Source organism: Cryptomeria japonica, chromosome 10 (assembly GCF_030272615.1).
Source record: "Cryptomeria japonica chromosome 10, Sugi_1.0, whole genome shotgun sequence".
Lineage (NCBI taxonomy): Eukaryota > Viridiplantae > Streptophyta > Pinopsida > Cupressales > Cupressaceae > Cryptomeria > Cryptomeria japonica.
The window spans coordinates 240,873,840-241,018,018 of NC_081414.1; the positions used below are offsets into that span (position 1 = coordinate 240,873,840).

General features: G+C 34.9%; 1 protein-coding gene across 1 annotated transcript; it reads right to left on the minus strand.

The window, feature by feature from the left end:
- Positions 1-25,673: 25,673 nt before the first annotated feature.
- On the minus strand, positions 25,674-89,009 carry LOC131063860 (putative E3 ubiquitin-protein ligase LIN-1). The gene is made up of 17 exons (XM_057997815.2): positions 87,461-89,009; positions 85,545-85,623; positions 85,022-85,333; positions 84,672-84,754; positions 83,234-84,541; positions 82,677-82,821; positions 81,947-82,192; positions 81,535-81,838; positions 80,629-80,750; positions 28,881-29,000; positions 28,512-28,643; positions 28,215-28,337; positions 27,138-27,257; positions 26,819-26,962; positions 26,539-26,661; positions 26,341-26,457; positions 25,674-26,230 (listed from the first exon to the last, which is right to left on the minus strand). Exons 1-17 carry the CDS (start codon positions 88,435-88,437, stop codon positions 26,213-26,215), a joined length of 4,473 nt encoding a protein of 1,490 aa, XP_057853798.2. The 5' UTR covers positions 88,438-89,009; the 3' UTR covers positions 25,674-26,212.
- Positions 89,010-144,179: the final 55,170 nt, after the last annotated feature.

Sequence of the window (144,179 nt, forward strand, 5' to 3'; positions counted from 1 at the left end):
TTCAAATGTACACCTATATCTAAATTATAATTAGTCGAATTCCAAAACTTAATAAAATGAAAAATATTCAACATATCACTATCAAACCAACTGCATGCCTTGGGTATTGATGTTACAAACCAAAATTCAAAAGAATTAAGTTTTTATCATTTATAGAAAAAAAATTATGCATTTCAGGATACACATCACTCTTAAAAAATGTTGTTTGCTGTAAAAAATTACTTTTTGAGGGAGATGGAAAAATCAATAAAATTTTATTCAAACAAATTTGAAAAAAATATATTTAGAATCTACAAACAAGATGCTAAAAATCACTAGTTTATATCATCTTCAAATTCTTAACAGTTTAAAAGTTATAGGTGTTGGAAAGTGAAGGTTTTTTTCAAAATATTCATCTAAGTGTCAAAGTTGGTCAAAAAGTGGGAACCAGTATTGTGAGTTCACCCCTGATTTGGGACCAAGGCATGGTACGTATCGGTCTTGCAAGTACAAACTCCAAATAGGGGGCCAAAATGGAAAATTGGTGAGAATATGAGGTAAACGAGTGGTGTGAGCAGAATGAGTATTGCAATTAGGTGTTGAGGATGAAACACCAAAGTGAGGACAAAATTGTAGGCGAATACAATTTAGGATGCTACATTTAGCTCCCACTTTAGTGGGAGTATGAGACTAAGCATACTCACAATAAAGCACAAAGGTCTACATTGAAATTTTCATCAAGACATCAAAGAGACAAGACACACCAAGCCCCCAGGGACATTGGGATCTTACTACTCCAATATCAAGATAAAAGGGACATCATAAGAAAGAGGAAAGAGAGAGATAACATGACTGCTAGCCTAGTAAGGTTTGATTACTATGAATCATGAACAAGAGAAATGCCAAATTACAAAGCAAAAGGCTCGGTTTGCAAAGTAACTTGTATGAAACATGTCATGATGTGTGCATAAAGTGTAACATTGAGCGGAGTGTATGCCCCCACGTTAAAGCGATTGCATATGCCTTATCAGGAGAAATTGCTTTAAGGTAGCATGCATCCAAAAGACAAGCACATTACGACAATGAGATGCCTCCAAGAAAGGATAAGTCAACGTATAATGATCACAAAACATAAAAGCACATAAGGGATCCACTAACTTTGGGGTCAGTATGCTATTATGATAAATAATTAATGTCATGGATATTTGTATTGAATTGACCTCATCACCCATAGGTAGTGGAACCACAAGCACAATGGAAGAAGGGAACATGTGCCTTTTGAGTCAACATGGAAGAGACCAAAAGAGATCTCAATGATTTGCATCATCCATAAGTAGGAAACACAAGAGACAACATATAGAAGAACTGAGATACAAATAGAAGAATGTCACAATTGATTTGGCCTCTTTATTACCTTGCACCAACAGAGTAACAAGGGTCATCTATAGAGAACCTAACATAACAAAAAAACACATCATGGGGGAAACACATTACAAACAAGCAAATAGACTATAGGAGTTGAGGAAAAATCAACTCTACAGCTCCCAAAGATCACCTGCATGCAAACCTGTCACAGAAAGATAGAAGCAAAATAGCTATGGAGGCCAGAATTCAAAGATCCAGAAAAGAGGAGTCTATTGATTGTGTAACAAGAATGCAATTCAATAATTACAATTGTTATTAAAATACAAAGAGAGAATCCTTATAAGAGGATACTCGAAACCCTAAAGGAGAAAAACTCTAAAGAATAATAATATTCCTAAGTTTAGTTTAAGCATGGAGTATAATAGACTAATAATTAAATAAAGAATTATTAGCTAATAAAAGATTACTCTAACACCCCCCCTTAAGATGAACTTAGGGAGTAGATAAAAAATAAGTAAGGACTAAAAAAACATGTAAAAAATGCAAGAAAGCAACAATGGGTCTTGACAACTAGGCCCGATGAGGTACCTGAGTACAATAAAATCTTTGTAAAGTGGAGAAATAGGAGAAACCCTATGGGAACAAAACTCCTCTCCAAGAAGAGATGAAAGCTCAAGTGAAGGACTAAGAAGCCTCCAAACAAGAGTGTTCCAGAAGATAGGAACAAAAAAGCATGAAGAACACCACTAAAGCATGAAATAACTGCAAACATTGTCGAAGAGTAATTGCTGATTTGAAGAACCTCCTCTAAAATATAACATAACTAGGTAGAGAAGACTGTAATCTGCATGAGTGCCCTCAAATGACACTACTCGAATCAGATGGCAAACAAAGACAAACAACTGAACTCAAAGATACAAATGGCATGAAACACCAAAGCCTAAAGAGCCGATCAATCGAACCAAGGAAGCATTAGAACAACAGGAAAAATCTCCCCATAATGCTAAAAAAGTAGAGGGGCAGGTACACTGAAAAGAACGACCAACAGGAATTGCATGATGAAGAACCAAGAACATCGAAGCTGCAGAGAAAGTACATAGTGTCATGGAAGGGACACTCACTTGACACACATCATGAGGCTAATGTCGTGGAAGGAACACTCACGTGACAAAGGTAGATGGAAAACGAAAGGCAAACATCAACCCCCCATGGCACTTTAGAAGTAGTGCATGTACAATAAGGCACAAGATGTGCAAGATCCCAAGTATACAATGCATGATGACACTTTATCTCAATGCGTTTGCATAAATAAAATGCTACAATGATCAGAAGAGACAGGATACTGGAAACAGAAAGAACAACCAAAGACGAGACATCCTATTCAAAGAAAGAGATCCCAAGACCTGAAACATCCAAGATATTCACCAGAGTGCTGAAAAGTAAAAAAATAAATAAAATATACCTGGAGCAGAATTTGGAAAGAAAACTCATATGAATGGAAAGAACACAGAACACGCTTTCCAACGATATAAAGTTTTCAAAAAATGGAGTTCGGATGCTCAAGTTATGTCTCTCGAAGTGCAAAAAGGAATCTTTGTCTTTGACAGCAAAAACCGCCATCATAAAAGCTAAATAAAAAGTTCGAACCTCCAGATCTGGATAGAGCTCGGAAAGAGCTTTTCGACGATATAAGGTTTGTCGAAAAACGCCTCCGTATGACCAAGTTACGACCAAAAGAAAAAAACCCCTTTTTTAGGGCATAAAGAGGGTTAACCAATTTTTTTTTCATTTTTTTTGATGCATTTGTAGGTACAGTCGTACGGATTTTTGTGCCTCATAAAGTATGCCAATAAAAAATCATGCACCAGATGCCCCTGTCATCGAAAATAGACAAATTATATATCAAAATTCATGGAATCATCCTCCTGAATCCAACCATGAGGTCGTTTGGCACCAAAATGTACCAAAAAATCAGCTACCCCTTGAAATGGTAAAAAGAAACTACACAAACCCTCGTATACACAGATTTGAAGAACAAGGCCCAAAAACTCTCATGAAGAGAACATGGGCGTGCAGATTTGAAGCTCTGATACCATATAGTAGTTGAGTAAAAATCAACTCTACAGCTCCCAAAGATCACCTGCATGCAAACCTGTGATAGAAAGAGAGAAGCAAAATAGCTATGGAGGCCAGAATTTAAAGATCAAGAATAGAGGAGTCATATTGATTGTGCAACAAGAATGCAATTCAATAATTACAATTGTTATTAAAATACAAAGAGATAATCCTTATAAGAGGATACTCAAAACCCTAAAGGAGAAAAACCCTAAAGAATTATAAGATTCCTAAGTTTAGCTTAAGCATGGAGTATAATAGACTAATAAATAAAAAATTATTAGCTAATAAAAGATTACTCTAACATAGACAAGAAATGATTTACAACATGAATGAAACTAATCAAGCAAATCATCTGCCTCCCAATCTTGCTGAACATTATTTTGGGAAGGTGGACAAGATGTAAGAGGAGCAACTTCGAGCATAGTTGATGGAGCTACTGCAAATTCGAAACAAGGACCATCCTTTAATGATGAGTCACTTTGTTTGTCACTAGGAGCTAGGGTTAATACTTTTGAGAAATGTAAAGATAGATCGTGATAACTTCAACAAGCTCATACACATCATCAGAAACATAAGAATCGACATTGTTAGCATGAACACCATCATCATCCATTTCATCATCTAGATTAATAAAATGGGATCTCTAACACGAAAAGAGCATGAACCATCATTTCTCTTAAGCATTTTTAATCTTGGTGATTTAGGTTGAACTTCCTCCCTAGGGTTAGGCAAAGGTTGATCAAATGAGACTAAGTCAACATTTGATGTCTTTGGGGAGGAAATGGTTTGGGAAGCAAATCCACGAGCCTTAGCACAATGTCTTCGTTGGTGATCTCTCAAACAATTTATTTTAGTTTTAGCCAAGGGTTTTGAAGGTTGAGGATCAATGGACATAGGTTTCTTTTCTTCTTTTAAAGGAGACAGAGTGGAAGAAATCACATTAGATTGGGACATAGAAGATGCCAAGTGCTTTTCTTTGTAAGATGTAGGAAGCAAGACTAGGACATATATGTGAGGAATAGAAGGCGTGGGAAGGATACTAGGTCCATCATGAGGAGGAATAGGTCTAAGGTCTCTAGGCTTACTCAAGGATATGATCATCTCATTCTTCCACTTTTGATAAGATAGAAAAATGGCATCACTTCAAGGCTTGAGAGGCTCAAGTTGTTTAGGCCAAAAGTAATCAAGGGTGAAAATGACATGCCTCGCTGTGGGTTGGTACATGCTATAATTAATTGTCATGATAGTGCCATGAGGGAATTTTAGACATTTATGAATAGTAAAAGGGTTAGCTTTCATGGAAGAGAGCCAAGGATGTCTCAACTTCACACGAAATCGATTTGATGTAGGAATGATAGAAAAAGTTACATCTAAGCACTTAGTACCAACCTCAACGGGAAGGGTAATAGAACCAATAATAGGGAAAGAGAAATCATCATACACCTTGACCATAACATCATATTTATCCTATCTTACTTGATGCAATTGTAAAATGTAAAAATATTCTTCATTGATTACATTCACCATACACACTAGATCAATAAGTACTCCTCGTGATAGTTTGTCTTTGATCTTCACAATGATATATAATGGGCCATCGGGTGCAACAATAGTCTCACTACGATCAAAGGTAATGCATAGGTCCTTAGGAGGTGTAGGCTTGCCAACGAGATTCACAACATTATTAGACTCAATACCAAGGTCATCAAGAGAAAAGGCAAGAGATTCAAACTCAACGATATTAGTAGAGTGGGTAGGCAAATGATTGGTGAAGATTTGGAGATTTTGATTAGGAGGTGCTACAAATTTATTTCCTTTGTCATTTACACTAGCTATATTATCAATGAAATATTGGATCTTACTCCTTAAAGTATAACTCTTCTTAGTATCATGACCGGGTTGACAATGATATTGACAAAAGGATTTGGGATCATGATAAGATGACAAATTTTTGGAGGTATGAATTGGATTGATGGGAGAAAGTTTCAACACATTATTATTCATCAATTTTGAGATTATACTATGCAAAAACTCATAAAGAGGTGTAAATTTTTTTTCTAACATATTTAAATAAGGGGGGCCACACCTGATGTCATGGTTGCTACTTGAGTATTGATGTTGTCATTTATCTTGATGTATCCTTTGTTTGGCTTAAACTTCAAAAAAGATTGTTGATCACTCTCATTCTTATCCATCAAAGCCATTGAAGGAGATGATTCAAATTGACTCACTTGAAACTAATTATTATGAAGCACTGCACACAATTGCGTAAAGGAAGTAAACTCACAAAATGGAACCATATCCCTAATGTCTTTTTGTAAATTAGCAATAAAAATTCTTTAAACATCATGATTAGGCATAGGATAAGCAATTTGAGAATACAAATGTTTATATCTATCAATAAAATTAGTCACCTTTTCTTTAACTCTTTGCTTACAATGAATCAAAATCAGTCCAAGTAAGTTTAGGACCAATATTATTGTGAAATTGTTGAATGAAAGTATTAGCTAATTGTTGAAATGATGTAATAGAATAAGGAGACAAAAAACAATACCATTGCAAAGCTTTATCCCTAAAGGTTCGAGTAAACAATTTAGCCATAAGTCTTTGGTCATGAGCAAAATCACTACACAAAGTTTGAAATGTTTTCATATGAGTCAAGGGAACACCTTTTCCATTGTACAATTCCAACTGAGGGACTTCCATATGTTTAGGAGGGACAACACAGACAATGTCATCGAATAATGAGCTTGCTACATCAAATATGGGGACATTAAACTTGGATCGGGTAATGGAGGCCAATTGTTGTTGTAGGGATGTAACAGTTTGGGTTAAGTTGTTAATGGTTGCTTTAGTGGATGGATTAAAATTGGACATATTGGATTGTGATAGAGGAGTAACATTGTTGTATGTAAATGGAGGTTGAGAATAAGGAGGTTAAACACTATGATGTGTGGGTATGGGAGATGATTGAGATACAAATGGAAGACTCATGGAAGGAGGTATGTAAGATTTTTGATTAACAAGATTGCACCCATGACTAACATGTGTAGAATTAACATTTTGTGTGGAAGTAATCATGATAGAAGAGGTAAATGTAGGCACACTAAGAAAGGATGTAGGCATAGGAACAAAATGATTGACTTGACTAGTAGGTTGAGAGTGGCACTATAGTCCGCCGGTACGACCTATAGTTGTTCCCACCCATGTTACGTATAGAATCTGTTCCCTTTTTCATATTATTCACATCAAAATTCTAGCTATAGTTCTGGCTAAACCCCATAGGGCGAAGATAGTTGCTATAGTTCAATTATAGCTATAGTTCAGCACATCAGAATTCTAGCTATAGTTCATCACAATTCTAGTTATAGTTCATCAAAATTCTAGCTATAGTTCAATTGTAGCTGTAGTTCAACAGAATTATATAGTAGGGGCAGCAATTTTTTATTAGGGCAGCAACACAACTATAACTATAATTCAATAGTTTTCCAGCAGAATTCTAGAGTAGGGACTTTAAATAGATCTTCTTTTTCTAGCAAGGATGTCGGGTCTACTGGGTGGTAATATAGGCTCTGTTGCGGGGTCTACTCAATCTCGAGCTACTCGGTAAACTAGGTCTAGTTAACCTGCCTCAACTGAAGATGCTAGGCAAATTGAATCAACTGAATATACTCGAATTAGCTATGCATATGCATCTGGAATTGGGTTTTAGATATAGTTGGGCTGCCTCTAGTGAAACTCCTTACTCTACTAGGAGATATGGGATAGGAATGGACGCTAGGCGGGATGGTGCCTATTGAACAGGCTCAAATGCTCCGACCCCCATGCCAACTATCATCCACCCACCCTAAGGACTTTGGCACAACTTTTGATTAGCACAAATCAACACTGAAATTATATCACTTTGCACGATTCTCTTTAATCCTTTAATCAATGGGATTGCCTCACTTTTTGGGTATGGTTGGTTCATCCATTGTTGAAGATTTTCATATTCATTGTCAATCTTCTCCAATTGGTCAACGGTAACCCTAGTTAGTGATTCATCCTCATCATGAGAATTATGAAGAGAATGAGGATAAATGACATCATTTGTTGGGTTGGAGCAAACACCATCATTCTCATGAAATAAGTTATCCAAATTAGGCTCCATATCCTTAGTAACTAAACCTTGGGAAGCCTTAATTCTACAACTTCTTCTCACAAGAGTATTGTAGGTAGGACTAATGGTAACAAAACTCATGCATAAAGGAGGAAAATTTGAATGCACAAATTGAAGATTGTGATTAAACAATGCAAATTTTTACAAAAGTGTGATTTTAACCAATTAATTAAGCAATTTGATTTGTGAATTTGAAAGTTAAATGCCTCTAAATCATAGCATAACATGTCATAAAAATCAAATCTAAAAATAGATTTGAAAAATGATGCAACTCACAAGTAAATTTTAGAATTAAAAATTAGGGTTTTTGTGAATTTAACCTCTAAATTTATGTAATTCAATTGAAAATTAGATCTATGAGTGCAAATTTGAATTTTAAAATGCATAAACAATCAGATCTGAGACCACAAATAAGAAAATAAGGTGCAAGAAGTCGGGTTCAAAAAAATATATCGGTTAGAAAATTAAGGTTAGGGTTAAATTAAGATAATAAAACCACTAAGATAATTTACCAATGCATTAAGGAGGAGAGGAATCTAATAGATCTAGACTTGATATACTAAGATGCTAATCAAATTCCAAGCTCCTTTGATAGGGCTCTATCCTCCTTGAAGCGAATCAAGTTGAAGATTAGGACAAGATAGTAAGCTATTGACGCAATCTAATAGAAACAATGAGCTATAGATGTCATATAGAGCCACCGACCTGGATTTGAGTAGGATAAGATGATTCAAATCTATTCTCAAAAGTTTGGCTTGATTTGTCAGGACCAAGTAATATTAATTCGCCATGGTCCTCCAAATTTCTCACTGCGAAAGTTGAACCTATTTGTCTCTATGAATCCTATCGATCCTCCTGAACACAACTTTGTACTTGTTGTTAGGAATTGCATGCAAAAAATATCAATTATATCTAGATAAATATTAAATACAGGAATAAAAAACACATAAATAATAACAGTGAAGAGACAATATTTAATGTGGTTCACTCAATCTCGGGCAACATCCACCAAACAAAGTCCATTATTATTATCTAGTAAATCAAAACCAATTACAACCATCAATCCCCTTGCAACTCAATACCACTGCAAAATGCTACAAAATTCTCTACAGAAAACCCTAACCCTTAGCCTTTTATCAAGACTTATGTCGATTACAAAACTAGGTTTACAACATGTCAACCAATAGAAACATAACACTTGACACATTTATAAAATAATAAGTCTTTTTGGACCCCGTAAGGGGCGTTGTCCCTTGACCCCATCTTGGGGGCACTGCCCCCAAACCCTCATTGAAAAATATGGGGGGAAACCATGTCGATAGAAGTAGGGAAAATTTAACCTCCAAGTCTGATTAGGCTCCATATAACAACACTAATTCCTACACATAGTGAAAAGAGGAAAATTATTGGGAATAGGGGTTTGCCTTAGGTCAAACCCCAGTTTTGGAATTAACCATGAATTTGAATTGAAAATGTAAATAAAGTATTGTAGTAAAATACTTTCCTTTTGAGGGAAAGACTGAAAATGAATGAAACAATAATGATGTGTTGTTATATGGAGCCTAATCAGACTCAAAGGTTAAATTTTCTCCACTTCTATCGACACAATTTCTCCCCAAATTATTTAATGGGGGTTTGGGGGTAGCGCCCCTTGCGGGGTCCAGGGGTAGCACCCTTGACATGCTCCTTGTTGCGGTACAGGGTGGGGTCGAGGGGTAGCGCCCTGTGGGCCCCAAATGACTTTTATTATTTTATAAAGGTGTTGGGTGTTATTTATTTATTGGTTGACATGTTTTAACCCTAATTTTGTTCCCGACATAAGTCTTGATAAAAGGCTAAGGGTTGGGGTTTTTTCTGTAGAGAATTTTGTAGCATTTTTGCAGCGGTATTGAGTTGCAAGGGATTGCTGGTTGTAATTACTTCAATTTGTTGGATAATAATATTGGACTCTCTGTTTGGTGGATGTAACCCGAGTTTGGATGAACCATGTACATTAAAAATTGTCTCCTCACTGTTATTATTTTTGTGTTTTTCATTCCTCTGTTTAATCTTTATTTGCATATAATTGATATTTTTTGCGTGCAATTCCTAACATGATATACCTTAATCAAGTTTTGTTTGTCTTCACAAGGAATTAAGGTTTCATGTAGATTGTCTTCATAAAAGATTGAACATGAATGTCATCTCCAATGCTTGAATCTTAACTTCACTTTTGCTCCAATGCTTGATAGAAGACTGATTGCTTGCTCACTTGAATTTGCTAGAGTGTAATTGAGATCTTTAATTTTTGGATTAGGTTTAAAATGAGAGGGGTAGACCTCTATTTATACTTGCTTGTCGAAAGTCTAATTGAATTTCCAACCTAAGCCAACACAGGATCTAATTTCTCGCTCTCATTAGGTGACTGTTAAGAGGGGCCAATTTGGGGCTTGATTAAGAGGCCCATGGCGTATATGCCTTGGTCCTGATTTAGGACCAGGGCATGGTACGTCCTAGTCCTAATTTGGGACCAGGGTGTGGTATGTCCTAGACCTGCAAATAAGGACTCCAAACAGGAGGTCAAGCTAGAAAATTGGTGAGAATATGAGGTAAATGAGTGGTGTGAGTAGAATTAGTACTACAATTAGGCATTGGAGGATAGAACGCCAAAGTGAGGCCTAAGTGAGGACAAAATCCTAAGCGAGTACAATTTAGGACGCTACATGATCATTTTAACTAAATATTCTCAATGTGAGAATCCTTAACTAACTCTCGAAGACTTGTAGTCTCAGGACAAGTTTTCTCTTTCATCAATTGCAATCTTAAGAACAATTTTGGTTATTCCTATAGATATCTCTTTGAGACAAAGTAAGAGATGAGCTTCTTATATATTAAGATGAGGATTAGAAGCATGTCACACACCTATGAACTTAATTGTGAGATGATTATGCTGACTATGCCTTATAGAATGGAGACCTTTAGGAATTTGTTCATTGTATCTTATTGTTTGTATGATAGATGTACCCTAACACAATTGTTCGAGAGAGGATAGAATTCTATATCATTTGTTAAGAATTTTGATATCATGACAGATGAATATGCTTAGTGATGCTCTGTACAAATTTTTGAATATGACAATGTGTTATAAACAACTTGTGAAATGATAAGTACTAATTAGAGAATAGAAGAACCTTTAGTACAAGGGTTATTAAGTATCACTTATGATTGTGGAAGTGATTTTGAGGAAACCCCAATTGATGATTTTATTCCATCATTACATACATATATGTCTAAATTTATTGCTTTATAAGTTGTTGGGTGAGTTAGCCAATAGTTAAAACAATTAGCGAGATAAATTAATTAGAGAATGTGAAAGATGTTTGATCTAGATGAGAACATGCAAAGATAATAATAATAATGACTATACTTAACTTGAGATCAATAATTAGAGTATGTATCTTGAACCCTCAATATTGGAGAGTGATTAGTCAATGAAAAATTTTAGTGAGTAATGTCAATGTCACTAACATAGGTACCAAATAGAGGCGAGTAATAAATAAGATTTCAATTTCTTAATTACAAAAATTTGGCATCACTCCTTTTTCCATATAGTTTGTAGGCATATAGATTGTTATGGTTGGATATTAATGTATTGATAGATTGAGATTAACTGTATCATGAATATATTGGATCGCTAACATATTTCTTTTCCTCTTTAATGAAAATTCCTATATACATCAAGTTCTTATGCTATCAATGCACGGTTTGAGAAATTTCACTCACACATTCTTTCTTCCTATAGATTTCATTAGTCCCTATGTTGTCCTTCTCATGTTATTATGAGTATGAGACTCATGTTTGCAAAAGATGGGTCTAGGGTGATTTAAACATGCACACAATTTAGATGATAGTCCTTAAACATTTATAAGTACTCATAAGGCATAATAAGCATATTCAAGGAAGGCACACACACATGAAGTAATCACATTGAAATATGTAAGATCTACGAAACATCCATTCAAGACAAAAAATATTCATGTTGAAAATACATGAAGCAATCTCATAAGATACAAAGCACATCCATGAAGCATGGTCATAAACACATAGAAAGCATAAAGCAATTGTATGAATACATGCAAGGTTTGTAGTATATATGTAAGTCTTGGATCATAAACATAAGTAATGCATAAAGCAATACCCATAAATACACGTAAGGTATGAGGCATATACGTCACATAAAGGCACAAATCATACATATGACATACATATAGAGTAAACACTTTATGCATGAATACAATATATCAAGCATGAGGCATACACATGAATGCACAAGACACGAGTCGTGCACATGAATATGCACAAGGCAAGAAACATCTACATAAAACATGGAACATACACATAAGGTATGAATACATGTAAAGCATGAAGTGTACTCATGAACACACGTAACACATAAAGCATGAAGTATGCACACAAATTCACTTAAGGCATGAAGTATACACGCAAACACATGTAGAACAAAGTATACATATGACACATAAACACTATAAGGCATGAAATAATGGACACATGTAAGGTAAGAAGCAACATACATGGGTATACATAAGACATGTAGTAGAACACAAATCATACATATGAATACATGAAAAACATGAATCATATAAATAAAACATGAAATAATACATAAATACACGTAAGGTACAAGAATATATAAGAAAGACACTTAGAGAATGCACATTCAGTAAAAACTATGAAAACACACCAATCATGAAGTAAATATGCTTAAGATATGAAGATTTTGAGAAAGGCATGATACATAAAATGCATAAGGAATAGACATGTTGAAAACACATCAATAATGATGTGAATCATTTATTAGGAAGGCACATGACGTAAACATGCTGAAAATACGACAAACATGGAGCAATCACATAAGCATACATACAATACAATACATGAGAAAGTACATGCATAAAACATACAATGGAACAATGGTGAAGACACAACAAACACATGAATATCTGCAAATTTTGAGGTGTATATATATCAAACATACATTAAGAGAAATATACATAAGGCACATGAATACACTTAAGGCAAGAAGCCTGCATGTAAAACATAAAGTATACACATAGGGCAAAGAGCATACACATAAATATATGAGCATACTTAAAGACCTACCAATATATTTGAAGCATGCAAAATTACATAAAGCTTGAAAATGTATACTCATTGAATTGATGCAAGGCATGAATAAAAATGCACGTAAGACATTAAATATACACATAAATTAAGATATGTAAGGCATGAAGACAATGAAGCATAAGTACATGTAAGGTGCGGATATATGCAAGGAATGGAACATACACTTATAAGAGAAATGTTGGCTTATTTATAAACAAACCCTAATTGTATGGTGGTTATGTAGTTTTGTCCCGTAGGATGATAGGATTATGCTCAAATACTAATTGTGATGTCCCCTACTCAGAAGTTGTCACGTTATCAACAATTGTCATACATCATTGAATGTGTAGACACTTAAAATTGTCTCGTTTCTAACATCACTAATTATTCCTTTCTATTAATTAAATAATTCTTAAATTATTTAATTAATCTAATTTTATTCTTCTAAATTAATAATTACCATTTTCAACACAAACTAGTTACTCCATTTCTTTCTAATCATTCAATCATTTGATCATTTCATCTTTTAAAATTAATTAGATAATTTTATTATTTAATTAATTGCAATTATTTATCCTAATTAAATAATTTTATTATTTAATTAAGTTCAAATTCTATTTCTCGATAATGAAATAATTTCTTTAAATTATTTAACTATCTAATTTGTTTCCTCCAAATTAATTTAATTTCATTCCTCTCCACTTTCCAATTAATTCAAATTTCTCCAAATTCGATTTTTCTCTAATTTCAAAGTCATTTGCATGACATTTCACATTTACAAAAATCTAAGTGCAAATTCAATTTCTTGCCAAATTTCTTATAGCACATGCTAAAATTCTAACTACTAGTAACATCCAGTCAACTCTGAATTAGTCTTTTCTGACCAACCGGCTAACTCTCAATCATGTTTTTCTAATTGATCAATCCATTCAATCATCTGATCAATTAATTAAGTCTTCTAATCAATCATTTCTGTTCAACTTAGTCTGATTCCCAATCAGTTTTATCATGCAACCAGTTCTCATTGTAATCATCTCCAGTCAACTTTGTCTCATGAAATCTCAACCATTGATCGCATCAGTTTGCAAATCAATCTCAATCATTCAAATTTTCCTTCCAGAATCTATAAATTAGGTATCAATTCCTCTTTTTGAACAATCACGATCTTCAAATTCTTGTTTTTACATTACAAGTTAACAACGCAACTCTGAGAGCCAATAGTCGACAAGGATGAGAAGAACAATGAAAGCGACACATTCAAACAAAATAAAGGAGTTTCCATAATGATTTGATTATTGTTTTACTTGTTTCTTGAATGCACTTTCATTGGAGTTACGTAGTATTTCATTGATTAGAATAGGGATTTCATGATTCCCCTTTTGATCTATTTAGCACTTAATTTTGATGATTTCAAGCGTACAAAAAAATGCCTTACCAAATGTTATTATGTCTACTACTACTATTCCTTCGTATTATAAATCATAACCCTCTATATTATTGTCTAACCTGGTTACTACCTAACCCTAATGGAGGAAGGGGTAATTATGGTGCTAGGGCACTAAGAAACCAAACTACAAGTAGGCTCCCTCAAGGTTTCCGGATGTAGGCCCTTACCACATATTGGGACTACTCTCTTAAGGTTTTTGGAACACTGATCCTTACCCCATCCTGGAACCACTTGATTGGTGTGGAATTAGACTATCTTTCCCTTTGCACAAATCATTCCCATCCTCTATAGGCATTAATAGAAGTATATGAGATCAAAACACTAATACATGGGTTTTTCTGATATTTGATTACATAAGAAATCATATAAACTATGAGATTCTAATTGCAGACAAATGCTAATTAATAACTAGGTTCTTTTAGGAAAAAAGAAACAAGCAAACAACATTGCAAACACCAAAGAATATTTAGTGTACCAAAGTTGTGTGCTCTAATGCTCTTAATGAATGATCAATATATATTCCATTAGGATATCAATTCTATTCCCTAATCTCCTTTGGTGATGCCCCCAAAATTTTGATTTGCAGCATATGTATATCCCTTCGCTTGTGATGGAAGGGGTGTGTCTCTTCTAGAGTCATGTCTCCTCTCCATGAGAATAGTCTTCCTCACTTTTACTACTGATGTGCCTCTTCATTATTCTCAATTGTTAGGAATAATTGTGCCTTGATAAACATCACCTTCCACATGATCAAACATAGAGACCAACGTGTATGTGGATTTAAAAGAAGCAATGAGGGACTTCACAATTATCTTTTGAAAATCATGAAGTCTTATTTCATAAGATGGTTTAATGATTTATATTGTCTTCTTTATGGCAGGATCATGACATTCTTGACTTTATAATGTTATGTAACTACTTTCAAGATTGAACTTAGGGAAGAAGATATAGATGACTGAGTACTAATAGTTGCTATGGTGGTTAGTAAGGGCTTTCTTTTAAATTTTACCCATTATTCATAAAATTAAAAACAAGCAATTGTTATGCTTGTACCTAATGTTGGTGTGAATAAGGTTTTGAACCTAGTAAAGGTTTTGAATCTAGTAAAGGTCTTGTACCTAGTGTTTTCACTAATTCCTAGTTATGAACTTATTCACATGACTTAAGTTTACCTAGGTCCTAGTTGTTGTTTCTAGAAGGTTTTAGTTGTCAAGATAAGACACATCATATCTTATCTTTATGACCTTATTTAATTCTAGTTCCTAGGTCATTTAATATTTGATTGAGGTAGTTGTCTCATTGCGTAGGATTATGACACATGTAACAATCGTGTCTAATCCTACATCTCACCTTGTCTTTGTAAGGCCTCTCATGTACATTTCCATGTCCATTCTTGCATTCATAATCAAACAAGTTATTCTTGCCATTTTCTCTCTTGTGGAAGTTATTTAGGTCTTGTGAGGTTTTTGGGTGTGTTGAGGAGTCACCAATCCACTTCTACATGGTATTAGAGCTCTGGATTTGAAGACTCCTTCACAAATACGAGGAATGTAATTCGTCTTGAAGAATTTGTTGGGTGTACATTGGGGTTTTATTGACCTCATAGTTGAATCTAGGACATAAAAAAAAGTCAGGTATAGCTTTTATTTTGTCAAATCTACAAGGGTTTGACTTTGTGTGAAAGTTGGTTGATCCAAAATGTCATTGATTTTTCAGAGCACTTTGGGCCCAAATTGACATTGCCATTGCATTCATGAGGTCAATCGAACAAATTTTGACTATAAATTTGTTCATTTTTTATAAATTTATTTTTGAGGCAAATTTTTTTGCCCAAGCATACTATGTGGCTCCTCGAGCACACCGGTTGTCATAATTATTTCCATTAGAAAATAAAATATTTATTTTTACAATTAATTTTATTATATAGTTGAACAATTATTTTGATATAAGAAATATTTTCAAAACTAAAATATAAAGAAAAATATTTTGAATCGGATCCCTGTATTGTTAGGTGTACCTTTGTTTGATAAATTTCTATACTACTGTTGGCTTAATTAAATATGCATTGGTTTGCACTTTATTCATTTATTTAGGCTTTATTTATGTGGTTGACTCACTTCATATGAAAGTTGGTATGTACCATTTTCTATAGGTTATATGCATTACAATGCATAGGTTTTAATCTTTGGTTGGCCTTACATTTGACATTAGGGCCTGCGGTCTATCTAAGCGCTTGGTGCCCCAAGCCAAAGTGCTCCTCACGCCAAGTGCTTTAGCACTTAAGTCACTACTTAGGATTGCAACTACCCTGCCACCTTGCGAGTGGCACCCTATTTTTTTGCCCTATGTGTGTATAGGTCACATTGGTGACTCTTCGCTAGCCCGTAGGCCGCCTTTTTATGGACACGTAAGCCCTAAAAGGTTTGGTCTTTTTTTTTTTTTTTGGCATAACTTTCTCATATAGAGGCACATATTTTCAAACAAAATATTGCTAGAAAGCTAGCTTTGTGAATTTTTTAGTTGTACAAGTATTTAAAAAAAAAATCTATTTTATGTCTGTTTTTTTTTTTTTTTTATGTTGAAGCCTTTTTTTTTTTTAATAACCTTTGAGCTCATAAATTTTTGCTCTAGACTCTGATTTTCACAATTCAAGCAACATCAAGAAGGTATTCAAGAGCACTACAATTTTATACATACACTTTTTGCAGATTTCTTCCTAGAATTACATAATATCATTTTGAAGCTAGTTTGATACTTTTGGATATATTGTCGTAAATTTGAAGTGCCAATTTATTTTGAACAAAGGGGATATTTCCTTGGATTGTGAGGGCTAATTTGATGTTTCTTTATTGTATTCTCTATTGTATCATGGATTTTCTAAAAGTTGTACTTTTAATTCCATATAACTATCATGAGCATAAATCACAAATGGAGGTCTTGTTGTTGAAATCGAAGTTGCAAAGAATCACTTTTGTCGCCATTCTAGATTCCATAGGTGCTACAAAAACAAGAAAATGGTTTGATAGAAGATATGAAGCTCTTGGTACTCTCATTATGTTTGATCTTAGATGTCATATTGTATCTTGTAAAAGCCTTAATGAAATTTGGACTATCTTAGTGAGTCTCTTTGGTAAGATAGATAAGATGAGGAAATTTAAATTGGAGAATGAACTAATGAGTCTTAATCCTTTATATTTTGAGAATATCTCGGACTTCTTGACAAGGCTCAATTCTCTTTGATTTCAATTGATTGATTGTGGGGTCACTAAAGAGGATAAAATAATTTGTTCTCTATGTTCTTGCTAGGCCAAGTCTTGATTATTCAGTGTTTTTTTCTACATTTTTTTCTACTATGGATGCCTTAGGAAGTGCACACAAAATGCCTTCTCTTGATGGTTTTATAGCTCAACTCACAAGGGAACAAGTCAAGTTGGTACACATAGGCACATTGAAGTTTTCAAAGGTTCAAGATCTTCTTGAAAAATATCCGTAAGAAGCAAAATAAGCATCACAAGTCTAATGAGCACTCTAAGGACTCTCCTTATAACATATTCTTGAGTCTACATCCTCTTCCAAAAATGAATCATCTAAAAAGTTGAAGTTAAAATGTGCTTATTATAGAAGGCTTGGACATGATGAGCTTCGATGTTATGATGAGAAGATTGATGAACACACACACCTTCAAAAGAATGACATCCCGATGCTCTTATCATTGTATTCTTTTTCTTCTTTTTCTTCTTCTCCATTATTACAATCAACAACATCATCAAATCAAGAACCAGAGGAGCTTCACTTGGGTTTGATAAAATGAAAGATAAAGCTCTCTTGGTCTCTATGTTTCCTAAACATGGGACATGTCTTCTTGATTCAGAAGCATTTCATTATATGACATCTTCTATGGATATGTTCTCCTCTTTTAAGCCTTGTAATTCACCTATTATATTGATGGGTAACAAAACATACATTTCTTGTGCCAAGACCTCCCTTGTTGTGGTTTGTGGACAAGATGTGGAAAATGTGGATTTCTACCAATGTTGCGGGGGTGTGTAGATTTGTTGGGCTCCATCCTTCTCAAAATGATCTTCATTGATTGGTGATTGATTCTTGGAAGCATTTAGTTGCTGGTAATATTGAGCTTTTCCCCTAAACTAAAGGTTTTTTTTGTTGCGGCTTTGTTTCTTCTGTTGATTGTGATTTGGTTCTGAGCAAGTTGTGGGCTTGAGGTGCTCATTCTCTCTTGACCAAACCATGGACAACCCCTTCAACCCTCTTATTGAACTACTCAGTGTGTGTCTAGTGTGGGTTTGTCTTCCCAACCTTCCCCTTCATTTTTGGGAGAATTCTTGTTTTGAGGCCATTAACAACTCTATCGACTGCTTCTTGAAGGTTGACAATACCACTTCCTCAACAGGTCTTTCTACATTCACACACAATTTGATCGATATTGAAATCTCCATACCTCTTCCTGATGATGTGGTTCTTATAGTTGGGGATAGGCCATGGACTCAGTCATTGGATTATCAGGGCTTCCCTTTTCATTGTCATTATTGCTTCTCTATTGGCCACTTGGCCATGGATTGTTCTCTTTCACACTGTAAAGTTGTTGCCACTTGGTGGAAGGATGCTCATGGTGATCACTTGATTGTTCTAGCTTTTGATTCTTCCTCTCATGACTTTTCATAGGATGGTGATGATTCCTCACATGATAATCCTCCCGCTATTGGTGTGGCCTCCTCAGGCCTCGTGGATTCTCCCTTTGCCCCATGATATTGGTGTGTTTCCATTTGGACCTATGGACCCCTCTTCACTTGTTGCTCTTGTTCTGCTCCAACCTTTAGTGGTGGATTTGTCACTTAGTCAACATCCTACTCCTGGTGATGGCAGTTCCACTAAGGGGATTGCTCCCCCTTGTGTTGGTGTTCCAAATGATAGTGTTGCGTGGACTATTATTCGTTGATGGAGGAAAGATCATTCTTCTTCTTCCCAAACTCTTACCCAAGTTGTGGGTGAAACTTCTACCCACCCTTGATGTGGGTTACTAGCTACTTTGCTAGTGTGCTGTAAATGGATTATTTTGGCCTTTGTTGTCACTATTATTGACCATTTGTATGTAGCCTTTTTGGCTTGTCTTTGTATAGGGCGAACACCCTTTTTTTGCTACTTTTTTAATAAAAAACAACACATACATGAAGGTTTGTGGGAAAAGTTCTATTGACATGGGAGAGGAAACCTTTAATGATGTACTTTGTGTACACTCCTTGTCATCCAATCTCCTTTCTATTTATCAAATTGATCATAATGGACATGGTAAATCAATTGAGTCCACTTTGGATTATGTATATACAAGGGACATATAGACTAGGGAGATCGTTGCTACAAGGGTGGTTGATCATTCATTGCGTTTGTATACCTTTTCTCATTTTTCTCTTGATGATGATAATGTTCCTTTAACTGATGTACACACCCTTTCATCAAGGGTGAATCATGTTTGTGAGAAGAAGTTAAGTCATTTGAATCTTGGCATTCTAGAGACCAGTGTTGAGCTTCCTACTCCTCTAGCTCCTACTTCTTAAGCTTTGAGTGCTTCTTTTAAGCAAGATGATCATAGTGTTTCAAATCTTGCTTTGTGGGATGAGTATTTGATAGGTGTCTTAGACTTGTTTGTGGAGTCTCATATTGAGAATTTGGGAGGCACACTTGAGGGGATTTCATTTCTCTTTGATGATAGTTTCAACATAATTGTTGTCACATCTTCATTGTCTTTGGAGATTGGCATTCATGAGTTTCCTCCTTCACTTGATTGGTCATGTTTTTTTGGTTGTATATGTTCACGATTATGATGTGGCTTTTGAAAGCTTGGGGACTCCTCAATTTTCAAAGACACACATTTTGAGGCTTCCTCCTGCTTTCAATTAGACATGGAGTGGAATCTTCATCATCCCATGGGCTTGTTTTTTCCTAATGGAAGATGTGTTGCTTTTAGGTATTGGATAATCTTTTGTTTTCATGCATACATCATCGACATTAGATCTTCTTCATTATTGGGGGGGATATATTGTCTCTCTTTTTCTTTCCTATGGGAGATTCTTGATTGTATTTTCATGATGGATGTAGTACTTGGGGGTATGATTGAGTCCTCCATACCTCATCATTTATTATTTATATTATTTTTCTCTTTTAGAGAGCAATTTTGTCGCACTAACTTTTCTCCTTTTCTAGTTTGTGAAAGATTGCATTTGCATTGGACATGGGTACCCAACATGGTTTTGTAGATGGGAACCATAATCATCATAATAATATCACATCTTTGAATAATAATCTACTCCCTAAGTTTCATTTAAGGGGGGTGTTGGTGTGAATAAGATTTTGGATGTAGTAAAGGTCTTGTGCCTAGTGTTTCCACTAGTTCCTAGTGAGGGACTTATTCACATGACTTAATTTTAATTAGGTCCTAAGTGTTGTTTCTAGAAGGTGTTATTTGTCAAGATAAGACACATCATATCCTATCTTTATGACATTTATTTAATACAAGTACCTAGGTCATTTAATATTTGATTGAGGTAGTTGTCTCATTGCATAAGATTACGACACTTGTCAAAAGCTTATCTAATCATACCTCTCACCTTGCCTTTATAAGCAAGGCCTCTCATGTACATTTTCATGTCCATTATTGCATTCATAATCAAGCAAGCTATTCTTGTTCTCTCTTGTGGAAGTTATTTTGGTCTTGCAAGACTCCTAAGGGTGTTGAGGAGTCACCAATCTACGCCTACACATAAAAATGGGCTGAAAAATCTATTTTATCAAGGGACGTTGAATAAGCAATCTATTAGAGAATTGGTAGTACATGCCTTGAAGCACATATGTTGCCTTAACTTTTTGGTGTTTTCAAACAATTTAACAAAGATGCTGATTTTTCTACATTGTTGATGCTTAGGATCCCAACAATAGAATTAATGTTTAAATTTGCTTACAAATACATATTTGAATTTTTCATGGAAATTTGAGCAATTTTTTAGGAGCTTGAGGGATGTAAAGTTGGGGTGCACAACTATTGGGTCCTCTCCATAGAGATCACAAAGATTGTTGTTTTGAAGAGTATACTTTTTTTTTGTGTTGAAACTGTATATGGTGAAAATGGATAACAATAATAACAATATTGAAAGGCTAAATGAATTCAACCACAAAACCCTAGCCCAACAATCAACAAAGATCCACCACAACATATGAAGATTACCTAAGACAATGCAAATCACATGAAATCACAAAGATTATACCATCAAATGTCCAATAGGGTTTTGATCTCCATTCTTCCTATCTCCATTGATCTTGTTTGATATATTTGCTCTCAGATTTTATGTGCACAAGAGCTCAACAAAGAACGAAATGTGGTTGCTAGTAGGATCGTAGTGTAGTCAAGTGCATAAAAGATGATTAGAATACATAGAATGATTAGGAATGATTGATTAGGATGATTGATTAGGGATGATAATGAAGGAAGCATCTCCTTATATAGAAGACACTATATGAAATGGAGGGATAAGATTGAGAGGTGTAAAATGAGGTCGGCTATGATTAGAGGGTAGGTAAAAGAAATAATAAAATAATGAAAGGGGTAGGTAGTGTATGAATTAAGAGATGAATGACATGTGTCATAGGTAGAAAAGGCTAATGAATTAATTAAATAAATAAAGATTTATTTAATTAATAGAAGAAGTAGGATAATTAAATAAATAAGAATATTTATTTAATTTAGGAAAAGGATAATTTAAATAAATAAATGTATTTATTTAAATGAGAAATAAGGCTAGAAGAGGATAAATGAATTAATTAAATAAATAAGGATTTATTTAATTAATAGAAAAATTAGGCTTAGATAATTAAATAAATAAAAATTAGACTGGACAATTTTGGGTGTCTACAGAAACAAGACTTGTGAAAAATTGAAAACCATTACAATCATTAACAAACACATCACAAAAGATGAACACCACTACAATCACAACCAAACATAACACTTAGGATGTATACACACTAATTTATTCATTCTATATATTTTTATGGCATGAACTAATGCTGACATCAAGAGCCCCAATTAATCACACAACTCGATGTTTTATTTTACACCAAATAATTGTACATTATTCTAAATAGATAAAATAGTTTTTAATTAATGTGCCTAGGGTAAATAAAGACAATCAAGTAATAACAAATATATATTCTAGAGTTATATGATAGAATTGGAAATGCATATTTGATTGGATTTGAAAATATAATAAAATGACAATAGCGTGCCTTTGAGTTGGAGATAAAAAAGATTGTGAAATATGATTGATAACTTGAATTTGATATTGAATTAAAGATGGATATAGAATAAAATGACTCAATTATGTGAAAATTGGCACTATCAATAACTTTGGGTTGAATCTTGGTTGCAAATTTGTTCTTTGCCCTTGTAGACTTGACTTTTGTACTTGTAGATTTGACCTTTGCACTTTTGGATTCAAACTTGACCTACAAAAATGAACTTTGATTTCAACAATAAACTTGAGAAATGTAGACCTTTTTGTATCAACAAATATGAGTTCACTTTGATGTACGAACTTGCAATAAAATATTGCAGTGTTGATAAGAACCTTTGGGAGCTTGCTAAGTGAAGATTTTCTCCCAATGTAAAAGGCCTTGGATTTGATTCAATGATTTTGATAAAAGTAAATAAAATAATGTGCAAAATGCTTTGGGCATTGTCTGAATAGGAGTGCCTTGGAACTTGGATGTAATGAAAAATGTTTGACACAATAAATTAAATACTTATATATGATTATAATAATGATTATGTAGCTCATTTAAGAGTTAAGGTAGCCATGAGTTGACTACTCACAACCCAATACACACTATAGGGTTAGGGGCATAACAAATGTTAAAATAAGTACTTAGGACACTAACACAAAGTGATGTAAAACAAAGGGTAAAAGTGTAAGGCAAGTGATGAAGAATTATTTCACCTCATCAATCTTAGAATAAAGTATCTTCTTGTTGGTATGAATAAAGGTATTAACCAATTAGTTCCACTATTAGGTGCTTTTTACACCTAATCATTTAAGTTTACTTAGGGTACACAAGATACTTACAACTTAATGTCTGATATCAAAATATTAAAACACTTGTCATAATTTTATAATATCATATGTCTCACCTTGACCTATATAACCAAGGGGTTCCTTTTGTAATCTCAATTGATCATTCATTATATATTTGCATCTATTTATATGAATGGAATTTTTCTTTGTTGTATTGATATTCTCATTTCATTGTGCCTTCCACCAGCCTCTAGATCTTGGGTGGCTATTTCTATAGTCAAATATTGCATTGTGTTAAAGAAGATAAGTGTCATTCTTTAGTCCTTTTAAGAGATCTTGAAGGTAAATTTTGGTAGATATTGAAAAGTTAAGTATGCTCCTCTTGCATGAAATGCTAACCTAGGGAATTAGAAAAAAATGATAGAAATATCAAACATTGGGAGGGTCTTCTTTGTGGATTTGTATTGTTGGTTCATATTAGAGCTTGAAGATGCAAAGTTGAGCTCAGTGTTGAGTTTAGGATTACCAGGAAAGTTAGTTTTGCCTTTTTTTTTTGTCCAATTAGACATGTGAGGTTAGATTTACAAGGGCTTGAAGTTGGGAAGTGGTTGTTAGATCCAAAAGGTAGCTACAATTTTAGACCATTTTGGGTCAAATCTAACCTTCCCATTGTGTCTAAAAGGTCCAAGAACTTATAGATCTCAACTATTAGATCATCAGTTTTTGAGAAAGTTGCCATTTAAGGATTTTTTTTGCCTAGTTGGATCATACAAACTTGCTACATAATGGCATGATATTTCAAGTTTTTTGAAATTAATTTAAAATATCTAAAAAATTTATTTAAAAAATAAAAAAATTATATATCGTGCAAGCTCTGCATAGTACTTCAAAGTACAAAAGGGGTACCCTTTATAGGCACATGCCCCACCATTAGAGGCCATAGCCCCTCTTAAGGGTTCATAGACCCCTATTGCGGCCATGATATTATTAAAGGGCTTGACCCTCTCTTGTTTGAGGTGTGGGGTGTAGCCCCATGTGCCCCCCCCATTCGCCTTTTTTATATAAACTTTTCAAAAATAAAAAAAATTAAACCTACAAATCAACTAGATTTGGTGGAAAATTTAGTAGGTTTTATGGAGGTGGCTCCCTAAAAAATTTAAAAGGGTTTAAGAGCTTTCATAAATAGGTGGCCTTTTGAATTTTGTATTAATAGATAAATGTTAAACTTCAAAATGTTAAGGTTCTCAATGATCTCATGATTAGTATTAATTGATATGGAATATTGGGCAATTAGCTGGGATATCATTTGGGAGGTCTTAATAATGTAGTCCCTATAACCTCAGGTCACATGCGCTGCTCTCACACAATAGTTGAATTTAGGTATATTGATTGAACCATCTCTAGTCTTATTATTATTATTATTATCAAAATTTAAAGATGGTGGGAATGATTTTCAAGGCCACATCAAAGACACCCTTTGAAATGTAAATTCTAAAAGTAGGGGTTCCTATTTTCTTGCAAAAGATTCCAATTTATCGTATTGCATAATTTTATTCTCACAAGACCACCTCGATCCACAAAATTAGTCCTTGTAATGGCTCCATGAAACCATAAATTATGTAAAATAGAGGCTCATTTAATTGTAAATCAAAAAAGAACTTTCCCTTAAGATAATACAATTAGATGCATACACACAATATAGATTAATTTATTAAGTTACATATGACCTGGTCTTTTAGTGTACCAATATACACACATTGTAGGGATATCAATGTCACAAGGGAACATGTTTTCCCAAGTTAGCCCACGACCTGGTCTTTTAGTGTACCAATTGAAGTGTAAAATAATTAATAATTAAATAATGCTCTCAAACTTGTAGATCTCCAATGATGCATGGATGATTATAATGAATGCATTGAATGCCTTTAATACAAGGACATATCAAGATTCACACAAAATTGTAATTAAATTGAAGATTCAAGTTTAAATTCTTTCTCTTGACATGAAAAATATGCACATAGGTAAATGTAATTGGGACACGAACAAAGAGAATGTATAGCAAGGCACAAATATAAGGGTGGAATATGGGATGTGTATATAGAAATGTGTTAAGTCATACAAATAAAATAAAAAATAAATGCATAAATGTTAAGATAAAGTGAATGTATAGAAGTGTATATAAGAATAAAGTAAAGACCATATATATATATATAATGGTTACAATAATATCTATTTTCTTTTCAATTGTTATTTGAAAAACGATTTTTCATCATATTTAGAAAAATTCATAACATTAAATTGTAACCTATCTTATCAGATAATTTTTTATTTTTTATTTCACATATTTATATTAATTTTAAAATTAAAACCACATCTAATATTTTTTTTAAATTAGATGCTCTCACAAATATTAGATCAAGCCCAACTATTAAGTTCTACGGAACAACATCCAATGATCCTGTAGGATTATTTTTCAAAAACAAAATCTTCCTTTACAAGATTAAAATATCATGTTATTATTATTATTACCATTTACAAAATTAAGAAGATCAAGGTTCAAACTCTAAAAGCAGCCCCTGGATATGTGTCATTCGAACAGACCACTCTGGCGGTCGAGAATAACGATTTTAGTTATGATAGTTTTGACTCGTGGCGTATAAAATCCCTACAATTCTATCTGTAATTGCTAATCTAAGAATAAATATCTTAAAACAATTTGAAAGAAACAAAATTAATACCTTTACATAAAAGGAGTGATATATTATGAACTCTACATATCGTACATTTCCCTTGTCAGTAAGAAGTGACCTTCCCGCCACTGCAAAAGGAAAGAGAGACTCATTTTTCTGATTCAATGGGATCAGTAAAAATGGTTTCAAAGTTTTTGGATTGTGTGGCTGTTTAGATTGGAACCCATGCCTGCCATACAGAACCAAAATGAGGTTCTCAATAAAGAAAATTAAATGCACATAATGCTTGGTGAAAATATGAACAGTGAATAAGTTTTTCAGAATAAAGTTTATACTTACCTTGATCGTGCCATTGTCTGTACCACAGAAAATAACATCATTTGATGCAAGAAGACTTGTGATTCTGCTGCCCACCGACCAGCTGGTAACTTTCTGTAGTTTTTCCCTTAGCCATATCTGATATACCAGGTTAAAACCTTAGAAATATATCAATGATATAACTGTATATCTGCCTCCATAAGCTTTGTAAACACTAACCTGAATTTTAGTTGGAGATGAACTGTATTTCAAGTAAATGAAATCTTCAGTTACGGCCATTGCTCGCACATCAGATCCTGTTGATACCATTGAAAGGAGTGCTCCATCCTGTCTCCTCCATACCTTTAGGATACAAATTATACAAATAATCTCTTCAAATCTTTGCCTAAACAGGAAAGACCAAACTTAGATGCAAATAATATATCTTCAAGAGGTTTTTGTAGTTAAGAATGCTATAATTCAAAGATCTGAGGAATATAGCCAAAACAGTTATTCTTACTTTGAGATTGAAACCATCCACTAGGGCACCTGCAGTATAAATCCAATCTCTAAAAGGGACTATTGCGTACACCGGCTTATTTCCTAGCCAGGTTCTTGCACATCCTTGGATTTGTTTGGCCTGGCTGCCTGCCACACCTATCTCCTGCAAACCCCATGTTATGAGGTTAAGGTTTAAGCTATGAGAGGAGAGGATACAGATGAAATACTTTATAAAAGCCAAAGGCAATATTTGTAACCCACAAAATCCAGAAACAGAACATTGAGTTTCCTAGCCTTTATATTGCAGAGAAAGAGAGAGGTGAAGTGGAAAGAGAGACCTGTATGCTTGAATCTTTGCATCCACAGTAGATTTTGTCGTCAGCCACGGTGAGGCTTTGGACTTGCTTATTTTCATTAAGAATCTTAATGATGCCCTCTCCATGTTGTACCTGCACAGTCTGAATCAAATAGTTTCTATAAGTTTCCAGATAATAGTCTTTCTTCTATTGTTGTTTCTGAAAAAATGACAGCAAGAGAAAAAATATTAGTCCCTTGCACACTGAAAAATGGCTATATACTTGGACACAGAGAGGATGCATTGGAGGAACTTGAGGTTTTAGAAGTATTCATGGAGACTCTGTAAGTGTATTGTAATTGTTGAATAATACATTGAGTGTGGATGCTTTTGGAGGCTGAGTTTATCACTTGAATGTTTTCTTAGGTATCTTGCGTAATCTTGTGGTTTGTCTTTGATCTTCTGACACAACCATCAAATTTATCGTTTTTAAGGAAAAGACTTGATATTTAGAGTGGTGAATATGCTGTATTGAGCAATTTCTTATCCTTACCATGCTTCAAGTATCTTTGTGTACTCTTAGTGCCAATATACCTGATCATGATGTAATAACATCCATGGTATTATGGTTTAAATTGTTTAATGTTCCCAATTGTGAAGGCCAAGCTTTTATCGACACAATTAAATCCTTCATTCAGCATCGTGAAGATGCTTTAAATGGTTTAATGTTCCTAATTGTGAAGGCCAAGCTTTTATATATACAATGAAATCCTTCATTTAGCATTGTGAAGATGCTAGAGCTTAGAACAATGATTATTCCTGGTGTTATCAGAGTCTACATCCTACTTTTTCTAATTTGATAAGCTAAGATTTCACTCCAGGTATATGTAAGCAATGGATTGATCTCTCTCTTTGATTGAATAAAATTTTACCCCTCTTTTAGTTAAAACGGATTGCACCAATATTGTACACTACTTTGTGGCTAATATGTCACTACTTGAGAGTCCTGTTGAGTGTTGAAAACAAGTATAATTAATGAAGGTTACTACTTAATATAAATGTGGGATTTATATCCTTATTTGAAGGTGAGCGTTGCCCGTAAATTTGAGAAAGTACAGACCTTAACTCCACAACTCTTGGTGACCAGAAAAAGCATCTCGCCGTGGGAATCCACCTCATGAATTGAATCCATTATATCCATAACTATTATACACTCCAATCTCCTTTGTAGTCCATTCCAAATCTGTATGATGCAACGACACAATAATGTTCAAATTAGGCAGTGACTCATGCGTCATAATTTATATGATCACAAATTGTATTCAACAGGAATGACAACAGCAATTTAGGCTGACAAAAAATGTTCTTTGATAACATTCATTATAAGGAATTAATAACTATTAAGGAAGATAATTACCCGCACAGTTTTATCTGCAGATCCACTTATAAGATACTTGCTAGGCTCAAGCAAAGAAAAACATGTCACTGATTTTCGATGCTCCCTGACCTTCTGTACAAGCCGAAAAGGTTTGCAGTTGACCTCCCATACCTTTTTGAAGAGGCATTGAATGTTAGGAGTCAAGTTTAAGCATCAGTTTTGTCCTGAGGGCAAAAAAGGAAAAAAAAATCCATATGCATTGAACATGTTGTCTTTCTACAGCTAACAACCAAACATTTTAGCCTTAATTTTTGCAAGAACTGCCCAGCTAGTATCACATTTATTAACATATGCTTTAATGTGCCTACTAAACCTTAAAATATAGAGAGAAAAGATGACAATATCCACCTTGATAGAACCATCTGAATGGCCACTGTATAGCTTGCCTTTGTAGTGAATGAGAGCAAGGGTTGCCCCATTTGTATTGTCCACAATTTCAATGACTTGTTTATGACCACAGGCTGTGTTCTGATATAATCACATATGTAAAACAACACAGGTTATCCAATAAATATGAGACTTATATAGTTCACTGTGATTTTACAAAATGAAAAATGAGGTCACAGAAAACATAGAACTAAATACTTGTCTGGCTAATCATTCCATTACAAATTTTTTCTAGTTCAAATAGGTTGTAAAAGGAAGGGAACAAGCATTGATGATATTGTAATTCTCTAATTACCTTCCAATGGTTAATGTTGAGAAGGTGCGAAGGTTTATTCGAAAGAGATAATATATCATTGGCCAAAGATATTAGTGCCAGAGAAAATCACTCGCTACAAATCTAGATACCCTAGCATCCTCACAACAAAGATTTTATTGAAACAAAATCCATCCCCTTTAGCCGAGATAAGGAAAACATGTTGATATTATGACCATTTCGTTTAAGAGCTACAAATGCTGTTCAGAGGGATATTAAGCAAGCATAGCAATTAATAAAGTTGATTCTTATGCTTAGTGACTCAACTTCCGTTGCCTCCTTTTGTGCTGGTGGCTTGATGAATTAAGTTTTAAAGCTCCTTTTGGGATTCTTTAGCTGATTGTGAGTTGTTAGTTCTGATAGTGCTAAACTAGGAAGTTTGGAAGAATACCAAGTATAACTTCACCATCAGACGGATTACACGTGACCATAATCAAACTGCTGCCATTAATTAGATCTCAAGTTTTAGTTAGTTTATGATATCAGGTCCTATGTTAACACTTATAATAATTAGTTTTGTTCCACTACAAGTCTGTCTTATATCTCTGAAAGTCACCCCTAATTCTTGAATTAGTCCAATTGGACATTAACTCATTATAATAGTAAGTAGGAAAGTATATCAATGGGTTTGTAACTTGTTTGAGTAGCAGTTTACAATCAGCACAAGTAAATATAATGGTCATGAGATGATTGACTAAAAATGACAATGCTTATTCCCCTTTGATCAAGCTATCAAGGAGAATGAAATACAATTTGGTCACTGAAGTATTTCCTAAGTTTAATATACCCACAAATATTGAGAGTGAAAGGGTATCAAGTTCATAAAGATTGCCCAGGAGAATTTCTTAGAGCCATAGGCATGGTATTGAACTTTAGGAATGGAGCATCCACTAATGCAAGGAAAATAGAAAGAGTGAAAAAAGTCATTAAGGATACACTGCAGGAATTAAGTGGTCTCAAGTATAATTCCTTTTAGATCCACACATGGACAAGGCAATCGAGTGAAAGAAGGCTCCATTAGATGCAGGAAGAGCTTATGGGAGGTAAAAAAGAATATGGAGAGAACTTAGGAAAGAACCCAAGATTAACACTACACTCTTGGACTGTTTGATATTGGTAATAAATTATGTTTGAGATAGAGGTTAAGAATACCTTATCTGAATGAAGTTGTACTAAGTTCAAACCATGTTATTTTCAAAACATTCACAATCATGTGATAAATCAGTGATGCATCATATGCTATAACTTTTAGCACATAAAAATTCTTCTGATATTTCTAGTTAGTTATTATGAGGGTTTGTCTCAGCCTGATAATATGCTAATTACTTAACCAGGTTTGAAAGAAGTGAAATGATAAATATGTTGGATTGCATGATTAAGAATAAAATATCAAGGTAATTAAGTTGTAACAATTATGAAATAAGACCAAGGTAGATACTACTTGCAACTTGAAAACATTTATTAGAGCTCTTCAAATGCAAGAGAGATGTTATAATGAAAGTTCTACCTAAAACAAAGACAATTGATTAGCATAAAGGAAAATAACATGAATTTCAAATCTGATTGGATGGATACCAAAACAAGGACCATCCCATTTTAGGATCCACCAAAAGAAGTTTTAGCTAGCCACATAGCAACCACTTGGGAACCTTACAAGCATCCAAATTCCTTGAATATAATGAAATTGTATGACAGGTCAACAAGGATTGAATGCAAGGCTAACATGGGATATATGCTATGCAAAATTGATGGCTATAAATAAGCCCCTCTTAACTTATTTATTTTCATCACTCTTTTGGGAAGAAGACATATAGAGAAGTCTGTTGGAAAACTATAACACAATGAAAATTGCTAATTGAAAATAATGATTTTATCTTTTATTTAAGAGGAGAATTGAGAGAAGCCATTTTGTTGAAGCTTTTTACCATGTTAGAGAGATCTTTTACTAAATTCCTTCTGTAGTGTCATAGTGTGAGTCAACAAGATAATGTTTTGGCACTTCCAAATTTATGTCTTCCTACTTAATTAAATTTACCATTGGAGTGTGTAGTGATGTTTTCACACATCGCCCCATTGCAAACGGGGACCCCCACTTTTCATTTTTTAGGGTAGTTGTTTTGCTTAGTTTGTTTGGTTTGGCAATAGTCCTAGTCTTTTAGCCTTTGCTTGTGAGGAGGTATGTGTTGTGAGTCTAGGATTCGAATTGAGGGCATGATTGTGAGGATGCATAGTGTGGTTGAAAGTTGCTCAATGTTGTAGAACTTGTCAATGTCGTCAAAGTTGTCAAAATGCAATAAAAGTTGGCAAAAATGTTGTTAAGGCAAAATGTTAAAATGCAAGTTGAAATGTTACTTTTAAGTGGAAAATTACTTGCAATCCCGTCAAGAATTGCAAGTGTTGCATAAAATCTTGCTCTACAAACTTAACAAAATGTTACATTTTCATCACAAAATGTTGCGTTTTCACTTCAAGAATGTTGCAGTTGTGCATCTTTGTTTTAAAAATGGTTTTATAGAAAAATGTTGCATGAGGATGAAAGTCCACCTATGATTTTTCTCTTCAACTTTTGCACTAAGTAACAAAAATGCAGGGGTTTCCTTCAAGTCCGTTACTAAGTTTTAATGAGAACTTTGCACTGAGTGAAATTGTAAAACCTTCCTCAAACCCCGCCATTCACTTGCACAAAATTGTAAAATCCTAAAAACAAGGCATCAAAGTTGTGAAAATTGTTGGACTTCATGCAAAGTCCGCCATTGAACTTGGAGCAATGCGGGAGAAGTGAGAACACTCTAACTCCACCATTAACCCTTACAACAATGTGGGAGTTTGCACAAAGTCCACCACAAGTTTAAATTACAAAGTGTTGAGAATGGAAGCTTGGCATTTAGCATTGAGAGTTGCAAGTGTTTTGAAATGTTGATAACCCCTTAATTTCCGCCATTCAATATGGAAGATCATTTTGAAGTTGCAAGTGTTAGGAAATGTTGATACCCGCCTAGATTTGCCAAATTTCTGCCTGGAAAACATTGGTAAAATGGTAAATTGCACTAAGTTAAGAAAAAGCCGGACTTGCTCCTAAGTCCGCTACTCGAGCAATAAAGTGTCGAACTCATACCAACTCCACCACAAAAAATGTGGAATGTAATCAAAGTCGCTATGTGCAAGACAGAAAAAATATGTCAAAATGATTTCAAGTCCACCACCTTTGATTGGGAAGTGTGAAACAAGCCTGAAGTCCGCCATTCAATAATATGGAAATGTTATAAACTTTGATTAAAAATGTTAAATTGACATAAACTCTGCCATCACAAAATGCTGATTGACCTCCTAACTCTGACATTGCAAATTGCACTAAGTCAAGTCAAGTGTCGGACTTCATATTAAGTCCACCATTCAGAAGTGAGAATTGTAGAAGTTTCCTCAAGTTCGCCAATTTGTAGGACCTAGGTTGGCTGGCATTAAGAAATTCAATCCCAAATGCAATTAAAACTCCTCTCAGCCGACCTCTATTCATGCGAAACCATTGTGTGTTGAGTGCATATAAAAGGAAGATAAAATCAGTTATTTCACACCAATGCAAAACAGTTTGAACTAAATCAGAAGCAGACCAGCAGCAACAGGGGCGAATGTTGTCAAGGAATGATTTAGTCCAGGGCAAATTCAGCAGCAGACATAGGTGAAAATCAGCATTCAGAATGTGGTGAAGGAATGGAGGGAAGTGCTTGAGTGAATCAAAGTCAGACTCAGAATCAGATGTTTTCAAGCAACAAAATGCATTTCCAGATTTGAAACAAGAACTTTAAACATGAAATGTCCTTTTTAGATTATGAAGGATTCGTAATGTCCCCTTCTCCTTAGTGATCATTCAGGTGTTGATTAGCCTATTCTTTTGTCATTCATGTGGGCTAATTCGGAGATATAGGAGAGGTTGGCATTGTCAATTATTTATTGATGGAGAAATAAATAATATTATTTTGAGCCCATAAAGTAATATTATAAGGGAAATGTCACTTTTGGTTATATAATTAAATTATAAAAAATAAAGTGACTTAAGTTATGAAATAAAGTCATAAAGTGACTTAATTTGTGAAATAAAGTCCTCTGGGATAATCGATCTTATTAGTTTCAGGCATAATTTGGCATACATTTTAACAACAGGGAAATGCAGAATGGGGGTTGTTTTTGTTAGGTATGCCAGAAAAGCGAAGAGTCTTTTGGGAACAGGGGTGTGCATTGGTTCTGTTTGGGTATTCTGGAAGATGGAGCTTGATTGTTTGTTGGGTCTCCATTGATCACACTGGGAGCAGACAGATTTGAACTAGCTTGTTTTTTGCCCAACTCCCCTGTTACAGCCAGCTACTGAATGGAGTTTTCACTAGACCTGCTGGTGCAGGAACACCTCACCAAACCCTTCAAGATGACAAGTCAGACTCTGAGAAGGGAGGATAAGGCATTAAATATGTCTTTAGAATGTTTTGTATAGGTTTTCAATCATGCATTATGTGTTTGTAATAATGAACCCCATCTTGTGAGCCAAACTCCTATTTTGGCATTTCTATGAGCCAATTAGGACTTTTGGACAATAGGGGATCAAATGTGTTGATTTTTAGTGTTTTAAGATGTTTTAGGAGGGGTTAAACTTGACCCAAGGCATTAGGAGGCGAAAGATGACATTTTGACAACTTTTGCAAAAGTTGTCAAAAGTTGTCATGAGTAACTTTTAAGCACTTTTTGCATTTTGTTAATTTGAAACTCCTCCAACGGCTCTAACCTCTTGATTTTCGGTTGAGAGCAGTTGTGGAATAGTTTATACACCTTGTGGATCCAATTCCCAAGGGGTGATTGTACGGAGAAGAGTTTTGATGCCTACAAACTAACAGAATTCTGAGTTTTTCTTGCAATTCTGGAGTTTTGGTCCATGGTACGGTTCTGTACGGATTGGGATCCATTCCCAATGATGTGAATTGGTTGGAGAGGAGAGTTAACTCTTTTTTGGTTGTGATTTGAAGTCTTGATTGTGAGTGTTGCTCCTGATATTCAAGATTTACTGTAGGTACCCGGAAAACCAGGGTTTACCTTGGGTTTTTCCTCCTCCATGGCCATATCTTGCACTTTACCAATCTGAGACTCACGAGATTTGGTGAAAGGAAAGTATGGTCAATGTATTCTAGGATTCCAAGAGTGTTTTGCAGGAGGAGCAAGGGAGAGAAGTGTTTGGAGAGACCCTAGGCAGACATCTCTATGTGGCTACCTAGACCTTGAACAAACAAAAGTATCTTGTGTGCAAATGGTGATGGTTCCAGGCGTGTAACCCTGGAATCCCTATTGATTTACGGTTCCCAACATGCCCATGGGATTGTAATTGGCCGGTTCAATCATCCGAGCATAGTTGCTTCACAAAAGAGGCCTAGTTAGCCCTTTTAGGACAGTCAACATCCTACCGGCAAAGGCCTTTATTTTCCAGACCCTGTCCCTTCCTTTTGGGGACTTGTGTAACTTCCAAAAGGGTGTTCGAATCCATAATTTGTTTGCTAAGGTGTTTGCGAAAATTTGAACTTAAAGTCTCTTTACCTGCTAAATAGGGCTACAAGCAGCTAGGCCTAATTGAGTGAGTTTCTTAAGGAATGGGCATGTATCCTTGCAACCGGTGCTTTGTCTGACCTTAGGGAGTCTTGTATGACCCAAAACCGATATGCAAATGATTTGTAACCAATGGAGGTATCATGGAGTGTGTTGTAGCAAGATACCCCTGATTGAGTAGGCAAGAGTCTTGGAGATGGTGAGAAGATTGAACTAAAGTTGTAGAGCCTTACCTTGATAGAATCCCATTATTGTTTTAGGGGGTCAGTGTCATACATTTTGAGGTGTTTGGCAAGTTACAAGGAGGGCTCTGCATCAAGTGGTATCAGAGCTAGTAACGGCTTTGGTAAGGAGATAGAGAATTGAGAGATGTCAGAGGGACAAGAAGAAGAGGTCCCTAGAGGACCAATCACCAACATGGAATTAGCAAAGATTGTGAGAGAGCAGGCCAGTGCTTGCAAGGCAATGCAGAGGGAGCTAGAGAGGTTGAGAGGCAGAGTAGATGGGAAGGAAGATGGAGGCACTCGTAGTGGTGATGAAGGGGATGAGGATGAGATCCCTATGCCGGAGGAAGAGGCGATTCCTCCTGACCAGAGGCACTTCCTTAATGCCCTCAAATTCATGGAGCAGAAGATTGATTTGCCAACTATCACTGGAAAAATGGAACCAGATGTTGTGATGGATTGGATAGACTCCCTATCTAGTTTCTTTGAGTGTGAAGACATTCCAGGACACCAGAAGGTGAAAATTGCTAAGTCCAAGTTGAAGGGAGCAGCCCTAACTTGGTGGAACGTTGTCCAAGAGGAAAGAGAGAAGGACAATAAGCCCAAGATTGTTTCTTGGAAGAGGATGGTTGCCTCAATCAAAGAGGCCTATGTACCCAAAGACTATGAAATACAACTCCATAAGAGGAGACAAAATCTCAAGCAGAAGGAGATGGATGTGAACTCATACACTGAGGAGTTCCAAAAGCTATGCATGAAGTCTAAAACAAAAGAGGAAGAGAGTGAGAAAGTTGCCCGGTCCCTGAATGGATTAAGGTACAACATTCAAGAAGAATTGAACCTTCTTAGCCTGGATACCGTTGGTAGATGCCATCAACTTGCTATCAAGGTGGAAGAGAAGATCAAAAGGAGACGAGCAGAATAATGAAGGAAGAGGAAGATAGCCGAGGGGTGGAAGAAATTTTTTCAGAAGTAAAGGAAATGGTTTTGGAAATCAAAGTGAAACCAGTCAAGAAGGCACTAAAGGAGAGAGTAGTTCCAATAACAATGGAGGATACAATTAGAGAGGTAACTTCAGAGGAAGTAGACCACCATTTAGAGGGAGATCTCAAGGTAGAGGTCCAATTAGATGTTATAACTGCAATCAAGAAGGACACATGGCCAATAGATGCCCGGATAAACCTACTAGTTCCATGGGAGAAAGGAGAAGTAACTTGATTTTAGAGGTTGATTGCCAAAGTGTGGCAAGTGCAAACACATACCAAATTGTCAATACCCCTGACAGCTATGGATACCCTGAAAGAGGTGAAGCTTTGATGATCAGAAGGGTAGTAACCACTATGAAGATGTCTGATAGAGAACCGCCACAGAGGAAGACTCTATTTAGGACCACTTGCAAAGCGGGTGGAAAGGTCTGCAAGGTCCTAATAGATTCCGGTTCAACTGAGAACTTTGTGTCTCTAGAGATGGTGGAGAAACTGAAGTTGAGGAGACTACCTCACCCTTGCCCCTACAAGGTCTCATGGCTCACACAAGGACAACAAGCTGTTGTGGAAGAGCAGGCTTGGGTGGAATTCCAGATTGGAACCTATAGAGATAGGTTGATGTTTGACATTGCAAAGATGGATGCTTGCCATCTCCTATTTGGGAGACCATGGCAGTTTGATTTTAAGGCACAACATGATGGTGCTAGAAATACATATTCCATCACCAAAGATGGTAAGGTGATTGAGTTGCTACCTTTAATGGAGCATGAGGAGGAGACCAAACAAAAGGAGGCCAAGGTGTTGGTATTAGGAGGGAAGCAGTTCATGAAGAACATGGCAAATGAAGGCATGGTCTGTTTTGCCCTTATCCCTATTCCAACAGTAACAAAGGTGGAGAAGTCTGAAGACAAGAAAGAGGACAGATTGAGGTTGATTGACCCTGCAGTGCAGCAGCTACTAGACATATACAAGGGTGTCATCTCTGATGGCATGCCAAGGTCACTACCTCCCATGAGGGACATAAACCATTGTATAGACCTTATCCTTGGATCCACCTTGCCTAATAAAGCAGCATACAAGCTCACACCAGATCAGAATGTTGAGATGGCAAAACAGGTTGAAGAATTGTTGGAATCCGGATTGATTGGCAAAAGTTTGAGCCCATGTGCAGTCCCTGCAGTCTTGGCACCCAAAAAGGAAGGCACTTGGAGGCTTTGCACCGACTCAAGAGCTATCAACAAGATTACTATCAGGTATAGGTTTCCAATGCCTAGGATTGAAGATTTGTTAGATTGTTTGGGGGTGCTAGATATTTTACAAAGGTTGATTTAAAGAGTGGCTATCATCAGATTAGGATTAGGCCGGGAGATGAGTGGAAGACTGCATTTAAAACAAATGAGGGGTTGTATGAGTGGAAAGTCATGCCCTTTGGCTTATCCAATGCACCTAGTACCTTTATGAGGTTAATGAATGAAGTCTTGAGGGATTTCATAGGGAAATTTGTTATAGTCTACCTAGATGACATTCTAGTTTTTAGACAAACCAAAGGAGAACATCTAAAACATGTAGACCTGGTCCTAAGAAGATTGTATGAAGAATAGTTAATGATCAACTTGGAAAAGTGTTTCTTTATGCAGGAAGAGATCATTTACTTGGGATTTGTAATCTCATATGGTGAATTGAAAATGGATCAAGAAAAGGTGAGTGCCATATTGTCTTGGCCTACACCTAGGACAATGAATGATGTTAGAAGTTTCCATGGCTTAGCTACTTTCTATAGGAAGTTTATAAGAGGCTTTAGCCATATTTGTGCTCCTATGCTTGATACAATAAAGGGAGGACAAAAGTGCAGGTTTAGTTGGACAGAAGAAGCAGATAACTCTTTTGAAACACTGAAGAGAAAAGTTGCAGAGTACCCAGTCCTTGCCCTACCTGATTTCAACAAGATTTTCCAAGTGGAGTGTGATGCTAGTCATATGGCTATTGGAGCAGTACTCAGTCAAGAAGGAAGACCTATTTCTTTCTTCAGTGAGAAGTTGAATGAAGCAAAGAGGAGATATTCATCCTATGACCTAGAGATGTATGCTCTAGTCCAATCCTTGAAAAAATGGAGACACTACTTGCTACCAAAAGAATTCATAGTTTTCACAGACAATCAGGCCCTTAGCTTCATAAACAGTCAAGAAAAGTTGAATCACCGGCACATGAAGTGGGTGGAGACCCTACAAGTCTTCACTTTCATTCTTAAGCACAAGAAGGAGTCAAGAATACGGTGGCAGATGCTTTGAGCAGAAGAGTCCTAACTGCAAATCAAATTCAGTTGGAGAGTGTTGGAATAGACTCTTTGAGAGCCATGTATGAGGATGATGAAGATTTTGGAGAGGCCTATAAGGTATGTACTTCATTTGATGAACAGTTTCATGTTGAGTATTCTGAAATTTTGATTCAAAACGGATTGTTGTTTAAGGGTGCACAACTATGCATACCTAAATGCTCTATGAGGTTGAATATAATTAAGGAAAAACATTGTGGAGCAATGGCAGGCCATTTTGGTCTTGACAAGACACTAGATTTGGTAAAAAGACACTATTTTTGGCCCAAACTACAGGCAGATGTCAGGAGATTTGTGGAGACATGTGTGATCTGCCAAAAGGCAAAAGGAAAGTCCACCAATGCAGGCTTATACCAGCCTTTACTCATATCTTCAAGACCATGGGAAAGCATAAGTATGGATTTTGTTTTAGGATTGTCTAGGACAAGGAAAGGATATGACAGTGTTTTTGTAGTGGTGGATAGGTTTAGTAAGATGGCACATTTCTTGCCATGCAAAACCACTTGTGATGCTTCTTATGTAGCAAACTTGTTATTTAAGGAGATTGTCCGAATACATGGTTTGCCTTTGACTATAGTCTCTGATAGGGATGTAAAATTTATTGGTCACTTTTGGAGGACACTTTGGAAGAAGCTTGGTACAAATTTATCCTTCTCCTCAGCCTACCATCCCCAAACAGATGGTCAAACTGAAGTTGTAAACAGGTCACTAGGGAATCTACTAAGGTGTTTGACTAGACAACATGGAGAAAGGTGGGATAGTATGTCTCAGGCATAATTCTCCTATAATGATACAGTGAATAAGAGTATCGGTAAGTCACCTTTCCAGATTGTATATGGCATCCACCCAAGGGGTGTGCTGGAGTTGAGAGAGATACCTCAAGGAGAAGCCATTAGTGCAGATGGAGAAACCTTTGCTACTGCCATAAAAGAAATCCATGACCAAGTTAAGACTCATCTTCAACAATTTGCAGAGAGATATAAAACTCATGCTGACAAAAAGAAGAGAGATGTTCAGTTTGATGTGGGAGACTTGGTGTGGGTTCACTTGAAGAAGGAAAGACTTCCAAAAGGCAGATACACAAAACTGATGCAAATAAAGCTTGGACCCTGCGAAATCTTGAAGAAATGTGGTTCAAATGCCTATGAACTTCAACTACCATCTGATCTTGGTTTGTCACCTATTTTTAATGTTTGTGACTTAACTCGGACTTAACTCTTTATAAGTGTAGTGTTGATGCAGGCGAAGACACAATTCAGGACATTGCTGATGATGACATTCCCAAATATGAACCACCAAAGTTGCATAAGGTTCTAGACACTAAGGTTGCAAAGCGAACCAGGAGCAAGGTTTACATGGAGTATTTGGTGGCTTGGAAAGGACAGCCTGATTCTGAAGCAGTCTGGATGACAAAGCAACAGATCAAAGATCATGGTGCAGACCTGCTCACTCTCATCTCAAGTGGACTTGAGATTTCTTCTTCTGGGGAGTATGGTGCAGGAGCACCTCACCAAACCCTTCAAGATGACAAGTCAGACTCTGAGAAGGGAGGATAAGGCATTAAATATGTCTTTAGAATGTTTTGTATAGGTTTTCAATCATGCATTATGTGTTTGTAATAATGAACCCCATCTTGTGAGCCAAACTCCTATTTTGGCATTTCTATGAGCCAATTAGGACTTTTGGACAATAGGGGATCAAATGTGTTGATTTTTAGTGTTTTAAGATGTTTTAGGAGGGATTAAACTTGACCCAAGGCATTAGGAGGCGAAAGATGACATTTTGACAACTTTTGCAAAAGTTGTCAAAAGTTGACATGAACAACTTTTAAGCACTTTTTGCATTTTGTTAATTTGGAACTCCTCCAACGGTTCTAACCTCTTGATTTTCGGTTGAGAGCAGTTGTGGAATAGTTTATACACCTTGTGGATCCAATTCCCAAGGGGTGATTGTACGGAGAAGAGTTTTGATGCCTACAAACTAATAGGATTTTGAGTTTTTCCTGCAATTCTGGAGTTTTGGTCCGTGGTACGGTTCTGTACGGATTGGGATCCATTCCCAATGATGTGAATTGGTTGGAGAGGAGAGTTAACTCTGTTTTGGTTGTGATTTGAAGTCTTGATTGTGAGTGTTGCTCCTGATATTCAAGATTTACTGTAGGTACCCGGAAAACCAGGGTTTACCTTGGGTTTTTCCTCCTCCATGGCCATATCTTGCACTTTACCAATCTGAGACTCATGGGATTTGGTGAAAGGCAAGTATGGTCAATGTATTCTAGGATTCCAAGAGTGTTTTGCAGGAGGAGCAAGGGAGAGAAGTGTTTGGAGCGACCCTAGGGAGACATCTCTATGTGGCTACCTAGACCTTGAACAAACAAAAGTACCTTGTGCAAATGGCGATGGTTCCAGGCGTGTAACCCTAGTTATGGTCAATGTATTCTAGGATTCCAAGAGTGTTTTGCAGGAGGAGCAAGGGAGAGAAGTGTTTGGAGCGACCCTAGGGAGACATCTCTATGTGGCTACCTAGACCTTGAACAAACAAAAGTACCTTGTGCAAATGGCGATGGTTCCAGGCGTGTAACCCTAGAATCCCTATTGATTTACGGTTACCAACATGCCGATGGGATTGTAATTGGCCGGTTCAATCATCTGAGAATAGTTGCTTCACAAAAGAGGCCTAATTAGCCCTTTTAGGATAGTCAACATCCTACCGGCAAAGGCCTTTATTTACCAGACCCTGTCCCTTCCTTTTGGGGACTTGTATAACTTCCAAAAGGGTGTTCGAATCCATAATTTGTTTGCCAAGGTGTTTGGGAAAATTTGAACTTAAGGTCTCTTTACCCGCTAAATAGGGCTACAAGCAACTAGGCCTAATTGAGTGAGTTTCTTAAGGAATGGGCATGTATCCTTGCAACCGGTGCTTTGTCTGACCTTAGGGAGTCTTGTATGACCCAAAACCGGTATGCAAATGATTTGTAACCAATGGAAGTATCATGGAGTGTGTTGTAGCAAGATACCCCTGATTGAGTAGGCAAGAGTCTTGGAGATGGTGAGAAGATTGAACTAAAGTTGTAGAGCCTTACCTTGATAGGATCTCATTCTTGTTTTAGGGGGTCAGTGTCATACATTTTGAGGTGTTTGGCAGGTTACAAGGAGGGCTCTGCATCACCTGTAATCTTGTTTTGGATGGGTAGCATATTTGGATGGCAATTTTAATTTCGTGGTCTCCAGTTTATGGTTTCCTCTACATATGCAATTTCTTCGAATTCACTATGGTGGTTTTGCATTGGCACAAATATTCAGTTCCACATATGGACTCCATACCTCCAGTGAAGTTGCAAGCAATAGCGATGGGATTGGTTGTAAGACAGGCAGTTTTTCTTAGTCTATTATGCGGGCTTGTATTCTATCAGTTTGCAAATGAAGTTTTTTTTGTTTTCTCCTTCATTTGTATCCTCTAAAATTGATGATCAGGGTGATCATCATTTTGGGTAGTCTTCTTAGGAGGGTCCTCATAAGTTCTCTTCATGCATGTTTTATATCAGAATCATTATCAAAAGATTTGTCTTTGTAACATGCTTATTTCCTTGGAAATATATATAGTTTCCTTTGCATGTCATTACTTTGCAATGAAATGAAGCAAAACATGGCAAAAATCGAAAACCCAAATCAGATTTGAAACAACATCCTAGTTCAGGATATTTCAGGATTGACATTGAGGGATGAGAGGAAGTGTTTGTGTAGCAATCTTATGCGAATTGGTGATGTTTGTTATTGTTTCACATGAATTGATAATGCAAGACCTAAACTTTCAGTCACCATGGGCCTTTTGTCTTGTATTTTTATAGGATTTTTGTTTACAATTGCAATCTAAGGATTTTATCATCTATTGCTAGGAATGATGGATGAAGTGAATGATACATGGATAGGGAGAAATACTTTACAGGAGATCAAATCAAGAAAAGAGGTTGATAGATGGACAATGTAATGTCCCCTCCTAGGAGGCTGCCAATTCCTATAACTTAACAATAGTTCTGATCTGATCTAATCGACGATCATGTCCCTGGATGCTTTTGACTCCTTTCCTTTATATCTCTCAATGTGAGGGAGAGGTCACACCTCTTCATTATGGATGCCCTTTGGCAAGAGACACACCCTTTCACCTTTAGCACCCTTTGAAAGTTGCCAACTCTTCATTACTTCTGCCCTTTGAAAGGGACACAACCTTTCACAATCAGATTTGCACTTCATATTTAAATTAGATTTGCACTTCTGATTCCCAAATTATCCCCCTCTCAAAATGAGGTTCTCTTCTCCCTTTTATATACCATGTTTGAGGGAGTCACAACTTTTCCTTCCATGTCTTTTGACCATTCATTAAATTAACTAAATTTCAATTATATTATTTTATATTTTAATTTTAATTTTATTTTTATTCTTTTCTATTTTAATATTATTATTATTATTTATTATTAAATTCTATTCCAAAGTGGGGACATTACAGTTTACCCCACTCAAGTTTGCTTGTCCTCAAGCAATGATCATTGAATGTTCAAAATGATTCCCAATATGAAATGGCTTTCCAAACACTCATAGAATAAACATGCTGCTACTTTTTTTGTAAAAACTCTAGTTCTTGCCTTAAATCACCATTTTATGTGAAACTACAAATGGAACAAGATGTGTACCTGATTGAGATCCTGCAATAGGTTAGGAAACCATTGGAACTAATAATATAAATCTTTAAAGAAAGATAATTAAGCATAAATTAACTTAACCAGGGTCTGGTCCAACTCTGTATAGGAGCTCAATCATAAGAAAGTGGGAGTAAGAGGAATGATGAGGTGTCCAAGAGGCCGTCTACCCTAGGCCCAAGTGCGGAGTGAAAGCCAGATCCCTCTTGGCCTCATGGACCATCGGTCAAACTACCATGAGGTGGGCTACCTAGTGAGGTATCCTATCATTGTTCCCCTTCATCACTTCCATCCTTGTCCCCTTAATAATCAATTATGATAGAGTTCGGAAAGATACAATAGGGTGTCCTAAATGTCCTTCCCCTCTAAGTCCAAGAGTGGTGGACTTCGTCTTACACCCCCTTGGCCTCATGGGACCATCGGTCAACTACCATGAGGTGGGCTACCTAGAGGAGGACCTCATCACCGTTCTCCCTCTTTGTACTTCCTTATAATACTACCATGGTAGTTTGCTCAACATATGCATCATAGGGTGTTCTTCATACAAAAGATAATATGAATTACATATACATTTTATAATTATGTAATTTAAGACGAGTTTTCTCTCATCCTTGTCTCGCATCACTTCTTAAATGGTTTGCACAATATCATAGATATCACTTAATGTTAAGAATTTATGATTAGATGCATGACACACATATAGGACCTCAAATACAATGTTCCTAAATAAATGTCTATAGTAATCATAGACACTCATGGAGCAAACAATCACATCATATATGAATCAAACACGAAGCATACACATGGATATCTACAAACACGGAGCATAAATGTGAATACACATATTGTTAGATTCTTTTTCCTTAACTAGGATGATTCATAGATTCATCTTTAGATTCTTTACCCTGCAAGATGGCAAGATCATTGCTCTGATACCACTGTAATGTCCCCTCCTAGGAGGCTGCCAATTCTTGTAACTTAACAATAGTTCTGATCTGATCGATGATCATGTCCCTAGATGCTTTTGACTCCTTTCCTTTATATCTCTCAATGTGAGGGAGCGGTCACACCTCTTTATTATGGATGCCCTTTGGCGAGAGACACACCCTTTCACCTTTAGCACCCTTTGAAAGTGTGCAACTCTTCATTACTTCTGCCCTTTGAAAGGGACACAACCTTTCACAATCAGATTTGCACTTCTTATTTAAATTAGATTTGCACTTCTGATTCCCAAATTATCCCCCTCTCAAAATGAGGTTCTCTTCTCCCTTTTATATCCCATGTTTGAGGGAGTCACAACTTTTCCTTCCATGTCTTTTGACCATTCATTAAATTAATTAAATTTTAATTATATTTAATTATATTATTTTGTATTTTTATTTTTATTTTAATTTTATTTTAATTTTTTTCTATTTTAATATTATTATTATTTATTATTAAATTCTATTCCAAAGTGGAGACATTACAGACAACATCAACGATGCTCGAGATAATGCACATGGGACACTACCATATGAAGATCAACAATTTTAAGTCATTGGAGAAGTATGGTGGCAAAATTTAATGATGAACACTCCAACAATGCAAGGAGTTACTTTACAATGAGGGATTCCACAAAGACACCAAGTTATACAAGGAAAAGGATGGATAAAGAACGTTCAATAAAATGACATGAGGGATGAAGGACTCTACAATACAATGAGGAATAGTTCAACCACATGGAGGATTGAGTTACACAAAGAGGCAATATCAAGAAATACGACATGAAAAGATGCTACAACAATCTTGAATTTCCTTCAGAAATCCAAGAATAAAGGGTCAGTGCAAGAAGGTAATTTTGGTTCAGGATGTTACACCAAGGAGATACTCCTCTATCAATACAAGATCCAAGATGAAATGTTGTACAAAGGGGAAGTTCAGAAGCAAAAGGATGAAATTGTGCAAATATGATCACCGAAGCAGATAATGTCAAAAGAGTTAAGCAAAGTCAAAAAGTCGACTTGATCTTACAAAGATGATAAAATTTGGGAATATCTCCCATCTTCATCACATCGAGCAACCAGATAGTGTTGAGTATCAAGAGATATTGCTCAATCACAAACACTTCTTTGTGATGATCCACAAAACAAGGCAAATTGAGGTGGCATCCAATCATCATTAAGCCAATCAAGCTGTGACAAGTCAGCACGTCCAAGTTCAGTGAACCTAACTCATCTAGTGAGGGAGCAAGTGACACATGGCTCTACATCAAATATTACATACCTAACCTATTTCCCTATTGGTTAGAATTCAAGGAAGGACATGTGTCCATCATTGCAATTATTTCATTGGTCGGAATAGAGTTAGTTGTAGCTAACCCTAATTAGGGTTTTATTGTTAAATCTTGGCCGTTGATTTGAGAATCAATCTGAGCCTTCAAAATGTAATGAGTCCTCTATATAAGACTCAACTCTCTCATTTGTAAAGGTTAATAGTTAATAGTCAGACAGTTAGTAGCAATTAGAGTTAGTAGTAGAGTAGGGGGAGGAAGCTAGAGATTGTTGCCAAGATTTGTGGAAATAAATACTTGATTTCATTGAAGTTATAGTGGATCTTTGTGTTGTTTCTACATTTTGCATGGTTTCTTGTTACTTATCAAGATTAATTAGAGTTCATTGATTATGGTGGATGCTTATGAAGATGTTGTGATGAATTCCTTGGTTCATACTTTTTGTGGTTTGGTGATTGTAAGCTACAATGTAAAGTTAGCTTGAGCTAATTATTAAGCTAAGTTCGATTGTGGATAATTGTTCAAGTTGCGCTAGTATTGGGTATTAGGGTGATAAATTTGTAGTGTGAAAATCTTCCATTTCCTTATAAGATTACTGTTATCACTTGAACCTGCACCCCTGTTTGCTAAGCTATCAACTCAGCAGGCTTGTGACACATGGGAACCCTCCTAGGCCTGTGGGTTGCCTAAAAAATGAAGTGAACCTCCAGAGTAAGCTGGTTCTTTTCAGATTCTGCACCTAAACTAACAATTTCTTCAGGGAAAAGAGTAAGGAGGAGAACATGTAAAACTAAAAATTAAATCTAAGGTGATTGCACCAGATGGTATTTTTTGAAATCTAACTAAGCAAAAGACACACAGTACAACAGTGATAATAAACCTCTTTTACACTAACCAACAACCCATGATCTTTGCATCAATGCTTCATAAGAAGGCTGGATAATCACAGTCCTAAGAGGAAAATCCTTTTCACAACCTAAGACTATTAATCACTAAAACACAGCTTATGACCTGCAAGTAGTATATATATTTCTGCATAAGGCATCAAAAGGAAATGTAAATTTTAAGGGGGGCAAAAGCCAACCACCAAAGAACTGACTAACCCTGAAGATGCAATAACAGAGAAAGATGAGAAGTAGAGAAGTAAACCGAGCTATTATCCTTGCCAAACAGGTATCACCAAGCTTTATAACTCCTGAAAATGTGTTACAAAGACATCCCTTCCTGTAGAGAGAACTAAAAAATTACAGTCTGCTCCAAGATGAATGAATCAGAACCTTTACCAAAATGAAGGCTTCCAGTATATATGCCTTTTTCCAAAGTTATTAAGAAGACTCCACCTCCTCATTTTAGGTCGAGCAAACTCAAAAAACCTACTTTTTGGGCCTCAAAAATATCTGAAAAGGGATAAACCTGAGCCAAAAGGTCAAGTCATCCATTCTGCAACCATAAAACCTCATAAATGCATCATAAATGACCCTGAAATGTCTCTGACAGGCCTGCAAGCCTTCATAAATGCAAAAATAATCCCTCCCTGATCTCCAAACAAAATATCTAATAAAGTGATTCTTTTAAAAATTTATTATTATCTGGTCAGACATTTGTTTGATTTTATTTTCATTTATATTTAAAGGTTTTAATAATATAAAAATAATAGAATTATTTTTATCTAAAGTGATAAGTAAATCACCTTAATAAGATAATTTTATTATTTTTATTTATTAAATAATAAAATGTAATAAAAAATATATTTAATAAAAGTGTTTGATTTACACTTTAATAAATAGAATTTTTTATTATATTTTATTAATTTTTAAATATAAAATAAAAATAAAATAAAACCTATGTTTGATCAGATACTGATAAATAATAAAAAAAGAAAACCTTATTAAAACATTTGCTTACATTAATTGGAGGGTGTATTTTTGAGTTTTAAAATTACTTGCTAAGTAATTTGCAAGTGGGGACATTAAGTGATATAAGATCACTTAGGAAACAAGAAAGAGTTTACAAAGTTTTAAAGTGATCTAAAATCACTTAGAAAACATGGCGAACTCTACCATGTGGCCTCCATTCATCTTGCGTGGCATAGAAAAGAAGGGAAAAGAATGCGAAGGAAATAGAGATGATTTTTTATGAAGATATTTTAGGGGAAACATAACCCTAAAAGTTTCATTTGCCTCTTCACTTTTGATGTTCGACACTTCTGGAAACTTCGCTCTGCATCCTTCTGGGCGCCGCTAGGGTTCGAACTGGGCACGAAGGGAGGAAAAAATCACACATCCTTCAGCTCTGGGCGCCGAAATGAGTGCTGGGCCTCCGCCTTTTGCTTACGGCCTGCTCTTTGTCTGCGTTTTTTGCTAGTTTCGGGCCCAGTTTAGGGAGCCGCCATGGAAATCTCTTGCGTTTCTGAGCATTTTCTGGGCGTTCGAACTTGGTTTCCTTGCTTCCTTCATTCTTCACAGGTTCGCTATCCTTTACTGATTCTCTTCTTTTCGGAGGGCCACATATTTTTTTTTTTTTTTTTTTAAGAACTTATAACACTAAAACAGAAAGATTTCAATGAGTATGGGTTTTATTTCCTTGTTACAAAACAATCACATAGTTGTGAAAGTGTAGCTCCATGCTTTTCAATTTCTTCCCACAGGCTTTGTTGTATGGTGTGACATGTTCTAATAGGCTAATTCTGACTCTCTCATGCAATATTGCTGCTTGCTTCTGAGCATAAGAGAATTTCCTGAAAACATGAAATAACATATCGGACATCATCCTCGTATCCTTATTTATATTAGTATGCAACACTGAATATAGGAGATATGTCAACTCCTTCGACAAATTCAAGCTGATATAATCGTCCCCAAACTTCCTTAGGATAACACATGGTCCAACCTTCTTGAACTTCAATCTATTTAAAGCCCCTTTAGGAAACACTTTCTAATTCACACGATGACTAGGTCTCCTAATTTAATTTCCTTCTGCCTTTTATATCAATCAGTGTCTGTTTTATGCTTCAGAGTACTCTGTTCCCAATGTCTTTTCACATTCACATGCAATTGCTGCATTTGTTATGCATATTCTTCTGCATCATCACTATTTATTCCTTATTTTGGTGGGTTTATCAAATCTGTAATTCCTTTGAAATTGTTTCTTGTATGTTACATGAAATGGCATAGACCATGGTGAATTGTTGCATGCAAACTCTGCCTGAGGTAAACCCTGGGTCCACTGTTTTGGCTTGTCTTCAGCTAGACATCTCAGTAGGTTCTTATGTAACCTATAAATGACTTTTGTCTGTCCATCTGTTTGTGGGTGGCATGCAAAACTGAATGGCAACTATGTATTCATCTTTTTTTGGAAGAGTCTTCCAAGAGTAGCTACAAAACTTCATATTCCTGTCCATATTATTGCTTTTTGGTGGACCATAGATTCTCATTATCTCTTTGAAGAATGAATCATCAACCTGTGAAGCACCATTAGTCTTCCCACAAGACATAAAATGGGCCATTCAATAATATCTACAAAACAACAATGAATACAAATTCTAAATATCACTGTGTTTTGGGTGGTCTAAAAATAAAATTCATTGAAATATTCTCCTATGGTCCATTAGGCAAAGGGAATGGAGTTTACACCCCTATTTTGACCTCTCCCTTTTGCAATCTGGCCAATCCTGCATCTTTCCACAATTCTGCTGACAGCTCTCCTTAAGATAAGCATAATATTGCTCCTCTGCTGCTAATTTTTTGTCTTGACTAAAACGGCCTTCCAATCTCCTACTATGCAGCTTCCTAACCAACTGCTACCTCAATAAGCTTACTGGTATGCACAATTGTTTCGTCTCACACAGAAAAATGTCAGGATGAAGAAGATCCAGATATGAAGTCCTATTAAATGCTGCTGGAAATTTACAAACCTTTCATGATCCTTTAAAGTCTGTCATCTTCATATAGTTACTTCAGACTTGCGAATTAGTGAACCTGATTAATTTTGTGGCAAGCAATGTGACCCTTCTGCTTATAGCATCTGCAAAACAATTGGACTTTCCAGCTTGGTGCTTCAATGTGAAGGTATACTCCTTGCAATCCAATTTGATATGTCCAATCATTTGTGGACAAGTCTATTGATCCATCTCGAAAGCCTTCTAATTTGACCTTGGAAATGCCTGCTCCCACAAAATCATAATGTGGTCCACCATTCTGTAAACCCACCGTCATGCTCAAGAAAACAATGTCATTTTTTTCCTGCCCTTAAATGAATAGCTTTTTCATACTTGAATGTGATATCATCCCCATTCCCTGATGCACTTCCTATAAATTCATTATTGATGAAGAGGTGCATTGCATGTCCCCTCGACTCAACTATTAGCACTGGCAGCAACCCATTACTAAAAGAAATTGGTTCCTTTTTATCAACCTGCAGACTTGTTGTGTACCACAAATAATCAGTGGTGTCTTTTGTTGTATTGAAGACAACATTTTTTACAATCCGGAAGGATGCTCACAGACCACGTAGGCAAGCTATAAGTGTTTCCATTAGATGTTGTAGTTAAATCTTTTGTCTTATCGGTATTGGCAATGAATGTTGAACATGTTCCTGAGTCTGTGTAGTAAAGGTGTGCCTCTAAACCAGGTCCAAGATAGCGATATTCATGCTCTGAGCTTATCATAGCTGGTTCACAAGGTTTAATAGCTCTATGTAGATCTTTAATGTGCCCCCATTTTGGTTATCTCACCATTCTAAAAGCTGATTGCCATTGACACTCACAGCTGATTCAAGTACATCCTTGTCTGATTCTGGAACAACATCACTCCAAGATTCTGGGTACCTCAAGTCCACTCGGACCAATTTATACCTTGGAGCATTTTTATTTGTCCGGGATGTGAACTCAGTATCATCATTTGCAACAAGGGCATATTCTGCTTCAAAATTATCAATGAGCTTCTGGAATGGAAGCATCTCCTCCTTGCCTTTGAAACTCTCAATACCTTGAGGAAGGGTATTGAGATCACAATAATAGAGCCTATTCACAGGATCACAACCCTCTGTAATATATAAAAGAATATACTTTCCATCCTCAGATACATCGGCCCCAACTAACCACTCAGGATCTTCTGGATCTTTCCAACATAAAATATCTTCAGATTGCTCCGTATCCAAGAAATGATAAAACAATTGATAATTAAGGTTGACATTAATTTCTGTTCCTGCATCTTCCTAACCAACTGGAACAAAACAAAATGGGTCAACAAGACTTGTCTAATCATGACCACTGTGTACTCCTTTGATAACTTCACTGCTGTGTGCATCTCTGAATGACTGTTTGGACTGAAAATGGTGAAAAACAACATCAAAAACCCTCCCTTTGTCATCTGCCACTTAATGCTGCGCATTAAAAATAGATATTTTATGAAAACTGTAGCTGCCATTTTAACATTATTCTCTTAAAATCTGAATATTATTTCCAAGGACGCGGCTGTCTTGAATTTGTTGAAATGTCTGATCAATCACGCCTTTTCCAGTTTATCATAAAAAATCTTTTAGGCTTGATGCATAAAATGTCGTCTTGTTGATCATTTGTAGATATTTGCACATCTTATTCACGTTCTAAAAAAGAAGTCTCATCATGCTTATTGGCTGATAATGTGACTGCATACTTGCGTTTTTGTTACTCTTCTTCCTTTTATCACCAGCTCTGACATGATTTGATTGTATGAAACCTTGCCATTCTTCACATGAGCTGGGCTCAACCCTTGTGGGAGCCGCATTCATCTCCACTCATCTTTGTGAATTTCATGACCAGCAAGCTGTCCTTTCTTTTTCCTGCACATGAAACGAACCTGTTAGCAAAAAATGCATATGTATGGTGATTTTCCTTTGATCTGATTTTTTGCCTTTCGAGATTCCTTTGTGATGCGAGTTATATGCATTTGATGCATGTAGGGATCATATATATATATATGCGTGCATTAGTACACATGTTGGAAATGCAGTCAGCCATTGCTTAGAACAAAATGTTCTAACGCATTGCTTGTTTCAACCTTTTTTGCAGATATCAGAAGGAAAGCATCAACGGACCAGGGTGGAGCAGCAAGACAAAGGCGACATCGAGCGTACCTCAACTGTTCCAGTCATTCAGGCAATGACTGGTTCCATTCTCGACATGCCTTTCCTCATTTTTTCCTTTGTACTTGTGCATACATATATGTATATTTCCTTTCTGCACTGGATGCACGTAGCTAGTCTCACGGCTCTTTGTGTGGGACGCATGTTTGAATATGAATAAAATACTTTTCCTTTTGAATGAGATGTTTCTCTCTTTGTTGTTACAGACTAGAAGTACTCAGAAATACCATCTTTAAATCACTCCTTAGTACAGTTGGAAACACAAAAATAGAGAATTGGTACACACTAGCTTTCTTTTGTTTATGCTAGCATTTCTTAACCTATTTTTCAGCCAGGAGCGAAAAATAGGTAACAATTACATCAAGTTTGTGTAGTTGTCATCATCATGATGAAGCAAAGCTTGGTTTGAGGGAATTTGTCTATCTAAGTATCATCCATTGCCATCCTTATTCTTAGGATTAGTATAGGATCTCTAAACCCTTTATCTCTTTTATCTTACTTTTCTAGTGAGCTGAATAAGATCCCACGTTCCAGCAGTGTTCATAAATGTAAGTCCCCTTGTGATTCCAGAAAAGTCACATTATAAACACCGAGTCTATCTCAAGCATTAAGTCAAATTGTTTGCATTGTAAACCTTGGAGTCATCTCATTTGATCATATTCATTAGCATATGAGGTTTCTTTGTTCAAGAGAGGATAGAATACTTATGTTATTTACATGGATGAGATTGAAGGTTTTCTCCAATGACATATGCATTAACTATGGTTGTATTATACATCACGTTTTAATCACAATACTGCTTTTGTTGATGATGTGATCCTTCTCCTTCATATATGGGTAGTACAAATGGAAATTGATGCTTTTGATTTGTTTTATGAGTTTTTTTAGCTTGCAGTCAACCAAAGTAATTGTAACACTAAGGTTTAGTCTTCAACTCCCCCAAGGATGCTCTTTCTAGATTTTAGTTCCTCTACAAAGAGAAGGCAATTGAGATTGTGACTCGTTGGATGTACTTGGGTGCCAAGTTTACTATATATCCTTTTACCACGAAATATTAAAGCCTATGCTACAATTGTGTCTTTGCAATAGATATGCCTCTTTCAATTTTGAAGCATCAATGATTTTAGAATCATCTCAACAGTATTCCTTTGAAGTTGTGCCTCTATAATGCAATTATTGAATCCACAATTATTTATGGATTGGATGTTTGGTGGCCCAATTGAAGATCTATTAATTGGGTTTGTATTAAGAGGTTTCCAATTATCATTCTTTAGTGTATGGCCTATGGTGAATGGATTATCCAATAGTACATTGTCCAAGATGAGTTTTCTGCCCAACTCCTTTTTGTAGAGTATTTTCAAGCTTGCTTCATTTATTCAAAGAATCAAATCCCTATATCATTCAACACAAGGCTGTGAAAGATAAGAATATTTAACAATCTATTCTTCTAAGAGAATTGCCTCCCTGGTCTCATTGACAAATTGACTAATGAGACTATTTGGCCTCTTCCATCCATTGGCATCTCTATTGATTGGCTCCCTTGAGTTGTGTGTCTTGGATGCCTTCTTGTAGGTCTTCTTCCTTTGAAGGAGGTGATTTATTGGACTTTTAAAGGCAACACATATTGTTTGGACATTCATATTAATTGGACCTTTTCCTTGTAGCCTCTCAACCACGAGTAGAAATTTTGTGTAGAGAACTTCTTATGGACCATCATTTTAATTAACTATCTCTAACATCATTGGACACATGCATTATCTTTGTTGATCAGATGAGGAAGTGCTCCCATTAGTTAGGAATTGAGTCAAGTTACCATATCTTGCATAAGATGAGGATTGGGAACAATCAACTCTATTCCCTCCAAGAGGTGGAAATCGAGGAGCACTTCATCTTCACGTGTCATGCAAACAATGAGATTTGTGGAGGCACTTCTACTACCTTGATAAAAGGTGTCTGGCCTTCTTCAAATATTTATCACTTTTAGACACATATCCTTATTGAGGAGCTCCACAACCATTTGGTTGATTACCTACTTTCATTTTTTCATGATTGTGAGGGTGCTAAGTGTACTTTATAAATTGTTTATTCACATACAATAGATGAAAAATCATTAAGATAACAAAAATCATTCCATACCTCTCGACTAAGACACCCCATATTGGTCATGCTGATTCTAGGTCACACAAGTTTGATCTAGTTACTTCTAGCCCTTGGCCTATAGTCTAGGAAGTGAGGCAAGTAAACATTACCCATTTATTCTCTACAACTAGATATTGACCTAAGAAGTTACAAGGGAGCACTTTGCTGGCTCTTAGGATTGTTTGGCTAAATATCATTAACTTTAGATGCTTTATGATGGACATCATTAGGCCATGCATTGACCCTTTTTGCAATAGTTAAGGATGTTGTCTACATTTGAGCATTGAGACGAGAATGCTATAGGTTTCAATAGGATTATATCAACCATTTTCTAGTAAAGGAATAAAGTCATGTGAGAGATGTCTTCATGTCCCCTTTGGTTGAAGGTAATGATTCCTATGATGACATGCCATTTACAATTAGAAATAGAATTTAGCAAGTTGGTTTGAATTAGCCTTATAGTATGTCATTAACCATAGAGGCATTCTATTATATGGTTAAACTGTAAATAATAAATTGTACAAAAAAGGGGTATAACTCTAGTCAGCATAAATATTAATGCACACCACAACATACATATATAACATAGTTGCTAGGAGATGAGAACTAGCATTCTTATGGTAGATGGGGATGGGCATTAATCTATGCTCCACCAAGTTTTTGGGATAGGGATGGTAGGGGATGTGTTTTTGGTACGAGGTTTTTTTTGGCCATTTTTAGGGGATGTTTATTAAAAATAAGGGAAAATTTCAACGAATAAGGAAATTTAAAATATTCATATGATAACATCGATAAAGCATTCATCATAGACATTATAGAACCTTTGTGAGCATCCGTAATTGAATAGGAATTATATTCTTTATATATGCATGCAAGCACAAGTTAATAAAGACATGCTTGATTGGTGTATATACTCAAGTGAGGGATTTATTATTAAAGTTTTCTTGAACCTTCAAGATTGTATGTTTTGTTGTCAAACTCATTAATAAAAAGGAACAATTAAGTAAAAAGATAATTGGTTATGTTCTAGGTTGACCTCAGTTGGGATACAAATAGATGGGATTGTATGATTGATACATTTTTTTATTATGAAAATGGCATTAACCACCAATTATGACTTAACTCGTATTCAGTAGTAGAATTATTGTGGCATGCCAACTTTGTCTATGGTAGTCCTTGTATACTAAACAAGTTTTCTAATGTATGAAACAAGATAATCCCTGACTGTGAATACGTTGAGATTTGTAGAAGGGGATATCTATTTTGTAGACTTTGTGATCATGATTCATCATTAGTTTGATGAGGGTTTGGGGGTAATGCCCCGAACAAGGCAAAGGGTAGCACCCCTAGTAAGGTTGATCCCTTGTGAAGTCCAATGACAAAAGCGTTTCTTGTTGTGATACAAGGTGGTGGAGGCCCTATCACCAGGCCAAAATGAATACCTTCAAAACCACATAGACCTTCATGGTGCACACTATTTTCATTAGTTTTTGTTAATCCTAGATGGGCATTTCATAAACCAAATAGGCATTGAAAGGTTGTAAGTTTTTTTTGAAGTAACTATTAGGGAATGACTAGGGCCCCACAATAGATGAGGGATTTCTAGATGTTCCCTAGACGAGAAACATCTAGACATCAGACATCCCTTGGCCATCCCCTGATTGTCCCATAACATACCTTGTAATTTTTTTGGCGTCTTGAAGACATTTCCTAAATTTTGATTGAAAAGAGGAAAGGGTGGGGACATTTCCTACCCATCCCGCATCCTTGAAATATCCCAATATGGGATGGGGTCATTGGGATGGGGTCATTTTTGGTAGGGGATGCATCCTCAAGGAAAACTCATATTAAGATGCCACAATTAAAAAGAGCAGATGGATTGTTGGAGACAACAACTATGAAAAAAATATTTAAATCTTCAAATTTAGAGAAAAAAAACTATTGTGTGCTGATCTAGAGGGTTGGGGTGAAAAAGATAGGGTTAATTAGAAAGAAATTCTTGTTGGTTCTTTAAATGGTTTGGATAAATCTTGCAATTTGTTTTGGCTTCTTTTATCTACTTGGATTTTATGGTTCATCTGGAAATCTAGAAATGAGGAAAAATTCCAAGGCACAACGAGGGCACTTATTAAGTCTATTAAAAGACTCATGTTCCATGATGTTTCTGTGCTGGTCACCTTGACAATGGAGTTATCCAAAGATAAGTTTGTTAAATTGCTGAAGGGAGGTACAATGGAGGTAAATAGAGCTGAAATCAAATATGGACAACACTGGCTGTTTAACAGATCAGACAATAGCTCCTTCATGAGAGGATATTTGGAATACCAGAGGAAATATAATAAAAAATTCTCAGTTGAGACATTGAAGAAAGACCTATGATTCTAGGGAGGACTATGCTTTGATATCAACAATGGTGATGACTTCACAGTTGAGGTTGTAAGGTCAAATGACAACATATCAGAAATTAAACCCCCCTTGGATGGAATGACCTGGATGAATTCAGTGATAGTAGAAGTTTTTGAGAATTTTTTTGATTAAATTTTGTATATGGTTGTAATGAATGATATGAATAACTCTATCAATCAGGTTTATTATTTGCTATAGACAGAATATATGGACAGTTCTAACGCTCAGGTACAGATCTCTTTTTTCCTATACACATGGTATATGGGCAGATCTTATGGAGTGATGAATATAATACAAGAATAGATTGGTATAGACAGTTTTTTGTTAATGCCAAGTCAATGAATTTGCATGGTCTATATCTTTGTTGTGATCTTGCGTGGGCTGTCATTTTGCTAGTTCAAGACAATGTGAGGCTTGAAAAGCCAAGAAATATGTATCTTGTTTGATATACTATCTATAATACAAAAAAAATTTAGAAAAAAAACACTGGCTTTACAGCTTCAAAAAATTAAAAAGCTTAAAAATTGAAAAAACTAATATCATCAAGTATTGAAAACAGTGATTCAAGAATGGATATGCTAGTATCTATAGTTTACAAGGCATCCGTCATCAGTGTGCTCATAAGAGTAGAGTTTGTCTCATCATTCAGTGATAAAAGGACTAAAGAGAGAGGTGCCATAAAATTGAAAATATACTTCAAAATTATGAGATTAAAACTAAGATGACTTAATGAGAGTGTCTTTAATAAGATAATGAGACTGTTTTTTTCATCAAACTGCTGTTCTGGGTGATCTAGTTAACTGTATTGCAAACAAAACTGCTCTTAGATGGTTAAGATTCTTGAAAAACATTTCTGTATTTTGTTCTTCATTCTCCCATCTGTCTGAAACATATTTTACTTTAATTTTGACCAAGGGACGTAAAAGTTATGATATTTCAAACAGTCTTTTTTCACTGCAAACAGCAGATTAGAAAATTGATAAGTGATTATAAGAAGAAAAAATGTAATTTCAACGGGTATTTTAATTATATGTACATGTATTTTTTTTTTTTGAGTGATATCATCCCTTCCATAGTATTTTAGAAATGTTTCTAGATTTTAAAATTAGCAAATGAGGAAATAAAACCCTTATTTTTATATCTGTTAGTCTTGAGTGGAATATAGAATTTTGTCTGGGATATGAAATTGTTTCCTTGACAAAGTCCTTGGTAAATGTTATTTCTTTGAAAATATGTTATTTGAACTAATGCCCTTTGGGATTGTCTTCTCGATATTGTTTATCCACCTTTCAGAATGCCAAGATATCACAGTGAGATGATCGAGACATTCTATGTTGTAAACTTTGACTCTAATTGATGACTCTTATAAGAACATTGTTTGAGTTGTTTGTGTTCTCTTCCACAATATGTTTACCAATAGACAAGTGCATTATGCGTTGCCTGAGCATATAGGTGTACTAGCTTGATAGAGATTCACTCAGTGAACTAGATTCCATCATGCATGATGCTGCATACTACTAGATCCTTTGTGATGGATCAGGCTTATCTAGTGTAGTAGCATGGGGAAGCTAACACTTCATGGTAGGGTGGATATCACCTTGATGATGCTTTCTCTCTCTTTTGCTTCAAGTTATGAAAAAACAATAAATGAAGATTTTGAGTGTGGTACTACATTACCCGGGGATGTGTCTCCAGGCTAAAATCTCCCACCCCCGTACCAGGGACATTTCAGGGACTTGGAGACAGCCAGGGGACGTCCCCCCTGCTGTCCCCAAATTGCAAAATTTGTGGGAAATGCCCCAGAAACTTGGGTATGATAGTGATTCTCAAAGGGGACATCCCCTCATCCCCTGGACGATTAGGGACGCTTGTGATGTCCCCTAACCGTCACCTTTTTCCCAGCACATTTAAAAATTAAAAAATAGGCTAAAATGCTTTAATTTTTTTTTTAATTTCTTTTTGTGGTCCCCACACCTCAGCAATAGTACATTTCTGGGATGGGGAATAACTGCATTTTGAGAGTGAAATATCGATGGTTGCCATTTTTGTTTAGTTTGTTTCAATAAATAAGTTATTACATATTCAAATCTATTGGTTGTCCACATTTTGGAAGGCATGTTGCATTATATTTACAGATCAGACATTTAATAAATTTTTGGGAGGTAATTTTGATTAGGTAATTTAAATTTTCACTGATATGAAATGTAAACAGGTCTTAATCATAGCCAAAAGCACTCAGAAATATGAATAACAGCTTGGTAATGAGTTTCACAAACACCGAAAACTTGTTAGTACATAAAGAAGCTGTTGTAGGTCATAATAGTAATGGAATACTATCAAAATATCTTCCAACTAGAAAGAAACAATGAACTACATGCAAACAAGTGCTGGCATATTAACTATGAATGCATATTGAGTATTGACAATGACTTCTGAACACAAATGTGGTATGCTAAGGTTCTATAATGTACATATATATGCTTTATCCATGTTTTCATATGAATATAATGTATATATACATGCTTTATCTATTTTTCATATGAACATTTAAAATTTTCCCTATATTTTGTATAGCTGTCCCCCTGCCGTCCCCAAAATTGGCAAAAAAATTTGCCGTCTCGGAAACTTGTCCTGCTGTCCCTATCTCAGAAACTCAGGGTAACATAGGTGTGGTATCATATATGTGGATATTGTATTTGTAACATCAATATTTGCATTTTATAGTTATGCTAAGTATGTTTGCAATCACACAAAAATATTTTGAATATTTTGTACTAATTGTAATGATTATAGAATCATAGTATATTTATAAGAAAAAAAAAATAGTCTAATATTTAACTTTTTTGACTCTGGATTCTATTTACTTTACTCATTATTCACTATATGTTATTAATGATTATGGGGTGGATGTTACACCAAGAGTTAGGGTACAGGTTTCCAAGTAGTAATAATATATACACAAACCCGTGTATTACAATGTCATATATTGTTTATTATCTAGCTTACCGGGTTCGCCTCCCCCCTCCCTGGTTCGGGTCCGGTACGGTCTGGGTCCCTGGTTCAGGTCTAGTCCGGCCTTGGTTCAACCAGGGTTCGAATCTCCCAAAGGGGGTTCGACCTGGTTCGAACCCGGGTGGACCAAGTCGAACCCGGGCGGACCCAGGTCGAACCCAGACGGCTGGGCGGCCCAAAACGCACTTTTTTATGCAAAATTTTAGTTTTTTTTTTAAATCCGCCATGTAAAAAGTGAAACTTATACCCTAAAAGTGACTTCTAAAACATTATATTCACTCATTTGACCTCATTTGTGTTGCAAACAAAAGTTTTATGAGAGCAAGTTGAAGAAAGGGTGAACAAAATTTGGCTTCCACGATCAAATAGGAGGAGTTGAAGACTGATTTTTGAAGCTTCAACAAGTGCCGCAGCATCATTTCCATACATTTGCAAACTCCCATTGCCTACAAGAGGTAGATTTTTTAACATTTTTTTCCAACTATTTTTGTTTCTCAAATTTTCAAACATTAAACATTAATTGTTTTTCATTATTTTGTTTTTATTTTTGAATATGTTTATGTTATTTCTTTCCATAGGAAAGAAATGGAATGGCATCTACCTCTTCCTCCATTGGCAATGAACAAACAATTACAAAACAAAGAAATGATTGGAATTCTCCCTTATGGAAGTATGTTGACATTTTAAGCCCACTTCCAAGAGGTGGGGGATTCCATTGGAGATGCCAAGGATGTGGTATTGAACGTAATAGTTCATATTATCGGGTAGTAAGCCATTTGTGTGGAATAAAAGGAAGAGGCATCAAAAAATGCCCTGCAAAAGATGGTAACCCTATACCAAATGAGATAGTGATGAAATATTTTAAGGAGCATGAGGAGGCAGAAGAGAGAGAAGCCCGTAGATTGACTCAAACCTCTGCAAAGAAAACAAGGGGAATGCAAGCCCCATCTCATCCCGATGTTGTAGTACAAGACCACCCCTTTTTTTCCACAAATGAACCTGAAAATGAACCACTTTTGACATGCAAAAGAACAAAGGGGCCTTTAGAAACCACATTTCAAAATGAGAGTAGAGACATTGTTGACCAAGATATAGAAAGGTGCATTTGTGCAAATAGGTTGGCTTTCAATGTAGTTCGCTCCCCATATTGGAAGCAAATGATAAAAAGTGTTAATGAAGCTCCAAGAGGGTATAAGGGCCCCGGTTATGAGAAGGTACGTGGAACATTATTGGACAAAGAGGTGAAGAGGGTTGAAGATGCATTGAAACCCATAAGGGATTCATGGGCAGAGACAGGTGTAACAATTGTTTCAGATGGGTGGAAAGATGCTAAAAATCGTCCCTTGATCAATGTCATAGCGGTGTCCCCTAAAGGGTCAACGTTTTTGAAAGCTGTGGATTGTGAGGGCCAAGTAAAAGATGGCCAATTTATTGCAGAAATTCTCATCTCCGCTATTGAGTCAGTAGGACCCCAAAATGTTGTCCAAGTCCTAACGAACAATGCAAGAAATTGTAGAGCTGCTGGTTTATTGGTTGAGGAACGCTATGATCACATCTTTTGGACACCTTGTGCGGTCCATTCACTCAATCTTATGCTACAAAGGATTGGGACTAAAATAAAATGGATCAGAGATGTGTATGCAAAGGCTGAGGACATCCAGATGTTCATCACAAACCACCACATGTCTCAAGGGATTTTTAGATCCTTTTCGAATTTGGAGCTATTGAAGGTAAGTGAAATAGTAATTTAATTTTACATTTTCTGATTTTTTTAATTTCAATGTTCATAATATCATTGCGTAAGCTATATTGTGTATTCTTCTTTAAAGTTTGGCTTTATTTTTTAATCATTTTGGCATTAATTTGTGTTATAGGTTGCTGAGACCCGTTTTGCATCAAACACAATCGTCTTAAGACGACTTGTGAAAGTTAGAGTGGCACTATGCAATATGGTGATCAACAACAATTGGACTGTATGGAAGCAGAGTAGCAGTGAGAGGGCAGAAAAAATTAGGGAGAGAATATTGAATGAGAAATGGTGGGATCTTGTTACATATCTCCTAAGTATCATTGAGCCCATTATGAGTATGATTCACTATACTGTAATATCCCCACTTTGAAATAGAATTTAATAGTAAATGATAATAATATCCCCACTTTGAAATAGAATTTAATAATAAATGATAATAATATCCCCACTTTGAAATAGAATTTACTAATAAATGATAATAATAAAATTAAAATATAAAATGATATAATTAAATATGATTAATAAAAAATTAATTAAGTTAATGATAAGTCAAAAGACATGAAAGGAAAAGTTGTGACTCCCTCAACAATGATATATAAAAGGGAGAAGAAAACCTCATTTGAGAGGGGGGATAATTTGGTGATGAGAAGTGCAGATCTGATTATGAAAGGTTGTGTCCCTTTCAAATGGTAGAAATAATGAAGAGTTACACTCTTTCAAAGGGTGCTAATGGTGAAAGGGTATGTCTCTTGCCAAAGGGCATACATGATGAAGAGGTGTGACCTCTCCCTCAAATTGAGAGATATAAAGGGAAGGAATCAAAAGCATCTAGGGACATCACCATTGATAAGATCAGATCAGAATTGTCATCAAGTTACAAGAAGTAACATTTGTGTTCTTTATGGTATGCCTCCCAATCTGCAGACGACATCTACAGTGCGAACTCCAACCGCAGGCTACAATCTGCGTACAGGTAAGAGGGGTTAAGAAGTCTTAAGGTATATATGTGTGTGGACGTGTGTGCCACACACACACACATGCATTTTTTTGAATACATATATCTCTAATGATTACTTATATGAATGTAGCAATAAAGATAGGAATCTATGTAGAATATGTATGTATATTTACGATCATTAGAAAGATTAAAGAATATGTAAATGAAGACGTAAATTATGGAAAGGAAAACAATAATGAATTATAAAATGTAATATTAATGTGATTATATGATGAAGGTTATAGGGAAGAAATTCCCTTAGCCTAATGGAGGGATTATGATAATCCCTGGAGGGCAGTATATACTGAATATCTATATGCATATATATGGCTTGGTTGACTAAGTTCATCCAAGAAGAGACGGATCTGGCCGGTCCCCTCTGAGGACTTGGATGATGGGATGCATCATCCAAGGCAAGGAATTGACCTAGGGTCTTCCTTGGATGGCTTGGGTGTAAGAGGTTACACCCAAGACAGGAATCGAATTAACCTTCGATTTCTTGGAGGGCTTGGATGTAAGAAATTACATTCAAGACAGGAGTCGAATTAACCTTCGATTTCCTGGAGGGCTTGGATGTAAGAAATTACATTCAAGACAGGAGTCGAATTCACCTTCGACTTCCTGGAGGGCTTGGAACCAAGATGGGTTCCAAGAAGGCGAGCTTCACGGCCGCCTAAGAACATACTTTCGTATGGCAATTGTATCCTTTTTATTAGATAAAAGTTGTGATTATGTTAAGTATTTTAAAGTTAGATTGCAATTTAGATTACTTCTATATATATATATGTTTGTTGTATTCTTACAATCTATTTTGCAGGTTAATGATCTCTAACTAGTAGGGACATTACATATACCGACATGGATAGGCCTTGCATTGGTGAGATTTATGATGGCATTGACTCAATGCTTGAAAAAATAAAGTTCACTATAAATGCAAAAGAGAATGACCCCAAGGAGCAATTCTTCAAACAAGTGAAAGCAATTATTGTAGAAAGGTGGAATAAGATGACCACTCCTTTGCATCTTCTTGCCTATGCATTGACACCAAAGTACTATAGCAATCAGTTTCTTGATAAACCAGGAAGGATTCCACCATGGAGAGATCTAGAAGTATCTGATGGGTACAAGGCAGCATTTCTTAGACTATATCCTGATGATGATTTGCGAGATATTGTTACAAATGAGTTCATAGAATTCGCAAATGGGAATGGTCTAAGTGTTGAGGCACTTCGTCATAGATCCAAGAAGGATACTCATAGCTGGTGATACTTCCATGGTGCATGCTTCCAACACCTACAACCCCTCGTTGTAAATTTTTTATCACAAGTAAGTTTAATTAATTAAAATTATCACAAGTTTATTTATAGTTTACTTTGTCTTCATAGGTTGCTAGTAATTTTTAATTTTAATTTTATTAATGTATAACTTTAATTGTTTACTTTGTCTTCATAGGTTGCTAGTTCATCTGCTTCAGAAAGAAATTGGAGCACATACTCTTTCATCCACTCAGTAAAGCGCAATAGGTTGCTATCAAAAAGAGCAGAAAATTTAGTATATGTGCATTCCAACCTACGTCTTCTTTCACACAAACAACGTGACTACACACAAGGGGAAACGAAGATGTGGGATATAGAGCTAGAGCATACTGATTTGGATGCTCCCGCTTCTCAACTTCTTGCATTGACACTTGATGACTTGGAGGGCGAGCAAACTTATAGTGCAAGTGCAAGTGGCGTTGGCTCATCTAATGTCAATGTCAATGATGAGGAGGATGATGAATTAGCTGATCCATTTGATGAAAAAACTTTATATTGTTGAAAGTTGAAACAATGATACTTGAATATTTTGTCATTTTGATATTAAACTTGATGTATATGATGCTATTATGGTATGATCATGATGCTATGATTACAAGTTTATGTTTGTTATATTGTTTATATGATGCTATGTGACATGCTAATCTTAATTCATGCTTACAGGCTGCACAAATATTAATATATATATATATATATATATATATATATATATATATATAATTTACATGTTTTTGTACTAACGAACCCAAACAAACCAGAACCCCTTTTCAAAATTTTGCCGTACCGGCATACCGGTTCTTTGAACCCGAACCAGCAAGCTAGTTTATTATTAATAATACTTCTATTCATTGGTTTTATCTAGATGGACCTTTTTACATATTGTTTCCACTTGAATTGTGTAATGTCCCCAAATTACAGATGCCCAATTTCTGCCCTAATTGAAAGGGAATAAGGGTTAGAGATGCTTGTTGCCTTGACTGAAACCCTGGAAGTAAGTTAGAAAATATATAATAACCATATTTCACCCATTAATTAGGAAACACCAATCATACACATGTAAGAAATAGCTCTAATTATAGTATTAAATTATGCCGAGAATTCAATCATAGCGTGCATAGAAGAGGGTGACTAGATAGGGTTCCCTAGAGACCTGTTGTGACGTTTTCACACATCGCCCCATTGCAAATGGGGACCCCCTACTTTTTAGGCCCTCTCGGCCTTTTGGTTTTGGTTTCTTGGGTCTTTTGGTGGCAATCCCATCAGTCTCTTTGTTTTGCAAGTGTTTGGGGGTCATTTGGTCAAGTTTGCTTTTCGTTTGAGTGAATTTGGTGAAGTCTAGGGCTCGTTTTGTCAATTTTAGGGTTTCTGCCTTTAGTCCTAGATTTTAGGGGTTTTCTTTCAAGGTTTTTGAAAACTGAACGTAGAACTAGAATCAGGAACCTTTGAGGAACCTCCTAGTAAAATTTGAGCGAAATCAGAACAACTTTCTATTTGTAGAAAGTACCTATTTTTTAGGGATTTTACTGCATCTCGAAATGTCTTCGTTTTGTCAAAAATCAAACTTTCTATTTTTAGTAATTTCTATTTTTTAGTAAGTTTCTATTTATAGTAAGTCATCATGCGTCCTATTTTGGGCTGTAAATCTGACATTTTGAAAAGTTTATATTTTTGGAAAAGTTCATTTGTGATAGGTCCCTGCAGGCAAACGATGAAGATTGAGCATTCCCGAAGAATCTATCTAAATTCGGAAAGTCAAAAGCAGACAAGATTGATCAAAAATATCTAAGTGTTTGCATCCATTCCTGAAGTGGAAAGTGATAAAAAAATGTTCCAAGTCTGGTAAGATCCAGTTCAATTCTCAAAATAGCACTTTTTCCAAAAATGATCAAGTTGGAAGAGTCAAGGAAATCTTGAAGAAGTCAAAATCCTCCACCAAGTGCAAATTGCGCCCATACCTGGAGCAGGGCGCCAAAAAAAGAAAGCCAGGGAAGAAGTTGGAATGTTGAAATTCCCTCCACAGGGTAAAATAGCGCCCATTCCCCAAGGAGGGCGCCAAATCCATCAAGGCAAGGAAGGAAGTTAAACCTTAAAATTCCATCACCAAGTGAAATTTGTGCCTAGGGAAGAATAGGAGCGCTTAAAAGGATATGTCATGGAGAGCATGGAAGATGCAAAATTCCATGACCAATGGAAATTTGCACCTAGGAGGTGGTGTTGGGCGCCAAGTGAGGGAGATCACGGAAAATTGGATAACAAAGGAATTCCTTCCTCCTAGAAAAATAGCGCCCTAGTCCCTAGGTGGGGCGCTAAAATGCCTATACTAAGGAAAAATTGCAAAACACAAAAATCCCTCTCCAAGTGATTTTGGCACCCAAGTCAGTCAGGTGGGCGCCAAAACTAGATAATCATGGAAAATTCAAATGTTGAAGAATTCCTTGGCCTAGTCAAATCAGCACCCAAGGAAGGAAGTCTTGTGCTAGAATCAATGAGTCATGGAAAGATGAAAATCATGAAAATTCCACCATGAAGTGGAATCAGCGCCCAAGGAGTAGGCTAAACTGCCAAAATGTGAAAGGCATGGAGAACTTCAAAATGATAAAATTCCATGACACATGAAAAATTTCGCCCTAGGATGGAATAGGGTGCCAAAATGCCCATGGCATGGAAAATGTGAAAAAGTGAAATTCCTTGCCCAGTAGAAAATTCTGCCCAAGGATGACTAAGGGCGCCAAACTAGCAAGGGCATGGAAAAATTAAAAAAAATTGTGAATTCCTTGCCAGGGTGGAAACAACGCCCGAGTGTTGAGGACTCCAAAATAACAGAGGCATGGAAAATTTGAAATTCCTCCAAGTGAAATCCACGCTCAGTTCAAGAATGAAGAAATTTTCCAAGGCAAAGGGGAATTTGAAGGTCAGAAATGGAATGAAGAAGCAAGAAATCCCCTCGAGAAATTTTTAGAAAAACCCATTTTTAGACACCAAATCTTGTCCAATTTTCAAAATTCTTGCAGACTTGGAATCGTGAGAGAATTCTCTCTATTGGACCTGGGTCCTAAATTTTAGGAAAATTCCTAAAAAATAGGAAATGTGGCAAATTGATGAAAAAGCCTCCTCACAAGATGAAATCAAAAGGCACAAAAAAAATAAATTCCTTAAGGAACAAATTTCCAAAATTTCTTCTCCAATTCTGAAATATGCCTAAGGTTGGAAGCAGAACGTGAAAATCAAGGTTCGGAAAGGAAACTTCAAGAATTCAAAAAATTCCTTCCTCGAGGAAGAAATGTGCCCAAGGTGAAGAATTCTAGAAAAGGTGAGAAGTTGACTAAGTGTTGGAAATTCCTTCCTTCAGGATAGAATTCCAGAAAAGGTGAAAAATTGACCAAGTATTGGAAATTCCTTCCTTCATGACAAAATTCTTGGAAAAGGTGAAAATTTGGCTATGTTAGAAATTCCTTCCTTCGGGACAGAATTCCAAGCAAGGAAGAAATCACACCCAAGGATGAATTGAAGATAAAATTTCTAAGGCAATGAAGAAATCAAGGATGAACTGAACAAGAAATTTCCCCCTGAGAAAATTTTTAAAAAATCCATTTTCGGGCATCAAATCACATCCAATTTTCAAAATTCTTTTAGATTTGGATTCGTGAGAGAATTTTCTATCTCTTGGAACCTGGAGCCTGGAACCCTATACTTGGAATGTTCCTAAAAAATAGGTGATGGTAGAAAATCATTAAAAATCTCCTCCAGAGCAAAGGAAAGTTCGAAAAACTTCAAGAAAATTCTTCATGGATCAAATTTTTCTTTGTAGGGGTTTCTCGCCAAGTGGCAATCGGGTCAGCGCATGTTGAGTCAATGGAGCATCTTTTTGCATGCAGCCATTCATTGCTGAAATATTTGACCATGGTGGCGGCTAATTCATTGCATAGCAACCGTCTTACTTAAGGTAGTGGTGGAGCATCTTTCGCATGTAACTATCGTATTCAAGAGATGATGTAACATTTATTACACATTGGGTGAATTTGAAAGAAGTGGTGCATTTAATGCACAATGGATGCCATTTTGGGCACGTACAATTAATTGTTGATTCCCACCTCATTGCATCATGTGTGGGGAATCTTTTTGGGAAAACCCTAATTAGGGTTTGCATGTGTCCTCAAGGCATGAAGCCTATATAAAGGGGTGACCCCCCTCATTTGTAAGAAGAGGGAGACTTGTATGAAATTGTTGCGATAAGTTTTGAGATAATAACAGTGAAACATTGTTCTTTGATGGTGTCCACTTAAGTTATTTTTTCAAAGCTTGCATGGTTTCACTTTCCTCACTTAGAGTAGAAGTAATAAAGTGCTTTGATTTCAATGGAGAATGTAATGGTGTCTGATGAATTTCCATGGTTCATACTTTTTGCATCTTGCTGATTGTAAGTTGCAGTGTAAGGTTAGCTTGAACCCCCAAATTTGTGCTAAGTTCAATTGTGAATAGTCATTTGGATTGTGCCGTGTTGGGTATTCAAATGCACTTTCTCAATCTGAAAATCCTTCAACATCCTTAGAAGATTGCACCGGTTCTTGCAGAGTTGTCGTTAAACTTGGCGAAGCAGAGCTTGGTTTATTTGGAGTTTGTCCACCAGAGCACTATCCATTGATATCATTGCCCTTAGGAGTAGATTTAGATCCTTCTAAACCCTTTCCCCTTTATTTTTAGTTCATTTTAGTTCATTCGAAGCAGAAGCATCACATAATCGCTATATTCGATGATGGAGTTCCAGCCACAACAAAGAAGTGAAAGAACGATCCAAACGTAAGGCCACTTGGATTACCAACAATCACATCAGCCAACTGAGTCACGTCCATAGCATGCAATCACACTTTGAAGTCGATTTTTTGAACTTCCCACAATCTTAGCATGCAATCACACTTTGACCAAGAGAGAGTGAAGTGACCGTTAGGCAACTTTATTCTATGTTAGGCGCTGTCATAAAAAACACGTCAACAAGACCCTCTACCCTAGGCCCAAGGGCAGATCTCATTCCCCCTTGGCCTCATGTGGCTCATACCATATGAGATGGAATACCTAGTGAGGTATCCTATCACCATTTTCCTTAATCTTGTCACCCCTATCCAATGTCTCATGATTAACAAATTCATTCACCATGATAGAGAGCATGAGGGCCATCACAATAGGGTGCCCAAAAAGTCCATCCTTCATAGGCCCAAAGGCAGCACCCTTTGTACTCCTTTGGCCTCATGGGGCTCCCTGGTCTTATACCATGAGGTGGCATTCCTAGAAGGTAACCCCAACATCATTCCTCTGCTTGCAATCCTCTCTCCCTCTATCATGGCTGGAAATAGACATTGGAACATATTCATGAATTTACTTGATATATAATAAACCAATTACAGAATATAATCAGATTCCTATTTACTGATTTATATATGAATTATAAGTCATAGAGCATTATTTCATAAATCATAAAATATGCAGTAATAACGTATATGGATACAACATTTTATGCTATGCACAGAAATTCATACCAACTGTTGTGGTGGGTCGAACTGCTGAGAGGAATAATTAATGATTATATTAAAATCAGAAACCTTTGATGGTTGAATGATTGATGAATAATTGATTGATTGAATGAATTCCTTTGATTGTATGATTTTAGGTATTGCTGAGTGATAATGTAATGAAGGCTGGTTTGATATATTGGTGAATGATGATTGAATGTATGCTGATTTGATAGAATGATTTGCTGCTTGATTGTTGCTTGATTTGAATGTTTGGAATGATGATTGATAAGTGATCATTGAATAATTGGAATGATCTCTTTTATACTTCATTAGTAAAAGTGTCACCACCTTTCATAAGACTTGGGTCACCACCCTTCATAATAATTGGGTCACCACCCTTCATTGCTACCTTTTAAAATAATATATTCTTTCTCAATTGTTCTCTCTTTCTCCCCTCCTCAAATGAGACCTTCTTCCCTTTATATCTTCCATTGTGAGGGAGAAGTCACACCCCTTCAACATGTCTGCCTTTCAAAAGAGTCACAACCTTTCACAATCACCACCCCTCGAAAGAGTAACAACCTTTCACAATTACAACCCTTTTGAAATAGTCACAACCTTTCACAATCACCACCCTTCGAAAGGGTCACAACCTTTCACAATCACCACCCTTTGAAAGAGTCACAACCCTTCATAATTTTTGCACTGCTTTGGAAGAGTCACTTCCTTATTACTTTCCATTCTTTCCTTCTTCCATTGATTCTTCCTTGATTAACACGTTACCTTCTTTCTTTTCTCCTCCATCTCCCCTCTCAGATGAGGTTCTCTTCTCCCTTTTATATCTCATGTTTGAGGGAGTCTCAACTTTTCATTTTTTGTCTTTTGACCATTCATTAACTTGGTTAAATTTCAATTATATTTAATTTTATATTTTAATTTAAATGTTATTTTTATTCTTTTGTATTTTAATTTTATTATTGTTATGTAAAATTAAATCCTATTTCAAAGTTGGGACATTACAAATTGATATAAAAGTATCTTCCACATTGTGCAATCATCAAGTCTTCTTATACCATTACAATTTGTCCATTGAGCTAATACATGTTATTTCCTTTGCCCAATTTTCCTTTTCTTGCATATCATCTTTCATTCTATGCCCCTGCCTTCTAATGTAACTTCCTCACTACTTTGTCCCAATTTTCATTGTTGCTCTCACCTTATTTTCACCACTTATTTAATCTTCTATTTCCTTTGTTTGAGCCTCGAGGTCTTCAACTACTTATAATTCACAATTTTTGTTACATCTTCATTCCTAACTAAGTTTATTGAAAGTTCTTAATATGCCTTTGCTGTGTTCTCTTTTGCCACAAACAATTCCATATTGTGTTTACTAGCCTCATTCTTTGCCACATCTATTTTTTTCACAGAAAAACCTGCACTAGTCACCCACATTTGTCTCTCTCCACAGCCATCATAATCACTTCAGGCAGAATTTCCCAGTTTTAATATTTTGCAAGCTAGGGTACTTCAGACAGGAGAAAAAGTTGGTTACTGTCACAAAAACCATGCACACACACACACACACATGCATATATAATATATACTGATATGTGTGCATGCACACACACAAACATATAACTTGCAAGGTCATTTTAGTATAATTGATTCTAACTAAGAAACCATATTTTTCCCTCTTCAAAATTTTGGATCCAAGGAATGTGACCCATGGCAAGTACATATGGTATCTTGAATTTCACTTATCGTCTATGAGTTGTTTGTTTGTTTCTCTGTTCAAGAACAACTTCCCTTTCTCTTGACTATCAGTTTGTTATCTTTCTATTATGATGCCTAAAGTTTTCTTCTTGATTCTAATAGACCTACAATATCTATAGATTAAGGTATTCTTTTAGCTTCATAATATTTATTGAAAACTTCAACGATGTTTTAGTCGCAAGAGTGAAAAAATGTCATTTTATTGAACTACAATGTAGTTGGTACTTTCAATGCCATTTCACATTGCAATCAATTTATTGCCTGCCTCCCATGTTCATTACTCCTATAATTGGGTGCATACAAATTTTGATGTTAGAGTTGATTCATGGATATAACTGAGAAAGAAAGGTTTCCATGTATGTAAATGGGAATATTGTTACATGTATAGATTAAAGGAATAGTATGTTATAGCTGATTTCACTAGCACTGAATAACTTCTTGGTTTAATTGGATCAATAGATATATTAATAGCAATGGGGCTTGCAAGTGTTTTACTAGAATCTATAGAGAGAGGAGGGAGAAAGGATGGAGTGAAGTGGGAAGTCAAGGGTGGGACATAAGTGTTTGTGTGTGTGTAGAGAGAGAGAGAGAGAGAGCTTATATTATCAATACTGACAAGGAGAGAAATGTGCTTGACATTAATTGGTGGTAAGACCTACAATTCTCAAGCCATCCTCACAAAATGAATATGGTGGCTCAATGAAGAGCAATTGTAGATATAGAGATCTGAGGGGCCAACTCTAAATTTTTATTATGGTCCTCTACATTGAATCCCAAAAGTTATTGTTGATGAGTATTTTATGACCACACCAACAAAGAATAAAATACCAAGGTATCTTATCCTCTCTTGAGCAAAATCCTGTGTATGCTAAGATTGCGAAAGATCATACAAGTGACTCCAAGGTTCTTCTTTGTCAGGTCTTGATGTGTGGATAAGCTCAACGATCGTTGTGATATACTGGTAACACAAAGTGACTTAACGTTTGAATCGTTCTTCACTTCTTCTGCAATGCTGGCTGGAACTTCATTGGATATTGCAATCTTGTGATGCTTCTTCTTCGAACAGACACAACTGAAATGAACTGAAATTAAAGGGGAAAAGGTTAGAAGGATCTAAATTTACTCCCAAGGACAATGATATCAATGGATAGTGCTCTAACGGACGGATTCCAAATAAACCAAGTTCTGCTTCGCCAAGCTTAGCAACAACTCCACAGGACTGGTGCAATCTTCCAAGGATTATGCAAAGAATTTTCATCTCATAATGAACAATGCACATTCAATGATTGAAGTTAAGCATCCATATAAAAGGCTCAGGCTAGCTTTACATTGCAGCTTATAATCAATAAGATGCAAAAAGTATGAGCCATAGAAATTCATCAAACACCATCGCATTCTCCATTAAAACCAAAGTACTTCATCTAACAATTGAGAAATTGGAAGAACACCATGCAACAAGTTGAAATAAACATGAATCTACCATATCTTCAATGAAATCAAATTTTATTTCTCCAAGTCTTACAACAATGTCTTCTCTTTCTCCTATGCTACTACTCTAAGGAGCAAGAGCTCTTCACTTCTAATGAGCTAACTATGAATTACAAATGAGAAGGCAAGGCCTTTTATAGAGCTCTTGCCACAAATGAACGACCAAGATTGATTTGAAATCAAGGGTCAAGATTGCAAGATGGAACCCTAATTAGGGTTTTACTAATAATAGCTTCTATGGCACAAAAAAGTGGGGCCAAGTCGACCAATGGGAAAATTACATATGGGTACACTTGTCCTTCTCTTAAATATAAACCAATAATAAAATATAAGGTTATTACATCATGAAATGTGCCTTTTGGAAGCTTTCCTAGATAGGTCAGGTTCATTGAATTTGGACATGTCGACTTTTGATTGGTTGGAGGTGACAGGGTGCCACCTCAGCATGTTGGACACCATGTGGACCCAGTAACTCATCACAAAGAATATTCCATTTTGACTGATTGTGATGAAGTATTGTTGTGACGTTTTCACACATCGCCCCATTGCAAATGGGGACCCTTGCTTTTTTGCTTTTTAGGGTTTGTTCTTTAGGTTTTTTAGGGTTTTGTTAGTTAGCCTTTGCATTTTGAGTGCTGTCGGGGAGATCAATAAGGTAGCAAGTCCGGCTTGAGTGAGGTCCTGATCCTGAAATTTGGCTAAGTCTGGAATGTCCTGATCCTGAATTTGACTAAGTCTGGAAACTGAAAAAACCTCCAAAAGCTAGATTTTGCAATATAACTACTGGAGGTCTGAAACCACTCTCAAACATCCTGAAAGTATATATGGAATATAACTTAAAGTCACTTATACTTAAATGTTATATTCCATAAAATTTATCCTGATAGAGAGTTCGAAAAGTCAAATTTCGCTCCTGTCCTTCACTGAGGATCCAGAGCGAACTTCGCTCCTGTCCCTCCCAGGAGGACCAAGGCGAAGCGCTCCTGTCCCTCACCAGGGGACCAGAGCGAAAATGCTTAGTGGAGTCATTCCTGACCTTGTTTGGACGAATTGAGACATCAAAGGCATGGTGAAGGACGAAATGAGCATGATAGAGCATCCAGACTTGATCAAAAACGATGAAATGATGAAGTTTTTGCCTAGAAGGTCAAATTCGCTCCTGTCCCTCACTGAGGGACCAGGGCGAAGTTCAGTGATAGCTCCCGTCCCTCTCCCAGGGACCAGAGCGAAATCCTTCATAGGGCATGTTCTGGACGAAGATCAAGCAAGTTTTTGGTTTGAAGGCAAGGAAGGATATGAGTTGAACCCGTTGAAGATAAATTGAAGATTATGAAACGTCAACAAGGGACCTAAATGCCTAAGTTCGCTCCTGTCCCTCAGTTAGGGACCAGGGCGAAGTCTATTGTAGCTCCCGTCCCTCTCCCAGGGACCAGAGCGAAATTCTTCATAGGGTATTCACTGGGCAAAGATCAAGCAAGTTTTATGTTCGAAGGCAAGGAAGGATATGAGTTGAACCCGTTGAAGATAAATTGAAGATTATGAAACGTCAACAAGGGACCTAAATGCCTAAGTTTGCTCCTGTCCCTCAGTCAGGGACCAGGGCGAAGTCTATTGTAGCTCCCGTCCCTCTCCCAGGGACCAGAGCGAAATTCTTCATAGGGTATGCACTGGGCAAAGATCAAGCAAGTTTTATGTTCGAAGGCAAGGAAGGATATGAGTTGAACCCGTTGAAGATAAATTGAAGATTATGAAACGTCAACAAGGGACCTAAATGCCTAAGTTCGCTCCTGTCCCTCAGTCAGGGACCAGAGCGATTTTTGTCTTAGACAAATTTCTTGCCAAGTAACAATGGATTCCAAGGCATGGATGAGTGGAAAGGTACATTACGAATCCATTGAAGATAATTTTTGAAGGTGATAAAGTGAGATGAAGCCCACAAGAGCAAGATCGCTCCTGTCCCTCTCCAAGGGACCAGGGCGATGTAATGGGTATGTTGCCTTTTCTTCAAGTTCAAGACACTCCAAGTACCGGATACATGGTGGCAAGGACGTTTCAAAGCATCTCCATCAAGCACAAAGCATCAAAGTCGCTAACATTAAAAGATTTGTACCAAGACACCTAATTCGCTCCTGTCCCTCAGGCAGGGACCAGAGCGAAATTCTCATAAATGCCAAGGTTTCAAAAGTTAAACAAGCATCAAGCGACCAAGGAGGATAAAGGGACTTCATTTTACGCGTTGAAAGTAATTGCAAGTTGGTTGGGGCAAGGACAAGCTCAAAATCTTGAAGTTCGCTCTTGTCCCTCAGGAAGGGACCAGAGCGATGTTTATCATATTGGCCAAATCTCTCAAAAATCACGTTAAGTCAAGGTTTTACAAGGTGGTAAAAGGTCCAAGGCATGATTACGAGATGATATACAAAGTCTTCAAACGTTAAAAGATCATCAAATCGAACAAAGAGGCTATATCGCTCCTGTCCCTCTCCAAGGGACCAGGGCGATTTGCATAGGATCCTTCATTTTCCTTCAAATGCATGTCAAGGCAAGTTCACATAAGATCAAGGACGTCCTTTAAGAGGCAATGAACAAGAAACAAAGATCAAAAGTTTGCCAATTTGAGCCAGGACATAAGGATCGCTCCTGTCCCTCTCCAAGGGACCAGGGCGATATTTGCTAAGTCACTAGTTATCCTTTGAAGATTACGTCAAAACAAAGTTGCAAAAGGATTGAAACGTCTTTTGAAAGGTGATGAACGTGGAGTTAAAATCAAGAACGAAGAATTTTAAGCTAGAGCTTCAAGATCGCTCCTGTCCCTCTCCAAGGGACAAGGGCGATGGTCCTTCCAAACGTCTAAATGCCTCATAGAAGTCAAGAAAAACAAGCGTGGAGTAAAGAAACAATGTTATTATTCACCTTATGATGAAAATTTGAGATCGAAGATATAAGATCAAGGAGAAAACATCTAGATCGCTCCTGTCCCTCTCCAAGGGACCAGGGCGATAGTAGTCATAAAAGGCATTTGTTCACACAAGCAAGACACTTTAGCTCGAAATCCCTAGCGAAAATGCCAAGTTCAACGTGGAGATGAAGACTTTGGACGTCAAAAATGCAAGAATCAAGACCAAGATGATGGATCGCTCTTGTCCCTCAGTCAGGGACCAGGGCGATGAGGTTTGTAATTTTCCACTCTCCAAATTTTGGCGCTCAAACACATTTTTGAATGCTAGGAAAATCGATATTTAATTAAAAGCATTTAAATAGTGCATGGTATTCATTAATTAATTGTTTTTTGCCTTGTAAAGGAAAATCGAATTTATTGATAATAAACGAAGGCATTTAATAATTAATTATTAATTATTAATAAAAAATTAAAAAGGAGCGCTTGGTTTATGAAAGTCGGCCTACTATTTTATTTAAAAATTGTTTTAAATTGCCTTATTAATTACCAAGTCGGCCTTAAGGTGAATATGAGGTGAGCGCTATAAAGGGAGGTGAAAGACTTTTATTTTCACATTATCATTTTATCATCTCACATGCGATCTTGAAGGAGAAGGGTGCAAATTTATATCCAAAGATGGTGCGAACTTTCATTTCAAGCAAGGAGGTGCGAACTTAGTTTCCACTTGAGCAAACTTGCCAAGGACATTACAAACTACGTAAAGGATATCCCAAAAGGTGGCGAAGGTGATAACTTGAGGAAAGATCACGTTGAAGGCCATCTAATTTCAATTTTGCCTAGGCAATCCTTGTTTTGCATTCTAGAGTTAGCTCTCAAGAGAGGTATGGCGATATGGATTTATTGTTTTGATTTTGAACGTTGATCGTCATAGCTTAAATTTTGAATTTTGAATCTTGAATTGTAATAGCTCAATCGTTTTTTTTAGGAAATAATAACTCAAGGATTTATTATGAAGTTTCCTAAAAATTAATTTAATCTATGCTATTCATCGCAAAATCATGTTCCTAATTTTGAAATGTTGTGTAGGCATCAAATGGAGATCTCATCAAGGAAAATCAAGTCGGATCAAGGACGGTCTTCGCCGGGACGATCAAGCCAGGACAGGGGCGACCTCTTTCAATCCAGCATTCCAAGGCGAGGTACATCATCGTCTTGCACATCAAGGACAAAAGGAGTTAGAACAAGGGCTCGTTGAAAAAGTAAATAGTTCCAGATGAATTAATTAAAGCAAGCTTCTCAACAACATCAAGTTGAATATCTACCAAGTTACAAGTGTCAAATGAGGTGGCGTCCTAGTCATCATTTCTCCAATCAGTGAGGTCCACCTCAGCATGTCCAGATTCAATGTACTTAACTCATGGAAGGTGGCACAAACTCCGATGTACCTACCCCGGCTATCCATTGGTCGATTTTTCTAGAAGGGACATGTGTCCAAGCAATACAATTTTATCATTGGTCAAGCATTAAATGTTATGTAATGGTTGTAACAAACCCTAATTAGGGTTTTCATTGTTGAATCTTGGCCATTGATCTTGAATTGATCTAAGCCATCAAATTGTATTATGGGCACTATATAAGCCCTGGCATTTCATTTGTAAAGGCTAATTAGCAATAGCTAGAGAGTTAGAAGATAGTTGGAATAGTTAGAAGATAGAAATAGAATAGCAATTAGAGTAGAATAGGAGGACAAGGCAAGAAATTGTTGCCATTGATTGTAAACAAACTCCATTTTCATTGAAGTAATGGTGAAGTGTGTCGTTTCTTGCAATTTGCATGGTTTCTTGTTGAGTCTTCAATCCTAGATGGTAGATGATTAGATGAATGGAGGAAATGCGATTGATTAATGGTGGAATTCGTATATCCATACTACTAGCAGTTTGTTGATTGCAGACTTGCCTTGTGTAGTCAACTAGAATCGTTCAGCTTAAGCTCAATTTCAATTTGTCGCTTCTTCATTGATATGCATCAACTTGATGGTGTCTATGCCTGCGGTGATGATTTGAACATCATAAAGATTCCCTTAGAAGATCGCACTAGCCTTGTGGAGATGGTCCATTGATGTCAAAACAAGACCTAGTTAGAGTTTCATCAAAAATCAAATCATTGCTCCTACATTCTTAGTATTAGGATTAGATCTTCTCTTCGCCCTCATCCTTTTTCCTTTTTTTCAAATCTAAGCCAGTAAGAGCCTGTGTTCCAGCAAAGCAGATCGGAAGTTCAATCATCAGATGTAAGTCCCCTTGTGATTCTAGCAAATCACATCATACCACTGGAGCTTATCCACACGTAGAGACCCTACCAAAAGAACATTGGAGTCATCCTAACTGATCCTTCATGCGAATCTTCAGCAGTTAGAGACTTTATTCAAGAGAGGATAAGATGCCTTTGGGTATTTTATTCTGTGTATGATCGTGTACAAAATACACGTCAACAAGTATATTCCCAAATTGCATCATCTGGACCAAGGTTCTAACTTTGATTAATTCTTTTGAAATAATCCTTGATCATTTTCTTCTTTCCACGTACTTGGGTTCGAGAACTCACCTTATTGGAATCTCTTTCCTTGTTGACGACTGTCATTCCTTGAGTCTTTTCCTTCTGACTTTTGATCTTGGATTTCTGAAGGAAAATCTTCAATCTACATTTGTACTTGAACTTTGATCTTTGAGGTCTTGAACCTTGAATGCCTTGAACTTGATTGTCTTGAATTAGACTTTTCACCCTAGAATCCTAGATCTCCATGCTTCCTGATTTCTGATGTTGTCTTTGGATTGGATATATGAATCCTTGATGTTTTATCATCTTTTGACTTGTCAAGAATGCCATGTTTTATCAAAATATCTCCTTAGGAACTTCAATTTTATGTCTCCAGTCACCTCTCTTCAATGGATGCATTCTAGACATGGGGAGGGATTCTTGTCCTTTGATATTTATCCTTGGTAGAGGAGAGGATTTACGCCAGAGAGCGCACTAGGGCATTAGAGGAGGATTTGTCCTTGTGACAAAATCCTTGCACATGGTGGAATTGTGCTCATGAGTGCGCTTGAGCCTAGGAGAAGGAATTTCTCCACAGTTAATCAATTTTTTTATCATTTCATGCCATTTGAGAGGTGGGTGCATTTTGGAGAGGGCCAAGGAATTTCTCCATACTTAACCAAATTTTGCTCCATATCACTAAGTTCGAGTGCATTTGAGCCTGGGAGAAGGAATTTCTCCATAGTTCCCCAAATTTTGGGTTTTGTGCCATTTGAGTGCATGGGTGCACTTTGACCTTGAAGGAGGAATTTTGGACTTGAGAAAGAATCCTTTTGCCCATGGAGGATTCTTTGGCGCATTTTGGGGATGGAGGATTGTTGAATTGAGGAAGAATCCTTCCTTCCTTGAGATTTGCGCTCCATGAGGCTTCCTTGGATGCACTTTGAGGGTGGAGGATTTTTCCATGCCTTAACCAAAATTTCGCTGCCTTAGTCGAATTTTCATTATTGCTGCTTCAGTTGTTCATTTCACTGGTCTTGGATTTGGATACTCCTATTCCTTCATTATCGACGTTCATTTGTAGCCCAAAAATAGACTTACTAAAAATAGCCATTTGTAAAAATAGTGTCCAAACCCCAAATTGGCCAAAACTGAGATGCACTAAAACTTACTAAAAATAGTAATTGCTAAAAGTAGGCATTGCTAAAAATAGAAACTTTTGCTAGAAGCATCGAAAAACACCGCCACCAAGCCCCATGAAGAATTTTTCCTTGCCTTGGAAGAAATTATTGCATCCTGCCTTGTATTTACTTTCAGAGTGCAAATTAGAGGTTGAGGAAGATGTTGTCACTGGGAGAGAATCCTGATACTGCCACAAACTGCCTCCTTGAGTGCAAATAAGACCTTGAAGAGGATTTCGGGACAAAATTGTGCTGATGTACTGAACTGCTTCCTTGGGCGCAATTTAGGGGTGGAGGAATTTCTATCATGAGTGCAAATCCACCTCTGTGAAGGATTTTTCCCATAGTCAGCCAAATCTTGGCTATTCAATTTCATTCCTTCATGCAAACCTTTCAATACTTAGTCAAATTTGCATCAATTCATCCTTCTGCTAGTGAATTCCTTGTTCTATCATTGCAATCTCTTCCTTGGACGATGATATCATACACTCAACGAAGTCCTCTTCTCAACATCCAAAGTCTTGTTCTTGCATCAATCTTGTTAAGACAAGAAAATGTTGTAATCTCACAAGTATCAATTAAGTCATAAGTTAACAAAATGCAAAGTTCAAAGGATAATCAATAAACACAATGCAATTTGAAAATACTTTGAAAACCCTATTTCTCAACTTGATGATAATATTGAGATTGTCAAGGCTCTATACTCTTTAAAATCCATTCCATACTTAGGCATTTCATCACCTCCAAAGGCCAAAATCTAGACCAACAAGACCTTATAACTCATTCCTTAGGGTCGGGAGATTCCACTGACCACAAAAGACTTGGTTTATTAGACGAAAAGAGGGGTCCACCATTTGCAATGGGGTGATGTGTGAAAACGTCACAACAGTTACAAGCTTAGGATCGGTACAATCTCAATTAAAGCTAATGTAGAGGTGGTGAATAATTCATGGAAGCTCTATCAAAATGCCTTCCCTAGATGAGGCTAGTCAAAGATTTTTTTCCTTTGATCTATTTTGTTTGGAATAGCCTTGGAAAGAGAGAATAGATCAAGGCTGGCTCAGGAAGAGATACAGTTGGTGGGTGGATGATTACTTGAGCTAGCTTATTTTTTCCTCCAACTATCTTCTTTTCTCCCCTTGCAGCTGGCTTGTTCCAAGTTGCTAGTTACTCTGCTCATGAGAGAAACTGTAGTATATTTTATTATTTTCCTTTATTTGCTTAGTGAAAAGTAAGAGGTTAGATATAAAGATAGAAAATAATTTTGATTGTGTACAAAATAGTTTACTCCTGCTTCAAAAAGAAGATACTCGACTAGGGACTTGCAGCCTGTTGATGATGCTGGTATATTTCCATTGTCTTATATTGTTTCAGGCTGATTAAGCTACTAGTGAAAGAAGTGAGTTGTGGTATTACACTGAGGCATGATTGTGAGATTTATCGTATTGCAACTGTTTGCAGTAACATATAGTAGGTTCATCATTAAAATTATTGAAACCTGTGATATATTATTCAGCACATACATTAGCAATACAGGTCTTGGATCATATTTCCACGTCCACAAGCAATTTCGATTTATTTCTTTTGATGTTGTCTATTCCCAAATTATCATTATCATGACACAGCCAATCAAGCATGCATGCATGTGCATGTACATGTGTGGGGTGTGTGCATGTGGATGTATGTGTGTATGGGTGCATAGAGTGTATGTGTATTTCTACTAATTAAATAATAATGGAAATTAAAGTTTTGTTTTATAATTAAAATCTTGCAATGAAGAACTCCGAATTCTTAATTTAATGTTACTTCTCTCATCTATCGAATTTTGAAATAATTTGTAAGTTTTCAAATTCACATTCAAGTTCCATTGCAGTTTCCTGTCAATTCCCTGTTTCTTATAGATGTATACCTAACATTTCCAATGCTCAACTTCTATTTTCATAAACATTTATAATGCTTAGAGTTCTTTGATTATATCCCTGAAACTTTCACACATATTTGAAGTTACCAGGAATTTCCAAATTTGTTTCTTAGGGTGACGATAATGACTGCATAATTTATGAATGACATTGATTAGAAAGTAAATGGAATAATTTTCAATTAAAAATTTTCATAGTGGAATTAAAATATGCAAAAAGTAGCTTCTCAACAATTTTTTTTTTACCAATACAACATAAATTTTTACTCACAGTTCTAGATGGGGAAGAGTATGCAATGACTTTTGAAAGCTCCTCTGCAGTCCATGTGAAGGATGCAAGGCGTCTCAATGGTCCATGCAATTCCCTTGAAAACTTTAGGAGTTGCTGCATACCTACAAGAAGCAAAACCAGTTAATGTTAACATAGCTCTACAAAATGATGTGATTCTATGCTTATAAGGCCATAATTCTCATGCTATGCAAGAGTTTGTCTCTCTGCATAGACAGACTTTAGCCATTATATGGCAGTATTTTATTTTTATTTTGAAGGTTAAATGAATATATAAGCTGTAATATTACTATATGTATTATCTTTCTAGAATCTAAATGAAAAGAAACCAATTTGCTTCCATATGTAAAAGGTTTCGAAGAAACAAAGGCAACAGAAGGAACTTGATTACAACTTTGAGAGTAATAATCCTATCCTACTTAACATCAGTAATTGATGGTAACATTGCCATACAAAAAAAATGATGGTTAGTTATTTGTCATTTGATGATGTTCCCAATTCAATAACAGCAAACTTAGGTGATTTAAATGGGTCGGAAGTATTTTTTCACCCTTTTCTAGGTCTGTTGCTTTTCACTTGGAGGTATCCTAATGGTTCCTATAAGTGTCTTCATTACTTGTGGAAAGCTAATCTGTTAACATGCTTTCAATTACAATACAAGCAATGTGGATCTACTTCCTGCTAAATTGATCTCACTTCAATTAGGTTCTGCCATTCTGGAGACAAGGACTTTTGGAGATGTATAACATTTAGCTTCTATGTAGTACAATTTTCGCTTAAGAAACACATTCCTGCGAATATTAAGTTTAGTAGACAATATTTCTAAATAATCAGAGTATTCCCAAGATTATTTTTTCAAAATATTTTGACACCGATCTTCTGAAGTACCTGAACCAGCAGTGTAATTGTATAAAGACAGAGATGCAAGAACCCTTTCCTCTAGCTCTATTCCAGGCTGCATAAAAGTTACTAATTCAGGCAATATAATGTCACGAGCAATGGGTCGCAAACGATTTCTCTGCATTGCACTAAGTTCGTAACCTAGCCATGCAACAGTAATGAGACAGTTTCTGGCTACTTCAGAAACATTGCTTTTGAGGCCCCTTTTTAAAGCCTCAAATACAGGGGTTCCACTTAAGATAATTTTCTTTGCTATCTTGTTACTCCAACTTACTGCATCAGGATCTTCTTCCTGCAAGAGAAGCTTCTAATTAATCATTCTAAGAATTCATTCTACTTTATAAAGATGAGATTTTTATAGATCCTATTATTCCAAGTTTTTGAAGGATAATTATCTCACCTGCATGCTATTATCTAGACAACCCAAATCCCCACTTATATACTTCTGATTTGCAGGAGATAGACCTGCTTTTTTGACCAGCCAAGCCACTGTAGCAGGTTCTCCAGTGTATGCAAAGCGACCTCCCAGACTAGCAAGAACTTTTGATGATGACATTTGTGCACTTGTTGAGTCCTCACAAGTAAGTGCTGCTAGAAGCACCTCAACTGCTTCATCTCTGAAGATACTTTGCCCCTGCGATTCTACCTGAAATAGAATCAAATCTGAATTCTTACAACTGTTGAGTTGTTAATTGACATACAGTTGATTTGCCTAATCATAATATACACTAAATTATTACTTAAAATTACTGCAGTTCAAAGCTGTTGATGATATAAAGCCAATTTGAGTGTTCCAAAGGAAGAAGGTTGAGATCATATGCTAATTTCATGAATAACCTTTGTCACTGCCAATTCCTTTCAAAAATGTTTTTCTCTTTTAGTTTCACTTACCATTTGAATGTAACTAATTTCCTTCCAAATCTATCATTCACACAATTGAATGGGGTTTGCTTGTTTAATTTCTTGAAACCATTTGATCCTTTGTAAGAAAAGAAAGTATTATTTTGAAAATAATAAAATATCATAGAAAGGGTAGAAGCTCCAAAATAAGTTGCTATACATTGAGAGTATTTTTTTTTCCTTAAGATATTAGTTCAATCCATATGCAATTTACTAAAAGGGTCAGATACCAGCATATCCAGTTGCAGTATAAGCCCTGCAGGCAAAGGTTGATGTTCCAAGGGAACATGTTGAATGTAAGCCATCAAAATATGCATACTGCTGAAGGCTCCCTGCTGTTGTATTTGCCGTAGTATACAAACCATAGAAGAATTTCTGCAGTAGCGACAGTTAGTTTGATAAATGCATCAGTTTTCCTTCATATCTAGAATATCTATTTCTATACAAGCATAGTTTTGTTCCATGGGGCTTTTTAATAAATCAATGGTACTAAATATAGAGAAGAAAAAACATAACAGCAAGAGCTGTTAAGAGTCTTAAATCCTAACCATTTCATATCTAACGACAGAAGAGCCATTTGACACAGCTAAACAGAACAGAGTTGGAACCAAGAATAGTAAAGTAATAGTTTAACTTGATCATAACCCCTTTCTAGGTCTAATGCCACTTATCTTGGTGACAACTGCTTTAGCTACATGCATTTATCCTAGTTTGTAGTGAGTACATAACTTAAAATTATCAATAGCATGTCTGCTAACAGAGTTGTCAGGATAACAATGACAATTACCTCTGCAAGCATATTACTTCAGAAATGAATTCCAGTGCTACTGATTTACAACTTTCATTGGTAGTATGCAAAAGTTGGACTATTGATGCCATCGGTGTTCTCTGAGAAATAAAATGTCTACATGTTCCATCTGATCGCATACAAAGAGTGAGAACAGAAACTGCTGCAATTCTCACTTCCATATTCTCAGATTTGAGAATATCCAAAAGGCCTGGAAGGATATTGAGAGATATAATGGCCTGAAGATGTGAAACATTTGTCAAATAATCAAATGAGGTGACTAATATTTCAATCATCATCACTGCTGTGGCACTTGGTGTCCATGGAAGAGAAATTGGTCCCTTAACATAGTAATTCCCATTGTATATTACTTCTACAAGAATTGTCAATATGTCAAGTGTTTTCATCTGTACAGCTGAGGGTTCTAACAGATAGAGAAGTATAGCAGCCTCGTATATCTTCCTTCTTTTGAGAATAGCTGAGACAAAATAGAGTTCTGGATCATTTTTCAGAATATTGTGCACAATAAACTTGTCTCTTATTACCAATAAAGATAATATGCAAATAGTTGCCCTTAAAACTTCCTCTAGCCTAGATGCCAGAAGAATTTCCGTGAGCTGGTCTACAACTGCTGCCCTCAACAGTGCGGATTCAGCTTCCGTTTTATCTTTTAAATCTGCCCACAAATATTTGATCGTCAAGACAGCTTTTTCACACTTTTTGATCTCATCTGAAGTGCATAAGATACAGATAGCCTGCTCAAATTCAACCTCTTTTTCCAGTGCTTGACAATAGTTATTGTTATTTGAATTTCCTGATTGGCAGACACTAATATTATCTGGAAAATCTAATTTTCTTCTTGCAGAGTTTCCCAACTGCTTCACATTTATAATATCTGAACGCCTTACAGATTTCGACAAATGATAATCAAAGCATCTGTCACTAGTAAATGAAGGTACTTTATCATCATGGGTAAGTTGTGCTCCAAAATTAGGCAGTGAGTATTTTATCTGCTTCAATGAATCAAATGCTTCTGATCTACATTGATCCAACCATTGTCTGGTAACATGTTCAATCGTAGGTTGAGAAAAATCAAACGAGTTAATTTTTTCACAACAGGACTGATCTTGCAAAACAGATGTTTTCCTACAAGACTCGTTAGTTGCTATAATGTTAGAATCAGGAGATTGCTGGTGTAAAGGAGTGCATATGTTGTTCGAAAATCTAATTGGACATATTTGTCCATAACTTGCTCCTTCACTGCTTTTCTCATAAGATTGTCTTCCAGAATCAATGTCTGGTTCTGTGCTGTATACAAGATGTCACCAGGAAACTTCTTAGTATGGATAAAACTCAATTGAATCTCAATATAAGAATAAAGTCGCTTCTAATCTGTGATATTAAAAGATCTAAGGGATAGAATGAAGTGATTATATACCTTTCTAACTGTTCTGTCCTGGGGATATTCCTAACTGACAGGCAAGCCACAGCTTCAGATGTTAACTCCTTTTCTGTCTTCTTCTGAAGAAATTAATTTCATTAGTTTTCAAAGTTAGGTCCTGAGAATTAATTCTTAGCTTGACGTCAAACTATGCTGACTTGCTGAGGATAATTTAGAAAGCATCAAACACAGTAGTGATTGCAACAGCAGAATGAAACAAAATTACACTTATTTTTCAGCCAAGAAAATATGATGCATTAAGATCTTCTATGGTACAAAAGGCTCATTGAAAATAACCAGAAAGAACAAATTGTTGATTATTCATACTTCCTTAACAGTGGTCTCACCTCTGAATCAGTTTCTTCTTCACCAGAATTGCTATGCGAATCTGTAGATATGGACATATCTGATTGGGGTTCTCTTAACATTTCTGAAAGGCACCTTATTTCTGCTGTTTCCTTGCTCATCAAATAACAGAATCTACCTTGCTTTCCAGTAGAGGCTTTGCAATCTTCCATCTGGAGCAGTGGAGAGGCACTTCCAACATCTTCTTTCTCATTATAAATGAGACATGACTTACCATTGGAATCTTTTCCTTCATTACTCATGAGACTTTCTTCTGCAGACAGATCTGGGAGACAAGCCATTCCAACATGAATCTGCATGTGCAATCATTAAACCTTACAAAATTGTAGTGAGAATTTTTAAGTAGCTGTTGCTGGTTAACTGCAAATTTTAATCTCAAAAAGAGATGTAAAATATCCATGACCATAAGATAATAGAATAAAGGCATCAGCTGAAATTAATTTCTCAAACTGTAAATGTTAAAATAAATATCTATTCTTTCATTGACAATTTTTCAGTATTTACCCTCTCAAAGGCATCATTTGCTTTTCCATGTTCCACAAGACTCTCTAAGCTCTTCTGTTTCAGAGGCTCTTCTTTATACCTGTAGAGGGTTTGAACATCAGCAATTCAGCCCCATTCTTTTAACATTGATATGTTCATCAAGAAGTTCAGGCTTGATTTGAGCCCTTTGAAGTGCAGTATAAGTATAGTGTGAAGCATCGGAAAGCCAAGATTTTCTGGCTTCTTTGAATTGTAAGAAACTAGGTTTAAGGAAAACATCAAAGAACCATACGAGATGCTTCAAAATCTGCATTAAGTCAAAAAGATGTTATGTAGTGAAAAAATGATCTTAAATTATTCACAGATTTTGCAGTTAGCAAAAACAAGATTCTAGGGTCAGTGCCACTTATTAAAGTTGGAAAACATCAATGCATTAGCAAAGCAGAATGTTTTTGAGTAATTGTCTGAATTGTGTAACTGCATAATTCATTTGGAATCAATTGTGGTGCTTGAGTATTGTCCGAAGTGTTAGGTCTGCCTATAAAACCCATCGTCAGTGATAACTTCAAAGCAAATGCACAAGAAAAGGATATTAATTCGTATTAATTTACTAAACCCATGCAGTTGATTCCAGAAGACTCTTAAACGAATCTTTTAACAATAATAATATGTTTCATAGAACAAAATTTCTGATGAAATTCTTACTATTAAATGTTTCTAGCAATGGAAATACGCATTTTAGCATCCCCATCTATGTGGGGAGAATATATGCTTAGTATATCAATTTTGAATTGTAATGAATTGCAACTGACAAAGGAAATCATGTCTGTGTTGATGCACTTTTCCAAATGAATTCTGACTGGCTTGTACTTTTCCAGGAAATCATGTCTGTGTTAATGTACTAATTATCATCTCTAATATGGTGTCAGTGAAATACTCTATGTAATGATTTCAATGATTTTGCACTGAATTCTATCTGCAATTCCATTCTTTTGAACAGCTTATGTATTTACGATTTTAGGACTACTGAGGGAATTTATTTACCTGATTTCTACAGTGTCTCATCTTCTAACCCTATTATTCAGTTTGAAGAGGGCATTTCCTAAGAAAATGTCAGAATCCACGTTATAGTGAAAAACCAAAAGAATTCAAGTTTCTTTCCATCCAAGTTTTAGGTACTATGCACCATTATACATCAACTGTGAATCGTACTATTGGAGAGTATTTCGTATTCATTCTATCTCTAGTAATTGACTTACAATGCTGAAACCAGCTGAGAACGAAGGACAGAAACCATATTTGGATGTTTCTTAAATCAGGAACTCAAAATCCTTAGAATGAAATAACATAAAAATCACAAATTGAACCAGAGTGCAAGACCCACCCGAATTCTTTTCTGGAAATGAAATATATTGTCTAGTTACAACTAACGCAAAATAGATCCTAGTTACAACGAATTTTACCCTAGACCAAGGTGTATTTTTTCTTTGGAGAAAGGAGAAAAGTGGAGTTACAACTTGTAATTGGAAATGGTAAGCTCTGAACAGCTTACTGGTGAGGAGTATTTTAAGGGGACGAATTCGATGCCACAAACACCTGTGATTTGCTCATCGGAGGATGAATTTGATGTCATATAAACACCTTTTTCCAAAGGCTTTCTATAAGATGAAGAGAATTAGAGAATGAAATGAAATCACCATTCTGCTTAATGCAGACGGGAGACCATAGGATCTATGAGATAATAAAATCACATACAATATAAGCTATAACCTTTGCAGATAAATGCCGTCCAACTTCAAAGTTATCTAAATTCGCATTCCTAAGCTATAGAACATAGTTCATGTAATCGGTTGAAGACAAAAATAAATGAACGAAGACCAACTTCCTCTCAAACTGACATAATGCAAAGAAACTGAGAACTTTAAAAGGTGCCTTACAAGTCTTCACGAAGGCGAATAACGTCTTCCTTTCGACCAGTCTTCTTCTGCTTAACGGTATGCTCTCCATGAACCAATTTAGCTTCACATATTTGCTTGTCTACACACAGGCTATCCATTGCGTCGTTCCCACTGTACACAACAGTATAATAGGTGAGCCAGTCCTTGTAATATTTTGCACGCTTCCTAGTAGCCTTATTCAAAGCCTCTTTGTAAAAACTGCGCAAAATCTCCACATTACTGATTTTATCCCTGAAATGCTTTTGAGTTTTCTTCAAGTGCAATTCATCAGGCTCAATTCCTACTCCTTCAGCCACTCCTGAAGCACAGACAAATTCATTCTCAAGGAAGCTCACATGTGGTAGAAAAATCTGCTTCCACAGGCCTGGAGCGAAATCTAGGCGGCAATAATGCGGCGAGACCACGAAAGCCTGCAGCAAGTGCAATGCCATCTGCCACTCATTTTTCCTGAGCTTCCACACCAGAGCAAGATGGAAATAAGCGCAGCAAATTATGTAAGAATTCGACATTCCTGCCGTTGTGGCGTCCTCGTCCAGCAAAGCAGGAACCTGAAGCTTTCGCTCTGCGTTCTCCAGGCCGGCATTTCTGGCTTCCACATTAGTCGAATGGATCGCCTTTTCTAAGCTCTGTATGCCCCAGTATAAATTAGCCAAAACCACCTGCTCACCAAACTCGAAAAATTCGCCCTGCTTATGAATTCGCAATCTGGTTTTACACTTCGTGCGAACTGCACGTCTGCGGTTCGAATCTGCCAGCAGTCGCGCAGCGTATTTGCTTATCAGTAGCATCAACGCTTTAACTGCCGAGAATTCCAGCACAGAATCTGTATTGGAAATGTCGTAGAGTTTCAGACCATTTGCCTGCGCCTTCTTCTTCGTCTTCAGTGCCGAAGTTCTTCGAGATTTTTTGTGAATTACGACGCAGTGGCGCCTCGCTGTGTCCGGGGACGAAGCCATGGAAAATTTCACGTCAATTGACGGCTAATTCTGTTTGGCTTCTCGTTTCCCAAACATTTAAACACATTTTCTAATTCTTCGAGGAACTAGTTATCATAAATAATTAGACTGTGTAGCCTAAAATCTCTCGGTAACTAGGGTTGAAACTCATTTTGATTCTTTTGGATGGGGCGAAAATCACCAGTGGCTGTCAGAAAATGAAGGTGGCAAGAAAAAGACGGCTATTCCAGAAAAAAAAATTGACGCGTAAGTACTATTTCTGTAAATAGAGGCTAAAATAATTATTACCGCAAATATTCATTTGATCTTGTTACCGTACATGCTCGAAACTTCCGGGGACTTAATTTAAGGAGTCCGCCTGTTTTACGGAGCTGTCAAATTATTTCATTGCTCTCGTGACGCGCAATTCTTTGCTGGTCCATGTTCTGTACAGCCAAATTAATCGGTTCATAAATGGCACGCGTTCCATTGTCAGATAAGGTTGGAATTTTTTTCGCCTCATGTTTAGCAGTGAAGATTGTTTTTTTTCCATTTAAATAGGTAGCCGTTACATATCTTCCAGACACATCTAAAAAAAATATTCACCATCATTTTTCATCAGGTTTATTTGTAAAAAAATGTTTTTTCTCTATTTATATAACCGTTCCATTTCTTTCAGGCATACCTAAAACCCTTACTGTTCAACCTGCTTGTTAAAAATTTCATTGTCGCTTGGACGGAATCCCTTTTATCTTCATTTAGACTGCAGTTTCACAACTGTTTTTCCTTATATGTAAGCGTTGACGGTATCTTTGTGTGTGAATCTGCAATTACCGTGAGACAATTTCCACGAGTCCGTGTCCGCGTCTTCCTGCCACGCTACAGAGCCAGAGAAGTATGTTTTTCGCTGGCATGTCGTCTTCATAGCTGCTTTGAAAATATATGCGAAATTTTAGTTAGCGGGCGGGCCATAGACGGCAAATCCGTTCGTGTAAAACGGGTATCCTATGAAATTTGTGAGGCTTTTCATGAGAATTGCTCTGGCAACGGTCATGATTTGGAAGGATGTTGCTCAAAACAGACAAATTTTGTTGCAGTGAAGATTTTATTTGTCTTGGATTTTCTTTCGGCATTAATGATAAATTGTCCAAATTAGTGGACATAGCGAGGGATTTACTGGAATGAACTCAGGAAATGGATTAGAGGTTGAAATGGTTTCAGATTTTCTTTTTACTTATGGTGATTGAATGATGACAGAGAGATTTTAGTAAACAGCAATCAAGCAGTCAATGGAACTATAATAGGAGCAAGAAGTCTCTGAAATTAGGAGCAGTAAAAAAGTACTACGATGGTACAAGTAAATAAGTTAATTGAATGAATGAATCAAAAAAATTTAAATAATGTTCACAAGATCAAGAGTTAAAAGTACTAATTAGTACAATTAAATTGAATGTATAAATAAATGAAGTCTAATAATGATGCATCAAAAAAGATTTAATAGTGTTCACAAGATAAGTGTGAAAAGGTACTGGATTAGTACAATTAAATTAATCGATTGATTGATTGATTGCAGGAACAAATTAAATAAATAAAGTTCAATAATGTTCATGGATTTCATATGATCCGTAGAATTAAAAACAATTATTAGAGAGGTACACTTCAATTTGTTGAATGAACAAATGAATACAAGAGATATTTTAATATGTTCACAAGATCAAACAGTATTAAATTAAGAGGAGCAAAAAAGTACTAATACTTATTGTCTCCAAATAAATAAGTATTTTTTAAATTTAAAATAAAAAATAAACACTCTGTAAAATTACATTTATGTGGATGGTTAATAATAAATTAATCTTTTGGAATCAAGGTTTAGGTTTTGCTAAGATTAATTTTATGTAGTGGTGGTGTTGCAAGTGGAGTTTATAATAGCTCCAGTATTATAGATTTGAGATAACTCTAATAGAAATTTGAAAGAACCAGATAGATTCATCCCTATAATTTGGTCTACTAGGTATTAGATAGAGCCAAACCTATAATTTTTTCTATTTAGTATAGTATCAAAGTGATGCTTGGTTAGTGCCAAGAAAAAACACCATTGGAGGACTTGCTATATATTGGGGAGAGTGATCAATTTCTTTCTTAATAAGCAAGCTTATATATAGATTGATTCAATAGAAATAGATAAATAGTAGATATTAGATATTGATGTAGATAAAAGTATAATCAACAATACATGGATGATGGATGTTCACGTAGACAAAGTAAAATCAAATAGTTGAACTTGCAAATACAATACAGATGTGTCATACTGCACCAAAATCCTAGTTAAATACTAAGATTATACATTAGTAACATCCACACAAAATATTTACCTTTTACCTCTTTAAAAATAAGACAATTTAAGAAAAACTTAGATATCTATAATCTATTATTTATTCAATGACACTCATACACCAACATAGTCTAATGGAATTAGACCAACCAATTGACATTTTTATGTAATTTAAGTTTGTATCCCCTGAAAATAGATAGAAATTATTCCATCACTCAATTAATCGAACAATCTTGCACATCCAACCTTCTAATTACTAACTTTAAAGAAACCCCAAAAAACTAAATATCACATGTACCAATGACCATCCATTTTTTAGCATTTTGGGACCATAATTGGCCCATTCGTACCCATAGGGCACTACTAAGGCATTTGTACACAAGCATTGACAATTTGAAGTGTACATTTACTGAGATCTTATCTTTAAGCAGGTATGGGCAACACTTTGAAATGTATACTTTTTGATCTTAAAATACATAAAAAATTTCACAACTTACATGATTACTACCCAAAAAGCTATGAACAATTAAATTACAACAAAAAAACCTTAAAAAAAACCCAGAACCTTTACAACATAAGTACATAGCCCACAATTTTAGACAAAGCGAGGGACTCAGCAAGAGCAGGTATGTCAGTTGAAATTTCTGTTAATTGCAATTATTTAGTGCATATTCATAGGACTCAACGCCTTCTCATAAATACTAACAATATAATTATATTGATTAACGTCTTTCAATAAAGAAATTTGCATGATTTTTGTTTTTGTTTTTTATGTGGCAGGAAGTTGACAGCGCGATCTTTTTTTTAATATTCATCTCATACATTCCACAAATATCATCAGGATTTTATACATATATTTCAAAAAATTATACAATTCTTATAATAATAAAAAAATTGGGTCGTCTCGACATAGTTCATTATTGATCATGGGTATCAACATTTATTTAGTTATAACGCAAATGATTGGTTTATTTGCTTAATAATCAAACTAATAATTGAGTTGTACTTTGTAATAAAATTTTAGTGAATGTCTCAAATCACAAAGTAAAAAAAAAAATGGTAAAGGTGAAGATTCTAATTCTTCAATTTGGCTTTGTTATAACCGTTCATTTAAGTCAAGATAATATAGAGACCAGGGAAAATTAAATATAGAATAAAATATATTTAAAAATGAGTTGAAGAAGTTAATATTTTTCTAGTATAAATTATTAAATAATCATTAAAAATAATTTATAATAAGAATTAATATTTCATATTTTTTAAATAAAATTATTTTTCTATATGAATATATAAATAAGTTATATTTAATTTATAAATAAAATTTTATCAATAGAAAACAAGGGAGATGATTAAATCAATATGTATGGTTTAACTTGCCATCTTTTAATAGTAAGTCAATTTTCTATAAAAGTTTTAGATGTTTTATGATTGAGGTAATTACTTATAACAATTGTTAAAGAGATGAGTAATGATGCACATTGAATGATGTGTTACATGGACAATGATTATTATGTGCTAATTTTAAATAATCGATTGAAACTCATTGATGATGGATTCGATCACGTGCTATGTCTCCCAAAAGACAACTACTAGAACTTGTTTCCATATTTGTGTGACATAAAAACCCATATCACCCTTCCACATATTAGCATTTAGAGTTGCACCTCCCTTATATAGTAGCATTTAAATTTAAATAATAAATGGCAACAAAAATTAAAAAGATTTTCTAAATCAATTAAAAAACAATGAATTTAAAATGATTAGGGTTGGATATTATTTATGTATGCCCCTTGAATTTTAGGTTTATCTCCATACCTTGATCATGTTGATTTCCCCCCCTCTTATTTTTTACACTTTTATGTTTTGTTTGGCCACCACTTTTATTCCATGGCATACTTAAGGGTGGATTGTAGCTTTCAAACATAATTAACATGGGTGAATAAAATAGAAAAAAATCATGGTCTCATTTTATCCTTCCTAAGGAGAACGGTGGTTTGGGTATTATTGATCCTTTCACTCAAGGAATTTGTCTTCCAGAAAAAATGAATCAAAAGACCCTGGAAGACAATGCTCCTTTGAATTTTTTGTTAAGACATTGTATTCAAACAACTACAATTGGTAAATCTTAGAGTTCTATGCACTGGCACGACAAGATTCTTCTTGACCAATACTTCAAGCTACATGGATGAGGCCCTCTCAATTGCATATGGAAAGCTTGGCAACTAATTTCACAAAAGTCGTATTCGTTTGACCAATCATTCATCCATGGACTTAGTTTTTATACTTCCTCTTTATGATGGAATCGCTTGATTCAAGTCAATAACATGCCTTTAGCCAAGATTCCTATGTTCAAAGCTAAACACTCATTGAAGAAAGGCATCCAAGTATTTAGGGACTTATGAGGCCCGTCTAACTTCACATGGAAATCATGAAATTAGCTTAAGGTACGATTCAATATTAAGTATAATGACAAGGCCATTGTGTTGGAACTTCAAAAAATTGTGCTCCTAATCTCACTATCCTCATGTTTTGTAATTGCCACTCAATCTTTCATAAGGACTGCAGGTGGCCTAATGGCAACAATATCAAAACTTTTCCTCTTAAAACCCTCTATAAGCATCTTTGTGCCTTGCTTTCCCCTTTCACGTTGTCTCAACTTTACCTGGAAATATAATTTCAACAAATCTAGTTGGAATAAACTCAACTTGCATATTTGGATGTCAATTTTGACTAGCAATCCTAGCTCACTACTTGGAAGTTGTTGTATGATAAAATTCCAGTTGAAAATCATCTCAAATTCTTCCAACCTCCTCATTCCTATCCTTTTTGTGGTAAGATTGAAACATTTAAAAATTGTTTCTAGTTTTTCCCTCATGCTAAATCATTATGGAAGGCCCTTTTTGCAGCCATACCCACCCTATTTCATTTCCCTTGATCATGGAAATCTACTCTTTTAGGATACTCTAAAGCTCACAACATGTTATCTAGCTCATGTCATCTTATTATAATAAAGAACATCTAGAAAATATGTTGCAAGGCTTCCTTGTCTTACTCTTTCTCACCACTTGAGATTGAAGTGCTTATTGTTTTCTCTAACCTGCATATCCAAGTGTTGAGTATTGCATCTTATTCATATGAGAACAACTCTTCCAATGATTATCTTTACTAGCAGGTGAAATTCTTGAAGTCTCATCTTCAAGCTAAGATCCTGCCCAAAGCTTAACATAACAACCTAATGACATTGTGTTTGCATCTATGATCACAACAAGCCATTTTACATTCTCTTTGATGTGGAGGTGATTTTCAGAGATTTTATGTATTGTGAAGGCTGCACAAGAAAAGAGATGAAGTTGCTTTCCCCATGGACGAGGTTAAATAACTTTTGGTTATGGGAACACTAAAAAATAGCAACAAGGTTTATTACAAGCATAGTATTTGTTCAGTTCATGAGACTTTGAGAATGTCTTTTTACTTTTTGTGGGAGGTAGGCCCAAGAGCATTGTCTTCATTCTTCAAACTATATATTTGTTGTGTTGTGGACTGTATGTCCATTACCTTCATCATGATCTTTTGTATTGCCGATGTGGCCAGTTTTAGGTCACTTTCTAGATCCAGTTATTATTGTTGTAGCTGACTTGGAATCTCTTCTTTGGATAGCAAAGATAGTCTCTTTTTGTTATCGTTTTGTTGATAAGTGCTGATCTTGCTATACTTTTTTCTATAATTGTTTTTTCATAATCCAATAAAAAAAGAGAAACAATTATGAACAAAGAGGCTCAAAGTGTGATAGTATGTTACAATGATGTCATACACCTTGTGTGTGCCATCCTCTCTTCACACACACACACACACACACACACACACACACACACACACACACACACACACACACATATTTTGTGTTTATTATTTCTTCGTGTGTACAATGTATGGATGATTTTGCATGTAGGAAACATTGGCATATGTGTAATCATATATATGCATTATTACACAAGTTCTTTTGTTTTCATGAGTCATTTGAAGAAAAAGATTAATAATCAATTGCAACCTTGTTGTCAACATGTGATAATGCCAATGATTGATTTCTTTGCTTTACAATCAACACAATAATTAAGTTGTACTTTGTAATAAAATAATTGTGAAGTGAAAAATCACTTCTAATTGATAATATAAATAGAAATAAATTAATAAGATTCTATCTTTTCAATTTGATTTAAAAACAATAGAATAAAACAAATTAAAAATAAAAGAACATTTAATTATTTTTAAAATTTATTTTAATTCAATTATTGACTATTAAATGCACTTTTTATAATAGAAATAAAGATTTAATATGAAATATTATTATTTTTAAATACAATGTTATCCTTTTAAATGCATCATATTTACAATAATTTCATATTATACTTCAACTTTTATTGATGAAAATTGTGAGAGGGGACCAAATCATTGTATGGGTGGGCCAAATCCACATTCCTCAAGTTTCTAAATAGTATTTGAATTTCCATTAAAATTGTGGATACCTCTATTATTGAATTTAATACTTAACTTTATTATTTGAGGGTTAATTCATTAATGACTCAAAACAATTCATTATGTGAACAATAGCCATTATATGGTCATTTTAAATAGTTGATTAAAACTTGTTTAGAAGGGTCCAATCATGTTCCATGTCTACTAAATGATGATTAGTGAAACACATTATCATACTTATGTGATAAACCATTCCACATCACCCCTCCCCATATTAACATTTATAGCTACACCTCCCTTACACATTAAAGTTTATATTATTTTTTTTACAAAATTTAAAAATATTCTCTTAAATAAATTGAAAAGTAATGTTTTAAAATAAAATCAAGGTTGGATATTATTTAATTATTCCCCTTGACTTTTAGATCTATTTCCAAGCCCTAATCATGTTAGTCTTTCTTTCATCTTTTACACTTTCAATTTGTATTTGCATGGTCACCACTTGTATAACATTCAATCATCATCAACAAAGAATATTGAAGGAGAATTGGCCACACATGAAGAAGCTTAGGGTGTAATTATTGGTAATTATATCTTATGGCTTATGCTTGTTGTCCTCTCTTCTCATACTAGTTTTTTTTTATGATTTTTTTTATTTGTAATGTAAGGGTTTTTCTTGTGTAGCCAATACTTGCATATACATATGATCATATATGTACATTTTTTGTAAATTTTTATTTTTATTTTTCATGAGTCTATTTGCAGACAATAATTAAGAAACAATTGCAACCTTGTTGTTGGTGTGATAGTTTTTTTCACAACTTCAATGTCAATAAATTTATGGTTGTGTTATATTTTACATGTCATTTATGACTTCACTATGGTGTAGAATTTATAATGCATGACTTGATTTAGGTTTCAAGCATTTTATTGTATGAAAAATTTACAAATATCAAGTTGTACTTGTGTAAAATTTGAGGCATCTTTTATGTGCTCAAATGTCTCGATCATTTTGGGCTACATTGGAACAACAAAGTCTCTTTTAAGGGTCCTAAGACCAAAAAGTTGCCAACATGTAGGAATGTTGATCTAAACCTATGAGTATGTATTAAGTCTAAATATAAATACCTATATTTCCTTTTTTATCAACTCAAATATATTTTTATCATGTTGGTTGTGAATGCAATGTTAGAAAATCGTTTAGTTATCTTTTCATCAATTAATTAGGTTTTTTATTTAGTTTTATTTCTCTCTTTGTTTTTGGCCTTTTGAGCTTTGCTTTGAATTTTTGACCATCTTGGTCTCTCGATCCATGTGCTTCTTTTCTCTCACTCTTCCCATCCTCTTTTATTTATTCTAGGTCTACAACTTTACATCTTATATGATTCCTTGGCTCTCTTCATCTCGATGATGGATCACAAAGTGTGATCCAAAATGTTTATGCAAAAATATTGAACACCATTGAATCTAGAAATGACATTATATCTCCTTTAGTTTTATTCTATGAAAGGGTTCTAGGAGTTATTTTTCATTTTACAACTCATGACACTAAAATCATTGCACAAATATATCCAAGTGGGAATTTTACTACCATTAGATGTGTCTTTTTAGTTCTCAAGCATCTTGATCCTTCTAGGACAAATTGGACCAATAATCTTTTATGATCCTTAAGACCAAATATTTGACAAACTTTGGTACAACTATTATCTCAAATCATGACATGCTAAGCCTAAGGTGGACGTTGTTGGTTTTTATGAAGATCTCTGCTTGAATACTAAAATCAATGAGTCACACAAAATTCAAACACATATGCACACTCAACCTATGAAGTTAAAATCACAATGCCATACAAGAATGATTTAATAAAAGTGTTAAGTAAAATGTACAACGTAGGCTTGCATATGTAGGCAAGCTAATGGACTTGAGAAGATAGGAAATGACAACTAACTAAACTCCTCTAATGAAGGAACTCTTGTTATCTCACTTGAGAAGTGTTGTAGTGAGTGGAAGGTGTGCATGTAAGAGGTGTCTCAAATTATGAGGGCACATGTCTCAACTAGAAGAGGTGAGACAAAAGACTAAAATATCTAAGTAAACTTAAGCTTATGCATGAATATGTTACTAACTAGAAAGGTTGTTTGATAACTAATTTGACAATTAAACTATTTTCTCTAACACCCCTTAAGTGCAACTTAGGGAGTAATGTATACAAATATGATGATAAGGGGTTCTGGCTACTAGTCATATTAAGTACTCGTATATAATGAAAGTCTTCCATAAATTGGAGAGAGGTAGAGAAACCATGCACGGGAAAAAACTATCCTCCATAAGATAGATGATACAAAATATGCAATAAATGTCCCCCCCATAGGAGAGAGAAAGAGAGAGGCTATGTTTCCCCAATGAGACATTGCTCAAATACTCCATGCACTACCCTATTGGTAAGAACCTTTGGATGTTGTTGGTGAAGTTGTTGAACACCCAATAAGACTGGGGGGGGGGGGGGGGTGTGAATCAGTCCAAAAATTCAAAATAATTATTAATATAAATAGCATTAACACATTAATCATAAACACTTAAGCATCAACCATCAACACATGAACACCAGATTTATGTGGAAAACCCAAACAGGGAAAAACCAAGTCTGTGAGAATCTAACCCACAATATGAATAACAATGTTTACAACATTTTAGGTTTATTGCCAAGGAGCACCAACACCTGAAGGACTCAACTTTAGGAAAGATACAAAGAGGACTTGCACAACTGAAGATTACTTCTTAAGGACAAGATACAAACTACTACCGAAGGACTCACTATCAATCAATAACAAATGAAATAGCTAAATTGAAATTGATAAGGATTCTCCTGAACATGAAATTATCCTTGAACAACTGGATCAAGTGACCAACATCATGACAAACATCTCTGATAATCTTCAATGTTTCAACACACTGTCTTGCATAATATATCACCTTCAAAGCTCTTCTCAAACTAACTTTTGCATCACTACAAACTCAAATTACCTACCTACAAATAATTTCATATACACTTCTCACACAATTCAATAATACAACTTATCCATTCGCACATCTTAAATAACATTGAAAACCTAATTAGGGTCGACTGAAATAGAATAAGTAATATTACACAAATGACATCTGAACCTAAAATACTTAAATTAGTCCACTCCAAGAGAAAGAGAGAACCAAAACATATCACAATACATCCTTTTGTGACTAATCCAACAATCCGCACATGCTAATACATACTCCAAAGGCGTTACAAAATGTAACATGTAGAAATAATAACTAGCCTAGACCACATAGCCTCTTTCAATGCAAAATACTCCACGTGGATCTCCACACAACATGGTGAGACCCAAATTAACATCTCAACACATCTTCCAATACATATCTAGACCAAAATAATATGATCAACTAAACCATAATACAGTTAGCAACATATCTAGAGGGCACCAAAATATTTTAAACTACCCTGAATATAGGAGGACACAACCAACACCAAAAACATTAACTACAACATAAAACATAATTCCACAACAACCAAAAGCATATATGGACCTTGACATCCATCTGGATAACTAGGTTTGACATTAATGACAACCATACAAGCTCATGCTATCAACAAACTCCAATAATCTCCAACAATATCTCCCTTTGTCATTGATGACAACACCAATAGCAACACCAATATAACCCTAATAATTTTATAACAACTTTCTCCCCACAATAATCTCACAACAACCATCTCTTTAATCTCACAACAACTATCTCCTCAATCTCATAATAACTCTCTCCCCCCTTGACAAAAATGACAAAGGGCGCTGCAAACCATATTGACCAACACACACCACTGTTCCCCTTGAGAGCAACATCAAAATCAATTTGGGAGACAAGGATAAGTGCTAATTCTCCCCCTGGAAAGATGCACCACTAAAAATGCATCTAGTTAGGAAAAGGAGGGGAAATAACCCCTAACTTCTGCCCGAGATACTCAAAAGTATCCTTCACCAAAGCCTTAGTAAAAATGTCTACTACCTCTTCTGTTGTAAAAATGTATTCCGGTTTGAATTCTTTCTCCGTAACGTTATCTCTTAAGAAATGGTAACATATTGAAATATGTTTAGTTCTTGAATGCATAACCAAATTCTTTGAAATGTTTATAGCACTAGTATTATCACACATAATAGGAATAGCTTCATCATACCCTACTCTGATATCCTTAAGAGTCTTCTTTATCCACAAAATTGAGTACAGGAAGATGTTGTGACAATATATTGAATTTCTGCAGTGGACAATGACATTAATTCTTGTTTCTTACTCATCCATGAAACTAATGTATCTCCCAAAAAGAATGCACCACCACTAGTACTTTTCCTATCATCGATACTTTTGGCCCAATCAACATCTATATATTTCATTATGAAATCTCCATCCTTCTTGTACCATAGGCCAAAATCCTAAGTTCCTTTCAGATATTTGAAAATCCTCTTCACTGCTTGATCATGAGTTTGCTTTGGACTAGCTTGAAATACTGCAACCAAACATACAACTTGCATAATATCAGGTCTAGAAGCGATAAGATATAACAATTTTCCAATCATAGATCTATAGTTTTTTTGATCAACATTCGGAGATGGATCAAGCTTTTTTGATTTGCATCCAACAACTAAAGTGGTAGTAACAGGTTTAGAATTCTCCATATCAAATTTTTTTAACATGTTTAACATACTTAGGTTGAGAAATAAAAATTCCATCATTCAAATGAGTAACTTGAAGACCAAGAAAGAATGACATCTCTCCAAACATATAGACATCTCAAATTCTTTTTGCATCTCTTCTACAAATTCTTTACACAATCCATCACTTCCTACAAAGATAATATCATCAACATAAATAACAAAAATCAACAACTTAATGCCTTCAACCTTTAAATAAATATTGTTGTCTGCAGTACCTTTCCTAAATTTTCGTGGTAACAAATAGCTATCTAGTCTTGCATACCACTCTTTGGGTGCTTGTTTGAGTCCATACAATGCCTTCGTTCATCTGCAAACCATGTCTGGATTTTTTGACAATCTAAATCCATCTGATTGTTCAATGTATACTTCTTCTTCCAGTTCTCCATTCATAAATGTTGACTTAACATCCATTTGATATACTCTAAAGTTCTTGTAGGTATAAAAAGCAAGAAACATTCTAATAGCTTCCATTCTAGCAACTAGTACAAAAGTTTCTTCAAAATCAATACTTTCTACCTGAGAATAGGCTTTACATACTAATCTTGCCTTGTTTCTTGTGACTTTTCTTTGTTCATTTAGTTTGTTCTGGAACACAAACTTAGTCCCTCACATGTTTATACATAGGTATAGGTACTAGTTCCCAAGTCAAATTCTTCTGTATCCGATTCAATTATTACATAATTAAAGTATTTTAAGGGCAACTTACCTTTGTACTTTCTAGTTCCTCTATTCAATCTTCTTACAAAGTTTGCTTCAATCTCATCTAGGTTCTCACTTGTTTCATGTTCATCTCATGATATCCTTGAAACGTTAAAAAAAACTTCTCTTCGATAGGATTTTATACCTCCCATCTCTCCAATTTCATAGGTATATAATGTTCTAATAAGATGATCAATTGTGTAGTTATTCAGGTCATGGCATTCTTCAATAAAACATTTCTTCGATTTGTAGGGTTTGGTCAATGTAAACAAGATTTCTCTGATGACATCACTTTCTTCTAACATTCTACCAATAATTTAGATAGCTTCCATGATATCATTTACTCTATGTATGTATCTCTCAACACTTTCATCATCAGCCATTCTAAAACCTTCAAATTTCTAGTTCGGGTTCAAAAGTCTTGCTTGATGAGTCTTCAAATCACCTTCATATGCATAACACTTGTTCTAGATTCCTTTAGCTTCTTTAATTCCTTTAACCTTGCCAAATACTTCATCACTAAGATAGTTGATTAGTATTGTTCTAGCTTTTGCATTCATCTCCTGACCCTTAATTTCATCCAAAGTTGATGGTCCATTCAAAGGGCATTGATAACCTATTTGAATAATCTCCCAGATTCCATTCTACAATTATTCCAAGTAATACTTCATTAATTCCTTCCAATAATTAAAGTTTATTTCATCAGACATCGGTGCTTTAACATGAAGTTCATGCACCATCTCTAGATCTACCTTAAGTGGTTAAGCTTTCCAAAGAGGAACCTTGCTCTGATACCAATTGTTGGACACATAGTAAGACTGAAGGGTGGGTGGGGATGGTGAATCACTCCAGAATTTCAAAATCAATTATTAATAAACAACATTAACTTATGTATCATTAACACATTAATCATCATCACTTAAGAATCAACCATCAACACATGGACACCATATTTACGTGGAAAACCCAAATAGGCAAAAACCGTGGTGAGAATCTAACTCACAATATGAATAACATTGTTTATTATATTTTAGGCTTACTACCAAGGAGCACCAACACCTAAAGGACTTGGAGAATTAAGGAGTACAACCTTACGCAAGATACAAAGAGGACTTGCACAACTGAAGAACACTTCTTTAGGACAAGATACAAACTATTACCAAAGGATTCACTATCAATCAACAACAAATGACATAGCTGAATTGAAATTGAGAAGGATTATCTTGAACATGAAATTATCCTTGAACAACTAGATCAAGTGACAAACATCTCTGATAATATTCATTGTCCCAACACATTGTCTTGCAAAATATATCACCTTCAAAGATCTTTTCAAACTGACTTTCACATCACCACAAACTCAAATTTTCTTACAAATCATTCACATACACTTCTCACACAATTCACTTATCATGTACACTACAACTCATCCATTCACATATCTTAAATATGAGATACCATATTGAAAACCTAATTAAGGGTCAACCAAAATAGAATAAACAATATTACACAAAATAAGCCACCCAAACCTAAAATACTTAAATCGTTCCACTCCAGGAGAAATAGGGAACCAAAACATATCACAATACATCCTTCCATGATTGATAGAACAAACTGCACATGCTAATTTACATACTCCAAAGGCGTTACAAAATGTAACGTGTAGAAATAATAATCAGTCGGACACATAACCTCTTTCAGTGTAAAATAGTCCATGTAGATCTCCACATACCATGGTGAGACCCAAATTAACATCTCAACACATCTTCCAACACATATCTGAACTAAAATAATTTGATCCACTAAACCGAAATACAATTAGCAACATATCCAGAGGACACCAAAAGATTTCCAGACCACATTGAATACAAGATGATATAGCCATCACCAACATAATTCTACAACAACCAAAATCATATCTAGACCAACTTACATCTAGATAACCAGGTTTGATATCAATGACAACCATACAAGCTCATGCTATCAACAAACACCAACAATCTCAAACAGAATCATCTTTGAATTTTTGTGCAATAGTTAATGGGGTAGATGGACACTCTATATTGAAACTTGTGAGTGGATGAATCTTAAATTTATCCATTGTAGTAGAAGATTCTAAACTTGATGAATACTCTATGCTGGATTCAAAATTCCTATGTTTCTTAAGAAGATGTGTTAGGTGATGAATCCTTTTCTGTATACATTTGTTCTCAATATATCTTGATTTCTTGCAAAAGATATACATTTCACTTTTTCTATCTTGGTTTAAATTCCTTGATTTGAAAAAGTGCCAATTTGATTGGATGAATTCTCATCTTCCTTACTTTCCTTATCCTATTGATATTTATGTTTCTCCCATTTGTATTAAGCCTTTTGTTTACCTTTTCCCGGAATTAGGAAAATCATCTAATTATTAATTAATTAGGTCATTTAATTATTTTATTCACTTAAGATAAACTTAGGTGCTCTTTAGATGTTATTTAATTAGGCTAATATTAGCTTCACTTTAGTTTAGCTGTAGTTGATCTTTATTTAGCTCTTTGTGCTTTTTATTTAGTTCTCCTAAATTTAGTTTAGGGCATCCTTGTGCTCTCTATATAAGCACATCATTATGAATTGTAATTTCATCTTGTAATCTTTTCTTTGGAGGAATATGACATATTTTTCTTGCTACTCTTGTTTGTGGAAGGCATTCTAATTTGTTGTTTGATCTTGTAGGCTTGTGTTGCAAAATTCAACATGGTATCACAACATGTATTCACCAAACCCCTTTTCGAGCTTTGGAGTTTCTTTTATCAAAAGTGTTGTATGGTCATCAAGTTTGCCTTATAGTGTGGATTTGGATGTGGACAACTTTTTTGGAGCAAAAGGAGCATCAAAAATTTCAATTTTTTTTCCAATTTTAGAAAGTTTTTATTTTCAAAAAAATTCTATTTTTGGAAACTCTATATTTTTAGAAACTTTCTATTTTCAAAAAGTTTATATTTTCAAAAGTTTCTATTTTTGGAAACCCTTCAAGCCTTCCAAGCCCTAATTGACACGTAGTTGGTTTTTTGGCCATAACTTGGTCATAGGAAGTTGAAGTTGCATAAACAAGACATCGTCAAAAAGTTGGTTTCAACACTGATCTAGATCTATAGGTGGTTTTGTTAGATTCTACTCCAATTTTCCATACAGGGCCTCCAAAGCCAACCTTCATTTTTGTGCTTTTGGGGCCATATATTTTACATTTAGACTCCATTTTTTGAAGAACAGATATCATCGAAAATCCCTCAATATCCTCATCCATATCTTAGGTCTATTTTTCCATATTTTTCCCTAGGTATATTTTATTCATATTTTTGTGTTTTCACTATCTAGTCAATTACTTCAATGCTTTGACATTTGGGATGAATCTGTTTGTTGGAGAGGGTAGTGTAGTCACATAAATCAGTCCACTTAATTAAATGAATATTTAGTATTTATTTGATTATTTAACTATCAATCAATAATTAATTTAATTAATATTTAATTAATTCATCTTAACCCTCTTCTCCTATTAATTAAATAAATTATTCAATTTATTTGATTTAATTCACTTAACCAAATTCAAACAATTAAGAGATGATGAGAACATTTGGAGAGAATGATTGGGAAGTCTTTAGGTGTGCCGTGCTGAACAAGGATATGGCTCCATTCCGCAGAGTTACAAACTTAGAGGTTTGGTGGTTCTCGATTGGAGCAACAGAAACTGTGACTAATGTTGGAGAGTTTGTCGGGGTCATCATGCAAACCCTTAATGGCGATGCTTAAAGTGTATTAGGATTGTGTCTGGCTCTGTCCTTTGGTGTATTGGTTCAAGCTTCGGGATTATGTATACAGGGGGTTGGATGGGTAGTAATGTAGACTGTGGGGTTGGAAGGGTAGTAATTGTCTATTCAGATTATGTATACAGGGGGTTGGATGGGTAGAAATGTAGACTGTGGTCTTGCTATTAGGCTTTGATGCCTTTTTGTAATCTTTTTTAAATTAATACAAGGGTGCTATCCCCTTTAATGATAGCTCTTACCATTAAAAAAAATAAAAATTCAGACCATTAATTAAATAAATAAATCATATTTGTTTAATTAAATCTTCTCTCACATTTAAATAAATTAATATTTATATTTATTTAAATCCCCCAAAATCCCATCTCTCACATTTAAATAAATTAACATTTATTTAGATCACCTTTATCCTCCACCCACTTGCATTTTCCTACAAATGCAAGTTCAACAACTATTTTAAATAAATAAATTATTTATTTAAAATCCTATTTATCCTCACCCACTTGAAACCTTTAATGGCTTCCCTTAAAGTCTTCAAACTTAATGGCTTCCTTCCAGAGTCTTCTCAAGCCTTTAATGGTTTCCCTTAAAGTCTTCAAACTTAATGGTTTCCTTCTAGAGTCTTCTTAAACCTTTAATGGTTTCCCTTAAAGTCTTCAAACTTAATGGCTTCCTTCTAGAGTTTTCTTAAGCCTTTAATGGTTTCCCTTAAATTCTTCAAACTTAATGGCTTCTTTCTAGAGTCTTCTTAAGCCTTTAATGGTTTCCCTCAAAGTCTTCAAGCATTTAATGCTTTATCTTCCTTTTTCTCATGTAAATAAATTAAGATTTATTTAAATAAAATCCAAAATTCACATTCACATTTAAATAAATTAATATTTATTTAAATATCTATCCAAATGCAAATTACAACATTTAATTGAAATAAATGATTTTATTTTAATTGAAAATCCCAAAATTCCTCCCACTTGCATTCTCCTACAAAATCCACTTGCATGCCTATATCCCTTCTAGATTCTTCTAACTCTTTCTAATTAGCCTAATCCTATCCTAATCATTGTCACATTCCTAAATAAAAGGAAGTCACTTCTCAAAAATCTCCAAAGTCTTCAATAACTATTAAAGGCTTTATGTCTTCAAATGGTTAACCTCTAAAGTCTTCCAAACCATTAAAGGCACCTTGGAGTCAACTTTGGGAGATGCATGTCTCTCCATTCTCAAAGGATCCTAAAACACATTCTCTTCTTCCCCTTGCATATGTATATTTTTATACTCTTTGATGATGATACTTTAGAGGAGCTTGAGTATATCACATGTCTTGCATGTTTCGATGGATTAGAGACCTATCTTCATGTTCCTACTCCTCAGATTGAGATTCCATCTCAATCATCTTCATATTTTTTTTCTTGATCAGATTGGTATTAGCTCTTGCATAACCCCCATTGATTCATTGCATCAAGACATTGTTCTTCCAGACACAACTACTTGTGATTCCCCATTGATTCATTGCATCAAGACATTGTTCTTCCAGACACAACTACTTGTGATTCATATCTTGCAAACATATCATCCTTATTTGTGGAGTCTCATACTGTAGATTTGGAGGATTATTTAGAGGACATTCATATCCTCTTTTTTGATAGCCACATTAGTGTTGTCAGCTCATCTTCATCACCCATGGAGCTTGTTCTTCATCATTTTTTTACAATTTTGATTTGTCACCTCCTACATTGATTGGACATGTACTTGATTGGACATGTACTTGATTGGTTCATGACATATTCATCTTTCATAGATACAATTATAATTGAGCAGTTTCTAGAGGCACATAATATTTGGATTTGGATTCCTACTTCTTCTAGTTTATGGGAGTGGCTTTTCATATCTCCAGTGGATTGGTTTCTTTTGAAGGGGAGAAATGTTGTTTGTAGGTAGTGGATCATATTTTGTCTTTAGGCTTGCATCATTGGCATATGAGCTACTTCTTCATTGGGGGGATTCATATGCTCATTTTATCTCTCTTATGTGGGGGAAATTCATTGTACTATTTAGAGAGAAGCAATCCTTGGGGAGTCACATTGAGTCCTTGTTCCTTTCTTCTGTCACTAGTATAGTTATTGCAGAAAGAGGACCAGGATGGACTTGTGCTACTTGGTCTTGAAAAATTAGGCCGAAATTTTGAGAACATGTTCTAGACATTTCATTTTGCCTAGATCCAAGTTTGTGGCTCAGTGGGATATTTGTAGCTTACTATTTCTATTAGTTTACTTCAATCATTCATGGCTTTGCCCTAATTTCATAATTACATTACAGATTCAATTAATAAAGAGGATAATTAATACCAACTGATGTCATGGAAATGGGGACAAGGCAACAACAAAGTTCAATGTTAATAAGTTAGTTTCAACCATAAAAACAAAACAAAGAACTAAAAACTATTCCAAACATATCAAAAGAGATTTCAAAAAGCATGAAAGAAGTTTAACAAAATAAAAGAAAGGAGAAGAGCCTCCCTAAGATGCTTCCATGATGCCTTTTGATCCTTTTCCCTTGTTTCTCCCCTCTCCAAGTCCCAAATGAGTGTAGCTCTCAGCTTTTAGCACTATCCATGGATGCCATATGGAGATTCAAGATGGTTGAATATGATAAGCAAATGCTATGCAAGTGTAGATAGTGATGCTATGAAAAAGCTCTATGCTAATACCAGTATAACAACAATACTCTAATGCTTCTTTTTTGCTTGAGGAGAAGGGTTCTATTTATAGAAGAAATGGGGAAATGAAGGGTTAAGATTGAGTAATCTTAACAAGGGTTAGGATTGAAAGATATTCAATCCATGTGAGACTTTCAACCCAATCCCATGTTGACAAGTGTCACCATGAGGAGGCTTGAGAGGAGAGATAAGGAGCATTAAATGCTTGAGGGGACATGATGGTTACCCTAGTCAAAGAAATAAATGCTTTGAAGAGACACATGGGTTACATGAGGGTTAAGTTAGGGGTCAAAGTCCTTAACCATGGGTGCAAGTGGAATTAACCATTAATGGTCATGTAAGAGCCATAAGTGGTTTGGAAGACTTTAGAGGTTAATTTGTTGAACACACAAAACATTAATTTCTTTTCAAAGACTTTGGAGTCTTTGAGAAGTGACTTCAATTTTCTTAGGAATGTGACAATATTTAGGGGATGGATTAGGTTAATTAGGAAAGGTTTAGAAGAATCTAGAAGGGGTTTAGGTGTGCAAATGGATTTTGTAGGAAAATGCAAGTGGAAGGAATTTTGGTATTTTCAATTAAAATAAAACCATTTATTTCAATTAAATGGTGTAATTTGCATTTGGATAAATATTCAAATAAATATTAATTTATTTAAATGAGAAAAAGGAAGATAAAACATTAAAATGCTTGAAGACTTTGAGGGAAACCATTAAAGGCTTGAAGACTTTAAGGGAAGCAATTAAAGTCTTAAGAAGACTTTAAGGGAAGCCATTAAGTTTGAAGACTTTAATGGAAACCATTAAAGACTTAAGAAGACTATAGAAGGAAGCCATCAAGTTTGAAGACTTTAAAGCCATTAAGTTTTGAAGACTTTAAGGGAAACCATTAAAGGTTTCAAGTGGGCGAGGATAAATAGGATTTTAAATAAATAATTTATTTAAAATAGTTGTGCAACTTGCATTTGTAGGAAAATGCAAGTGGGTGGAGGATAAAGGTGATTTAAATAAATGATTTATTTAAAATAGTTGTGCAACTTGCATTTGTAGGAAAATGCAAGTGGGTAGAGGATAAAGTGATTTAAATAAATGTTAATTTATTTAAATGTGAGAGGTGGGATTTTGGGGGAATTTAAATAAATATTAATTTATTTAAATGTGAGAGAAGATTTAATTAAATAAATATGATTTATTTATTTAATTAATGGTCTGAATTTGGTTAAATGAATTAAATCAAATAAATTGAATAATTTATTTAATTAATAGGAGAAGAGGGTTAAGATGAATTAATTAAATATTAATTTTATTAATTATTAATTGATGGTTAAATAATCAAATAAATATTAAATATTCATTTAATTAAGTGGACAGATTTATGTGATTACACCAACCATTTGAATCCAATCAAAATATCAATCTCTTTCCCATTTGGATTGAGCCTAGATCTATTGGATTCAACCCTCTTTCAATGTAATTTGGTTAATTGGGCTATTTAGTGGTTTTACTTAGTGAAACCCTAATTCCTAATTTTCCATCTATTACAATGAGTACCTTATCAGGACTTCGTTTCTAGGACTTTTTCATGCATGCATTTTGTATTCATCTTTGGATTTTTAGCTACTCTCTAAGTTAATCTTAAGGGGGTGTTGGAGTAATTAAGAGAATTATCTAATTATTAATTAATTAGGTCATTTAATTACTTTATTCACTCAAGCTAAACTTAGGTACCTTTTAGCTTTTATTTAATTATGATAATATTAGCTTCACTTCAGTTTAGCTATAGTTGGGCTTTATTTAGTTCCTCACGCTTTTTCTATATTCTCCTAAATTTAGTTTAGGGCATCCTTATGCTCTCTGTATAAGCACATCATTATGAATTGTAATTTCATCTTGTAATCTTTGCTTTTGAGGAATATGACATATTTTCTTGGTACTCTTATTTGTGGAAGGTGTTCTAGTTTGTTGTTTGATCTTATAGGCTTGTGTTACAAACTTTTGTGTTGTGAAATTCAACATTTTAGTGTTCTTCAAGGTGCCCATTCGGATTAATTTATCTTTCTCCCTTATTAATACAATAAAATTATTCAAAGATATTTTCCATGTGGTTCCAAGAGTTGTCTTAGTGGAATACAAGGTGGATGCAAAAATAAAATATTTAGGACTTTGTCTTGAAAGAATGGTCCAAGGGATGAGTTGATCCTCTTTCTTTTCTATGCCACGTTCTTTGAGTTACAACCTTAGTGATTTGAGTTTTGACAAATAGTCTTCTAGGGTGTCAAAGAATCTTAGACTTAAGATTTCATTTTCTAGTTGATGACTCCTTAATTCACCAATCTTCCCAAAGCATTGTTCAAGGGTTCACCAAACTTCATTGGATGTTTTCAAGGCTCTACATGAAATAGCAACTTTCTAGAGATTGATTTAGACATAGTAATCCAAACACTTGATTGTACTTATTAAACCACTTTTCCTTATCTTTTTCTACACTAGTTTCTTTTTCTATACCCATAGTTACCCTATATAACCCTTGATTCTTTTAATATAAGGAAATTGTGTAGTTTTCACTCATGATTATTGAAGGGTGTCAAAGGCTTAATGGTTTTTTGAGCTCCATATGTACTTAGTATATTTGGTTGCAAAATTTGATGTGCAAAAATAATGCTAAAAGAGAAATGTGAAAGTGTTTGAAGATACGGTTCACAAAAGTGCACAATGACACAACTCAAGGCACCCCCTTGATGCAATATTTGTTGACCCCACCCCCTGATCCACCCAATTTCGACACTTTATAAATGGGTGTGTGGAAGAAGTTGAGTCCACTTTCTAGCCAAAAAGTGAGTGTTTTCTTGATTTTGAGAATTTGTCACAATTGATCTAAAAATTTGAAGCATTTAAAGATTGAACTTTAAAAATAATCATTAACATGAAATGTACTACTCAGAATCTAGTTTCCAAGTATGTAATTTATTTTAATACCCAGATGATACAAATTGATTTTCAATAGGTGTATTTAAAAACCACTATTTAAAAGTCATTTTTTTAGGACCATACCATGCACGCGTATGACCACCATGTTTTGACCACTATTAAAGTTTTTTTTTGAATCCTCTTGGGAAAAGATCTATAAGACATTGAAGATTGATGAGGATATTTTTTTTAAATATATTTTTAATTAATTTTTTATTGGCCCTTATTATTGTTTTGAAAACCCGTCATGTATGGCCACCATAAGTAAACCTAAATTTATCATTTTTTAATTTTTTTTTTTCATTTTGAAAAATAATTGTGTGTAGATTGATGCCATATTTTTTTTTTCGAAAAGCGTAAAAAAAAGTTAAAAAAAAAGAAAACCTGTTATTTCAAGTTTATGGACTAGTTTCATAAAAATATATTTAAAATTTAAAAAAAAAATCAATTGTAAAAAAAATAATAAATCTAGATACTCTCATTTGTAATGGTTTTTAATTTTGTAAATAAATTCTACAAAAAAGTCATCAGACATATGTCCAAAGTCACTCTTTTCTAGTGACACTAATATGACCTTCAAGTTAAAGATCCAAGGCTAAGAGTTGGCTCCCCAAGCTTTTCCTGAGCTGAAACTGAAGCAAAAACAAGTCTCCAATTTTAATTTAAAAAAATGGGATCCTATTATTTAAACCCATTTTAAAAAAAATGTACCCATTTTTTAATAATGGGTACCCTTTTTTAAAAAATAAATAATTTTAAGAAACGAGATGTTGTCTTGAAAAACATGGGATCCTATTTATTAAAATTTTGCTTTGAAGTCTTGAAGCATAACAGGGACATGTTTTTGTCAACTTTTTTGTGTTTATTTCAAAGGATTTTTTTTTTAGTAAAGTAAACTCAACTTCTTGCACCTACCCAACTTAGTGCTTATACAATTTGAATAGGTCCAATGCATGAGAAATGGAAAAATGTAAACTTTTGCGAAAAAAATGACACTCATTTTTGAGCTACCTATGAAACGCTATTACATAAATAAATTATTGTAAAATGGCCTAATTTTAAATTAAATTGCACTAAAATTAGAACTAAATGCCTAGATGAAGTTAGACCTAGGCTTCCAACTAGTAGTTGGAATTGACACAAAAATGGTTTCAAATGACTACACCCATGCGAAAAAATACCCCACCCTGTTTGCAAGCTATAGTAAAAAGAAAGTCTCCCTCTTTTACACGCTTAATAATTTGGTAAAAAAATGATAGTTGCATTAAATGCTAATGTTGAGAAGAGATTAAAAATGACAATTAATGTCAAAAGAAAAAACACAACCCAATTTAATGATGCACATGGGTTGAGAAAGGCCAAATCTTTAGGTACTATTGAAGCTATTGAAGCTTCCAACTAGTAGTTGGAATTGACACAAAAATGGTTTCAAATGACTACACCCATGTGAAAAAATACCCACCCTTGTTTGTAAGCTCTAGTAAAAGGAAAGTCTCCTTCTTTTACATGCTTAATAATTTGGTAAAACAATGATAGCTGCATTAAATGCTAATGGTGAGAAGAGATTAAAAATGACAATTAATGTCAAAAGAAAAAACACAACCCAATTTAATGATGCACATGGGTTGAGAAAGACCAAATCTTTAGATACTATTGAAGCTATTGAAGCTTTCAACTAGTAGTTGGAATTGACACAAAAATGGTTTCAAATCCCTACACCCATGTGAAAAAATACCCACCCCCGTTTGCAAGCTATATTAAAAAGGAAGTCTCCTTTTACATGCTTAATAATTTGGTAAAAAAATGATAGTTGCATTAAATGCTAATGGTGAGAAGAGATTAAAAATGACTATTAATGTCAAAAGAAAAAAACACAACCCAATTTAATGATGCACATGGGTTGAGGGAGGCCAAATCTTTACGTACTATTGAAGCTTCCAATTAGTAGCTGGAATTGACACAAAAATGGTTTCAAATGATTACACCCATGTGAAAAAATTCCCCACCCTCTTTGCAAGGTATAGTAAAAATAAAGTCTCCCTCTTTTACATGCTTAATAATTTGGTAAAAACTTGATAGTTGCATTAAATGATAATAATGAGAAGAGATTAAAAATGACAATTAATATCAAAAAAACGCAACCCAATTTAATTTTGCACATAGGTTGAGGAAGGCCAAATCTCTAGGTTACTATTGAAGCTATTGGAAAAATTCACTGCTTTTGATAAATTCTTAAGCCACTAATTGAGGGATAGTGGGCACCAAGGTGGCTTTTGATCAATTCTTAAGCCACTAATTGAGGGATAGTGGGCACCAAGGTGGAGTTCTGCTAGTTAAGTTGTAGCTTGAGGGGACGTGGAGTTGAGTTGGGATATACAAGTCAAATCATCAGCAAAAATTTTTGTGGTGTGATGGACTCTTTTAATTATTGAAGGAGGCATAAACAATAGTTCTACTAGAATCATGCATGAATGAGATCCTATTGGAGACACTTATGGATAAATGAAGCAAACAAAATAATGCCCACTTACAATGCTGAATGTCACGCCTAGATTGTGTAAAAATACATCAAAATGTGGCCATAAAAAAGTACGTGGGAAGTTAGCTGCTCAAGGGCACTGATGATGTTTGAGACTTTTCTTTACCAAAAAAATAAATTTACACAAATACAAAACCTCAAGTGTGGAAGCTGCATCATATGTGTTTCTAAAAGGTTAACCGACAAATGTAGGTGCCTGAAGGGCAAAAGAAAGCCACATTTCTTGGAGCAGGTTGATGGAGTGAGAATTGTCCCTAAAGTTGATGTGGAAAGCTATCTATTTTGAAGGCACTAGATTTGCTTGAATGCTAGAATGTGAGCTTCTTGAAGGAGGTGTAGAGATGTTAGTCCCTGTATGAAATTTCATCCTTTTTATGCTCCACCAAAATGCTTTGCTAATGTTTTCAATCATTGAGTCAAAAACTAAAACCAGAGGTGATGATATGGCTGCAAATATAATGCCAAAAATACATAGATTTGTGACCTTAATATATTACTATTACAAATATGAAACCACATCACTGTCTCAATAAATGAATAATGACAAATCTAAGCAATAAAATTTTTTAATACGCTTTTGATTTCAAAATTAATTCATAGAAAAATACTAAACCAACAATCAAAATTGGATTGGCTCTAATACCATGTTGGTGTTTACCAATATCTTTGCTTGAATACTAACATTAATCAGGCACACAATTCATGCATTGCACACTCAACCTTTGAAGCTAAAAGCACAATGCTATACAAGAATGATTGAATAGAAGTGTAAGTAAAATGTACAATGTGCGTTTCATATATAGACAAGCTAATGGAGATGAGAAGGTAGGAAATAACCATTGACTACCCCTCCAATGAAGGACACTTGTTATTTCACTTGACATGTGTTATAGTGAGTGGGAAGTGTGCATGTAAGAGGTGTCTCACAAAGTGATAACACATATCTCAACTAGATTAGGGGAGAAAAAAGACCAAAATGGCTAATTAAACTTAAGATTATGTGTGAATAGGTCACTAACTAGAAAAGTTATTAGATAACTAGTTTGACAATTCAAATAAGTCACTAACTAGAAAGGTTATTAGATAACTAGTTTTGCAATGACACAAATAGATATCATGTCCAACTATAAATACCTAGAAAAATTTCAACTCATTAATTTTCTTGTGGTGGTGATAAATGTAGTGTTCTAAAATTCTTCCCTTTTATTAAGTGAAAGGGGTCTAGGAGTGACATTTTACATTCCAAACCTTATGGTATAAAAAATGGCACTTACATGTCTATGTAGATTTGGGTTAATTCTATTGGAGGTGTCTTTTGTAGATCCCATACATCCTAATCCTTCTAGGATACATTGGACTCGTAAAGTCTCTTAAGAGCCCTTAGACAAAAATCTACCAAACTTTTTAATAATTTTTTTTGTCAAATTATGGTACATAAGAATGTCTTGTCTAAACCTATGGGTGGATTTAAGGTACAAGTAAAAATACCTCTCTCAAATTTTCACAACTCATTTTTTTTTTAAACAATGGCGATGAATACAATGTAGTAAAATACTTCAATTTTGTTTAGTGAAAGAGTGCTAGGAGTGGTATTTTGCATTCTGCACCTTGTGGATATTAAATAACAATGCTAACATGTTTAGGTGAGTAGGTTGCTACTATTAGAGGCATCATTTTTATTCCCAAGCATCCCAATCGTTCCAAGCCACATTGGATTGACAAAGTCTCTTAAGGGCCTTAATATAAAAAAGTTGCCAAAGTTTAGCATGACTGTTATCTTAAACCATGAAATGTAGGAATTTATTGTCTAAACCAACGCATGGGCATTAGTTTTAAATAAAAATACCTATCTCCATTTTTTCAATTAACTCAATTTTATTTTCTTGTTCTAGAAATGAATAAAATGTTGCAAAATATTTTAGCTAAATAATTTAATGAAATGGTGCTAGGAGTGTTATTTTGTATTCTTCACCACATGACACCAAATGGATAGGAACACCACATCTGAATGGGTGGTTCATTAGTATTGGAGATATCTTTTTGGTTTCTAAGCACCCCAATCCTTCCAAGCTACATTGGCTTAACAAAATCTCTTAAGAGCCATAAGACCTAAAAATTGCTAAACTTTGACATGAGTCTTCAATCAAACTCTAGCACACAAGAATGTATTAGGGTCATAAATTCTATATTGAGTATATATCAAAGTTAATTCATCAATATATTCAATCATGTTATTAAATGTGTCATTTCCCAAAATTTTGAAATCTCCAATCTCTATTATAGAGGAAACAATCCTCCATTGTGATTCTTGAAGTGTGTATGATCTTGAAAATATAATTACCTTATTTCTCCTATAAAGATAGTTCTAAGAGATACAATACAAGGTAATCTCAAGGGTTTATTGGAGTGCCATATCTAGAGATAAGGGTACATAGTCCTTAGAAAATAAGTAATTCCTCAATCATGACTTCATACTCCAAGAGATCTCATCTACAAAGATTTAATAAATCTCATCCTTCTCCCACAAGACCATTCTATAATGGTATCACAAAGTAATTCTAAAAAATATTATAAGATGAGTGATCATGATTTTTATTTATGTTAATTGATCAGGACTACATTCTTTTAATTTCACCATTAGGCTTATCTTGAACTATCAATTTCACCCTAGCCTATCACTTAACTACTAGAGCATAAAACAAAATATAACATAAAATTAAGTATCTTCTAAATATATTGGGAGGTTTTGTCTTCTTGAACTAAATTAATCTAGTATGTAGCAAATTTTTTAGATAAAAGGTGATATCTCCAGTACTTATATATTAAAATATATATAAAAGCTAATTACAAAGTATAACATATAGCTCCAAGGAGGAGCTACTGTAATGAATTAAAAATAGGATTCACTAGTTTATGTGTTAAAACTAGGAATTAAACCTATCTCTCAAAAATCACACTTAGAAGGAGAATGAAATCAATAGGCTCAACCTCAAACTTATTAGGAAAGGGCCGAGCACAATGTGAATTTAGTACTACTTGGTTGAGTTGAAAATGAGCAATTGAAAGGATACAAATTGAATGTGAAGAGCTAGGGATAGAAGGTGCAAAGTTGACAATGGATAACTTAAACAAGTAAATGTAGAATTAATAATCATAGAGAAGAACTAGATCTAGAAAGGGGATCTAGAGAGGAACCTGTCGCATAAATTTGAGTTGAAATTGAGTGGAAAATGATGGTTAGGCGCCCTTGTCCAATCAAAGAATTTTTTGGCATTGAACTAGATATGAAACCTTGAGAACATGTGCTTGCTTCTATAATTGATGGAAAATTAAGGTTTCACAAGTTACGCTTTGTGAACTAGGAAATGACCTAACTTTCATATGCATCACATTAAAAGGAGGATGAACTCAATAGATCCAACCTCAATTATATTAGGAATATGGTTGAATGCTTATTGGAGTCCTATTACCTTTTGTTTGAGTTGAAATTGTAATTGAAAGTATGCAAATTGAATGCTAAATCTTAGGTAAGAAAATATATGCATGAACTAGCAACTTGGACTGACTATGCTAACTAATAATGAAATTGAAACTTCACAACATGTACAAAAGTGGATAGGGAATCTGATTGTGCACTTGTGACTGAAATCTAATGTTGAATTGACAGGACTAGGGCATTGGGAACCTTGGTCTTCTGAGTTGTGATTTGGAGGCCCGATTCTTGATGTAGTTTGGGCAGTAACATGATAATTTGAGGTTGAACAAGGAAGACCAAGGTGCTGGGTGCCTTGGTTCTGGGACAGGGGTGCTGGGTGCCCTAGTCCTTATGAACCATACCAAGATTCTGCCCGAGCAAACTTGTACTTGCTTCTTGAGTCTTATTAAATATTTCTTGCTCTGTCGGATACCTTTAACCACACATAAGAGAAAATAAAGTGGGGTTTGGATAGGGGTTTTCCTTAGGTCAAGCCTTGAATTTGGAATTTACCCTAATAGAAATAAAAATTGAACTTGAACTAACTTGGAAAAGCTTGCCTTTTGAGGGAAATGCTAAAATTCTTGAATTTAGATGATTATACCTTCAATAGGTGATGCAATGTTCTTAGGATAAGTCCTCTATGTTTTGATGCAATAACATGATAAATCACATAAAATTCATCTTGAAATCATAATTGAAACATAAAATGAAGATGCCTTGATGTAGTTTACTACTCCTTGAATTAGATTTTCTCTTGAGGGAGAAGAATTGTTTTTGAATTGATGATAATGTTAGCATAAAGTGTCATGTTAAAAATGAATTGAGAGGGATGCCTTATATAGGGATTTCATTATCAAAATCACCATTAGGCCAACTTAGATTTTATATATGTTTGCACGTCCAGTGAGATTTGAATTAGAAAAGATTGCCAAATTATCCTCTCAAAATTTGGGGAAAAAGGTTTCGGACCAGGTAGTAGAGATTCGCCTTGGTCCTATCAACTTTTTTTGAATTTCTACGAATGTGAGATAACAAGATTCTAATGCTAATTCCATCTCGATGGCTCAAACCATAATGCAAAGGTATGTACTAAATATGCTTTGAGAGTTGAAATTAAGGTAAGATTAAGGATAAATGAGGATAAAATAAAGGGCCCAAATAAGAGTGTGATGATGAATAAAGAGGAATAAGACCCATTATATTAATTTAAATATTAATTAATTACAATAAAGGTCCTATAATGCATAGAGAAAAGGAAAATACTAAAATAGGTTCTATGAGAGTCTAAAATTGGACACACAAATAAAGGTGTACTATTTACGACGCTAAATTTAGCTCCCACTTTAGCGGATTATGATCTTATGGTCATAGTCTCAGTAAAATAGAAATGAAAAGATAGAGCATCTGATAGCAAGACAAACTAGGGATAGGATAATATTGAGGTATGGTCAAGCCCTCAAGCATAGGGTCCTATCAATCCATGTAAGTAACCTTCTGTAGACACCTATTTATGTCCACCTAATTAAATGAATTTTATATTTGTTTGATTACCATTCATCCAACTATTAATTAGATTCACATTTAATTAATCTTTCATCCTTTTTCAACTATTAATTAAATTAATATTTAATTAATTCATCCCAACCCTCTTCTCCTATTAATTAAATAAATTATTCAATTTATTTGATTTAATTCACTTAACCAAATTCAAACCATAATTAAATAAATAAATCATATTTTTTTAATTAAATCTTCTCTCATATTTAAATAAATTAATATTTATTTAAATCCCCCAAAATCTCATCTCTCACATTTAAATAAATTAACATTTATTTAAATCACCTTTATCCTCCACCCACAAATGTAAGTTGCACCACTATTTTAAATAAATAAATAATTTATTTAAAATCTAATTTATCCTCACCCACTTGAAACCTTTAATAGATTCCCTTAAAGTCTTCAATCCTTTAATGGCTTCCTTCTAAGAGTCTTATCAAGCCTTTAATAGTTTCCCTCAAAGTCTTCAAACTTAATGGCTTCCCTTGAAGTCTTCAAACCTTTAAGGACTTTTTTCTAGAGTCTTCTTAAGCCTTTAATGGTTTCCCTCAAAGTCTTCAAGCATTTAATGTTTTTATCCCCCTTTTTCTCATTTAAATAAATTAAGATTTATTTAAATAAAATCTAAAATTCACATTCACATTTAAATAAATTAATATTTATTTAAATATCTATCCAAATGCAAATTACACCATTTAATTGAAATAAATGATTTTATTTTAATTGAAAATCCCAAAATTCCTCCCACTTGCATTCTCCTACAAAATCCACTTGCCTGCCTAAACCCCTTCTAGATTCTTCTAATCACTTCCGATTTAGCCTAATCCTATTCTAATCATTGTCACATACCTAAATAAAAGGAAGTCACTTCTCCAAAACCTCCAAAGTCTTCAAAACCATTAAAGGCTTTATGTCATCAAATGGTTAACCTCTAAAGTCTTCCAAACCATTAAAGGCTCTTACATAACCATTTATGGTTAACTCACCTTTGACCTTTGGTTAGAGACTTTCCTCTAACTTAATCATCCTTTTAACTCATGGTTCTCTTCAAAAAATTTATTTTTTTCACTAAGGTAACCATTTAACCTTTGCAAATTCATTTATCCCTTGGATAAAAGGAATATCCATTAACCTAATCCTAACCCAACCCCCTAGGGTAACCATCATGTCCCCTCAAGCATTTAATGCTCCTTATCTCTCCTCTCAAGCCTCCTCATGGTGACACTTGTCAACATGGGATTGGGTTGAAAGTGTCACATGGATTGAAGATCATTCAATCCTAACCCTTGTTAAGATTACTCAATCTTAACCATCCAACTCCCTATTTCTTCTCTAAATATATCTCATTTCCTTTATTATCATCATCCCAAGTTTTTGCATCTAGGTTATGCTATTTTCTTGTGTGCAGGTTATCAAAGAGTCTCATTTGCCTCTCTTTTCAAGCTTAAGCATTTATGAGCATTCTAGTATTAGAATTATCATGTTAGCATAGCATGTTAGGATAGTATAATAGCAACATCATAGCATGTTAGTTTCTTTATCATAACTTAGTATTATCATAGCATTATCATGTTAGGATAGCATATCACACTAGAATAATCTTCATTTTAATCTCATCATCGTGCACCATATCATATCTTTTCATATCCATATCATAATAAGATCTTAGTTGCACTTGCATTTAGATCTTTTATCATATATCCCTCGTTCTTTAGGTAGTCATCCTAGAGATCAAGTTCTCTTCCAAGCTGAGAGCCACCTTGATTTGAAGGATCCTTGGAGATAGAGAACAATGAGACATGCTTATAGATTTTGTTTCATTTACTTATGTTTTATGTTTCATTGATCTCTAACATAATGTTTCATTGGCGTGCTTGAGTTGTTTGTGTCTTGTTTTGTAGATTCCATACTTTTCATGTATACATTTTTGGCGTCCATCGTGGGGCAACCCACAAATTCCTAACAAATTTTCCGTAGGTTCACGCCCAGATATTCCAGTGCATATGTGGACCTTTCTAATCTAATCCGTCTTACTTTCTCTTAGCACATGGAATCATCAGAATAGCGCATACCTTCTCCAGAGTAGTGCTTTTGTAACAAGAAGAGATCTAATTTTTGTAACACAACTTGGAAATTTTAGGCTTGTAAGCCCACAATCTTGACTAACTTTTCAAAGGGGTTTTTTAGGTACTAATGTTTGTTGCAGGTCCAAAGGAGTTAGATTAGATTTTTTATTTAAATTTTCATTTTACAAAGGAAAAAAAGAACTCACTTCTTTTTCTTGCAAAAGTAAAAAGAACAATCAATCCTTATTATTGCAATTTAAAAAGAACAAGCCACCCCTTTGTTTTAGCAAGCGATTTACTTTTGTTGACCACACAATTTTCTCTTGTTGACTAAGATTTATTGCAAGTTCAAAAAAACAAATTTCTATGTGGGATTAAAATTGAACACCATGCTTGTTGGAACAACATCTCCAAATAGAAGAAAGAAAACCATTGCTATGAAAGATTAAAAATGAACAATTGATTGTTTTGTCTCGAAAGTGGTAGGCATATGCTCTCCACTTAATTGGGTGATCAAAAGGCCAAACCCACTCTTTTATGCTTTATTTTACTTCAAGCATTTTACATCCTTTAGAGGGTCTGCCTTCACGAAGCCTTGAGGGGGCTAGTGAGAAGGGTACGACCTAAGTGAGTATGGCTAAAGCCAAGTAATCAAACTCACTATAATCAAATTGCCTTTTTGAGATGAAAATCTCGGGGGATGGAGCATATTTGAGTTATCTCATATCGAGCACTTTGTAGGGCCTTGAGGTCTCAATCACACTTGCGTGACTACATCTTGTTTGATACTTTTTTGGGCTATAGGCCTCAATCGCGCTTGCGTGACTTCAAAGGATATTTTTGAACAAAATCCTTATTACGAACCATAGAAGTAGAAACTTGGAGCCGAGTCAGTTGCCATACATTGACAATATCATAGTGCAAGGGTGGGGGATCACTCACCATATATCTCCCAAGATAACTACCCAATTGTGAAGCAATTCACTTTGGGTTAATTTCTGGAAAAAGACAAAAAAATGGGCACCCTCTAGGGGGTGACAAGGCTGTTTGAGTTGACAGAGTATCAAGACTAGTGGGATATGATATTGTCAATGACCCTTGAATAAAGAGTCTATCTGATGTGTATTTGTTGTGATCCAAACCAGTGAAAACATCAGGGATTTGAACACATACTCAAAAGAACATACACTAAATGTTTAGCATTAGGATGACCATTGTCTTCATGTGTGCTATGTATTCTTGTCACAAATGATCAAACATCTTGCAAAGTATCAATCAACAAATAAATGAAAAATTAGTTCAAACAAAGGAATCATAAAGTGGAGAATATTTTCGAATCCAAGAAAGCACCTTTGGAGGTGGTTATCAACATTTCAACTATCTTTAGGCAAGATTTTCATCCAACCAATTTCGAGGAGTATCAAACCAAGTGATCAAGAGTTTATCATCCAACTATCTCAACGACAACAATACCTAGCTAGTTATTCAAGTTAGTCAAATCAAGTTTCCATATTGGGAGACTTTATCCATATAATTTGACGTGCTTTGTCATAGGGGCCTATCGAACAAACCATCTATTCGATTTAGTAAGCTTGAGTATCCGAAACAAAGCATCCATCAAGTCAACAACATCAAACTATCCAAACTGAAACTTTGATCACTCATGTGACCATCCCTTGTCGCTTGAAAAAGAATAAGCTTATTCAAAGGAAATGAGTCCTAACCTAAATCAAGATCAAGATATCATGGATCTCCAATCTAATCCCATTTTTGATCAAGATCCCACCTATCAAGAATCTTATGATGATCCCCTTAGATTTTGGTATTCCATCCACGATGATCCCCTTTTATCTCAAGAGCAGAGTCCCATTCAACATCCACCTCCTAAGCAAGAACATGATATCCCTTCCATCTCCTTCACTAATCTAATTCAAAATCAAGAGAAAAGCACAAAATCAAATGATCCTACTCCTAGTCAAGATCAAGACCAAGGAATCCTTTCATCATCCAAATCCATTTTAGGTCCTTTCATTCCAAAGTCAAACTCTCCATCCCTTCCATCCATCTTGGGTCCTTACTTCCCTCCATCCACCAATCCATCACCTCAAATGATCCATAAGAAAGATCAACAAAGGCACCATCTTTGAAATTCTTTCAACCATCTATCTAAATATCTTTCCAAAACTATTCTTCCATCATTTCCTTTATCTATTTTGTGCCCTTATGTCCCAAAATTCAATTTTCCTCCATCACTTCTCGAGTTGTGTACCAACACTCATCTTGAATGCATTTCTATCTTTCTTCGCACAAATCTTCAAACATACTATCTATTATCCAACACCTCTTTTTTATCCTTCCATCCCTTTCATTCAATCCTTTGCATAAATCCTTCATCTGTGAGATAGGCATTTTTGTCATTTTGTCACATGCTTTCCCATGCTCGAATCTCTTGTTCAATCCTTTTCCTAGATATCTATTCATGAAACACTTCAAAATTCGAGGTTGTTCCTCTTTAACATTTTCTTTTGGTTGGGATACACACTCAATCTAGAAAAGAACCACTTATCATATCTTGGTACCGACATCTTTTGATTACTATATCTCATACACTTAATCAATTGCTCTAAATCATTGTGATGTCTTAGTCGAAGACATTGCTAGTGAAAAATCTAAAATCTTGCTTCAACGCCACTGTAATTATCAGACCCACGTAAGTTTCATCACTTACAAGCCAATACAAGAAAAATAAAGAGCAAAAAGACAGTATCAAAAGATCAAAATCATGATCAAGAAAAAAAAATCCAATATCAAAATGCTTGGCTATGGATGCCTGGCTGGCAATGGAGCAATATTTGTGAGATTACAATGATAACCTTGTCGGGGCTATGGACGCTCATTGGCAGCGAGGCTCTATCCATGATGCTTTTGAAGTCAGGGTAACTCGTGTACCTAGACACATTGGATTATGAAGATTACAATGATCATATGAGCTGAAATGAACCCACTTGCACACACATGGGTAATCAAAGACTAAATACCTTGATCCAGTTTGAGATTATTCTTCCCTTTCGAGTATGCTTTCTAGCCACTAGATATGTTCGGTTGAATTTTTTCGGAGGTTCTAAGTGTGGGTTGGGTCTCTATCTTTGAAAAGTTCAAAAACACTTATTCAGGTGGTGCTAGATGTTGTGAAAATCTTACATATTGCCTTTTTGCAAATGGAGACCTCTATGCTTGGGGGCAAAGTTCATCTACTCTATTCTTCCTACCATATCTCCCATTATCCTTCCTCCAATACCCATTAACCTATCTAAAATCATCATTATCTACGATATTGCTTCATGCTAATCCATTACATCTATCCTAAATATTCATTTTGTCCATCATCTATCACTATCTATGATCTTGTTTCTCCTATCCATTTCCTATCTCCATCCATATCCCCTTTTCTATCCTTGATCTTGATCAAAACTAAGGACAAAAACAGGATTTTGAAAAGCTCTTGACGTGTCCCTTCATGTTCCATAATAAGCTACCTCCATCTTTCACCCATTCATCTTCACCTCAAAAATTCATTCATCAATTCCTTTCCTTGCTAGACATTGGGGAAACCAAATACATCTTTCTTCTAATCCAAAAAGCTCCAAAAATCGAAATGTCTAAACAAAATAAAAAATTGAAAATAAAAGCATCAACGCATGGCCCATCCATAAAATCAACAACAGGAAAATTCTCGAAGTTTGCAATCAAACTGATCACGTCTTGTTAATCAATTCATTGATCACTTGAAATCTATCAACATCAACATGTCTTATACATGGATAAGTACACTCGAAACTAGACATATCAGTCTTATACGGGGTACTCACTATTTGAAACTAGACATTCCTATCAATCATCGAGTCTTGTTAATCAATCTATCTATCAACATCAACATCAACATGTCTTATATAGGGATAGGTACACTCGAAACCAGACAGATCGGTCTTATACATGGTACTCTCTCTTTGAAACCAGACATTCGTATCAATCATCGAACAAATCAAAACAATGACATAGATCAGTATGACTGCTAGATTTTGTCCTAGTTAACCTTATCTTTATCAATTGATGGCAGTACATGTTTCATCTTTAAAAAAAATGAAAAACAAATAAAAGAAGTCCAATAAAAGCAAGTGGTGAAAACTTGGCAACAAGCGCCACTTGTGAGAGAGAAGCTACTCTATCTATCAATACTCGCATCATATATTTTATCTATATGATCTAAACCAATAGCCATCACAGAACACTTATACATGCAACATTATCCTGGACATACTTAGCGTAGTCACTATCCTTGATTATTTGAATCAGTTAGCTCGATCATATCCCAACATGGCTTGGTAATCAGTGTAAATATCCATATTGAAGTAGTATCAATAGCAAGGGGCAAAATCCTGACCTCGCTGGGGGCATTTCACCATGAGGGATTTAGACATTAGACTAAACACGTAGCAAGACAACAAAGATCAAAACAACCAACAGTGACCACAACAATGCAAGAAGGCTAGACATCACAGACTTGAACTGATTTCAACTGGACAAAAGGTCTGTTTGCCAGAGGTTTTATTTTGACAAGAATACATTTTAGATAGCATGCATGTTTACTTATGGTTGTTGATCTTTTTGCTTATCATATCTCCTAAGTGACTCAAGGATGTCTCAAAGACTAGAGAAGCAAGGGAGGAATGTGATGTTTTCTTTGTCTACTGTTTGGGAGTGAAGCCTTCTACTATACAAATTTGTCTTACGACGTGATCAGGTAATATATCACTGAAGACATTTCGGATTTGTATTGGACTAAGGTTAACTCTTGTCTATTTTACGCAAGCAACACTTAGGTCATCTTGGTTCAATTATACCTCGACACAACTTGTGTCATCTTGCAATATAAAAAATCATGTAAGTTATACTCAGGTCATCATGGTTCAAATTTATCATGCCACTTGTATTAACTTTCAACATATCAAAGGCTCAATGATGATAAAAAGGAACCACTGCAAATTTGATCGAAAGGATGACTATCTTAGATGGTCAAATTCATAGCATTATCATATCATTTTAAAGTGCATTTAGTTGCATTATCATATCATTTAAAGTGCATTAAGTTGCATTATTATATCATTTTAAAGTGCATTTAGTTGCATTATCATATCATTTAAAGTGCATTAAGTTGCATTATCAGATCATTTAAAGCATTCAAAAGCATGTTAAAGAGCATCATCATATCAACAACACATTTGTATTTCACTATACATATCATCTGTACATGCACATCATCATCATTGCATATTAGTTACACATCATCATACATAAGCGCATCAAATCACCTTGTTGCTCCCCCGGATGCACCAACATCAACACATCTAAATATGCCTACAATGTGATATCAACAAAATGTCAATTATCTATCAATCGATCAAATCAATCAATCAATTATCCTATCCGCTCACATGATATCTTAATCAATCTCTTTGAGCACCTATCTGTGATGAAAGTCATGCTATCATTCGAGAGTTTCGATAATAAACTCTTATCAATCAAGAGAGATCATCTTAGCCTATCCTATTAGTGACATAAGTCATGCTATCATTCATGAGTTTTGACCATAAACTCTTAATATATCCTATCAAGGGGCAAAGCCATACAATCATCAAACTTGTAGTTAAATCAATAACTCTTATCAATTGGAAGGTTCATCAAAACTATCCTATCAAGTGCAAAGCCATACAAAATTCAAAACCTGGAGTTAAATCATTATTCAAGTCGGTGGTCAAACAAACCTATCCTATCAGTGACGCAATCATGATCATTTATATTTGTCTTATATAGGATGTATCCTTCCTAAAACCAAACATGATCATCTATCTTTGTCTTATACATGATGTATCCTTCTTGAAACTAGACACGATCATCTATCTTTGTCTTAGACAAGATGTATCCTTCCTGAAACCAGACACGATCATCTATATTTGTCTTATATAAGATGTATCCTTCCTGAAACCAGATGTTTTGAACTATCTTTGTCTTATACAGGATGTATCTTTCCTGAAACCAGACACAATCATCTATCTTTCAATACATAGGATGTATCCTTCCTGAAACCAGACTTGAACTCAATCCACTCAATCCAATCAATTTTATCAATCATCTAACTGAGTGAACGCATCAACTCACTCAAGAAATTGACATTTTCTTGGGAGATCATATCAAGTTAATCAACAACATCAAGTATTTAATCAGGAAATGAATCGATTGTCCAAATCCCAAAAATTCATAACTCCTCGATTCATCTCCCGAGGGGGCATCATCATCGCATCATTATGATATCAAATCCAACAATCAATATCAATATCTAAATCAATATCCGGTGCATCATATCGAAAATTTTGGCAACATATCGAGCAATTTTTCTTTGAATCAATGTGTGCACACACATTACTTCAAAGAGGGGCAAAATGTAGACACCTATTTCTGTCCACCTAATTAAATGAATTTTATATTTGTTTAATTACCATTCATCCAACTATTAATTAAATTCAAATTTAATTAATCTTTCATCCATTTTCAACTATTAATTAAATTAATATTTAATTAATTCATCCCAACCCTCTTCTCCTATTAATTAAATAAATTATTCAATTTATTTGATCTAATTCACTTAACCAATTCAAACCATTAATTAAATAAATAAATCGTATTTGTTTAATTGAATCTTCTCTCACATTTAAATAAATTTATACTTATTTAAACCCCCCAAAATCCCATCTCTCGCATTTAAATAAATTTACATTTATTTAAATCACCTTTATCCTCCACCCACTTGCATTTTCCTACAAATGCAAGTTACACCACTATTTTAAATAAATAAATTGTTTATTTAAAATCCTATTTATCCTCATCCACTTGAAACCTTTAATGGATTCCCTTAAAGTCTTCAATCCTTTAATGACTTCCTTCCAAGAGTCTTCTCAAGCCTTTAATGGTTTCCCTTAAAGTCTTCAAACTTAATGGCTTCCCTTGAAGTCTTCAAACCTTTAATGACTTCTTTCTAGAGTCTTCTTAAGCCTTTAATGGTTTCCCTCAAAGTCTTCAAGCATTAATGCTTTATCCCCCTTTTTCTCATTTAAATAAATTAAGATTTATTTAAATAAAATCCAAAATTCACATTCACATTTAAATAAATTAATATTTATTTAAATATCTATCCAAATGCAAATTGTACCATTTAATTGAAATAAATGATTTTATTTTAATTGAAAATCTCAAAATTCCTCCCACTTGCATTCTCCTACAAAATCCACTTGCATGCCTAAACCTTTTCTAGATTCTTCTAATCACTTCCAATTTAGCCTAATTCTATCCTAATCATTGTCACATACCTAAATAAAAGGAAGTCACTTCTCAAAAACCTCCAAAGTCTTCAAAACCATTAAAGACTTTATGTCTTCAAATGGTTAACCTCTAAAGTCTTCCAAACCATTAAAGACTCTTACATAACCATTTATAGTTAACTCACCTTTGACCTTTGGTTAGAGACTTTCCTCTAACTTAACCACCCTTTTAACTCATGGGTCTATTCAAAGAATTTATTTTTTTGACTAATGTAACCATTTAACCCTTGCACATTCATTTATCCCTTGGATAAAAGGAATATCCATTAACTTAACCCTAACCCAACCCCCTAGGATAACCATCATGTCCCCTCAAGCATTTAATGCTCCTTATCTCTCCTCTCAAGCCTCCTCATGGTGACACTTGTCAACATGGGATTGGGTTGAAAGTGTCACATGGATTGAAGATCATTCAATCCTAACCCTTGTTAAGATTACTCAATCTTAACCATCCAACTCCCCATTTCTTCTATAAATATATCTCATTTCCTTCATTATCATCATCCCAGGTTTTTGCATCCAGGTTATGCTATTTTCTTGTGTGCAGGTTCTCAAAGAGTCTCATTTGCCTCTCTTTTCAAGCTTAAGCATTTAGGAGCATTCTAGTATTAGAATTATCATGTTAGCATAGCATATCATATTAGCATGGTATAATAGTAGCATCATAGCATGTTAGTTTCTTTATCATAACTTAGTATTATCATAGCATTATCATGGTAGGATATCATATCATACTATCATAATCTTCATTTTAATCGCATCATCTTGCACCATAGCATAGCTTTTGATATCCATATCATGCTAAGATCTTAGTTGCACTTGCATTTAGATCTTTTATCATATATCCCTCATTCTTAGGGTAGTCATCCTAGAGATCAAGTGCTCTTCCAAGCTGAGAGCCACCTTGGAGATAGAGAATAATGAGACGTGCTTAGAGATTTTATTTCATTTACTTATATTTTATGTTTCATTGATCTCTAACATAATGTTTCATTGATGTGCTTGAGTTGTTTGTGTCTTGTTTTGTAGATTCCATGCTTTTCAGGTATACACCTTCAAATATAAAAAACAAACAAACAATGTTAGTACTAAAACACAAAGTTCCAAGTCGACTAGTTGAAGAGACCTCAATAATAAAAATTTATCAATTGCTAATATCATTGTCGACATGTTATTGAAAGAGCACAAGTGGACTTATAGAAAGAACAAAGATGTACACTAATTGAAAGCATAATAAACCATGACCCAACACTAGCAAGGTGTGTTATGCTATGGGTTCATGGGAGAGAAAGAAGGAACATGGATTCCACGGGCTAGCAGGTTGTGTTATGCTAGGTGATCCATATAGGAAGGAATAGTCAAAATAGTCTAGCAAGTTGTGTTATGCTAGTTCCACTTATTTTGCTAAAATGCTGCTGTTTGTTTTCAGGAGTTACGCATCTTGTATTTAAGACGTTGGTTTGGTTTCAAGCATGAAACAACATGTATAAGACATGAAATAAAATATGCCTGGTTTCGGGCATGAAACATCTTGTATAAGACTTGTTGGTCTGGTTTCGATAATGAACACCCTATATAAGACATATAAAAAGGTTGCATCTAGTTTTATGAATGAAACATCTCGTATAAGATTTGTGGGTTTGGTTTCGAGAATGAACACCTCGTATAAGACATGCAAAATATAGTACAAAGAGGGTGATATGCATGACCCCCTTTAAGATGTCAACATAAAGCTATGTTGATGTCTTAAGGAATCTATAAATAAGGATACACACCTTCAACACCAAAGAGATATCCGTTCAACAACAATGTACATAATTCCAAGCTAAATCTAGGTATAAATCCTATAAGCAAGGAAAAGAAAGCTGTAATTTAGAGATATCTTGTAACAAGTGTAAAGGGAATCATTAGGAGGAGGAATAGATATTTGCTCAAAGATATCTACCTCCAAGAGGAGATTTTGAACAAAAATAACATCATTGACCAAAAGAAAGGAAGGAAAACAAGAATTCATACCTTCCTCCTATTACTAGGTGAAAGAGATTCTTGATGAAGGATAACACACTTTTGACCCAAAGTGAAGGGTTTGTTTATAATAGACATAAATTTATAAGTGAATAAGAGGTTGCACACAATGATACACACCTCTTGCATACAAGAGAATCCTTGAGCAAACAAGCAACTTCACACAAGGAATAATAGATCATATCATAAGCAAACACTACTCAACAAAGGAGAAGTGGATCCTTAGAAAGGATAAGGAAAATCAATGCCCCCCAAGCATAGGGAGAAAGAGAAGGATTACACAACATAAAAATATTGATTCTAATTAAAAGATGTATCACTTCAAGGAAAGAAAAGGTCCTAAACAAGGAACACACTTGTACTCACATGAAGGAAGATTCACTACGAGAAAAGACATCAAGTTATGCAAGATAAAACTCAAAAGAAGAGGCAATATTCAAAAGGAGAGAAGGAAAATTGAAATATTATTCTTTCTCCCCAAGCATGGAGACAAGGACACCAAAGATAGATCATTTATAAAAGACACACTCTTCTAAATAAAGAAAAGATCCTCAACATGAATTCATTTTCTTACAAGATGTATGGGATCCTCAACAAGGATATGCATGTCCACAATATAGAAGGGTTCATTATAAAAGATACAAGTCAATAAAGAGAAGGATTTTATGAATGATTATAAACTATCAACACTAAGGAAGATGTCCAAATTAAGGATATATACTTATAAGACAAGGATAAGATCCTCATCAAGGATACTTATTCCAATAAGAGGGAGGGGATTCTCAATAGGAATATACACCTCCATGATCAATAAAAGATCCTTCTAGAAGAAACCACTTCACAAAGGGAGAGTTTAATCTTAAGAAGGAGCAATGTTTGGAAATCATTCTTGCCCCCCAACATAGAGACACGAGAAGGTACAAAATGAGCTATTATGTTGCTACCAAAGTATGATTTTACATAAAATTGTACCGCCATGAATGACAATGAGCCCCCAATAGGTAATATACTAATGTCACATTAAGGAGCAAAAAAATAGCCACTAATATTATTTAATAATATTCTAGAGTGGACAAAGAAGTTGAATACAATATGTTAAATTCCCCACAATCAATGAAAGTAAAACCATACATAAGATGATAAACATTAGGATGTCTTGATCAACAAAGTAGTCTCTAGGAGAAAAATAGGCCTCTAAGTCATGTTCCTCTTGCACACAAACTTACTCATACATAAAGAAACCTTAGGAGAGGGACACGTATAATTCATTAGGGCCTCATTTTTATAAGGTACGGTATTGAAATAAATAGAAGGTAAAGCCTCATAAATGGGATTGTCAATCCTATTAATCTCTTAGAAAGATTCATAAAGGGACTTGTCTATCATCACAATTTCCTTATGAGTGGGATGAGTGTTGAGAGATGTAGAGGATGATCTAATTGAGATGAATTCATTAAGGGCTTCATTTAATATATCACGGTCATCACTACTAAATATGGCATTCACATTGAGAGATAGTCTTTTAGATGCTTTGGTGGGCTTTGAAGGATTATATCCAAGTCCAAATGAGCTTTCACGTATGTTATTTTCTAAAGGAACTCTAATCCCTTGTTCACTTGCGCCACAACCATTTCCATTAGGTCTCAATGTCATAATTAGATGAACTAGAAGAATATTTTGAAGAATGGTTTGAATTAGAAGACCACAAAATTGTTACTATTTTTTAAAGGAAAAGTTGATTTCTTCTTAGGTTACACCATATCATCATCCTTTTTGGTCTTAGGCTCTATTGGAGGGATTTTATATTCCCCTATAAAATTAGGTGTATCTAAATCTAAGGACCCCCAATCATAATCTAAGATATTGTATATGCTGGAATTGGAAACTAAAATACTATAAAACCAAATAAAATTCAACCACTAAAACCTAGTTCTACAATCAATCCACCATACACCAATAAAGAACCTAAAATCATGCAAAACATCAAAATAGAAAGATTATAACATTAACATGCTCATAGGGTTTGATCTCCATTGTTTTCTATCTCCATTGATCTTGCTTGATATTATGGTTGCTCTCAGATTTTGTATTGTGTGCACAAGAGCTCAATATAGAACAAATGTGGTTGTGTAGCTTCGCTTGATTGTTTGATTATGAAAGGGAGAGAAAGAGATCTCTTTTATAGAGAATACCTTAGAAATGGAGGGCTAGGATTAAGAGGTGGAAGGATAAATGGTCGACTTAGATTAGAAGGTAGTTATAGAAAATAGATAAATATTAGAGAGGTGGTTAAAGGTAAATCAAGAGATGAATAACAAGTGTCATGGAGGGAAAAAGCTAATGAATTAATTAAATAAATCAAGAATTATTTAATTAATAGAAGAGGTGGGACCAATTAAATAAATAAATATTTATTTAATTTAGAAAAAGGACAATTTAAATGGGGAAAGGCTATAAAAGGCTTGGTGAACTAGTTAAATAAATAAAGATCTATTTAATTAAAAGAAGACTTAGGATAAAATAATTAAATAAATAAAATATTTATTTAATTAGGCCAAGACAATTTTAGGCGTCTATAGATATATTTTTACATTTTTTATTATATTATTAAAAAACCCTTTCCCTCTTAATAACTCAGATGTTATGCTACAGATTCAAGTGCAAGCCAAAAAGGTTGCGCTTGGGTGGCCCACCTTCAGACCCTTTTGGATCATTAGGAAAATGCCTCCTGTATTGTTGCAAGAGTGCCTCTAGATCCTTCCATTGTTACCTTTGTTGGTCCTTGAGCCTCTTGAGACCAGTCTTCGCCCTGTGATCACCGATGTGTTGCTCACTGTTATCAGACCCCACGACCTCAAGCTCCCTGCCGTCAATTTGGTGGTGGCAGTGCTTTCAACAGACAATGTTCTGCATCTCCACCATGCAGGGGTTTTGCCTCCATGTGGGGTTTGTGGGTTGTGGACCTAACCGATGGTGGCGCCAGTGGGTGGTTGATTTCTGGTGGTTGCAACGGTTAGCTGACTTCTAGTGGTGATAACAAATGGCCTAATTCTTCCAAAGGCTTTCCATGTTTGGCTTTGGCAATCTCGCCCTCTCGGATAGATCAGGACAAGGAAAAATAGGGCATTGGTACTAAAGAAGGGTGGTTCCTTCCAAATGATAACCTTGACCCTGCTATTATATGGGGTCCTAAGAATGACAAAGATCCACCTCCTTCGATCATTGCTTTAGCCGCTTAGCGGTTGTTTATGTTTTCTTCTCTCTAGACTTAGCCTGTGTTATTGTGTTTTTTGACTATCTGGACATTGCCCGTTTGACTCCTGAGATGTGATTTTGTATATCCCTACTTTTTTTTGGTGAATAATGTACTTAATCTTTATTAATGAAAATGACTGCTATTCATAAAAATAAATAAATTTAAATTTAAAAATATTTAATTAATATTAATTTAATTTAATTTTTAACTTAAAATTTTATCTAATAACATTTTAAATTATTTTGTTTTGAAATCTTATTTGTAAACTTAACACCTATTAATTGTTGTACATGTACTTAAAAATAAATACTTAGAAAAATGATTGCCTAAACAAATATAAGTTAAAGGGGTATTAATTTCAAAAGTATACAAATTAATGTATCATTAAACACAAATAATCTACTATTTATAAAATATGATTTAAACATGTTTGACTTATATAATTATGGTCGTTAATTAATTGATTATTTTTATTAAAATTATATTATATGAAGCAATATATTTTCTGAGTGTTTTAATATATACTATTGTATTCTAAGTGGGCCATATAAAGAGTATCATTGACAGATATATTAAAATTATATTTTATCAAGCAAAAGACACACAACAAATGGGTTAGTACTAAAACAAAAATCTTTAAGTCGACTAGTTGAAGAGACCTCACTAATCAAAATGTCTCAACCACTAATCTCATTCTTGGAATGCTATTACAAGAACACAAGTGGTCACATGAAAAGAACAAGAGCATGGAACAACTAGAAAATCTATGAGCTCATGGGGAGAAGAAATGAGAGAACATGGACACCACGGGCTAGCAAACTATGTTATGCTTGGTGATCCATGAGAGAAAGCAAGAGGGAACATGGATTCCACGAGTTAGCAAGTTGTGATATGATAGGTGATCCACATAAACATGAATTCTCATGGGACAACAAGTTGTGTTATGTTGTGTGATCCATGTAGAAAAGAAGAGTTAGAATAGTCTAACAAACTGCATTATGCTAGTTCCACTCATCCTAAAAATGCAACATAAGGAAGGTTTAACAGAAAAAAATGTTTATAATATAAACTATAGAGAACACAACACATGTATATAGACATATAGGCACACAAATGGGTATTTGTATATTTGCATAGACATATATGTATATGTATACCATTTTTTCTTAATAATATACTTTGGTGATGATGAGAACAATTGATAGTGATACAAAAATTTATAAAATTTAAGATAAAAAAATTTGAAAATATATTTTTACCTTTTTAATCATATTTTAATACTCTTTCCATCTTAAAAGCTCAACTTTATTTTTAAATTTAAACATATTTAAATTAATTGAAATTCAATTAAAAATTTTATTTTGTTTTGAAATCTTATTTGTAGACTTTATGCCTATTAATTGTTGTAGGTATGCTAAAAATAAATACTTAGAAATGAGATTGTCTAAACAAATATAAATTAAAGGGATATTAATTTCAAACATGTACAAATAAATGTTTCATTAAAAACAAATAATCTGCTATTCTAAATATAAGTTAAAACATGTTTGCCTTATATAATTATGGTCATTAATTACTGATTGTAAATATAAGTTAAAGGGGTATTAATTTCAAATATATACAAATAAATGTTCCATTAAAAACAAATAATCTGCATTTGACTTATATAATTATGATCATTAATTACTGATTGTTCTTATTAAAAATACATTCTATCTAAGCTATTAATTACTTGTGTATTCTGAGTGGACCCTATAAAGAGCATCGTTGACAGATAGGCCTATACATTAATGAACACTTAACAATATTTAATAACCATTCAATTCTGAGTTTCTGTAATGAATAAATATTCAACATCTTAACAGTGTACAGTTTGCAGCTATAGGCTAAAATATACTGAAAATATCAGTGCCTCAGGTGAACTACTTGAGACACACGGCAGAGATAAAATTCATCTGTCTGAACTGCACATAAATGTATAGAATTCAGTGTCTTCAAAAGTGGGTGTATAGCTTTTAAATCCTCATATTAAATAAGGGAAGGGGCCTAATATTGTTCATGTTTTAATAGTAATTTATTGGATTTGCTCACTAAAAAATTATCTAGTGGGTTAATAGTTGCCCACTAAAAAATTATCTAGTGGGTCAATAGTTGCCCACTGGTATATCTATAGTTGGAAAGAAAATAATTAGAGGAATTGTGCCACTTTATTAGTATCAATAGTGTAAGATTACTGGAGAATATGTATGGAACGTCAAGAATATGTATGGAACGTCAACTCTAACTATTTTTTTGACCATCAAAATTCAATGTATCATCTAAGAATTTAAGACCTGCGAACTTAGCTATAACGTTTGATATCATTCTTTATTTGTTTATAAAATATATTATTATTAATAACAAGATGTATATAAAAATACTAATAAGATGAAATGAATTTAAATCTAAAAACTATTCAATTGAATTTTGATATCAACATTACCTATTATTTTAAAAGAGCGCAGATTCCAGACGACTGCAGAAGAGTCTGAGAGAGACAGTTATAGAGTACTGCTGAACAGTTGATTTTGATAGACTTGTTAAAATATTCTGAGTAAAAGTGTGATGTAATTTTGAATTGACAGTTGATTTTGATAGACTTGTTAAAATATTCTGAGTAAAAGTGTGATGTAATTTTGAATTGACAGGTGTGATGAGATTGAAGAAATGAGCAGTCATAATGTTACACCGTGCTCTTCACCGACACTTTAAATAGAATTAAAGTTCAAGGCAAGTCAGTTCACAGCAACTTGCAGTACAGTAAGTGTATCGCTATTACTTCCTTTATTTACATTTGATAGTCAGTAGTCATTATAATTGATTTTGTATTTAAATGGTATAAATTTTGACATTTTTTTTAATTGTTTTTATATATTATTTAATTTTTAATAACTATTGTTCTGATCCGTTAAATGTGCAAGGGTTAAAAAAAATACACATTTCAAAGTGTCATCCGATATCTATTTAAAGATGTTTCAATAATGTGTATTTAAATTACTAATATTTATGCATAAATGATACAAATACCTGATTCATAAATAGATCAACTATAATTAAAAAATACTATAAAGTAGACCACTATTAGTACATATGAAATTTATTAGTAAAACTTTTAACTATCAAATTTTTATTTAATATTCTTATATTTTTTTAATGACATTATTCAATTAAAAAAATTATTTCCCCATCACGATTATAAAATCCCCATTAATTTAAGCAAATCCGTCACCCTTCCACTCTTCAAATGTTAAGCATGTTTTAACTCTCTCTCTCTCTATATTGTGTTTACTAAAATTTTGAGCCGTCAAATTTAGCCTCTATTTTAGCTTTTTTGGTGCGCAATTAACGAAGCAACTCTTAATGGCAATGTTTGACTTGGAAAATTTCACCCATTTTTTCATTCTAATTTTTTATTCGCTATCTTCCTTTTTGTGGGGTAGCCAGGGAAATTGAAGCTGATTTTTTATGTACTTAGTGCCTCCAAATGCATGTGGGTGAATACCTAATAAATTCTACATATGACAATGTCTGATCATTATGGGCACTACAAAGTACATCCCTCCATGGACAAACAAATGAGAGAAGACTTTAGTTTCAATGGAGGTTGTAAAGGTTCTCTTTTGAGGTTATTTTCGGTAATAGGTTGGTGTTGAGATTTTATCAGTTCTCAATATGTTAAGATAGTAATTTAATTTCTTTTATCTAATAAGATTAATTTAATAATAGACAAGTAAAAATATAAAAAATGTAAATCATATGAATATTAGATATAATGGGAAGAAATTCTTGTGATAAAATTCAATCATCAAAAAGTGGAAACATAAAGCTCTTTTTACGAGCTCAAAATTATGTGGAAATAGACAAAATTATTTTGATATATTGGAATGAAGGTTTGGAACTCTCCATTTAAAAGCACATGTCATCATGTCTTTTGGTTCAAGGACCATGGTTTGATTAAAGGAACTTTTGATTGAATGTATTCAATAATATTTTTTTTACAGTGTCAAAATTTTGATTTTGTTAGTTAATAGATTTGTCTTTATATAATTTGTTTTATATTTTCAGCTTTGTATCCTTTTATTTAATAAAAACAACATTAACTAGCAGTTGGGTAAGTTGTTTGATTAAGTTCCCTCTAAATGTTTGGAGGTACAACTCCCTCATAAGATTAAATTTATCTTTTAGAGAATGAAGTTGATTGGTATTCTTTTAACTAAAAAGCACAAAAGGCATTCAAACATTCATTTAAAATGAAAGAATAAATAAAATCAAAGAATTTTGTAGTTATATAATGAATCTCACAAAGTGATATTTAGAACATAGGCCAATATACCAACTTGAGAAATGAATATTTTTCTTAACAAAGTTTACCAATTTTAAGAGAATCAAACATCCACAAGTAGTTATAACACTCACAAAGAAGAATGATAACATATAAATCTATCATAGCACACTTACAACAATGGGTTTCTAATTCTAAATATTTAAAATCTATCAACAATCTTCACTATCTCCTTAGCACATGTTTGCACTCTACATTAATTGTAATACTTGCCAAAATACCTTAGAGAAATTAACCAACTAACATGCAAAATAGAGAGTTAAAAAAAAAAAAAACTCTAATGCATCACACATGAAACTCAAATAAACATAAACATTCATTCTAACTTCATTTTAACATACACATAGTCATCTTACAATTAAGATCATAGAACATAGTACGCAAGCGAAATTACCATCTCATCTACTATAATTCCCTAGGGTATCTCAACGCCATTACTTAACACAAATCTATAACATGAACATATCTAGCATCATAGCATATCTCACATCTTAATATCTCCATTGATTCTATTTTCATTTTCTAACATTTACCTATTCCATAACATATGAAACCATCCAATTAATTAAACTATCACATACTCATATCAATGCAATCCCATTTACCAGTAACCTTTAGATTCATTTTAAAAGTGCCAATACCAAATGTTCCTAACCCCCCTTCTCTTAACCATACAATATACCATCATTATTCCATTATTAAACATCTTCTACAACATATCTAGTTCATTTCCATCAATAAGAATGATCATACATAACCAACATAATACAAATGCATATACCATATCCAAGAGATGAGCACGATAAGAGAATGATTTTCTTACTAACAATTTTCCATCATCAATATTATTAAGGGTGAACATCTTATTACATAACATATCCTACAAGAATATTTGATCATCCTCAAACAAGATTACATTATCATTTATAGCAAGATACGTAGTCATCAACTACAAATATGTCTATCTCAAGATACATGATACAATAATGCCTTCTAATCTACTAATACATAAAATCTGCTCCTGAATTCACGAATAGGTTGAAGAGATATAATATCCACATCCATGCATGAACATCCAACGAAGAGAACATCCCAATGGAACAAGGCATCAAACCACCCTACCATGTGGAACTATAAGGAACCACCTCCTATGCTCTGGAGAATGGCACAAGGTCCCACACATACTCTAGACCTAGGCTAACACCTAACAACCAAAGGACATAACATACAAGGAACCACAACTGGAAGAAACAACATGAACCATAATCCAAGTCACATCACAAGGCTAAATCAAAGCATAAAAATACCAGAAGCTAATAAAAAACATGACATAAGGAACAATGACACATGTAGGGAAGAGTGTCATTACATGCTGCCCTCACAAAGAAGGAAGAACTATGGGTTCTCCACCTGTTTCCTTGATAGTCACGCGAAAACATCTCAATCTATGAGAGAATCAATGGAGTTTGGTTTATTGTCTCCATGGTCTTCCCAAGCTCATCTCGAGTCTCCACTCTAGGGCTATGAGGTGGGGCACCAAAAAAATATTATTATCTTGTTTAGATGAATCCTAATTACGCAACCCATCTAATTAATTATTTTCGACCAAGAATACCTCCAATGTGTTCCTAGTGGTCTAGACTCCAAGCATCCTTACAAGGAACCTCTTGGTATCCTATCTCTCATGACCCCGACCATCACATGGAAGCCCACTCCCCCTAATCATGTTCCAAGACCTTAGGGTAAACAACAATGCATAAAAACTACAAGGAGGCTCATCCAAATTCACATAATAAAATTCACATAAGAATATCCGACTATGAAACAATTGCCAAAATGCCATAATGCTAAATCACACATAAAATAGCCAAGAGCCTCATATGTAATCAGAATCGTGAACAAGGTATGATCCCTCTTGCTCAACCATAAGAAATACAATCCTCTACAACAAGGCACAAACGATCTTGCTGGAACCATAGAAATACTCAAATAATCCATTCCGATCACAAATGCAAATCTGAAACAACATAAAAAATCTCAAAAATAGCCTCCAGAGTAAAAAACAGACTGAGAAAGCCAAAATCGACCCAGAAGTGAAGAGATAGTAGAGTGGCGCATATGCAGAATGATACAACGCATTTGCAGAATAGTTCAATGCTTCTACTAACTAGTACAATGCTTTTGCACAACAGTTTAGCAGATATGTAAACCATAATTGCACTTTTGTATGATTATGCAATGCATTTAACTAGTCCTGTAGCACATATAATAGATTCTTCAGTGCATATAGTAAATTCTACAGTGTATATATTAAATAAAATAACGTATTCGTTGGTTTAGCGCATATGCCATAAGGTTTAGTGCATTCATTCTCCGAATCAACACATATGAGATAAGGCACTCAGAAATAGACATACAAATAATAAACCAATCTAGAAATACAATAAGGTACAAAACGACGCCCAAGCCATCTCAAAACAACACCATATTCATCAAAATAATAGCATTACACAACTTTGAGAAAATTAATCAAATGCTGAACACAACATGAACTTTGAAACTTCCATGGTGCAAAGACAACATATGACAAGCAAAGGAAGCAACTCCCAACACAACAAAAAGATACCATAAATTCCAATGTACTTTTTCCAATGCAAATAAATGACTAAGGGAAAAGCCAAGTGCATAGAACAACATGACAAGAAAGAACTCCCAAAAAATTCTCAAAAGCAAAAATAAACCAGAATACGGAACTTCTCAACAAACATAGAAACAAATTCCTAGCCACAAATTAAATCAAGCTATTCAAGTGCATTTAACCTAAGGATCATAGACATATATTTGTATTTATCTAACTATACATCAAAGCCCAAAATTCCTCCTTGCAAACAATCTTTCGCAGACAATCTTTTCAAACTGAAAAATGTAGAGAAGATAAGATCTCTCCAACCTGGTAAAATCCAACTAAAATCCAAATCCAAAACAAGCTCCAAGTGATTGAAAACCAAAATCTTCAAAATAATGTAAATATTTCCTCCAACCAAAGAACCCTCGGGAATTCTCAAAAAACTCTATTTATAAAAATTAAGTTACCAAAACTATACAATCTCCCAGCCAATAAAAAATAATAAAAAATATAATATTTCCTACCAACCATACCGAAATTCGAGGTGGGAAATAATAAAATAATATTATTATGAATCACAAATCCCACAACCAATCATAAGAGAGGGTAGGTATAATAAATAATAAATCAAATGGGTAAAAATGAATTAAATAATAAGAATAACCTAATAATTAAATAAACCATGAGCTCAATAATATAAACACCCAATTAAATATAAGGCCTCAATAATTAAACAATAAATAAATAAATAAATCTAATAAATCAAAAGATCAAATAAACATTAATCAAAATAACATCAATAAATATTAGGGTAAGTGCACAAAGATGGTGTCTAGAAAGGGGGTATAGGTGGACACTTATTTTCTGAAATAAGGTAAACCTGAACTTAGAGGAGAAATTTGAGACTCATCCACTCAAGATATGAAGATACTCAAAGAACAAAGATTGTAGTACTCTGAATCTAGTTTCCAAACTACTATTTTTTTTCAAAATTGGATAATATTAAGGGGTCAAACCCTTCATGCACGAAAAAAAAGACCTTGATTTTTTTTTTTTTTTTTTTTTTCTTTTTTCTGAAAAACATAATAGTGCGCATCAAAAAAGTCATTGTTAGATTTAGTATTTTGACAAATCCTTTGGCAGAAAGATATTTAAGAGTGGGCACTAGAAGTTGTGTATTTTTTTAATAATTTTTTGTTGAGTATTTTTTTTTTATGATTTTTCCAATCGAGCACATCCTGAAAATCAGGTAGCCGTTCATGCATGAAACTTAACTTGCCCCAAAACAATAAAAAAATGCATTTTTTTTTTAAATTGTAAAGAATCAATTGCACTACAATAATATATAAAGTTTTTTAAATTTGGATAAGTAGATCAAAAGTCATTAAAAAAAATGGTACACGTATGTCTCTGAGAACTATGGAGACACTGGTAAAAGAAATTCAATAATAATAATATGTTATTGTTGTTCAAATTTTTTAAAAATTATATGGTTAGAAATCTTAGAAGATGGGTGAAAATATGGTGGCAATTTTAGAAATACTCACTTGATGAAGTGTTTAAACCTGATGATGACAAAGTTGAGAAACCAAGTTGATAAAACAAAACATGTCAAAAAGGAGGGAAATGGAGGGAAGTCAAACTTCCAACCTGCAACTTTGTCATCCAAGCCTATTCGCAAGCCTAAACAGTAAAAATGCATACGGGCTTTCTTTTGTATAAAGACCGCGTACGGGGTTTTTTTAATAAAATCGCGTACGAGAAAAAAACCCCGTATGAGGTGTTTTTTCAATAAGAAGCACGTACACAGTTTTAAAGCTAAAACATCACGTACGCGGTTCTTCTTGTGATACTCCATCATAAAAATATTAATGTGTGTGTGTGCATACATATATGTATATGTATAATATGTAGATATTGTATGTATATATAATATGTGTATGTAATATGTATGTATATGTTTATAAAATGTGTATGATGTATGTATACATATATGTATGTTTATAATATATACATGTACAATATATATAATATGTATGTATGTGTATTGTCTTTTGATAAATTATGTGTATTATATGTACATGTGTATGTACATGTACATGTATATTGATATATATTGTCTTTTGATATTGTATTGTACATTGTATTCCTCTCTCTCTCTCTCTCTCTCTCTCTCAGGACCCCACATAACACCTAATGACATCATGTAAGGTCCCTTAGCACACATATGACCCCTTAAGACCATATGATGTCCTAAGGGGTCAGATGATGTCCTAAGGGGTTATATGATGTTCTAACACATGTGAGGACCCATTATGACCCTACATGACCCCCATTGATGCCATATGACCTCTTCGGACCATGTATGATATCTCAAGGGGTCAAATGGTGTTTTAAGGGGTCATATGGTGTTTTAACACATGCATGGCTCAATTAGGACCCTATGTGAGTCTCCCTAATGACATCATGTGACATCTCTTCCTCTCCCCCCATATCCCTTCCTCCCTTTTTTATCCCTCTCTTTCCCTCTCTCCCTCCCTCCCTCCCTTCCTCCCCCATCTCTCTCTCTCTCTCTCTCTCTCTCTCTCTCTCTCTCTCTCTCCCCTAAGGGTTCATACAGTATCTTGAGGTGGCAAGATGAACCATTATTAAAATATAAAAAGCATTGCTAATACTGCTTACAAAATTCGACACCTAAGGGGTTATATGGTGTCCTAAGTGGTCATAGGACACAATATGACCCCTTAGAACACCATACGACCCATAACGACACTATATGGTGTCGTAAGGAGTCATATGATGTCTTAAGGGGTCGTAGGACACAATATGGCCCCTAAGGACACATTACATGACCCATAATGACACCTAAGGGGTCATAGGACACTGTATGACCCCTTAGGACATGATATGACCTCTAACAAAACCTAAGGGGTCATATGGTATCCTAAGGGGTTATACAATAGAATATGACCCCTTAGAATACAATATGACCCATAATGACACCTAAGAGGTCATATGCTATCTTAAGGGGTCACAAAATACCACATGACCCCTTAGGACATGATATGACCTCTAACGACACCTAAGGGGTCATATGCTATCCTAAGGGGTCACAAAATACCACATGACCCCTTAGGACATGATATGACCTCTAATGACACCTAAGGGGTCATATGGTATCTTAAGGGGTCATACAACACAATATGACCTCTTAGAATACAATATGACCCATAACGACACCTAAGGGGTCATATGGTGTCTTAAGGGGTCACAGGATACCATATGACCCCTTAGGACACGATATGACCTCTAACGACACCTAAGGGGTCAAACAACACGATATGACCCCTTAGAATACACCATGACCCATAATGACACCTAAGGGGTCATATGGTGTCCTAAGGGGTCACAAAATACCACATGACCCCCTAGGACAAAATATGACCTCTAATGACACCTAAGGGGTCATACGACACAATATGACCTCTTAGAATACAATATTACCCATAACGACATCTAAGGGGTCATATGGTGTCCTAAGGGGTCACAGGATACCACATGACCCCTTAGGACACGATATGACCTCTAACAACACCTAAGGGGTCATATGGTATCCTAAGGGGTCATAAGACACAATATGACCCCTTAGAATACAATATGACCCATAACGACACCTAAGGGGTCATATGGTGTCCTAAGGGGTCACAGGCTATCACATGAATCCTTAGGACATGATATGACCTCTAACGACACCTAAGGGGTCATATGGTATCCTATGGGGTCATATGACACAATATGACCCCTTAGAATACAATATGACCCATAACAACACCTAAGGGGTCATATGGTCATTTCCTAAGGGGTCACATGATATCGTATGACCCCTTAGGACACGATATGACCTCTAATGACACCTAAGGGGTCATATGACACAATATGACCCCTTAGAATACAATATGACCAATAACGACACCTAAGGGGTCATATGGTGTCCTAGGGGGTCACATGATACCACATGACCCCTAAGGACAAAATACATCCCATAACGACACCTTATGGTGTCGTAAGGGGTCATATGGTGTCGTAAGGGGTCATAGGACACAATATGACTAGCATGCTCTCCCTTTCCCATCTCCTCTCTCTCTCTCTCTCTCTCTCTCTCTCTCCCCCTCCCTTTTCCATCCTCTCCCTGCCCCCCTCTCTCTTTCCCCCCCTCTCTTTCCCTCTCCCACTTTCTCTCCCTCCCTCTCCCTCCCCCTCCCTCCCTTTTCCATCCTCTCTATCTCTCCCCCTCTCTCCCTCTCTCCCCTTCTCCCTCGCTCTCTCTCCCCCTCTCCCCCTCTCCCTCTCCCTCTCCCTCCCTCCCTCTCCTTCACTCCCTCCCTTCATATTTTCTTTACTACAGGAAGTGCGTATGGGGTTTTGCTGAGTTAAAAGCGTGTACGGGGTGCTGGGAATATTAACGTTGGTCTGCTGAACATTTTTTAGGGCTAAGAGCGCGTATAGGGTTACTAAAAATACCACGTACGCAGTTGTGGGACATACTTTTAGTTTCCCAATAGCCTCAACGACCTCAAAAGAAGTTTTTGAGGTCGTTGAAGGCCCCACTGCAATTGTTACGACGCTTCTGTGACTATTTTATATGTTGAA

Excerpts from the sequence above, each read along its gene's own strand:
- LOC131063860 (XM_057997815.2), bottom strand. The coding sequence starts at position 88,437 with ATGGCTTCGTCCCCGGACACAGCGAGGCGCCACTGCGTCGTAATTCAC. Across the intron at positions 80,751-81,534 it reads CAATTACACTGCTGGTTCAG|GTATGCAGCAACTCCTAAAG; the intron begins GTACTTCAGAAG and ends TGCTTCTTGTAG. Across the intron at positions 28,644-28,880 it reads ATTCAGATGGTTCTATCAAG|GTATGGGAGGTCAACTGCAA; the intron begins GTGGATATTGTC and ends CTCTTCAAAAAG.